A 114,634-nucleotide genomic window follows, 5' to 3' on the forward strand; every position below is an offset into this window, starting at 1 on the left:
ACTTCGGTAGTTATATCTGTGGAGAGGAATTTAATATCACCCGTTTTCTGGCTTTCATCACCGATTGCATCCACTTGACAAGCTGTGGTGTTTGAATTCAAGAATAATAGAGAATGACAGCTCTGTATAGAGCTGTTGGAAGGCTTATTATAACATGGAAATGGATAGGTCCCTTGAGATTTGAGTATGATGGAAATCCAAGTTGTTAAGGTCAAAGGTCAGGCAGGGCAAAATAATAAAGATGTGGAGGGCTTTGCCACCACGAAACATGCAATCCTCGTTTGGCATTTTATAAAAGAGAAAGTCCATTGATGTCCCGTAAGCAACTTCATGATCTTAAGGTGGGCATGCTTTTCTTCTATTCACTTATTCATATATAATATGCTAGTGGGTTATGAAAACCCAAGCCCATGGTAGGCACAGGAAAACTAGCTAGGCCTAAGACTTGAAAAGCCTATAGAAGTTCTTCCTTTTGTTTAATGAACTTCCCAAATTTATAAAATAATAATGAAGATGATGATGATGATGAGAAGAAGAAGAAGAAGAAGAAGAAGAAGATCATCTAGGTAATTTTGCAAAAGAAATTTTGCAACCCTTCTTTTTCAGAAGTGCCACTGATGGAATGAATTAAAGGTATTAAATGAAAAACTTAAAGTCAGCTATGAGTTGGCACTTCCCTAATTATTATTATTGTTATAGAATGATATCAATGCAAACATGTTTTGATAATCGGCACGAACACACCTTGTCATGTATGCTTTAACTAGTTGTCAAAAGGCTAAAAGCTACGAAAGCTGAATAAACATGGACAACAAGGTGAGTTAGAGCCAATTATCAATACTTGCTTTGCGCCGATACAATAGTCTAATAATAAGGGAGTGTCTAGGCAAGTTCTCAAATCCCATCTCCCAACCATTTTTTTAAGAGAGAAATGCCACTTATGCCATGACTTCAAGTTTTTCATTTAATATCCTTACATCATTGCATAGATGGCATTTCTCTTGTGAAAAAGAGGGGCCGTGAGCTCAATGGTGAGGCTTTGTTTCTCAACTTTGAGGTCACATGTTTGATCCCAGCTTACCTACCAAAAATCGCGTTTTTGAAGTTGCCTTGATACTTCCTAATAATGATGATGACGGTGATAATAGTAATATTATTCAAAGAAATTATATATTTCCTTATACAAATGATACTTAATTACTTATGTAAGAGTATTTTCGTACTTCCTTCTCCACTTTCGTCTTCATCAATAATTAATGTGGAGAATTATAGTGAACTAAACAGCTGTGGTGATTAGTAGCATCTGCACCGGCAATGCACAAGCAAGGTAGATAGGTGACGTCGCATTGGTGGGCTCAATGGTTAAGCTGGGTTTGAACCCACGACCTCAAGGTTGAGATACAAAGCCTCAACCAATTGATCTATAGGCCTAACCCCTCTCCACCTCCTTTCTTTGTGTTTTCCTGAAATAAAGTCACTTTCAGGAGAAGACAAACAAAAGGGAAAGGAAAAGCTGAGAAAGAGGTTTAAAAATATAATCCCCCTCCGTCGGTTAGAAACACAGCGTGCCCACATTGTTTGGATGATCCAAAGCATTCATCTGTTAGGGCTTCACATAGGTAGTGTGTGCCCAAAAAATCAGCTCCTTAGGATCATTCCAACCCTTCGAACTATGGAGGTAAAAAATGGATAGATTTGTAAAGGTTTATATCCGTCCATTTTAACCTCCACAAATTGAAGGGTTAGGATGATCCTATGGAGCTGATTTTTAATGCACAAACTATCTATGTGAGGGCCCATCAAATGAATGATTTCCATCACCCAAACAATATGGGGCCCAATATATTTTAAGCTGACTCGATCGAGTAGATACACCATTCTCTATTTTAAAAACCATTTTGCTTATGAGGTTACATACAGATACTTTTTAGAGGTATCCGAATGGGCCCTTAAGCTACTGAAGAAGCCAAATGTAGCTAGCCGTATCTAGAACCAAATCCGGTCAAAGTTACACAACATTAGAAATTTAAATATTAATAAAAAAAAATGAAGAATTAAAATCAGGAAGGGATGTGGAAATGAAGTTGCAGTCAACGTTTCTTCCCTTGTTTTGTGGGGACTTAAGCTCGAAATTCTCATCCCCAGGTTTTATGCTTTGAATTTAATGCATTCAAAGTAGGAGGCAAGTTGGAGCCTAGAACACTCCTTCTCTTCAACTATAGATAAGCTCTAGTAACTCCTAGTATTTTTAATATTCTTCATCTGCTACTCATAAGAATATAGTAGATTCTACTGTTTCATGCACTCATCTAAGGTCATTTGAAACTTTCTTCTGAGTTTCAATTACTCTTCTGACAACATTTCATGCGGAAGGAAATGACCCAATTGATGCACTTCATGAAACTGAAAGTATAGACATCTTTTGGAGCCCAAAAGCTAGTGCACTTCATAGCAAGGTCTGGAAAATGGTTTCGCTATCACTTTATATTTGCTCTCCTTTTGAATTCTTGGACAATTTTGGAGATTTTAAAAGCGTTTATGATCTTGTAAACATCATACACACTTCCAATCTGCAATTAATCACTAATTTTGCCAAAAACAAATAAAAATAAATCTGCATTTAGTTTTTCTCTTCTGTTATACGAAAGGTGACAGAGAAGTTCAGTATTTTAATCTAGTGCTGATCTTCTTCTTTTTTACCAAATTTATAAAAAATTAAAACAATCCTGTGATCTCTTCAGACGTTTTTGTTTTTGTTTTTGTCGTTGTTGTTTTCTTTTATGATCGAGAAAAAATCGCATCTAGATGTTGTCTAAACTATAAAAATGGAATAGATATTTTAATTTCTTCCAAGCGTGAAATGCATTAAATATTATATCACCAAAGCATTAGACACTTTTTCTTGGAATAATCTATTTTACGACTTACTCGACGTGGATATGAATCATAGGTGATTGCAGAATTTGATGTTAATATACAATATGAACACATCATTGTTATATTGATGTATTAATTAATCTTTAAGGAGTAAATAATCATTTCCTAGAATAGTTTATTTTGAAACTTAATACGTCGTGGGTCTAAAATTCAAAATCTCAACGCATTGATCAGGAAGGCCTCTCTTTCATTGACAACGCTGTAACGTGTTCCGGAAAAATGAAAAAGTTCAAGTGGCATTGTATTGAAGATTGAATATAAATTACTCTGCTCAATGATTTGCTTTTACAGGTCTCAAGAAAAACCTGGTTGGGGAAAAGAGTCAGAAATTTTAGACTTTGAAGATCTCCTATCCCACTTCTGCGAAAAATGGGAGACGAAAACTTTATTATGTGGACCTATGCAATCACAACATTATTCTTCATCATTTCCCTTGCAATAGTCCTGCAAAATCGAACGAAAAGGATCGGTAAAAGTACTTCTAAGTTGCCGCCAGGTGGGACTGGTTGGCCGTTAATCGGTGATAGTCTTGCTTGGTACTTCGCTGTTTCGAGTTCTCATCCACCTTCTTTTGTCCAAGATCAAGTTAAAAGGTATGTCAAAAGAACTAAAAAAGCATAGGAAAAGAGCTCATATAATTTCTCCTTCTTCCAATTGCGAAAATTTTCTTTAAATTTTTAGCTTTTTCTCAGGGTCACACCTGATTTCTTACACTTACGTAAATATATTAGTTGATAAATAGCTGATAATATATCATAAGAGATGAAAATTTGTCCTAATAGATATCTTATTGTTGCTACTAATTGAAAGTTTGGCCTAAATTTCGAGTCAGTCAACAAGTTAATTTTAAGCATCTCAATGCTTCTCTTTGCTGTGGAGTGCAATTTTGGGTGTTGATGGAGTTCCTTGACTAAACTAAATACTACTTTGGCAGGTTTGGAAGGATATTTTCCTGTAGATTGTTTGGAAAACAAGCCGTTGTTTCAGCAGATCCGACCTTTAATCGGTTTATCATGCAAAATGAGGGAAAGTTATTCCAATCATGTTATCCAAAGTCTTTCAGAGATTTGGTAGGGAAAAGTGGGTTGATCACCCTACAAGGAGAGCAACAGAAGAAACTTCATGGGATCGCTGTGAACATGATGAGGCTGGAGAAGCTCAAATTCCATTTCTTGAATGATATTCATACGGTAATGCTCCAAACATTGAATAACTTCCAGGACAACCAAGTCATTCTTCTTCAGGATGTTTGCAGGAAGGCAAGTAATAACTTTTTCCTTCCTCCCCTTCTGTGGAAAACTAACATTTCTCTCCATATCAATCAAACATTTCAATTATTTCATAATTCGGTTTTGTAACCTTTATTTGTGTGCAGGTGGCTATTAATCTGATGGTTAATCAATTACTAGGAGTATCAAGTGAGTCTGAAGTAAATGAGTTGGCAAGCTTGTTCTCTGATTTCGTTGATGGTTGCCTCTCTGTTCCAATCAAATTGCCTGGTTTTGCATATCACACTGCCATGAAGGTGATATGATCCTCAAGGCGTTTTTTTCCCTTCTTCTAGTTTTCTTCTTTCAAAGGTTGTTATAAATTAGGGAATTGCTAGCATCCGTCGCAAAAGGCATTTCGCGGCTGATCTGTCGCATGTCAGACCACCCACCTCGTGAATGGAGACAACAGCTTTTGTCTCCGTTCACGAGGTGACTGGTCTGAAATATGACAGACCAACTGCGAAATGCCTTTTGCGATGGACCCTAGCAAATCCCTATAAATTATGATTGGCAAGATGCTCTCAATAACTAGTCAGAAAAGTGGTTAATAGAGTATTGAAGTGGTTAATAACTAGTAAGGCATTTATTGGGGCCCATTTTTTCCTTGTGTATGCTTTCAAATCCGTTGATCCAAACTTTTGCCTTGTGTATGATCCTCAAGGCTTAAATTAATTAAATTTTTTTCTTCGTGCATGTGAATTAAAATCTTTAGAAAATTTAGAAATTGTTTCATTGTTTCTTAAACACTTATCTTGTAAAATTTATCAGGCAAGGGAAATTATCATTAGTAAGATCAACCGAACCATAGAGATTAGAAGGCAACGACCTGGATCAGAAGTAGGCAATGGTGTCCTTGGAAGATTACTGGAAGAAGAAAACTTGCCAAACGACGCAATTGCGGATTTCATCATCAACTTACTCTTTGCCGGAAATGAGACAACAGCTAAAACGATGCTTTTCGCCGTCTACTTCCTCACTCATTGTCCCATGGCACTGAAACAACTAGTGGTAAGAAGGCTAAAATATCATGTTTTCATGTGTTTTATTGTTTTTTTTTTCTAACTTCTACAAAATAAAATAAATGGGCTTTCAAATAATCATGAATGTAAAATACTCATGTACTCTACTACTTCCTCTTTTCCATCATTTCCATTATTCAAATAGGCGGAACATGATAGCTTAAGAAGCAATTGCAATGGCCACATGATTACCTGGGAGGATTACAAAGCTATGCCGTTCACTCAATGTGTACGCTCTCAAATCTTGTTTAAGTTGTTTAATTAAGTGGTAAAACTAGTAATTCTTAGTCTTAGGGTGCTAATTAAAGTGAAATTCCTAATTAATATAATAATCTGTTCAGGTTATCAATGAAACTCTTCGGATAGGAGGCATAGCAATATGGTTGATGAGAGAGGCAAAAGAAGATGTTGAATATCAAGGTAAATAGAGAAATCATATCCTGACTTCTTGTTTTACTAATGGAGCGCTTTGTTGAAGTAATAACACCAACTGTTAAAGTATAAAAGATTAAATAATGCCATCTCCAACAGCTTAACCTTTTGGAGTAAATTGGTAGTTTCACAGCAACTCTAACAGCTTAAGCTTCTGGAGTAATTGGTTGTTTCACGCGATATTAGAGCTATTGCCTCACAGCAGGTCCTAGGGTTCAAAACCCAACAAATCCTTGTAATTAAAAATCTGCATGCACGGCCAACCCAAAAAAAGAGGTGCCACACATGAGGGTATCGAAGCGTTGAAGTATGAATGATTAAATAATTCCAACTCTTAACAGCTCAAGCTTTTGGAGTAATTGGTTGTTTCACAAGCACCAAGTAGTAAGTTAAAAAAAAACATAATACAATTTAAATTTGTTTGTCAATATCATCTTTATAAAATTGAAGAAAATAATCTGATCTGTTCTTAATTTCTTATTTTGTGCTTTCCAGATTTTTTTATTCCAAAAGGGTGTTTCGTAGTTCCTTTTCTTTCAGCAGTCCACTTGGATGAAGGCTTTTACAAGGAAGCTCGGGATTTCAATCCCTGGAGATGGATGGATCCTGAGAACCAGGTTAGCTCCACAGTAACAAATCAATTTTCTTTGGCAGATTATCATGGCTTCAAAAAATCTAGAAAAAATGAAATGGGATCGTGAGTTCAAGTGCAAAGTAGAAGATGAAGAATCTGAGCTTTTGACCCATGTTTGCATCTAATTTGCTGACTTTATTCTATTTGAAGGAAAAGCGGAATTGGAGAAGTAGCCCATTTTATGCTCCCTTTGGAGGAGGTGCTAGATTTTGCCCAGGAGCTGAACTAGCTCGACTTCAAATTGCTCTTTTTCTACATTACTTTGTGACTAGATACAGGTTACTCTCTTCTTACGCATTTTTTCTTTATCTATCTAGCTTCTTGTGTTCGTAATATATTAGGTGCCTGACCAATACGCCAAAAGCTCCAGAGCTGGTGGAACGCATTAGAGTAGGCCCTTTAAACCTGTCCCATACCAGGTTGATTGGGTCATTTTGTGTTTTTGACTTTTTTCCTAATTGAGGGTCCATATGAATTTAACAACAATGCCATTTCTTTGCAAACAGATTTTGTGTTTTTTCTTTTCCTTCTTAATCGTGTTATATATACTACTATGGATGCATTGATCAGGTGGGAGCAACTCAAGGAGGATCGGATGTCCTTCTTTCCTTCAGCTCGACTAGTGAATGGATTCCAAATCCGCTTAACCAGGATTCCAGATGTGATTTCAACGAATTGAAATGATCATTTTTATAATAATCAATCTTGTATTTATCATGTATTTATATAGTATATACTACATTTTGTATATCATGATTAATATAGGAATAAAATGAGATTAATTAGCAATTAATCTTTGTAATGCCTCAATTAATCTTTTATGAAGAAATTAGACTCGTACTGGCATAATGTCAAGAATAAATGCTAGTGGGATTCGCCAATATCCTTTATTATTTATGGGGAAATGATATTTAAGCCCCTTTTATCACCAGGGACACCCATTTGCTAGTGTACTGTGCAATCAAAGCCTCTGGATTTTTCTGACATAAAGTACATGAGCCCCCTTTTTGCCATTGATACACTGACGCTGGGTGTCCCTGGTGATCAAAAGGGGCGTAAATATCACTTCCCTATTTATGTCTCAAACTCTATACCATGTATATTCCTATGACCTCTTATGATTACGATGTGGGCCCAAGTGAGCACCATGAACGGCTAGCTTGGGTCGTGCACTTAAGCATGTAATTGTGATTCTTTTGTAAAATGAAAATTTAAAATTTTTTGTGTTCAAGTAAACCTTTTTCCACCACGATTAGGAATGAGACATTATATAAGGTATTGGTTTTAGATTGCATCGTGTACTTTGGAAGCTTTGCTTAGAGTAGAAGCTCTTAGATTGCATTCATCAGTGGTCTTTGTTTTCGTCTATTTTATCCATTTACTTGTGTTTCTATCGTACCCAAGATCAACAGTAGATCACCTCTTTTCACAACTCCCTTGGTGTTTATGTCGAAAAAGAAAACCAACTTGGTGTTCAAGTGATCGGCCGGAGGGAAGTCTTGCGCTTTGGTCGTGTTGATAATTTGGTATCAAGTCTACCGATTTATGTAATAAAAAAGGAAAAAAGAAATATAGTTGGATTCATATAGGAATTCATTTATACAGTGAAAGTACAACCCACTAGGCATCTATTATTGAGTAAGGTCATCTTCTAAGGCAGAAGAAATGGAATTTAAAAGGCTAGTTAGACAAGATGGTGTTTCATACCAGCGTGGCGAGGTTAAAGATAGTCACGAGCAGGGGCAGAGCCAGGAATTTACACTTGCCTGCAATGATCATTTGGATGTGTGTGTGTAGGGGGGGAGGGGGCGCGTGGCATGCCCCCGCTCATGCTATATGTGCCTCTGGCCCTGGACACGAGGTTAATGAAATTCGCAACCAATATATTTGTGAGCTATGCTACCCTTCAATTTCCCTATCAAAGAAGTTACGACCAACCTTGATTTTCCAAACAACCTGGCCATCCATGGAATCGATAGAGTACATTTAAAATAGAATAATTTAAGTCCATTGATATGCCCATTTAATTTATAAAGGATCAATATTATCTAAAGAAATGAATCCTACTAGTGACATAGAAAAATGAGAAATATAAAGCAAATTATATGTCAAGAAGTAGGAAGCTTGATGGAATCCTAATGTACAAGGCCTAATTTATGTTTTGATGTAGGATTAGTGACCCTTTCTAAATTACTGAGAAAATTCCCCTCTACCCTTAACAATGTTGTCAAAATCCTTGATGGATAGTGAAAGTGTTGGAGGTTCCACACGAAAGCAACATCGGAAAAGTAAAGAGATGTGGACGAGCTTCTAAAGGCTTGGGCACCCTCCCCTTAACAGCTAGCTTGTAAGGGTGAGTTCTACCCAGGTCCCAACAAGTGGTATCGAAGCTGAGGCATGGTAACGGCAGTGTACCCTTGAGGATGGAGAAAATCCCTCTGGGAAGATATCGGTAACCCCGGTGTACCCTCGAGGACGGAGAAAATCCCTTGGGGAAGATCTCGTAATTCCCACGATGCTCCCGCGTGGAGGGGTGAGATTGTCCTCGCTCCTTCCGCATCAAGGGGAGATTGTTAGGGGTTCCACACGAAAGCAAAGATCCCACATCGGAAAAGTAAACGATGTGATGGGCGTATAAGGGCTTGGACACCCTCCCTTTAACGGATTAGCTTTTAAGAATGAGTTCTACCCAAGTCCCAACACAAAGTGGGTGTTGGTTTGTTTATCCTAAGCAAATAGATGAGAGAAAGAACATAGGTAGATGGTGACGTTAAGGAAGCGACAATAGTGCTAAAGATAGGATCGATGCTAACCCATCCATGTAGAGTGTTTCTATAATGGGGTTTTCCATTTTTTGTATATTTATTTACAAACATGGGTTTCCCTCTATGCATTCTTGTATCACTATATAAAAAACCTCACACTACATGAGAAAGTTGTGAGAGCGGGAGGGAACTTCCAAAGTTACAAGGTCTCCAACTTTACATGATATCACATCCATCGTATAAGCTCTTCTCATACAAGGGGTGCAATGCAAGTCATGGTGGTTGGATCGGGTTGAGGCCTGGAAATGTAAGAAAAATTGGAGAAAACCCAATACAATCTTAGGTGTCTTGAGATTATATTTATAGACACCATAACATGTAGTTCACATAAAACACATATAAAGCATGTGCTTAACTACCTAAGCTATTTAGATTTAATATTCGAAAAAACACATGACTAAAAACTAACTGTTTCTAACATCCTATAATCCAACGGTAGATCTTTTCAGATTGGATCTGATATATTATAGCATGCCGCCTCACATGCATGTAGATTGAAAATAAACATACGTTTGATTACAATAAAATATCCCCCAAATGTAATTAAATCCACCAATTGATACACTACTAATAATGAATCTCTTCTGATGATAGTGACCGGCTATTGTCGGATGTCCCCTGAATATAGTCTAAGGATTCTGGTTGCCAAAGAAAATGTTGCTTGTAAGATAAGTAGCGAAGAGCCTCGATGGGCTTGGTGGAACTCGAGCCTCCATGGGTCGACTTTGGATGCTGATCCTAAAGGAAAGTAGTTACTACTTACTATTGGTGGGCCTTAATAGGCATAATGCGTGCCTCGATGAGCTTGGAGCCTTGGATGATCGGTTTTAGTATTGATTCACATAGAATCTTTAATTAATCACCTCGAGACCGAGGCACCTCAACTGAGTAGACAAAATATTTGGGTAAAATTAAGTATCTCAACTGTTGGGTTCGGGTTCATGACCCCACCAGACCCAAACATGCACACCTCGTGTCGATGACTCCACCAGAGCTGAAATTGGATTAAACCTGTTGGGTTGGGGTTGGACCCAAACAGTAGCACATGACAGAAATTAGGGCAGGTATGTACTGCGCAATATATCCTTTTAATAGAGGAAAATCCGATATCGTTTTTATTATATTGCCGGGAGTAAACTCTTGGGTTCACAGTTTACTAGTTAGGTTTTGTTCATCCCCAGGGCTAAAGTTTCCATAGTGGAGTTCTCTAAATAATTAGGGTTTTGTTTCCGTTATTTGAATGGAGGCTTTGATGTGAGTTACGCGGCACCGATCGATGGCAGGAAGAGAAGTTCGAGAATACACCAATCTCACCGACCCCAAAGGTTATCTGTGTCTTCCTTTTGGGGTTTTTCAATGGTTTTTGAATTTTTATGTGTGTCGTCTTGATTTCCGAATCAGAATGTGAAATGGCAACCACCCAATATTTATTAAAAGTTTCGTCTTTTATTTTGTTTCTCCTTTTTCCTATCTCTCTCTTTCTTGACTGTTGAATTGATTTCTTGATTTCATAGGAAATGATACACAAAAAGGAATTTAAATTATTACCTTTTTTTCCTTCTGTGCTTTCATGATCATCACTGTAATTGATGTTTAGCCCTGACTTTCAGATAAGAAATGGGGAAAAGGAAAGGACAAGATCGACGACGAGGACGTCACTTTTCATCGTATGGTAGCGAAGGTTAGCGAATCGGCCCTCATATTTGTCTCTCTTTCATGTTTCTTCGTCTTAAGCGGAAATCTTAAAAGGAAAAAAAAAGGAGATTTTTTTTATTTTTTATTTAAAGGGTTCTTCTAAGATCTTTAGATGCAGTTGGATGTGGAAATCAGAAATTCAGATATTTTTTTGTAGTTTATCTATCTCATTGAGCAGCTGATTTGAAAGCTGCTAATTGGTGGTTTTCTGGAGAGTAGTTTTGGTGATAGAATTGATTATATTAAAATATATTCATTGCTGTATGTCTTCATTGGGTCAGCTAGACCTATTATTATCCATAAGACATTGGATTATTTCTCCAGCAAATTACCTTTCTGGATTTCCCTTTAGAGGATTTTTGTTGATTGTTTAGCTTTCTCGAAGGTATAATAAGTCTAGTTTGATGTGGGCCCAAATGCATCTCAACTTGAATCTGTTTTGTGTACTGGATCAAGATTTTAAAGCTTACAATTGTATTCGATTTTGAGCACTCTATCTATGGAGTTATTGCTCTGGGTTTTAGTGAAACCAATTCCCCTTTAGTGATGTTTAAATCTAATCAATTCGATTTAGTGAGTTTGTCAGTCTTCATTTGAGTTTTTAGAGTGTTCCTTTCTCAATAGATTCTTCCTCTTTTGTCTTTCAATAATTCGTAAATTGAACTGATGAAAATAACTGTTCATACTTCTGATTGCTATCTATTTGGAAGGGACATCACATTATCAAAAGTAGAAAGTAGTCCGCCAAACAAAGCATAGAGAAAAGCAAAGAATTTTAGTAGGCAGGCAATAAATTGAAAGCTGATTGACAGTTTTTTGGACCTTATCACATAAAGGCATGACACAATTTAATCAACATCACTTAGTACGGTTTATAGATACCACACCCTTTGAATGGAAAGCTTACTCATAGATGATGTTACTAATCCAAATGGATATGCTTTTGTGCTTATTGATTAGTCATTAAAAGGGGGAGGGGTTAGCTTAGAACTGGTAGTTCCAAGGAGGGAATTATCTGAGGGTGTTGCTCTGGTTTCTATATTCTCTCAATAATATTAGGCCTATCTGAAAAAGGCCCTTGAGCCATTTAAAAAACAGTCTAGAGGATGATGGAATTGCAGTCACCTGCTACTATTCTGTGCGTGGATTCTCTTTTAATTTCACAGATTGCTAATATAATACTAGGCATCAAGAGACTAGAGAAAGATCTCTATGATAGGGTGATTGTGGAGGGTGACTCCAAAAAATGTAATTAAGTGGTTATCGGGTTCGGCAGTTCCTCCATGGAGATTCTTATCTTATTTTGGGAGATTTCTGACTTCATTGAAGGTTCTTCCATTGTTTTTAAACATGTTAAGAGATCTGCAAATTGTGATGCAGATTCCCTAGCTAGGTATGGGGAGTAGGTCGGGTTTGGAATGGTTTGACTTCCTACCTCCCTGACTTTGTATTTTATTTCTGTATGTGTTTTTGCTTTTCCTTGTTCTATTGAGGACCTCCTCCGTTCTCGCTTTATTATTAATATATCCTACCATTTCAAAAAAAAATAAAAAAATACTAAGTATAAAGCTTCATTAGCGGTGGATTCCCAACAACAAAGACATCATCAGTATGTCTGTATACTCCCAACACTGCTCTTAGAGAAGTTAATCCTTAGGCCAGAAACCAGTCCATAGCATCCCAGAAGTGGTTTCTGATTGTACGCTTGCTTAATACACCAAAGAGATTAAAGAGCAAGGGGTCTTCAGCAAATTGGAGGTGAGTAGTGTCGAGGCATGAATTACCAGCCTTTAATCCTTCCCCATCAGATAGTCTAAAAATTCCTAGCCAACCATGTTTATGGTTTTCTAAAATCTATCTTACACAATGTTTCCACTTTACTAGATTTGTAGTTTGAATCTATAGGGGCCTAAGGCATGGGAACTGAGTCTTCGTCCAAAATTGGACTGAATCTGATTGTCCCGTTCTACAGGCATCGTTGTCCATTTTGATGAATCGGGGGAAGCATCCATATTCTACTCATTTCAAATACTTCAATAGGAGGTCTAAAACGCACTACGCTTGTGCCTATATTATATCTGAATGTGTAGTGTGGAATTGTGGATTCGTTTAAAGGTGATAGCAGATATGGATAAAGGTGAAATGAAATGAAGGTTTTTGCGTGGTTCCATTGAACTTATCTTGTTCTCTCTTTGTTGTTCTCCATAAATAAGGGATAAAAATTGAAGGAGCCAAGTTTTGGCAGTACGTTTCCGGTCTTCTATTCTTAGAATGACACTTTTTTTTTAAAAAAAAAGTGTATTATTTAGTACTTTTGAGTGATTTCCTGATAACATGCCCTGACAGGGATCTTGGCTTTTCCTTCCGGGCGGTTGATTCAAGCAGATGCAGGACGTTGCTGGAGAACGTGGTGGTTACCTTCACGGACGAGGCGGTACTTGCTTCTCTCTGTCTCTCTCATAATGTTTCTTTCTATCAGGTTCTTGAAGTTTGGCATGATTTACATGCAGCTCTGGACAGTGATGATTTGCTCTATCTCAAGGAACAGATGGAAGCTGAGGAGGATGCTGAACGCCTTCTGCGGCGTACAGAGAAGCGGGCATTTGCTGCATTTAAGATATCCTTATGGCCTTTACCATTCAAAAAAAAAAAAAAAAAAAAACAGAAAGATATCTTTGTGGCCTTCTCAGGTTCTATGTATTCTAAAAGTAGCTGTTGTTCTGATCTTTTTGTTCAAAATTATCTCATTTTCCTTAATTATCAAATACAAAGCAGCAAGTTTAGCAGATTCATCGCCTGCATCACTGCCCTTGCCACTTCGTGTTGAACCCAAGACAAAAAGTGGGATTAGGTACAGATTATCTTTTATTTTATTTTTTCTACTTTTTCCCATTTGTTTCCCTAACTTAATCTTTTGGGCTTCCATCATTTCCTCTCAATATGTCATGTTTGTAATTTGTGGAAGTGAAGACAACAAGACCTCTTAAAGAACATTGTGGAAATCAGACCAAAGCGACACAGAGTTTCAAGCCCATCTGGTGGGAATACGTCAAGCCCAATTTTGCCTGCTCCAACTCCGATGAATGGGAAAAGTGAGCACACATCAGTGAAAGTGCTCTCTTCTGCAATGCCGAGCAATGCCGAAGAAATGGAGACCAAACCAGAGAATGTTGTTAGAAGCTTACTAGGCTTGACTTATGGAAGTTCAGATGAAGATGATTAGGAGCAAGTGGTATGGTTCTCTTCAACATTATATCTTTAGCCGTGTATCGTTTGTTCTTATAAAGAAATGCATGGGGAAAGCCCTTGGTACAAATAGCTTTTCAGTTTTGATAACAAATCAGATGAATCTCTCTAGCCACTTTTAGGAAACTATAACAGTTATAGAATAATACTATGTTATTTTCTTGTCTTTCTGTCATTAACATGAAACTTGAAACTGTTCCTTCTGAACATCAATATATGGTGTTGAAATCAAATGAAAAACTAGTACTTTGGATCTTGTCCTTTTGCTACTGGACACTCTTAGTATAGACACCAATCAGCATCTAGATCTTGTGGAGCAACGAAGAGCACCTGAAGATCTTGTAAATGATCTCACAGCTTTGGCGTCTCCAACAACAAACCTCTGTTGTCGGTTATAATTAGGCCGCACTGACCCACTATAACCTGTTTGTTCGAATTGAGCTCCGTTAATGAAAATATCGTTCACAGACCTCCAATTCCATGATCTGCCAGACCCTTCGCCGCCAAATCTCCATGTTACCTGCGTATTTCATAAACCACGTGAATGAAACCTCGCAATATTTCCCCATAAACACAATTTGAATGAAACCTTGCGTCTTAGGACATGTTACCTTGTTCGTTTGTTCGTTTAAGATTATGACAACTGATTGTGACTGCCAAACCTATTATAGGACTCAAAATCACGTTTAAATTTGGGTCCAATAACCAGATTGGCACTCGCCATCAGTTGCCATAATCTTAAACGAACAAGTCCTAAGACGCTCTAATCCTATTTGCTAAAAATTGTACATGAATAATATGATTCACAAAAAAAATACAAAGGATTAAAGTTGGTTTTCTCTATTCACTAAAAAATGTACATGAAAAATAGGATTTACCAAAAAACAGAATGGTTTAGAGTTTCTTGATTGTTAATGGTTTTAAAGTTGGCTCTCTTAGATGGATTGAAAACATGGAGTTAATGTATATTCTAAACATGTATATTCTAAACAGAGACAATTGTTTTGAACTATATACACATGCATAATTAGAACACACAAACTAAGGAATTCTAAAGCAGAAACTTACCGATTTGCTGCCAGATTTTGGAGCTATGAAAAGATTCGCTTGGCTTTTGATGCTGGGATTCATGCTCCCGCCAATGGCATAATCCCCCCATCCTTGGTAGAAATTGTTTGCGATGTGAGCATACCCATGTCTGACCCTGCAATTTTTTTCATTGTGTGTTCTAGTGAATTAGATTGCAACTCTTCATTTTTTTTTTCGTTACTCATTACTTGTTCATGACCTTATAGTTTATATTTCGGAAGTGTGTTAACCAGGCTTTATCAAAACATGGGTGTGAATATCATAACCTATAGATTATATAAACTGAAACAAAGAGGAGCTAAAGCTTGAGTACTTTTCACTGAACACAGGTCTGGGAGGAAACGTAATTGAAAGAAGTCTGTATTCGGACCTCCTTCGAGATATAGCATTTTGGAAGCTCCTATTTAAGCTCTCTGGAAATGCAAATGGGTAGGAGAAAGATTTGGATATTAGAGATGTTAATTACCTTGGCATGCGCTGAATGCAATTTGGACCGAAATGGTTAAAGATGACAGTTACCCTCATCCTCTTGTCTCTTACATACCCATCGTCGTGGCCCAGAAGCATCACCTTATCATGGTCTCTAAACCAGTTGTTCGAGATTGTCACATCTGTTGACCCGCGTGTAACATCCAAAAGCCCGTCCTGGCATCGGTAAAGGGTGTTATGATCAATCCAAACCTTTGTAGCTTTGACAAGAGCGATTGCGTCTCCTCCTGAAGTCCCCAGTTCCATCATCTTTGATCCTGGGCCGATCACCGGACCAGGAATTGGCTTCTGGCAGTGGTGGATCCGGAGGCCATGAATAATCACATCCCTCACCTGCTTAACATCCAAAATCCATATTAACAAGTGATTTTATTTTTGAAAAGAGGCTATTTTTTTAAAACTAATTTAGTCATGAAGAGCTAGAATACCCTGTAGAGCATGAGGCATGCGCCGCGAGCAATGTGAACATTGGCACCACGCCCATCAATGGCTGTGAAGCTACTAACGAGAAGCGGCTTCTTGAGCTTTATTTGCATGTCCCTTCGGAATGTTATCCACACCTTTCCCCTAATCAAAGTTGCACCGTAGCGCAACGTCCCTTGACGAGGCTTTATTGGGTCGTCACTAGGGTCTGTGACAGTGTAATGTCGCACGCCCCTTCCCATGTTGTTTGTCATCTTCCCGGCGAATCCCACTGAGCATGTAGCCAGTTGTTGCCTATTCCTGGCCCAATTTGGGCTCCTTCGCCAACATCGGTCGATCACATTCATGCCGGAGCTCCTCCTTGTCCTTGTAGCGAGGCCAGTGTTACACAAGAGGACGAGGAGGAGAGAAAAGGCTAAATGCCTAGAGATGTGGATGGAGGCAGGAACAGAGGCCATTGTTGGTGTTGATGAACTGAGATTGGATGTGAATTAGGAGATGAGATGGGTGTTTGTATTTATAGGGGAAGTTGATGGGAGTAGTGCTCGAATTAGCTCCAATGGTAAAAAGGGGAGTGTTTGTTTGTGAAGTTGGGAGGTTTTTAGATAAGTTAGAGGGTGGGTGGGAGGTTTCGGTTTGTTTTTTCAGTGGGAGGGTGGGAGATTTTTTTGTGAGGGAGGCTGAGAGTTCTAATTTAAGAGTGAACCCAAATTTAGTGGGAAAATTTAGCGGGATCGTTGGAAGGTTATCCTAACTGTCTCCTCATCTAACTAACACGTACAGATATAGTGAGTTGCAAAATTGCAACCCTGTTTCTAAAGTTTCATAGCTGATGACAGGAGGATAGTTACAAAGCTGTGATTAACAGAAAATTTGTTGGAGAAACCATACAAATTCATGAAAATATAAAAAACGTGAGATTTTTCAACAAAAAAATCATGAATTTTATGAATTAAATGTTTTTTGTTATTATAAATTTGGGTATATTTAGTTAGGTTAAGAACATTATTTTTTTTTAAATTCAGAATTCCCATATTGCGATGTGAGTCATTAGATTTCTATTTTTTGGGAAACTTTTCATTGAAAGGGTTTCTTAATTAATCATCTAATTTTATTTTTTTTGAAAGGTAACCATAATTTTATTCTGAAAATAGAGAGGGACAAGATGTCCCCACAGGTGTTACAATGATCAACAATACACCAAAGGACCCAGGGGTAATTATAACCCAATGTCCGTAGTTACAATGCGTGTCGGTGAGATATCAACCCCTTCCTTAGGCGTGAGAGTTTGCCGATCTCATCCTGTGCCCAATCTGAGGTTTGATGATCCGGATAAGATCCTGAATAGCCTCCAGCGTACAGTACAATCTCCACGGGCCAGGCGACCTTCCAAGAGCCCACCCAATTGCATTGGCCGAATCACCTTCGACCATGAGGGGCCCTAGGTTGTTAGATGTGACCCATTTTAGACCAAAGAGGAGAGCCTTTGCCTCAGCCTCATTGGCATCGCAAACACCAACAGAACCAGAGAAAGACAGAATGGAGTGGCTCGAGGAGTCCCTGATATGACCCCAATACTGGCTCTTCCAGGATTTCCGATAGAACTTCGTCAGAATTTAGTTTAAACCATCCATCCGGGGGAGGAACCCAACATGGGGTGATGCTCCAAGACCGCCTTCGTTCCGAAATGATGACGATCCAATTTCGCAGGGCAACTCCGATAGGATACGGTACACAAGCACGACAGTGAGGCCATGAAATAAGGGATATGCGAATGTCCAGAACGTGATGCTGCCATGTTCTGGATTTATTGTGGAAAATTCGACAGTTCCTCTCTCTCCAAAGATGCCAAATAACCGCGAAAGGAAGGGCTTTCCACATGCTTTGCCCGATGCAGCCATTAAATGCGCCAACCCAGTGAAGTATAATAGAAGATATCGGCAGTGAAGTATAATTAATCATCTAATTTGATCAATGCAAAATGCACTGCTCACAAGTACTCGCATTTTTGTTTACAGATTTGATGTCAAACTAGAAGTTGAGGCGAATCAAAGAATGTCATTTAGTGTGCAACCTTCAAGTCTCATTGCAAGAAAAACACACATTCATCAAGGAAACAAACTCCATCGCGTTCTCCTTTCCGTTGTTATTTTTAACCCTTTAGCGACGGATTTAGTCCATCACCGATGAATGTGTCTTGTAGTGTGTGATGGTCCGTGGAGGTTTGGAAACTACATCAGAGAGATTACTAATCCGCGTGAAAGAAGAAATGGTCCTCCAAGTCCTTCAAGAACATTTTCAAAAAATAAATAACTGTTGGATTTTTGTCTTGTTTCCCACATTACGTGGGTTTCTCCTTGTGCTGGTTAGCTAGTGTAACTGGAATTGTTATGGAGCATAGTACTTATTTGGAATTGTAGGAGAGAAAGAGGAGAGTGAGTCTAGGGGTCTACTAGTTGGACTAGAACTGGTATTAGACTTGGAGAAATTCTATGTAGTGGGAGAAAATAGAGAATTTTCTTCTTGGAGTTTTTTTTTTTTGTGGTGAGAAATTAAGAGGGGATCTTCTTTCCTCTTTGTTTGTTTGTATGATCTTGGCTTAAGAAAACAAGGGAAAGGGTTGCGGTTTTCGGTTTTGGGATAAATCATTGTAATCTTGTTTTATTGTTTTCATTTTTTTATTTTTTGAAGAAATTATCACTATATTCAATGAATAAATAAGAGATTACAGATTCACATCAATGGGGAGAGTAGCCCCATAGAAAAAAAAGTCCCTCAAAGCACCTGATTTAGCAAGGCGACCCGCTAAGTCATTTGCACTTCTAGGAACATGAACAAAAAAGAGGAAGCTATCGTTAAGCATAGAACTACTCTCATCCAAAAACTAATTAACTAGTCTCCATAGACCAATGCTCATGCCCTTAACCCAAGAGATGACATTCGATGAATCCCCTTCTACTTCCTATAGAGAAATACGGATTTCACAACACCGGAAATTCCTCTTCTCAAATAGTGAAACCAAAGTTTACACTAGCCCAAGATGAACAACCAATTAGAAGAAGAACAATGCCCAAAAAAGATATGCTTCAATGTATAATAGAAAGAACAACACTACAAGATAAACAACAATAAAAAGAAGAAGCTTCAAGAGGAAAGCTTGCACACAAGAGAGCTTGAATGGAGCTTCAATGGAGGTCTAGGTTGTGGAGAATCTCTACCAAAATGAAGTTTATGAGAATAGGCTTAGTCAAGGAAAGTAAAGAGAAGATAGCTTAGGTAAGTGGTAGTGGATATGGGAAAGTGGTGTCTTAAATGCTTAGGGAAGTAGTGGGTTTGGAGTTCCAAGTAAAGGTTTGAATTTGAAATAGGTAGGTAGGGGGAAAAGATGGAGCAAACATGTGTGGCTCACACATGTGCAAGCTAGGCAAAAGGACCAACATGCCCATGGACACAAAAGTACATATTTGCCCTCACTACAACACTCAAAATAAAAATAAAATAAAGCTTCCCAAAAAATACACTTTAAAATTTAACACTTCCAACTTGCCTTCCATTTGATTTCTACATAAGCTCATGCCGACATGAAGCGTACGAACCTCTGCTTCAGTACAGTCCGTTGTTCCAACTGGCCTAGAGAAAATGTAGATGATAGAACCATTGCTATCTCTAAAAACTCCTCCGATTCCCCAAGAGAGCAACCATCGACATTGAGCTTGGAAACATTAGGTGGAGGGGGATCCACCTTGCTATCCTCTTTTCCTTTGGAATGGAACCCACCAATATCGTCGTCCAATTCCTTAAAATGCGATCCATAGAATAACCCGCCAAAACAGTGATTTCTGGGGCTGTTTTATTGTTTTCTCATAGGAAAAGATTGTGTTCCCATCATTATACATAGGCATCTTGGCCAAAACACAAAATCTTGGTGTGTGCATCTTTTGGTGTGTTCCTTTCTGTTACTCTGCGAGTGATCATTTCCATTTTTTCCTGTCAAATATTTCTACAAAGCCATCTAGTGTAAAGGTTTTTTTCAATAGGGCTTCATGAATCGCTCGCTTCTTGTCGCAGATTTAATATCCAAGAATTACTATCCTATTAGTAGCAAAAAAATTAAATTAACAGATGGAGTTTCTAACTAGTGAACAATCTTTCATTATTATATTTGTGAGAGTAAAAAAGAAACATGGGAATTTAAACCACAGCATGTGATAGAGATAGCTGAATAGTAAATGAATAACCTTTTCCAATACATGACAGAAAATCTGTTTACCCTCTAAACTCACTAATCTGCATCCCTAACTATTCCTAACACATGCACATATATATTGCTACTTGGAAACCTTTGATCCTAAATACCTCATTAAGAAACACAGTCATTTATTAACCTCAATTCTCTGAGTGAATTCCCTTGGAGATGTCCATTTGGGTGGACATAGAGATAGAAAAACATAGTCTTCACCACTTTCTTCCGGCGAGAAACGACTCCACGACCATTGCTCATCTTGCTAGTACAGTCCATAGGATTGGTTGGATTTAAGACCAAAGCTGGGGCGGCAGATGAACGCTCCTGCGCGAAAATGCAGTTTTTACAATTGGGTGATAGGAGGCCATAGGTCTTGTACTTGTCCTCCACACCCATGATCAGCATTGACACGCCCCTCTTCACGGGATTTTGGAACTCCGGCCGGTATGTTTGTCCCAACACACTTTGAACCTTCTCAGAGAGGTTGAAGAACCTGAATTGCACCTAAGTGAGTGAAACAGTCGTCCGAAGGTATCTGATAGCTGTGAATGCGGTCGTCGACCTTGCGGTGCGCTCCACTGCCAATGGGCTATCTGGGGCGGCCCACGTCGAGAGATGGCCTTGGTTAATTAATGAAAATTGGCGCACCATCATATATAGGTGAGAAGAAGCTGGTCCACATTGTCCTCCCATTTGGAAACCTTGTTAGCGGCCAAGGTTAAGGTGTGGGAATCAAACATGATACCCAAGGCTTGGATCCATGTGCAATCACGTGCTCTTCCTTTGGGTCGACATCCAATGAAGCGAGCATTGATCTGGAGGTTTGAGTCGGACAATCCTATGAACCTTGGGTCATAACAGACGGCTTCGATCCCATCACAATTGGGTTTTCGATCTGCCACAACATGCTTATGTTAATTACAGATTTATGTTAGGTAATTTCAATATGTAATTGATAACAAGAGCAACAGACACAAAAAAGAGAAGGTCATCCTTAAAAAAAATCTTCTTTTCAGAATGTGTGTGAGAGAGAGAAAGAGAGGGAGGGGGGGGGGGGGGGGCGGGGGCGAGCTACGTAGTTGTACTCTTGCAAACTGCTTCACATTTGGGAGAATTGCAGTCTATAAAGCAATCTTTGCCTTTGGGGTTAGCTGGCATGAATTGTTTGCACTGTTCTGGGCAGGAAATATGCTTATTGTAGCATTTGGTGTTATCTATGTTGCACAAGAATGATTCTGGAGGAATTTGCTTCCCTGCAACCTGGAAACGTGGCGGTGCGGCTGGTCCTAGAGTTGGTGGCGACGGATTTCCGTAAAGATCAGCATTGGTCTGAACCAAGGAAAGGGTGAAGAAGACAAGGGCGAGCAAAGGAGTGTGAGTATTCATGGTCACCAACACAAGCGAACACACAACTCAACTCAACTCAGCTCAAATCACTTGCCAAGGGATGAACAAAAACATTACTCAACTGCTCTTTTTATAGATTTCATTGATCGTAGATAAGACCTTCTCTAACTAAATATAATCAAACTCTCTTAATTGTGGTCGGTCATAGCTTCTCAACTCTGTTAATTGTGGTCGGTCATAGCTTCTTAACTCTCTTCTTTCTTTATATCTTCCAAACACCGAGATGAGTTTCCGAAGCATCACTGTGTGTGTGTCTGTGTGTGGTGATGCTACATTTATACTACTGCTACTAGTACAAAGCACGTTCAATGCACGTGAACTGGAAGATACCCCTCCCATTGAGATTTTATATTTTAAGTTCTCCATGATTACGCTTTTGATTTTGTTAGATGAGGCTGTAAGAGGCAGTGATAACCTTGAGAATTTAATGATCATAACGTGATACCAATGAGTAATTTTGAATTTTAGACTAGGATATTGAAATTTCATATTGAGTAATCACCTCCAAAGAGCCCCCCGATTTACCATTTTTCTATTAGTTGGTATGGCCCACCATACACATAACCGTATTGATCAACATTGGGTCACAGGAAAAATGTGTGTAATCAAGATATGATCTGGTGGGCCATGAAGCGGTCCACATTTTCCCGGTCCCATGCTAAGGTTCTGTTCATTTAAGATTATGGCAACCGATTGCCAATGATAAACTAATTATTGGACTCAAATTTAAACACAATTTTGAGTCCAATAATTGGTTAGGCACTTACAATCGGAGGGGCTAGGATCATCCAATCAAGGTGGGGTCAGCGGAGTTGGACTAGGCTTGTGTTTGCCACTCGGACCAGCAGACCCGATCACGCACAAGTGGTACGTTTGGATTTTTAGGGAAAAAAAACCTAATGATAGATAACCTTTTTAGCAATTTTCTATTGTTATTAGATAAATGACAAGCTACGTTAGCCACGCTCGTAGCTCTCTACTTGTCTATAAAATTTCCCTTTTGTATGGGGTTGTATGTGTTGACCCTTAATCAATCTGCGCCCTTTGTTTCTCTCGAGCAAAATTTAGCTGTTTTGAATCAAAGTGTTGAGTCATTGTAAAAAGACACGCGGAATAAAAGCTCATGAAAACTTGAGCTTTCAGAAACAGATCTCCAGCCACAAAGCGCTGGTCGTTTTACAGACTTTCTATTCAGGGTCACAGCCATGAAGGAAACGTATACCTTTTTATGAAAGAAATAAAGCCCAAGTTTCCTCATGAAAATGTGCCTTCTCTGTCTTTCCTTTTCCTTCAAATGGAAAAATGTTATGAATAGTAGAGTTATCTCCCGTGCATGACGGAGAGGTAAAATGTTTTGACCATAGAAGTGTTTTAACATCACTTTTACAACTTCCACGTTGGGTGGTGTAGAAGAAAATGGTTGTCATCATCTTTTCTGAAAAATCTGCATTTCCATTTTCTTTTAGTAGTCTTTTCTTGGAATGAAAATTTCCATTTCAATTTTTAGGTGTTAGAGAAAATGGAAGGTGGGAAAAGAAATGCAAATGAGATGCTTCAAGGTGCGTAGTCGCTTTCCTTAAGATGATATTGGCCAGCACCAATTGTGTGCGATGGGAACTACGAATTCACCTCCAAGATACAATGAAGCCCGCTGACTTTTTCACCAAATGTTTGATGACGTTTTGCACTAAACGGAATCAAACCCCGAATGCACCTTTAGAGTAAACAATTATTTGAGACTTCTGCAGAATAACAGTACACTAAAATGAAATTTCTAAAAAGAATGTAAAGAACAAGTTTGAAAGGCTATGAAATTTCTCAAAATGGCTTCCCAACGATGTAATTTCGAATTTTGTTGCAAATGGGTGAATACGTCTCTTTTTATAAAGCACTTGGTGGCTTTTTTGGTTGAATTACCCCCCTACATGGCACATTTCCATAGAGGGATTAAATTTGGCTGTTATATCGCGCCCATCCACGATTCTACAGTCCAAATTAATTCTGGAGTGACTGTCGGCTTGTGTAAAACCACCGTCCTTAACCACTAGATCATCGATCCACGGTGTAGATTTCACCCGATCATCTTCTGATCGTTGGGACGCGACGGGATGCAATCCGACGATCCACATCACACTCGATCATCCACTAGCCGTTACCTGCTATCTGACGAACCAGATCACACCCATTCCCACACTAGCCGTCGGTGGATCACACATTCACACCAATTCCCACACTAGCCATCGGAGCACATCTCACCGACCAATCGATCACATACTTGACCGATCTACGACCCGACCGACTAATTTAGCTGATCAAGATGCGTCGTGCGAAGTGCAACGTGAGCCACTAGCTCCCTACAGCCGAATGCCCATGGTGCGCGTGGGCAGACTGTGCAACAAAGCAAAGAGAGAAGTTGGTAGAGCTTTATATACCCTCTCCAACTTCTCGAGTTTCCAATGTGGGACTATTCTCACAAAGCACTTTTCACCCTCTTTTCAAAAACAGCCATCTTTACAAATAAAGTACACTTTTCTTTTCAAAACCTTTTCAAAAGGCATTTTATTTTGAAAATACTCCAATAGCAAGTTATTTTAACGAAAAGGGAAGCTAAAGGGGTTAGCACTGTTGGGAAAAGGCTGAAGGAAGTAACTAAAATATATAAGGCTACAACATAACTTAAAGCAAAAAGGACCTACAGTTTAGGGAAATGATATATTGCTACAATTTGAGTGGGGGCCTTCCTAGGTACGGGACTAGGTGCTCCAGAGCTGATGGAATATGGTTAGGCTAATCCCTTTAAACATGTCCCATACAGGATCATGGAATGCGGTTAGGCTGATCCCTTTAAACATGTCCCATACAGGATCCCACCTAGTCCCATACCTAGGCAAGCCCCCACTCATGACCGCAACATTAAATGTTAGGTAAATACGCTTATGGAGATGATGGAACGCTGTAGCCCAGGCCCTTTAAACCTGTCCCATACCAAGCTGGGTCCCACCTAGTCCTATACTTAGGCAAGCCCCGCTTAGGACCGTAACATTCCACCACGCTTCTGCATCCGCTGTCCTCGGCAGCCGACATTCTGACTGCTTCACTCTAGCTTTGTTTTACCAGGTAGCCATTTCCACAGGTTGCCCTTTCTGTGACTTGAACATGAGACGTGGTAGTTCCTCTTATACCGAATGTTAGGTACCTAACCAATACGCCAAAAGTAATAGAGCTGATGGAACATGTTAGGCTAGGCCCTTAAACCTGTCCTATATCAGGCTAGGTCCCACATAGTCTCATACCTAGGTAGGCCTCTACTCAGGACCGTAACATTTATCCACACCTCTTTTTGTCCTCCCAAAAAATCTCGCATTTCCACAGTCTTTTATTTGTCTTTGCCTGTAAATAAAGGAAAGAAATGCTGGGACAGGGAGTGGAATTTTCATTTCCCTACGATATAATTTCAGGATAGATGAAAAAGGAGATGGAAAGGAATGGCCTGCCTTCTAAGGATCCCTGTGGCTGCCTTGAGACGGCAACAAGGAATCATTTGGGAAGGCAATTAGCATAAGTTAATCGAAATCCAGCCGGCAATTCAAAAGGGGGACGGTGGCCATGTCATCTAACCGTTGGTGCAACTGGCCCATCTATCTCGAAACCCCCTTTGGCTATGTATAAAAATAATAAAATGGTTAAACAAGAAAGGGATTCAATATTCACGCCCTCTCAACCTACGTTGACAGATATTAAACAAATGAAAGCTGTCAAACTAGTCTCTTTTCTTTCTAACTATTCCTTGATCTTTCCGCTTTTATGTCTTACATTCCCGAATGTTAGCTAACTTGCCTTGTCCCTCTCCTCCAAGCATTTGAGAAGAAGGCTTAGACCAATTATGAAGAAATAATCAAACTTCCATGCAACCAGAAGAAACCCATTTATTCAAGAAACCATGCGCCATGAATCTTGCTCTGCACATCTCCATCTGTCTCTTGGTATTCGCAATTCGATCCTCAAAGATAGTTTCGATTGCCAACGTGTTCTACCCTGATGAAAGAGAAGCTCTGATTCAATTGAGGGAGACTGTTAATTCTACTTTGCATTTGCATTCTATTTGGACAGGTCCACCTTGTCATGACAATAACAGCAACTGGGTTGGAATCGAATGTTGGAATTCACATGTCATTCACATAGTTCTTGAAGGGATTCACATGACAGGCTCACTTCCACCCTCGTTTCTGCAAAACATATCATTTTTAAGTAAAATTAGTTTTAGAAACAACTCCCTCTTTGGTCCTATTCCTCATCTCGCAAACCTCGTTCATTTGGAATATGTGTTCTTATCACACAATAGTTTCTCAGCTTCGATTCCGTTGGAATTAATCCAATTACCAAATCTAGCAGAGTTAGAGCTCCAAGAAAATCACCTCACCGGGACGATTCCTCCTTTTGATCAGCAGTCACTGACAGTTTTCAATGTGTCAGATAATCTTCTTGAGGGTCAGATTCCTGAAACAGTAGTCCTACTAAGGTTCTCCAAGAGCTCTTATGATAATAACTTGGGATTATGTGGGAGACCTTTGAGGAAGCCATGTCCTGGTAGCCCTTCCCCTCCTCCTCTTCCTCCTGTTGCACCAAATTCGCCTTCGCCAACTTCGTTGAAGAACAACACGTTCAAAGCATTAACTGTTGCTTTAATTGCAGTGGCCGCAGTGCTGGTCCCTTTCAAAGTGATGTTGGTATTCTTGTGCTATTATAAGAGGAAACACGGAAAGGGAAAAAGAGGAGAGGACTCAGGTATGCAACTTCTTGTTGAAGTATAAACGATTATATAACACCAACTCTTAACAGCTTTAGTTTTTGGAGTAATTGGTTATTTCACATGGTATCAGAGCTATTACTTCACAGTTTTAGTTTTTGGAGTAATTGGTTATTTCACATGGTATCAGATCTATTACTTCACGGCAGGTCCTGCGTTCCTGCGTTCAAAACCCAACAACGCTTCGATATTAAAATAGAAAAACCCATAAATAAAACCATTCAAAAAAAAAAAAAAGAGCCATAAATAAAAAGCCACACTTAAAATGAATAATACATCTAAAGCGAATTCTCGAGCAAATCGAGTTAAGAATGACCTTTGGTTCGCAACGGGTATACCATATTCTTTCCCAGAGTTCAAATTTGTACATAGACCAGAATCTAGAAGGAATTCATGTTCTCCGAAAATGAATTTTAAAATTGAGATTAACAAATGCATTTTAAATGGTTTTTAATAAATGTCAGTTTAACCAAACTTAATTCTTCTGAAAGAATTAGCTCCCAGGCCCTGTTCTTTTTGGATTTTGTGAATTGATTTCGAGTCCACTAATCAGTCAATTCTCAAAATCCAAAATGAACAGGACTTGAGAGTGAGTTTTCAAGAATCTCAACCAAATCCAAAATCAAGTTCTGTTCAAAAATCCAAAATGAACAGACGCTTAGGAATAGGACTTGAGAGTGAGTTTTCTTTTCTGTTCTTTTTTGCTCTTGAGAGTGAGTTTTCAAGAATCTCAACCAAATACAACCTAAAAAGAAATGGGACTTTACGCTCTTCCCTAAAAGACGCTTATTGAGCTTTACTTTTGCGTTGCGGACATGATCAGATCTTTTGATCCAAATGGCAACCATAAGTTGGGCCAAATGCCTTTAAACATACTGGTTGAATTATTTTATATTGTCGTTAATAGGAGAAGCATCGGCGGAGTGGGTTGATAAGAAAATGCGTACTTCAGAGAGCACGGGGGACCCAGAGAGGACGGTAGAGTTGGAATTCTTTGACAAAGATAGGCCGGTTTTCGATCTGGATGATCTGTTAAGGGCTTCTGCTGAAATGATGGGGAAGGGGAGCCTAGGAAGTACATACAAAGCAATGTTGGAGTCTAGTTTTGTCATCACAGTGAAGAGGCTTAAGGAGATGAATTGGTTGACAAAGAAGGAGTTCGTTCAACAGATGCAATTGCTTGGGAAGATGAAGCATCAAAACCTTGTGGAAATTATTTCTTTCTACTATTCAAAAGAGGAGAAGCTGGTTATCTCTGAGTATGTCCCTGGTGGGAGCTTATTTGAATTTCTACATGGTGATAATCTCTCCACTCTCCAACAAAACTCTATGGTGTGTCATCTCATTTCCATATGAACTTATATGTATGTTGTAATTTTAATGTTTGATTTACTTGTTGGGTGTTTTAGAGAATAGAGGAGCTGGAAGAGTACCCTTGAACTGGTCCAAACGCCTATCAATAATCAAAGGCATAGCAAACGGTCTGGCCTACCTTCACCAATCCTTACCTTCTCACAAGGTCCCACATGCCAACCTAAAATCCTCCAATGTCATTATCCAACAGAGAAGTAGAAACTACCACCCAAAACTCACAGACTTCGGCTTTCTACCCCTCCTACCATCTGGAAAAACCATCCTTAAGCTCGCTGCCGGAAAGTCGCCTGAAGCCTCGCAAGGAAAGAAACTGACCCACAAGGCTGATGTTTACTGCTTTGGTATATTGCTACTGGAGATCATCACAGGACGGATACCAGGTGAATTCTCGCCGGCAACTGAAGACCGGACCAATGATTTATCCCAATGGGTGAGATCAGCCATTAACCAAGACTGGTCGACCGACATATTGGATCTGGAGATAGTAGCTGCAAAAGATGGACATGAAGAGATGTTGAAGCTCACAGAGATTGCTCTGGAGTGTACTGCTTTGGAGCCAGAGAAGCGTCCAAAGATGACTGAGGTGCTGAAGAAGATTGAAGAGATTAAGGGGGAGAAAGACACCAAAGTAGAAATGAAAGGAGAAGACTCCAAAAGCACATAGGCTATGCCAGGTTCATTTCGTGTAATTGCAAAACAAAACACATGTTGATCGACAGGAATCTGAGTCTAAAGTCACTAAACTAAGCAATCCCTGAGTCGATTTGGAGTTTTTGAAAACTTGGGAACAAAGCAACAAAAATGAGGACTTGAAAGTTTTTTGCAGCAAGTTAGTGTTGTGGCAGAGCTCAATCAATGCGTATCTTTCCACCCTACACGAGCTAAACTGTCTCTTAATCTGTACATGTGAGGCCGAGTGTATGGCAATTTTTTTTCTATTCTATTCTTTTCACATTGTTTCGATGTTGAACGATCATTTTATCACTGTATGTAGCTTATGGGGTTGTCTTTCTTAAATTATTCTTTCAAAGCAAGACATCTTTGATACGGTGAATGGTGAATGCTTCGGTTTGGCCTGAACTCGTTGTAATACATTGAAACTAGATCCCAACTTTCACCCATAAATCATCAGTCCTTACTCTAGATCTGCTATGGCCCAAAAATTATGCACCGCATAATCCAATAAATCCCATTAAAACACCGAGTAGATATCACATTTTGCAAGGTTTACTACTGTATATGGAGATTCTTATTTAACAAAATCAAATCCATGCAGAATAAAGAAATTCCCGAAGAGACGAAGCTCTCTGTACTGGTCCAGGCCATTTACATATACTATAAATAGTACAAACCATCTCCCACGAAGTTCCCTATAGAGTAGTAGCATGCTAAGTCGAGTCTGATAAATAAAATAGATGAGCTTCCAGCAAAGCTAAGAAAAACTCATGTTAGGGGAAAAAAGAGGGGGTAGAACTTAGCTGCGTGAAGCGCACCATCTATCATTCATTCATTCATTTCACCAGGCAGATCTTAATGACGGAAGCTGCACCAATGCGGTGCAATGCCACGATCGCATCCCCCAGCTTGCACAACCCCCTTTCTGTCGCAGACTTGAGGGCAGCATCCAGGATCACCTCTGTTGACTCGGCATCCGTGGCCTTGGCAGATCCTTCGGCCAGCAGTGGGATCAAGCCCCTGTAGATGAGGCTGTGCCTTGCTGGTGTCTCATCACTGCACATCCAGTCGAACGAGTCTGTTGTCAGGACGGGAACCACCACTGACAGGATCGGCACTGCAGGACGGTACTTGGCCACCAGCTTGGCCGTGGTTCCACCTCGGGTCAATACAACAATGAGAGTAGCCCTGGCCTTGTTGGCCGTCCTAACAGCAGAGGAAGCGAGGCTTTCCAACGGGCTCATAGGCAGAGGTGTCGATCGGATCATCTCCTTGAAAATGGCTCCATAGTCAAGAGAGGATTCTGCCTCAATGCAGATCCGGGCCATGATCTTGACAGCAATCTCAGGGTAGGCCCCTGCAGCACTCTCACCACTGAGCATGACACAGTCAGTGCCATCAAGAACAGCATTGGCAACATCAGTGGCCTCAGCACGCGTTGGACGGGGGGACTTGATCATGGACTCCAGCATCTGGGTGGCAGTGACTACGGGCTTGCCCACAAGATTGCATTTGTAGATCATCATCTTCTGGGCCAAGAAAATCTTCTCAACAGGGATCTCCATCCCGAGATCACCCCGGGCAACCATGAAAGAATCTGTCTCCTTCAGGATTTCATCAAAGTTGACCACACCCTCCTGGTTCTCAACCTTGAAATTCAAACATAAACAAGAAGAGAAATAATTACATGTTTAAAGATTATTTTTTTAAACGGTATCTGTTAAAAAGAACTTTGCTAAAAGAAACTACAGCCAAATAAAGCAGACATGGGAAACCTCAGCTTGATGACATTTAAGACAGGAGCAAATCTATCTTAAAGATTACAACCAACAAAATCAGTGGATGCATAATGTGAATGAGAAAGAAGAATGTACATGATACCGTGATTATACCAGTACTTGAGACTTGAGTGGATGAAACCATGTATTTTTTGCAGGAAGGGGGGGGGGGGGGGGGGGGGGGGGGGGGGGGGCAACTATGCAAGCAACATGTTAACAGGCATGCATGCTATCTATGCGGATTCATGAATGAAGCATCTTTCATTACAAGAATAACAGAACAAACCTTTGACATCAACTGTATGTGCTTTGCATGAGGTCCAAGAACCTGTCGGACATTAACAAGATCTGAGCCCTTGCGCACGAACGAAAGAGCAATCATATCAATATTGTTGGGCACACCCCATCCTAGGATGTCCTCCTTGTCCTTCTCTGTAAGTGTGGGAAGATCCACTACAACACCTGGAAGATTGACGTTCTTTCTCTCGCCCAGGACAGCTGTGTTCTCACAACAGCATCTCACAGTTCCAGCAGCAGGGTCACAAGATAAAACAGTGAGGGTGATGGTACCATCTGCACACAAAATGGTATTTCCAGGTTTCACGTCTGAAGGAAGTTTCTTGTAACTCATGGAAATCATTTCTGGGTCGCCTTTGATGCTGTAATCAGTAGTTATTGTAATTTCCTGTCCCTCCTTTAGTTGGACTGGTTTTGCATCTTTTAGGAAGCCAGTACGAATCTCAGGTCCCTGAGAAAATAAGAAACGGGAAGAATACCATAAGGTGGAAACTGCGAAGAGATTTACCATTGAAACTTACGTAGCTTTCATCTAGCTAGCAAAACACAAATTTCAAATGAAAGGAGTCGCATGTTTGGTTCCAAAACTGATAAGAATAAAAAAAAATCTCATGAAGTAGATTCTTGAGACACAGCCATTCACGGTCCACAAGGGCGCATACGTCAAAATATCAATCAATATCATATGTACTGGTCAATTCGGGTCTGAGAGGATTCAGATGCTCCTACAGTCCTACCTGTATCTACCAAAAATAACCACCCATATTAGGTGTGTATCTGTCTGTATTGGCCTATAAAGATCCAATACAGCACCATACTGATGTTGAAAGTGGACAAAACATGAACTAATAATGCATTTTATTTCCCAATATCTGTCTATATTGGGATAAACTTTTTATGCAACTGAAGTCATTTTTCACTTTCTACACCATTCTTTTGGGATTAGCCTAAAACATGAACTAAACCAAAAATCAATGAATAGAAAGTGGACTACCTAAAACACAGCCATTCACGGTCCAAAAGGGAGCATGCGTCAAAATATCAATAAAAAACATATGTACTGGTCAATTCGGGTCTGAGAGGATTCAGATGCTCCTACAGTCCTACCTGTATCTACCAAAAATAACCACCCATATATCAGGCGTGTATCTGACTGTATTGGCCTATAAAGATCCAATACAGCACCATACTGATGTTGAAAGTGGACTAAACATGAACTAATAATGGATTTTATTTCCCAATATCTGTCGATATTGGGATAAACCTTTTATGCAAATGAAGTCATTTTTCACTTTCTACACCATTCTTTTGGGATTAGCATAAAGCATGAACTAAAGCAAAAATCAATGAATAGAAAGTGGACTGCCTGATTTAGAAATTTTCTGTGTGAGGTAAAACACACTATATTTTCCTCTTTTTGTTAGGCATTAGTTGTACAAAAACATACATGCATTGAGTTGGTGACATTTTATGAGATTTGGTAGTTAATAAAGGATTTTATTCCTTTCTTATTTATAAAATTATGGGAATAATTACATTTACACCCCCTCTAGTTTCTGACACATCCACTTTCACCCCTATAGTTTAAAACGTGACAAATACACCCCTGTAGTTTCAATTTGTTTAAGGTAGGCCCCCTCAGCTGAAGGTTCGTCCATAGATTGAAGGGTTAGGATGATCCGATGGAGCTGATTTTTTGGGCACACCCTATCTATGTCAGGACCCATCAAATGAACGCTTTGGATCATCCAAACAATGTGGGCCCACATTATTTGGATGATTTTTTGGTAGTGTTTGGATTCGGGTATGGGCCCACATTATTTGGATGATCCAAAGCGTTCATTTGATGGATTCTGACATAGATAGGGTGTGCCCAAAAAATCAGCTCCATCGGATCATCCTAACCCTTCAATCTATGGACAAACCTTCAGCTGAGGGGGCAAACCTTAAACAAATTGAAACTACAGGGGTGTATTTGTCACGTTTTAAACTATAAGGGTGGAAGTGGATGTGTCGAAAACTAGAGGGGGTGTAAATGTAATTATCGGGCGATGATATTTTCAAACCCCCCACCCCCCCCCCCGGCAGTACGCATTCGCCCCCCTTTTAATAATGGATTTTATTTCTTTCTTATTTATATAATTCCCGCTTTCTTTTGCTTAGATTAAACACTTTTAATGCACTATTTTTTTTACTATGATACTTCAACATGTCATTGATGCTACCAATGTATTTATACATCTATCTGGTTACCTTTCTCCTTTTATTTAGTTTAATTATTTATTTTAATTTTCATGTTTATTTTAATGTTCTCGTTTAATTTAAGTTGATGTTTAACTTTTTCATTGAGCCAGATCTGCTCATCTTTGAGCCTGATCCACATATCCGAGGGTCTATGTGCAAATTTCTTGTTACTTTTTTGTACTTTTTAAATATTTGTTCAGGTTTCTTTTCATCTTTTTGTATGAATATCATTATACTACCATTTATTTTTTATTTATGATATAACTTGTGCTGTGTAACTTTTATAGAACTGCAATTATTCTTTTTTCAATGAAAGTAACAAAATGATTAAAGAAAAAGAAAAATATTAAATCAATATCAGGGCGTAGAGATTATCCTGATACAGATAATCCTACACAGCCCACTTTCTCTACTTATCGGCTAAATGATTTTAACTTCCAAGGATATGAATAAAAGAGAAATCATTTCCTCCAAATTCTTTCCATGATCTCATCAATAAAGGATGCTAATCTCAAGGGTCAATATTCTCCATATTTTCCCAAGCAACCTTTATTTGGTGGCACCTTCTTTAGCATCTTTTACACCAAAATGATTTGTTGGGTGCTTATATAAAGTGTTAACTAAAGCCTTGAGGTAACGGCTAAAGAAGGTGCTACCAAAACTCATCTAGAGCCATCAATCAACTTTTGTGATGGAAAGGCAAATTCTTGATGGTGCTTTGATTCCTAACGAGGCAGTAGACTATTATTTCAAACATGGCAAGAAGGGTATCTTATGTAAAGCTGGATATGGAGAAACCTTATGATCGTCAAATAGGAATTTAGGACTGCCTGGAGTACCTCTTAAAGAGGATGCGATTTGGAAACAGGTGGTGTGCATGGATTAGGAGATGTGTCTCCCCGGCTTGGTGCCCAATCTTGATAAATGGATCACCAAAAGGCTTCTTTGAGTTATAAAAAGGCCTAAGGCAGAGACCCCCCCCCCCCCCCCCCCCCCCCCGGCTTTCTTACATTCTCTTCACAATTGTAGCGGAAACCCTAAGTAGATTAATGGTAAAGGGGAAAACAAAGGGACTAATCGAAGGCTTCAAAATAGAAAACAGCAGCTGTAAGTCTCCCATCTCCACTTTGCAGATTGCAGATGATAATTTGGTTTTCACTGTCAGGTGGACAAAGTTTTAAACCTAAAGGCAATTCTCAAATGCTAAGAGATGGTTACTAGGTAGAGATAAAATTCTCTAAAATATAGAATTCTCGGAATCCACATATCCGAGAAGATAATAGAGGGATTGGCAAGTCTTCTTGGTTGCAAGGTGGACAGATTCTTGTCAATTTATTTATCGCTCCCGCTACATGTAGGGAGATCACATAAGAGAGTGGGATTCGATAGTGGAAAGGATGAAAAAGAGACTAGATAATGGAAGCAGAACCTGATCTCTCTAGAGGGGAGAATCACACTCATAAAGGCAGCATTAGCAAACATCCCAATTTATCAATTGTCAATGTTCAAATGTCCTATGACTGTTAACAAAATAATAGACTAAATTTAGGGAATATTCCTATGGGGCAGATCAGGTGAGAAGCGGAAATAGTATTTGGTTAGCTGGGAGGAGATTTGCAAGCCCGTAAGGGCTGGTGGTCTGGGAATTAGAAGGTTAAAATGTGTTAATCAGGCACTGCTCAGGAAGTGACTATGGAGATATGGGGTGGACATATGGACAAGGGTTATAGAGAGTATGGGAGTGCGCCGGGTAACCTGATATCTGAGGATAACTTTAGATTCAGTGGTGTGACAGATTGGAGAGACATGCAAAAGTACAGATTTAATGAGGGAACTAGATATGGAGTTTATTCAGGTGACATGATTAGATTTTGACATGACAGGTGGTGTTAAGACACTCCGTTAAAGGATATGTTTCCAGAATTGTTCTCTACTGTTGTGAATAAGGAGGTTCTTGTTCATGAATGGTTTGAGTGGATGTAGGCTAGATTTCGTGGAAGATAAATTTCCAAAGAAACTTTTTTGACAGGGAACTAGATTGGATAAGATGTTTATTGGAGATATTAGAGGCATGTTACATCAAAAGGATAATGCATTCCTCTGGGATATTCAATGTCAAGTCATTCTACCAACAGTTGGTCCCCTAGTTGGTTCCCTACCCTGGACCTTTGTTCTTGCCAGGGTATGGATCATACCAGCGCCACCCCTAGGGTCTGCACGCTTGGATGGACAACCTTTGTTGACAGGATCTTAATAGTGGATCACCTATGCAATCGCCACATAGTAACAGTAGATCACATATGCAATCGCCACATACTAACAGTGGATCTTAACAGTGCAACACCTATGCAATTGCCAAATACTAATAGTGGATATTGCGCCTTCTGTGTGGAGTCAGGTGAGTTAGTGGACCACATGTTTCTGCACTATAGGCTAGCAAGAGACATATGAAGCAGGTTTTTGTACAGATACAATCTCACGGGACGTGGGTCTTCCCGTCAAGGTTGATTGACCTACTTGAGAGCTTGTTTTATGTTTTATGACAGTGAACGGGAAAACCTTTGGAATGTGGTCCTCTTGACCACATGCATTATGGGTCCTCTCAAAGGAAAGGAATGCTGGGGTATTTGAGGGTCTGGTAAAGTCTTCACAATTATCCTATGATTTGTGGACACGGACACGAGTGTCGACATTGACACGGAGTGTCGAACACGGCAAAATTCCAAAATTTAGAAAAGGGGAAAAGGCTACAACAGAAAGTATATATAATCATGATTTGTGGAAACGGATTCGTGTGTCGAGTTTCGATACGGATACGAGGTGTCTAACATGGCAACTCCTAAAAACCTAGAAATGGTGACACACCTATACACGCACATACATATAAAATTACATATTACTATCATAATTTGCAAAAATATAAATGCGGTATTCATTTAACAAACTAATAAATCTTAGAATTAATCAACTATAATCTAAAAAACATGGGATAATCAAATAAAAACACATTCATCAATTTAATGTATTCTCTTTAGTCTCCTATATGTGCAGCGAGAAAGGGAGACCAATAGGATACAATGAACATAATATTGGAATAAGAGTTTGTTTAGGATTTTAGGTTTATGAGATGAGATATAACAACACATATTAGTTAAAGAAGAGCTATTAATAAAACAAGAGTAAACAATAAAAAGGTAAAAACAATATTCACTAGTAGAACAGAATGTCACACTTGACACAATACAAAAACCTGTTGGCATGCCCACATTAAGTTTGACACTTCTAGCAGTATATTTAGAAGTGCTCAAAGGATCAACACACTTGTCCGCAATAAATTCATAGTGCCGGCCAAATCATAGCAATTATCTATACTAAGGTGATCATGTTAACCATAACCAGGTAAAGATCCCTCCGAGCAAGGTTGCCAGGGCGGGAATCGAAAGCGGGAATCGAAGGCTCCGGGGATGGTTGGAAGCGGGAATCGTGGGTTTGCCAGAGATTCGCCGGGAGTCGCTGGAGAGTTGGGATTTGCTGGGGATTCGCATGGAATCGCCTGGGAATCGGGGTTCCTATAAAGTGGGAATCGGAGTTCCCAAAATTGGGAATTAGGGTTCCGACGATTCCCAATTTTCGGGGATTCAAATTGAATCCCGAATCGGATTCGCGTTCCGGGGAATCGCGAATCCCCACCTCCACGAACGAATCCTGCTTCCTTGCCTCCGAGCTTCAGGTTTGTGCCAGCCTATGACCTTTGGAAGGGATGGAGAGAGGTATGCTATACTAGTGAGCCGGTGAGGACTCCCATCCCCGGATGGGATCTGCCAGTCCCTAGGATGTTGAACTTTGATGGATCCAGCATAGGAAACCCAAGGGCCAGCAGGAGCAGGAGCAGGAGCAGGAGCAGGAGGGGTATTGAGAGATGAGGAGGGAGTGACGAGGTGGGCCTGTTGGAATTGCATAATCCAACGAGGCAAAGGTGAGTGGTTCTCAAGGGCATGAGGATTATAGAGAGTAGCATCCTAGACAAGCTGATTGTGTAATGAGATTCCCTCAATGTTATTACATTGTTCAAGGGGAGTCACCCCATCCTTAGAGATTTGTGCACTAGTTTGATGAAATCCACGACCGGGTGGCATGTAAATCCATTTCTCACAGGCATGTCTGATGATCGGCTAATAGAGATGCGGATAGGATAGGCAGGGGAGTTGTTGCTAGGGAAGGTTTAAAGATTTTCTATTTCCTTCCCGAATGAGTGTTCACGATTTTATACATATTCTTGTCTTCTCTTCTCATCTATATAGAGAGCATCTCGGTCACCAAGGTCCTTTCCCTATTTGATTTTAATAATATTTTTTACCATTAAAAAAAAGACAGGACAGGCATGACAAGTGTACCAGCACACACCATTAAAAAAAGTGTAAGCACTCTATAAACATTATAATAAAACGCAATTTATCAAATAACATTATATATATGAGGAAAGTGTTCCTAAGCTATAGCTTAGAAGCTCAAAAACACATGTGGCCCCACATTTTTTGGGGATCCTAAGCATTCATTTGGAAGGCCCTTCCATAGATAGGGTGTGTACCAAAAATCAGCCCTATAGGATCATCCTAACCCTGCCATCTGTTGAGGGAAAAAATGGGCAGAAAGATGGCACACAGTGTCTGTCCATTCTCCACTCCACCTTTGATTGGGTTAGGATGATCCTATAGGGCTGATTTTTGGTACACACCCTATCCATGGAAGGCCTTCCAAATGAATGCTTTGGATCCCTAAAAAATATGTGGGGCCACATGTGTTTTTGAGCTCTAGCCATGGTTTTAAATTTTGGCCGAAATATTTCGGTTTCGGTAGAAAACGAAATGAAATGTACATCGTTTTGGAAAAGTACAAAATTTCGGCCGAAACGTTTCGGAAATTTAGGTGAAATTTCGGTCGAAAATTTTGGTGAAACGTTTCGGTGAAGTAAAAAATTTCACCCGAAATTTCGGTGAAACGTTTCGGAAATTTCAGTGAAATTTTTACAAGATTTCGTCCGAAATTTCGTACTGAAACCGAAACGTTTCGGTTTCGCTGACCGATGACCGAAACCGAGATTTAAAACCTTGGCTATAGCTTAGGAACACTCTCCTCTCAGAGCCTAGAAAGAAATCTAGAGAGGGAGCGACAGACCTTAGTATCAAGCATGACGGCGCACAGAGTCTGCGTGTTGTGCATGGCAATCTTAAGATTGTTCAAGGTCTCTTGATGATACTCATGTGTTCCATGAGAGAAGTTGAATCGGGCGACGTTCATCCCAGCTTTGAGGAGCTTCTCCAGCATAGGCACGGATCGAGAAGCAGGACCGAGAGTGCACACGATCTTCGTCTTGGGAATGCGCCCATCATTCGGAATTTCCTTCAGAATCCCCTCAATGTCAATGTTCGCCATTCTTCACCCAAACCCTATATAAATGACGGATCGAATCGGAAATGGAAAGGTCTCTATGTAAAGGTGAAAGAGAAAGGTATTTCAGTTTCAAAACCCTAATCTAAATTCACAGAAAATAACAACTTAAATGAGCAGGAGATCAAAAGCTCCGAAATATATTACAACAAAAAAACAAATGAGAGACCTTTATTCTTCTTAGATTAGATTTAGAACCAGCAACCAACCCGTCTTTACCTTTCCTTCTCCCGCACCTCCTTCTTTCCTGTCCGTCATGTATTAAGGAATGTTCGGGTTAAAAGGGTCCTATATCGTGACACGTGGACGGATGATATTTGATATGCTTGTGATGAGTTGCAAGGTCTTTAAGCTGAAGGACTCGCAATTCCACCTAACGATGCGAATATCCTTTTAACTCTTTCCGTGGTATATAATAAACCATGTGACTCTGCCGCCGGTTTCGACTCTTTGAAACAAGAAGCAGACGTGAGTGGTTTCAATCGGGCCTTGTTTGTCAAATGCTTTTATGTTTTTCTATGACAAACGAGTGAAACACGCTCCAAAGTGAATCCGAAATCAAATATGTTGGTATTTTAATACAAAAATAGCTCTGGCTGATATTTTACAAAGTTCTTTTGTTTAAAAAAGAAACTACTTTGCTCTTTAAAATGAGTTTGCTCACTTCCTTCACAAAAGCGAATAGTCCCGTATTGAAAAGTGAAAAACAGCTTCATGTGTTTATATAGCTTTTCACTTCTTTAATTTTGTAAATGAGAAGAGGAGAAAGGTGGGCTACGCGCATGAGCCACCAAGTGAAACCGGTGGGCTTTTGGCTACACCACACACGTGATACGAGACATCTTAGAGTCCAAAGTGTTGGAATTACAGAAAGTACATACCGGCCAATGGTTCAGATATGATGACAAAGGCACTTCCGAGAGAGAAGTTTGATTTTTGCTTGCCAGATGGAGTCAGTGTTGGAATCTCCTTTTTTGGGCTAGAGGGTGAGATTTGTTGGGTTTAAGTCCAACCCAATAAGGGCTTATTTGGAATTTGTTTTTAACTAGAGGGACAATATGGTCTTTCTGTATCTAAAGCATATCTCTAAGTGTAGCCATAACATTTGGCAATGAAAAAACGACGCAAAAATATAAGAGAAATTCGCAGGAAATAGGGTTTCTGCGCAGCGGTGATCAAACCAACGATTGGAGGTCGATTCGTGGTCCGATTGAGCTGCTTTTTGGACAGCAGGTTTGTGACATCTTGATCTACATTCTGAACGGTTGGATTGTGATTTGGAGTTCTCTAAATCAGATTTCTGGGTCGTTTACGGACATCAGATTTTGGGTGAGAATTTCACCATTTTCTTCACCTTTTTTCTTCTTGTTTGGAGTTGATATTGTTGCTCTATCTTCACTCATATTTGTGGATTCTATTGTTGTTGGAATGGGAGATGTTTATCCCATATGATGATGTTGAGAATTAGGTTTTGTGCCTAAAGTATTATAGTGGAGATTTGGGTGGACTCCGAGAAAGGTCCCGTGGTTTTTATCCTTCACGTTGAATGAGTTTTCTACATAAAAATTCTCTTGTGTTGATTGTGGTTGTTTGTTGATATTTTTTGTGGTTAGTTGTTTGTGTTCAATTGTCTCTTCAGAGGTTCGATCAAAGTGGGAAAGGGTTTTTTCCCAACATATTGTCACGAACGTGCTAACTTTTAGCCTCATATCGGTGCAAAGCCTCAACATCAGCCCCGGATCAGCCTAACGATATAGAAAGAAAATACTAAAAGCGTGACTGCTAGAACCACTTTGCGTGAAAAATTGAAGAGAGTAAATTTACATACCCAAGAATACAAATTTTAGAGGAATGCTAGATTCATAGGCGTCGTTGCAGAAAAAGGAGCAAAGGGCACCCCTATTGGTCAAATATATCATTTAAGATGGCACAGAAAATTACGTTAATAACTGTCTTTAATGGTACTTGACCAATAGGGGCGCGCTTTGCTCATTTTTCTGCAAGGTGCCAGTGAATCTAGCATTCCTAAAAAAATTATGTATTTAGAGGGGAATGCAAGGAGCCCTTGCAAAAATGAGATGAAAATGAGATGAAAGTGCTCTCCCATTGGCTGAACAGCACCAAAGTGCATTTAACACTAGCTGACTTTTATATTTTCGATTGAGGTGAGGTGGAGCCAATGGAGGAGCCTCTCATCTAGGGGTGGACATGGTTCGGTTCGGTTCGGTTTTGGGGTATACCCAGAACCGAACCATATATAATCGGTTCCCTGAAATTGGAACCGAACCAGAACCATATATGTTTGGAACCGAACCGAACCAGAACCATATATAATCGGTTCGGTTCGGTTCGGTTCTGGGTTTACCCGACCTTCACCAAATCAACGGAATTTATTCACAACAGTTTCCTCCTTTGTTTGAATGTTTGGTTATTTTTTTCTTGAGATAGAATAACTTTATGTTTCCAGCCTATCATTGTTGGGAAAAGCAGAGCACAAAAGTCTCTAATGAGATGATGAATATGACTTTGTGGGGGCGTTATACAAAGTTAATATTAAAAAGAAAAGCATGCAGTCACTTTCCCTTCCCACATCTTCTTTCCTGCCATTAAAATATTATGGCTTGTTTGCCAAACATTTTATAAAATCGAGTGAGTGGAATCAGTCCATTCACTTTATTTTTTGGGAAGTGCTGATTAATCTAAGGGTTTTAAGGTGGGTCGGTTCTCGGTTCGGTTCTCGGTTCCGGGATCCCAAACCCAGAACCGAACCGAATTTCCATCGGTTCCAGGTTTTTAGAACCGGAACCGAACCATATAACTATGGAACCGAACCGAACCGAACCATATGTGCCGGTTCGGTTCGGTTCCTCGGTTCGAACCGGAACCATGTCCACCCCTACTCTCATCTCATCTTTACAAGGGCTGCCTTGAGTCTAGCATTCCTCTTTATGGGGACTCTCTCATGTGCAATATTTACAAAAAAAAAAAAAAAAAATTATGGAAAAATGGCAGGGGAATTTAGGTCTATGTGTTGTTAATCTGACGGAGAAGAGTTTGGAAGAAGAAAGTGAATCTTCCGATATAGAGAGACAGTGGGAGAGCTTAGTAATTCTGATAGGTACAGGCAAGGGGTAGATGAAGAGAAAACACCTATATTTTAGTGCAATTTTACGTTGGGAATGGGAGAGTGGATTATAAGAGAAAGAGAAAAGGACACACTGACCGACATTAGAAAGTGGGAAACATCCAGAGTGATGAGGGGAAGGTCTCGGCCATATCCATGTGGATTATTTGTGTCACATGCCAAGCTTTTTCTGCGTCCTTCCAACCGCTCACCATTATTGGTAAAGCAACGCCCTTGCCCATATATATGAGTATCGACTCGTAGTCTAGTCAGATGCCATTGGGCTCGTCGTTATCCCAGATAGTAACAGCTAGCTAGCGCCCTCCACCAACTCCCCTTTTTCCTTATTATTATAAAAATAATGGCTCTCCTCTTCTCTCCATCTCTCTCCTACCTACGTACTACATCTTCTGGCATGGCAGTGTCACCCCGAGTGGGCTGCTGCAGCCTGTTGCTCTCTTTGCTCTTACTCATCTCCTCTGCCGCATATCAGGTCTACGCTGCTCGGCTCTCACCAACAACAACAAGAAGCAACGAGGAGGAGAAGATTAGCATGGAGAGGAGGCGGAGGAGGAGGAGGAATCTGTTGAATAATGGCGTTGGTCACTCTCCCCAGATGGGGTAACTCACTTTCCCTCTTTCTTTCATCACTTACATACCCAAAGAAAAATAATAATATCGGAAATTTCGAGCCCCCATATATATTTTTCGTCTCACCTCTCAATTTCTGGTTTAATGAATCTAGCTTCACTTTTTATCTTTGTAAGCAAATTAGTAGTACTAGTAGGGATCTCAATATTGGGTCCATCTTGACGGTTCATCTCGTGGGGCCCACTGTAAATATTGAATGGGCAACAAAGCTATCTAATTGTTTTTTGTTTTTTTTAAAAAAAATTAAAAACTACATGTATGCAGGGTCAACACCTAAATATTTACATTTTAGGGATTTCCAGCGTCCATCGCAAATGCCAATTTGCAGATGGAATGTTACATGTGAGAGCAGCCACCTCGTGAATGAAGACAAAATCTGGTGAATAGTGAGCTGCTCTCACATGCAACAGGCCATCTGCGAAATTTAAAGGGGGTTTTATATGATGCTCCTCCTAAAGTTAAGGATTTAAGGTTTTAGACATGGAGGCGAGTGCCCTGAAATTTATGCCCAAGTATATGTAAATCTATTAGGAGATTAAGCAAGGATTGCCGCTTAGCTTAATGGTTTAAAAACTGTAATCACGTCAAGACCCATAATTTAAAATCCTTTAATTAAATTATGAATGCCTAACAACTGCTTCTTCCTCCGTTTCTGAATAGCTAAAGATAGAAAGGCAAGTAGCAAATTACCTACCTCAGTACTTTGAAAGGACCACAGAGCAAGGAAAGTAATGAAAAATGTGACCTTCTTCTCTTGTTTCCATTTCCATTTCTTCTTTCTAATGTACCATGTTTTAATGGTTATATATTATAGTTTCAGCCGTCTCATTTGTCTTTTCATGAAAATTACTTTATGTTTAGGAAAGAGTCAAACAAACGGAAATGGAAATGCAGAAAAGACAAATAAAAGGGCCAAAGATGATGGCATCATCAAATAAGAATAGCTTATCTTTTATTCTACTTTTCGAGTACAGTATCACTGTGAAATAACCCAAATTGTCTCGCTCTGTACATAATTAGGCATGTTAACACTCTAAAAATCCCAATACGCTCTCATCAAGGTAGCCGATTATGTAACTAAGAGTATTGAGCAGTTTTTTTTTTAATTTTTAACCCGAAATTTATCTAGGAACCAGGAGCGGCACCTGAAATTTTATTGATTGAAATAAAGAGGCATGCAGAAGACTACGGAGTCGGAGATCAGAAGACTCCAATGCTTTTCTTGGACAGTCCTATAGCCCCTTCGGACGGAGGCATGAACCATACATAGAATTTCATACAAGCGGGTTCAGTGAGCCCCAAGAAGGCAACAAGAGGACATGTCACTTTTCCTCTAAGACCCATACAAAATACTAAAAAACTACACCATAAGATTATAAGTAAATTTGTGAATGATCAGATTATAAGGGATGGGACATCTTGTTTGTGAGGTGGTGTAGGGCTGTTCTGTTTTTTTCACCACTGCATACTCAGGGCCTTCTTTGTATTAGGACATCTTGTCCCCCTCTTGTAATCTCGTTTTGGCTGGAATAAAATTGTTACCCTTTTAAAAAAAAGAAAGATTATAAGTGATGGAGTCTGCCATTCTTCCCTGAATGATCTGCAGAATTTTATTCAAAGAAAATTAGAACATATGATTAGTTCTAAAAATAATTTTCATTAATGTGATAATCAGATGGAACAGCTGGAACCACTTCTATTGCGACATTGATGAGAAACTTATTAGGCAAACTGGAAAGTATTGTTTCTATTACCATCAGAATTATGCCGACACTTTCATTTTTTTGTATTACTTGTTTTTAACAGACTTATGTACAATTATCATAATAATAAAAAATATTGGAACTTTTTTCAACAGCTGATGCGATGGTGTCAACTGGGCTTTCAAAATTGGGATACAGATACATAAATTTAGGTTTGATGGTTCTTTTCATTATTTACCTTTTCAATTATTACTTCTTGCATTTATGATTAACAAGATCATGCAAGCTGGTTATTTTCTTTTATTTATAATAGATGATTGTTGGGCGGAGCTTAATAGGGACTCTCAGGTACAATGTTTCTTTTTTTTTTTTATAAAGATACCATTTTTATTAATTATAATCAGATTATAAGTACCTTTCATAGTGTAAGGTACAATTTATAATCTTTCACAAGTGAGTGTGCGTGTGTGCACGTGTGTGTGTGTGTGTGCGGGTGTGTGTGTGTGTGTGTGTGTGTGTGTGTGTGTGTGTGTGTGTGTGTGTGTGTGTGCGAGCGAGCACAATGCAACACTCACATGCACATGTCTATGTTTATGTGATAGTGGATTCATTCATACATTTAATTATATGGATGAGTCATGGTGATTAATAGAACATCTAAAGTTCCATTTTGAAATTTTTGTTTTGGAATTGGGGCATTGGCAGGGGAATTTGGTACCTAAATCATCATCATTCCCCTCTGGCATAAAGGCTTTAGCAGATTATGTCCATAGCAAGGGGCTTATGCTCGGAATCTACGGGGATGCAGGGTACGTCGATCGATTCTCTGATAAGAAGTTGTAGTTTTCATTTATGAGACTGTCTGCCTTCTATATAGTTTTTAAGCTGCACTTGGGCCTGCTGAATAACTAAAAATGACTCGAGACCATAATTATATATTTTCATGAGTATTTGGGTCATTTGTCAAGTAGAGTAGATTCTCTGTCGAGTCAGGTCTACTCAACTAAGTTTGAAGTTGAGTCATTGAGTTTTTTCAAGTGATTGTTGTCATCACCATACTATTATCCATTATATGCTGCTTTACCTTCTTAATTTTCTTATCTACGGTGTCTAATCATTTTTGCTTTGGTATCGAAACTGTGCTCTACAATTCCAGGACCCAAACTTGCAGCATGAGAATGCCAGGATCACTTGGGTATGAGGAACAGGATGCGAAAACCTTTGCCTCATGGGTAGGGTTGATTTCTTTAAGGATTAGTTTGAACATGACTGTAACTTAGTCCTGCTATTGAAACTATGAACGGTTTAGTTTCTGCTGATAGTTTTATAAATCTTTTTTTTGTTCTAGTAGCTTTATAAATCTACCTATTGAAATATTTCAAAATAATCAGCTTTACTTTATATACATATATATATTCTCTAGCTAATTATATTTGATTTTCTCTTTAGGGAGTCGACTACTTGAAATACGACAACTGTAATAATGGTGGAAGGAGTCCAAAGGAGAGGTAATTATCCTATTAGTATGTGTACAAGTTTTTTGCTAAACGTATCATTGGAGATTGGTGAATAAAGGAGTGTTAGTTCAATGGCCGACTCCATATGATCATTTTACAGGCCTAATGGGTAATTAATCATAGTTCTGAAATACTATGTTCTACTTGATAGCAATGAGGACTGTTTTGGAACTAAGATTTCAATCTCAAAACTCAGCTAATACTAGAGGGCCTGAATTTGAGTCGACTTGTAACTCAGTAATGTACTAGATCAAACTGAATTTTCCCACATTTTGAACAATTTGTTATCGTGGTAGTCAATTGAATTTCCAAACCTTGTTAAAAGCCCATCACTTTGTTTTTTAGATGGCCTCCATTTCTCAGGTTAAAATTTCACCTCCTTGTATCATATAATGTTATCAACCACGACTACTAAGAAGAAATACTGTGTGAATTTGTTTTGGATTTGTCCTGATTACAGTATTGAATAGGTATGCTACGATGAGCAAAGCTCTGCTTAACGCAGGAAGGACTATCTTTTTCTCCATGTGCGAATGGTATGTTTTCTGTTCTTCTCTTCGTGGGGCCTATTTGGCGGTGCATTTGACAATTAGTTACTGATCAAGTCTAAGTGATGCCAAGGCTCTGTTTACGATTGCAGGAAAAACATTTCTGGAAGAATTTTTTTTTCCTTTGAAATTTTTTCCTTTCCACTATTTAGAGAGAAATGATATGGTTACGACTTATTCAAGGGATATCATCATAAATTGAAACTTCCTCAAAGTAAAAATTCGACAGTTCTGGTTCAATGTTTTCTGCAATCCAATCAAGGCATATGGATCTACTTAGGTGATCAATCAACCCAATTGCATTTTGGGTGCATTTTGCTAGCAAACTTGCAATCATCTTTTTTTGTTTTCTCACTTTCCATATCTACACAACTTGCACCCCACATGCCATTGCATTGAACTCAAACGGACCCTAGCTAATATTATCCTTACCTCAAAAAAACGTAACGAATTTATTTTTAGCATTTTTAATATATATATATATATATATATATATATATAATGAGAAAAGTTATCTACTCTCGGGAGTAGGAACTCTTTTCTCATATATAATATTACTTTATATAATTTCCATTTATATAGCTATTCCAAGGTCTCAATTTTGCTATTTTAAATGGCAAACCCATAAAAACATGCCAATAGCATTTTGTTTTCTGTACCACTTTGTTAATTTTGAGAGTAGCCTAATTATGTTGCATAAACTCATGGAGTTGGACAAGACAAAGATCTGTACTAATCAGTTTTGTTATTAATTAATGGAAAATGGAATCAACACTCTCTAGTTTTCTTGATGGCAATCCTCATTTTATCAAATATCCCTTGGATTGGTTATTGATAGCTTTCTGGGAATTGTCAACAGCGTTTAACATCTAATTAAAAATGGTAAGATGATGACAGGAGTGACATTGTTAAAACAAGGCAGTGCAGATATCATTTCCCTGTTATTAAGAATCAATCTTGTTTAATTTTCTTCTCTTGTATTTCCTAGATATCACTAAAATCTACATGTTCTGCACATATAGGGGACAGGAAGACCCAGCAACATGGGCACAGGGGATAGGAAATAGTTGGAGAACAACAGGAGACATCAAGGATAATTGGGAGAGGTAAATATTGTACTGTATTTACATATACATACAAAAATGAGTGTGTACATAAATTCACACACATATAATGCTTGGAGGACACATTTTCACTTTTTTGCTTTGGCGACAAAACTGATTTAGCCTTGTTAATTTGTTGTTAGTATGATATCTCTAGCGGATCAGAATGACCGATGGGCATCCTATGCTGGACCTGGTGCTTGGAATGGTAACGTTTTTTTATCATTTGTTGTATTATTATTTTGTCTAAGAACTTTGTTTGGTGGTTTGGTCAACTTCAATTAAAAAATCCAAACTACCAAGCTGTAGTACAAAAATGATTAAAGCCATGATGAACTTATACAAATTGGAAAATTATACATTGATTTTAGCCAAACTCAGAAACTGAGAGGCAAATTTTTAAGACAATTCAGAGCAGTGTAAGAATTCATTTCTAGCTTTTCAACTTGTGGGTCAGATCCCGACATGCTTGAAGTAGGAAATGGCGGCATGTCCACTGAGGAGTATCGCTCTCATTTCAGCATTTGGGCATTGGTTAAGGTACCAGAGAAATATTTTAATAAGTACATGGACATGCTTTAGAATGTCCTTGAGTTCAATTGCGTAGTGATTGACTACGTAGTTTTATGATGTATGTGCGCAGGCTCCATTGTTGATTGGGTGTGATATTCGATCAATGAACAGCGTGACATTAGGATTGCTTAACAATGAGGAGGTTATTGCAGTAAATCAAGGTAAGAAATCATATTGACATTTCTATACCTTTTTATGTTTTTTTTTATATTGGCATTTGAAGGGACCCAGGTAGAACTCACCCTTAAAAGCTAGCCCTTAGGGGAGGGTGCCCAAGTCCTTATAAGCCCATCCACATCCACTACATCCACATCCACTCACTTTTTCAATGTGGGATCTTTGCTTTTGCATGGAACCAGTATTAGCATTGTATGCATTGAGAAAGAGAACGTGGATGAGGAAACTAGTTTTAAGTTGGAAGAATGGTTAACGGTAGGAGAATTTTGTTGATGTGGTGTAACTTACTGAGGTGGGACTGTCTTATGATAAGTGGGTTTTAACAGATAAACTGGGAGTTCAAGGGAAGAAGGTTAAAAAGGATGGTGATTTGGAGGTATATATCTTCTCTTGGTCTTCCGGATATTTGAACAGGGCACCTATTAATAATCATTCATGGATGATCCCCACTTATCCTTAGTCAATGTGCAGGTCTGGGCAGGTCCTCTTAGCAATGGCAGGGTAGCCATAGTCCTATTGAATAGAGGATCGTCGCAGGCATCTATTATGGCAAACTGGTCAGAAGTTGGCCTTCAATCATCCACAGCTGTTGATGTTCGAGATGTATGGCAGGTATGATTCCAAACCAGGCTCTTTGTTTATGATAATGTAATCATATAAATATTTAAAAACTGGTACTCTGCCGAGAACTTGGCCAATGTAAAAGGGGAGTCAGCTCAGGGGAGTAAATAATTTACACAGTCATTCTTTCATCGACTGGGCTTAGTCAGAGGAATTTATTGACTTGGTAGGGCAGAACTCGGACAAGGTAAAATGAAGTTGATTTGGGCGAGTCGATGATTGACTCGGAGAATTTTAATCAACTAATTATATAGCCATGTCTTGACATGATTTGTCTCATACTCTCATAAGTTGGAATTTTGCAGCATTCTACGTCTTCTTCTGTTCGTGGGCAAGTAACAGCTACTGTGGATTCTCATGCTTGCAAGATGTATGTCCTTACACCACATTAGGAGCTGATAGATTACAGACAAGTAGAGATCATGGAATAATGATATGACATAAATGAGAATGAAGCAATTGGCAACACTGGTGTGATAGGTTACAAGGACGCGGGTTCATACTTGTTCCTTGCAAGAAAGCAAAGCAAAATAAAAAGCAATATTGTGGTAGTTGCAGACACATGAGTCTTTCAACACTTTCTTTGCTTTTCCGGCTTCCATGGAAGTAATCGTAATGTATGTGTTTCTAATTTGCAATCTTATCGGTGTGGACATTCAGTGTATAAACTAGACACGATCTCGAATCCCCAATGGTCCAAAAAGCACTGATTAAGATGGATTAACCGAAAAGCACAAACTTTAACCCTTTCCCTAGTCCTCTCAATTAACATCGTACACTTCTCCTCACAAGACAATCTATCTAGACACGATCTCGAATCCCCAATGGTCCAAAACTCATGCTGATTGTATGATCCTAACTGTTTGCATCAACAGCCTGCTAGAATTCAGCTTCCACCAGTACAACTTTTGTTGATTGTCTACGGCACGCAGTTTAGGAGCCAATGCACTTTCGAGGTGGGGCCTATCAATTGGATTGCTCAGATTAATCAAAGATGGGGCCCGCCGGTGTATTAGGCATATGTTTCAACAAAACAACAAGTTAAATATCTGATTATATAGTCGCAGGCTGGTCTGGTGACATCAAATCCTTATCTCTTTTATCCATACTTGGGAGAAAGACTTGCCGGACGAATATAGTATTGTGTGTTAATAACAAGGGTCACAAGACAAAACTAGAAATCAATTCCTTTCATCGTTTACTATTATAAATAAATAAATACATAGAAAAGCTTTGCTTGGTCTTCCACATATAAATAAGTACATATATTTCATGCCAGAAGACAATGGTGTGGTTATTGCTTTGGACTTTATAAATCACTCTCCATAGCCTTCTCATATGATCAGATCGCACAGGCTCATGGCTCTCCTTGCTTTGCCTTCAGTTTATGGCCTGAATTCGGCCCACTCTCTGTTGTTCTTCCTGTTTCTTTTATCAATTACCATGGCTGCTCGTGTGAAGAATATCGGCCTCGAAACAAATGCGATAAGAAGGAATTTGTTGGATAACGGCCTAGGTCAAACACCCCAAATGGGGTAAGCTGAAAACTCATATTATTAGCACTTGGTGTAATATCATTACATTTCATATTACAATACAGCGTATTCTATGTAATAAATAAACTTATATACAGCACTTAGGACTTATGCCTAGCGATATAAGGATAAGCTGAGGCAAATATATTCCAAATTTAACCTAAGTATCTAGTCTAATATAGTTGCCTACTCTGATACCTTGATAAACTAACGTTCAAATCTTACGAGATCTGATCTATTCTAACATGTCCCCTTGAATCGCATGTGGATAGAAAATTAACATAAATTTAATTATAATAAATATTTGGGACATGAGTTTTTTCGCTTAAGTCTGTCCACAAAATTTGGGACATGAATTGGGGACAGACTTTAGCATTTTTTTACGTCAAATCACATTAAAACGGGGGAGCATTATCCTACCGGGGTGGGGGCGAAAAAATCATCGCCCAAAATTTTCCAATTAAGAACTGTAATAAATAAAATCATTTGATCTAATACACACTGCAGAAGCTGATGATGAATATCAGCTGATGATGGGGACTCATGTCAATTGTTGAAAACATTTAATCTATAAGATGAGTAACTAAGAGAGCTTATAAAAGCCAATTAGCCTTAATAGACTAGTTTTTATTATTGATCCCTGAGGAAATGTGTCACTAGGGACTGTAGAGGTGCAACTCGGGTCGGGTTGGGGGCCGGTTTGTGGCCAACCCAAGGAACCCTTTTTTTCCAGCCAGAACCCGACCCGACCTGAGGAACCCTTTTTCCCATACTGAACCTAACCCGACCCGAGTTGAACCTAACCCGACCCGAGTCTCGAACCCTACCTAAATCAACCCTGTTGGGAAAATTCAACCCGAACCTACTTTTTTCCGGGTTGAACCCGACCCGAGTTGCACGCCCACTGGGACTGTTGCCACATTGACGGAGTGAGCCCCGATAGGCTAGTCAACATGACGCGCATTATTCAAGAGAATCAAATCATCTCAATTGAATATTGTACTATTAGGCACGGACCTCAAGTGAAGCATCTCAATCAAAATTAGACCTAAGGAAAAATTAGAGTTTGAAAAATAAGAAAAAAATCAGAAAGAAAGAAAAGGAATAGGAGCAACAACTATAGATTGGGGGTGGTGATGACAAATATCTGTGATACTGGGAAGGCGCGCGATATTATAGATTAAGATAGTGGGGGAATTTTTTCAGGAGGGTGCAAATATAAATTTTGGGTGGGATATTTTACTTAAGACGAGAGGAGGGAAATGTGAAGTATAATTGGAAAATTCGAGAAACTTAGACAGAAGTAGTGCAGTTATCAAATTCTCGGGCGAGTACTGTTCTACTCCATACGAAGAGAGTAGAGAGTGGGTATAATTTTCTGAGCCAAATAGGGAAAGATGAAGAAGTGAAATGGAGGTTGTATCTCAGTATCAATATCTAAAGATCTCTGCTCACTCACGGCCCTGTCAAATCTCTCTAATGGCCCTCTCTGCCCTTCTCTCACCTTGGGTGAACAAATATTCCATTATTGTTTTTGCCTTGTTAGTTTTAAATTCTTTATTACAGTCACCATTTTATCTCGCCGAGACGTGATTTACAGGCAGTCGGATTAGATTTCAATTACATTTTTTCACTGTCGATAATATATGTAGGTAAAAAAAGTTCAAATTAAGCCATTTTCACTCTCCTTATTATGATGTACAGATGGAATAGCTTTAACCACTTCCCATGCAAGCTTAGCGAGGAGTTGATTCGCGAGATAGGTACTTACTTTCTTTATCATATTGATTTGTCAACCATCTTCAGTTTCCACATTCTGCTTAATTGGTCATCATATGGTCGGGTTTGTCTGATCAATACGATTTTGGTGCCATTTGAAGTTGGATCACTCCCACTCTAGCTGTTCGACCAAAAACTAAGTTTATAGTGTTTGTCTTCTTCTGAATTTTTAACATAGAAATCTAACTACATTTTCTTTAATTTGATATTACTATTATTTTGGGTAGTGCTTCTGCCATTTTCTTTATGGAGAAGTTGATGGTCTAGCTTTTTTTTGGAACAGCCGATGCAATGGTGTCCACTGGTCTCTCAGCCTTGGGTTATGAATACATAAATCTAGGTTTGCTATCTATTTCCCCCTTTTTTTACTAGAGGTAATTATATGTGATCAAGTATTTGGAGCCTGTGCCTGTGGGTGACTGAACTTCTTTCCTTGCTTATGTACCATAAAACAACAGATTGCTATCCGGTTATATTATAGCTCTATCATACACTTGGGGCCTAGCTCCATTTGTATGACGGTTCATTTTGGTAGGCTCCACGTTGGATTGCCAGCGCCCTTAAAATTGACCATTCTAACCATGTTTCAGTGGCTTTTTTTGGTAGTAGATGCTTATGATTATTACTGTTTCCTTATGGATCTTGACCAGACATTGCAATGAATATGGCTATATCTACACACATTTTAAATTTTACTAATTCAGTAATTTGGATATTTTCCAGATGACTGTTGGGCAGAAATAAGCAGAGACTCTGAGGTGTGGTTTCACATGACTTTTGGTTTATGTTGTTGTTGGAAGTGGTATTTTTGATGTTGCTGTTGATTCTATTGCAATTGATGACTTCTTGGTGACACTTTGGCTCTTGAAATTCACTACGACATTACCCTTCACACACTCGTATACCTGCAAAAGAGACTGATATCATTTCCATTTTAAAGTATGAGTTAAAGTATTCACCCAGAATGTTTGAACTTAACAAATCAGTACCAAAAAAGAAAAACAAATAATAAAGGAAAATTTCTGACCCTTCTCAAATCCGAGTTGTAATCCACAACTTTCTCATTTGATTTTTTATTTGGCATCTAATACTATGTATTATCTTAAATGCATCACTACTCAACACTGTTAGAAAACACACATTTTTGTCTCTTGATAGGGAAACCTCGTCCCAACAGCTTCGATATTCCCCTCAGGCATGAAAGCTCTAGCAGACTATGTCCATGGTAAAGGACTTAAGATCGGAATCTATGCAGATGCTGGGTAATACATAATGCAAACTTTGTATAGTTAGCCCCTCATCTTGCTATTTTCTAAATTTGTGATATTTTTGTGTCTTCACTTTGAAATGTACAAGTGTTCAAAACTGGGTTGATATTTTCAGGACCCAGACTTGCACCAGGACCATGCCAGGGTCCCTTGGATTTGAGGAACAGGATGCAAACACCTTCGCTTCGTGGGTATGATTGAATTATAGAAGGCTTAGCAAAAATCTCAGACAAAGAATTTCCCTTTCGCAATTAAACCTATATCATCCATAGCTCTATTGTTTTATTTATTTATTTACACATATATTATGTACTATATGCCAGATGATCGGCTAGGTTATTACTTTGTTTTGTCCAATGGCTTGACCTCCATCTCGAGATGATTTTATTCTGTTTTCTAGGGAATTGATTACTTGAAATATGACAACTGTCATAATAATGGTGAGAGTCCACGAGAAAGGTACCATAAGAGAACATGATTTATGATACTCCAATAATTGTCTCAGTTACAAGTTCAGTTTTTGACTACTTGATTCATGGATAACATAGGTATCCGAAGATGAGCAAAGCTCTCCTCAATACAGGAAGAAGCATTTTTTTCTCTCTATGTGAATGGTGTGTGTGTACTTAGTATATAAGTTATTTGTACTTACATGGAAATAATCATAATTTTTTTTTATGTAAAATCATCTTCTCTTTCTTTATTATATCATAAGAAGATGGCTAAGTTTGAGTACAGGGGACAAGATAACCCTGCAACTTGGGCACCAAGTATTGGAAACAGTTGGAGAACAACAGGAGACATTAAAGATAACTGGGAGAGGTAAAAATCCTAAACATACTTAACCAATGGAAAATATTTATATATTTTAATTTTTAATAACTCATAGCATTATCTGCTGAATGATAAGAAGCATCATGTTAATCCCCTTGCTAGTATTACATCACGTGCTGATCAAAATGATGTATGGGCATCATATGCTGGACCCGGCGGATGGAATGGTAAGTTCCACAGACCTTTTCACTTTATGACAAAACTCAGGATTCAACTCTTTTCCTTATTTTTGGAACTTATTAGAAACCTCCCATGGAGTTCTATGTTAGATCCCGATATGCTTGAAGTAGGAAATGGAGGCATGTCTACCGAAGAGTACCGTTCTCACTTTAGCATTTGGGCATTAGCTAAGGTATTTGAAACTCCACCTCATTCTCATGCTCTTGTGTGGGACCTGAAATCATTCTTGACACACGACTACTGATGTGACTCTGTGATCTTGTAGGCTCCTCTGCTGATTGGGTGTGACATCCGGTCAATGGACAATGAAACACTAGGGTTGCTGAACAACAAAGAAGTCATTGCTGTCAATCAAGGTATCAATGGTTTCATTTGCATCTTCTCCCTTCACTCATATTTATAGTGCCAGAACTGTACAAAATGTTTATATCTGGCTTAGAAATGGACGTGGGAATTAAGTATTTAGGGAAGAGTTACAAATACGAGGTCTTTAATTAGGTCTTCTTATGATAATTTGGCATGGCAGATAAACTCGGGGTCCAAGGAAAGAAAGTTAAGAAGGAAGGCGATCTTGAGGTAATGTTTTTTTTTTTTTTTTGAATCTTGAATTTTCGTTATTAATTATTAAAGAAGCTGTATGGAGATCAAGTGCTTACCGAAACCGAAATTCCCTTCCGAAATTTGGGGAATTTCGTCGAAATTTATAGTAAAATATTAATTTTCTATTCTGTTAAAGAATTTCGATCGGAATTACCGAAATTTGGGGCGAAAAAACCGGGATTTCATACGTTAATACCAAATTTCGCCCGAAATTTCTGGATTTCGGCTGAAATTTCGGTTTCGGATAAGTCCGAAATTTTAGCCGAAACCGAAATTTAAAACCATGCTTACTGTTACACCTTTCCAAGGCCTTACAAGCTGTGTTGCTTCTAATTTTCTCGCTCTATATTTTTACCAGTCCAAACTCCAAATCTTAAGCATCCCTCATTCTATTTGTGGCTTGTCATGGTGTCAAACTTACCCCATTCCCTCTCCATGGTTTCTCATAGTGTCAAACTGTCAATCATCCTGTCTCTCACTCTCTAAACAAACATTGAAATGTTAATGTGCAGGTCTGGGCTGGTCCTTTAAGCAATGGCAGGGTAGTAGTGCTCTTATTGAACAGAGGACCCTCCAAAGCATCCATTACTGCAAAGTGGAGCGATATCGGCCTGAAATCATCAACTGTCGTCAGTGCTCAAGATTTGTGGATGGTATGTATGGCCACAACCAACTAAAGTCTTCAATTTTCATGTTGCTAACAGAAATTGAGTTTAACATGCATAAAATTTGCAGCATTCGACAGTACAACCTGTTCGAGGGCAATTGAAGGCTACTGTTGATTCCCATGCATGCAAGATGTACGTTCTCACGCCCCAGTAGAAGTGAAAGACCAACAGTACTAGACTCAAGTTGGTCAATTCAATCTGCAGACACTTTTTTTTATTGCAAGCAAAAAGAAAAAAGGAAGCATGTTACATACTTTTCCTTATCATTTGATGCAAGAGAATGATCGTATGTGAAACCCATCCTCGAGCCACGAGTGACCAGTGATTCAACCTATGATTGCCAGTTTAATGTCAATATAATCTAAACATTTCATTTGGTGAGTCTGAGTGAAAAGAACCCAGCATAAAAATTGTTGCATTTCTTGAACAATCCCTACTGTCAGATTAGAAGACTTGAACATAAAACAAAATTTTCATCCATTTTTACGTCGAAAGAAACGGAGCCTAAGACAAATTCCATGGCTAAGCCAACTGGGAAAATGTTTCGAATGATGTTATGATAGAATGGGTGAGCCGTATCACTAGTCCCTGTATGAAGAGTATCACATCCAAGTGTCTAAGAGTGTCATTCATCTCACTTTAAAGTTTAAAGAAATCAAATGAGAGGAAGTGATATATCAAAAAATTCATGTTTGGCAAGCTAGAAAAAATTTTCATGAGATCTCTGTTACTTGGTGTGAGGAGGACAAAGATTTGAGGGAGGTAATGAGTAAGGAGAGCATTTTGACGTGAAGTACATCAGCCCCTCTGCAGTCATTGATACACTGCTGCTGGGTGTCCCTAGTAATCAAAAGGAGCGCATCTCATTTTGTTTTTTCATGGTTGTCAAAAATTAGGGAAATGAAATTTCCAAGCCGATCCTACTATTTCATCCCTGTTGTTTGTCTTCTCATGAAAAAGATTCCATAAAAGCAGGTAGGAATGGTAGAAAAGGGGGTGGAAATATCATTTCAAATCAATGTGTATGAACTTGTTGAAATGGAGTCTGTTCCTTTTCAAAAGGGTTGGAACATGGCTCAGTTTTTTGTGGCTGTGGGCCTCTCTGGATAAACATAATTATATTCGTTGGGAGGGATGTATAAAACTAAAAGTCCTCGTGGCTGCTGCTGGTGTTCTTTCCTTGCAAATCCAACAACACCCTACTGCTTGCACAGCTGCTGTCAACCCCATTTCTTTGAATAATATGCTGTAGATTTCAGTGAGGGAGAGGGAGAAATGTCAACAGCTTTGAATTATATTAATAAGAATATCAGTATTATTGATCCACGAGGAACAGAGAAAAACATGTCGATTCCACCTACTCGGTCGCTTGCCTTCTCATCTTCTCCGTCAACTGCATTTTTCCTAGTAAAAAACGTGGAGAAACCACCAAATGGATTTCATATTCCACCAAACAACAACCACCCTCAAATTATTCGGACTACCCATAGGGTTCTTGCAACCACCACCATCGTCAGCTGCAGTAGGCCCGATACAGAAATGGACAAGGTCGGGGACAGCTCCGAAACCGATTTGTTTCTGTCCTCCACCTTGGAAATAGGATCCAATCCTGAAGAATCTGATCCGGAATCCTCTTATGGACTCTGGGATTCGGTCCTATTGGTGTCTCCATTCTTCTTCTGGGGGACAGCCATGGTGGCCATGAAAGAGGTGTTGCCCAAGGCGGGTCCCTTTTTCGTGGCCGCGTTTCGGTTAATTCCGGCTGGGGCATTACTTATCGGATTTGCTATGTTTAGAGGGAGGAGGCAGCCTTCTGGAATTGCTGCTTGGGTTTCGATTTTCCTCTTTGGAGCTGTTGATGCCGCGTGTTTTCAGGTGGGCTTTGTAAAAAAAGATTCAAAATCACTGCAACTGAAAAACTTTTGGCTATCATCATGTATGTAAGCTGTAGCATGTATTGTGTGTGGATAATGTTTTCACCTTGTTTGTGGTTTGATTTGGTGAATTTTTTTTAATTGGGTGACTCGGCAGGGATTTCTTGCTCAAGGATTGCAGAAGACTTCGGCTGGGTTGGGCAGTGTACGTCCATTGCTTTATCTTTCTTGATTGAATTTATTTTTTCTTGCTTTTATAGTTTTTTGGGTTGGTGAAATTGTATCCGGCGAGGCTGCAATGCGGGTTCAGTTTTTGCACTCATTGATGCTAGTATAGGATTGATGATTTTGTCTAGTTTGATTTCGTTACTTTCCTATTGATATTACTTGGTTGAATTTGAATGCAATCTTTTGTGGTACTTACTATAAGTTGCTCTGTTTTTTTTTTTTTTTTTTGGGATAAAGATAACAATCGGAGTTTGGGAGGGGGAGGGGAGTGAGATTAAAGAATGCCCGTGTAAAAGGATCCACTAGAAGCTCCTAATTTCGTAAGACAGTCAGTTAGCGCTTCTAAGAATGAGAGAAAAAGAAAAGTACAGATACAAATCCATATCTTTAATCTCATGCATGAGGTTGGCTAGTCTCCATGGTCTGGCATTAATCCCTTTGGCCCACAGAATCATATCGGAAGAATCACTTTCCACTTCTACTCTGCTATTGTTAGGGTTCATGTTATCCTATACCACTATGATTTAGTACCTTTCCCTTTTCATTCATATCCAAAAGATTTTGTTATTTGCAGGTTATCATTGATTCTCAGCCATTGACTGTGGCCATACTTGCTGCCTTGTTGTTTGGTGAATCCATTGGTGTGGTTGGAGCTGCTGGCCTTGTGGTTGGTGTCATAGGACTTCTACTTCTTGAGGTTAGTTTCTACTAGCCCGGACCTCTTTATTGGGATTGATTATATTTTCATGTCAAGCTAGAGTTTTTAATATTTGTTGCATTTATTCAGATTTATTTCTCACTGGGTTTATCTTTTATTTTTATCATCTTCCCTCTAATTGATGACACATGCTTTACTAACAACCTTGAGACTGGTAACTATGTTGGGTTCGGACATGGATACGTTTTGGAAAATGGAGAATGCTCTGAGACTGGGAGAGTATGTATCCATTTTAAACAAACTGAAAGGAAACTCATCAAAATGGAAAAGGCAGAACAAAAATGTTTGTGATGTCCTAGATACTTGCCAATGATATTGATCATAGTAGATTATACCCTAGTAATATATGGTGTCTCATATAGCGTTCAGTAGGTCATAACTTCTGAACCTTAACATTGACCCAGAAGTAGCATTCAAAAAAAAATAAAAAATAAAATAAATAATAATAATAATAATAATAATAATAAAATAAAATAAATAAATATATATATATATATATATATATATAGAGGAAACTGTTGGTGAGCTTAACCAAACCTATGGTGAGCTAGCTTGCCCAATCACATGGGGGCCCACTTTGTTAGGATGATCCAAACCATTCATTTGAAAGTCCCTTACATAGATGGGGGGTGTACCAAAAATCAGCTCCATAGGATCATCCTAACCCCTCCATTTGTGGAGGACAAAAATGGACAGACACAAATCTGCCCCATTTTTGTCCTCCACAAATGGAGGGGTTAGGATGATCCTATGGAGCTGATTTTTGGTACACCCCCTATCTATGATAAGGCCTTGCAAATGAATGGTTTGGATCACTCCCCAAAATGTGGGACCCATGTGATTGGGCAAGCTAGCTCACCATAAGTTTGGTGAGCTTAATCTCTCTCTCTCTCTCTCTCTCTATATATATATATATATATATATATATATATATCTACTATAATAAGCCGGAAGCTTTTTTTACTGTTCACCCCTGCCGCGTGTCATCGTCCCTTCCTCCCTCAGCCTATTTTTCCCTTTCTCTTTCCGGTTGAACCCTCGAACAATTGGGATTTTTCCTCTTTCTCCACGTGTCCCAGCCATCCCAATTCCTCCCTTAGAGAATTTTTTGAATATTTCGAAAATTCTGTGAGGTTTACACGTCAGTTATGGTGTTTTTTACTACAAACCCCTTCACTACCATACTGTTTCTATATCCATGTGTAAGGGTAAAATAGGAAGTTTCATCAGCTGTATCCACACGTCTCTTCAATATGTATAGTTATGTCAGAGATGTTTGACTTTTTCCGGTAATTGTTCACCCCTGCCGCGTGTCATCGTCCCTTCCTCCCTCAGCCTATTTTTCCCTTTCTCTTTCCGGTTGAACCCTCGAACAATTGGGATTTTTCCTCTTTCTCCACGTGTCCCAGCCATCCCAATTCCTCCCTTAGAGAATTTTTTGAATATTTCGAAAATTCTGTGAGGTTTACACGTCAGTTATGGTGTTTTTTACTACAAACCCCTTCACTACCATACTGTTTCTATATCCATGTGTAAGGGTAAAATAGGAAGTTTCATCAGCTGTATCCACACGTCTCTTCAATATGTATAGTTATGTCAGAGATGTTTGACTTTTTCCGGTAATTGTCATAAACTACTACATTACTACATGTTGTTCGTATTTATTTGGTAATTTAAAAACTTTGTAACCATAATTTGTCATTGAAAACTTTATAACTTTAGCTTATTTACTTTTCTTTTGTCATGATTACTTCTTTTTTTTGCTACCAACATTTGCCATCATTTTGACATGCGCATCTTTGCACGAGGATCTGTTATTTGTAATTATTACTTTTTTTTTATGTTTGCTAGCAACAGTTGCCATTCGCATCTTTTCACCGAGAAAATTTCAATCCTACCCCTTGATGCTTTTAACAAAGGCACCCATTATATCAAATAATTTCAATCCTACCCCTCCTTTATGCTTTTAACAACGGCACCCATTAAAGCCATATAATTTCGATCTTACCCCCTCATTTATGGTTTGTTCATTAAAAAACTATAGGGTGATCTTGACCATCGGATTTAAGATAAGAGGAATTATGAAAACATTTATAGATTGGAGGGCTAGGATCGACCTATGGAAATGATTTTTGGGGCACAACCTATTTATGTTATGTTCCTTCACATGGACGGTTTGGATCAACCTATGACGTGGTCCGTACAGTTCTTTGTCGGCCCGTGCATCGCACGGGGTTTTTTACTAGTATATATATATAGTAGAAGAGAAAAGAAGAGAATTTTTTGAAAATTCTATGAGAATTACACATCACTTTTTTTAACAATGCACCCATTCAACCCACATATTTTCAATCCTACCCCCTCCTTTATGCTTTTTAACAAAGGCACCCATTAAAGCCACATAATTTCAATCTTACCCCCCTCCTTTATGCTTTTTTAATCAAAAATCTATAGGGTGATCTTAACCATCCGATTGAAGAGGAATTATGGAAACCTCTATAGATTGGAGGGCTAGGATCAGCCTATGGAAATGATTTTTGGGGCACAACCTATTTATGTTGTGTTCCATCACATGGACGATTTAGATCAACCTATGATGTGGTCTATACAATTCTTTGTCGGCCCGTGCATCGCACGGGGTTTTTTGCTAGTATATATCTATATACTATATAGCATAAGAGAAAAGAAGAGAATTTTTTGAATTTTTTGAAAATTCTATGAGAATTACACATCACTTTTTTTGACTTTTTTTAACAAATGCACCCATTCAACTCACATATTTTCAATCCTACCCCTTCCTTTATGCTTTTTAACAAAGGCACCCATTCAAGCCACATAATTTCAATCTTACCCGCCTCCTTTAAGGTTTTTTAATAAAAACATCTATAGGGTGATCTTAACCATCCGATTTAAGAGGCATGATGGAAACCTCTATAGATTGGAGGGCTAGGATCAGCCTATGGAAATGATTTTTGGGGCACAACCTATTTATGTTGTGTTCCATCAAATGGATAGTTTGGATCAACCTATGACGTGGTCCCGTACAGTTCCTTGTCGGCCCGTGCATCGCACGGGGTTTTTTACTAGTATATATATATATATATATATATATATATATATATATATATATATATATATATGTTGACCAAGAAGCAATTATTTCTTTGCATACCAACAGTTTTATAAATGTTGGAGAGGGTCTATCCTAAATGAACAAATTTTGGAGTCTCCCACAAACAATTTAACTACAGGAGAATTGATTGATTGTTGATCAACTTGTCAAAATAGTTAAAACTATATTGGATCTAGATCCTAAAAACTTAGCTTTGGAACCTAATAGCTTAGTGTTTGCATCCTTTGGAAAGCAATGAAGTAGCAAATGTTTTCAAAGAGTGGGACCCTAATGTTCCCTCAAGGACTTAACTACTCCTTTCATTTGCTACTTAAATTGCAAATGTTGTCAACTTGAATTATATACTGTTATCTAATTAGTTTACAGACACATAAATTTCTCAAAAAAGATAAAAGACATTCTCACATGTCTTATTATTGAACAACAAAAGAAGTTGTTAATTTGAAATGTGTGCTGTTTTTTTTTTTTTTTGAATGGCAAAGAATTATACTAATAATGAAAAAGAACACGGGGAAACCCCTGTTAACGAGATGATCAAAGCAATACAAGGACCAAGAACAAAGCCACAAGAAAATTACAACTTAGGGGGAAGGAAATCGAAGATTTCCAAATCCAACCTAGAACAACCTTCCCTTGCTAACCTATCAGCCTCAGAATTTGCCGACCTCCTTACATGATGATTTGCCGACCTCCTTACATGGTGATAAGAGATAGAGGAACCCACCACCGGATCAGATATTTCATCAATCCATCGAGCAAAGCACCAAGGAGGAGATGATCTTCCCTCTAACCATTTGAATTTTTCAAAGATGAAACAAATACTATTATAACATATGAAAACATTGAACCAGTTTAATAATTGGCATACGATCCTATGGGAAAAGAGAAGTAAGGAGAAGATCACCCCAAAAAGGACTTCACCTCCAATGGGTTGGTTTAGGTTGAACTTTGATGGGAGCGCACTTGGTAATCCGGGCCGTGCCGGCATTGGTGGAGTGGTTCAAGACTCTAATGGTGCTGTTTTGATGTCTTTCTTGGGACTAACCGGTGTGCGCGTTATAAATGAAGTTGAAGTTAGAACCATGCTTTGTGGATTATGATGGTGTGCAGAGCATAATTTTGGCCCTCTTATTGTTGAAGGGGACTCAACTAGCTTTAGCTTGGGCCTCTAATAAGTGTGGAGGACCTTGGATGCTGGATGATCTAATAGCTGAGACAAGGGTTCTTGTGTGTTTAATTAACACTCGACTCACGCACATAAGGAGATCTGCTAATGAGATGACCTATCGTTTGGCGAAGCAAGGTGTGGTGAAGCAAAACATTGAGATGATTCAAGCTCTTCCATAAGAAGGTGTTGGATAGCTGATTTCGGCTAACCTCTTCATCTGCTACTTTGGTTTATCTGTAATCTGTTTTATTCCTGTTGCCCACGTGGGGTCCTCTTACTTGTTGTCGTTTGCTTGGATAGGGATATACCTTGTATGGGGACAGCTTGTTCCTCTGCTATATTTCTGTTTCTCTTGAAATAAAACTTGTTACCTTTTAATAAAAACATTTAACCAGTTCAACGGATATTTGCTGAAAACAATGAAAGATAAGCTGAGATTATGTTGGCTATATGGGTGCATGCCAGGAACAAATATCTGATTTCCCCCCTAAAAAATGGAATGTCCTTGTCACATAGCTAAGAACATGTGCATGTACACATTCAACAATTGCATGGAAGTTCTTTATTTTGGTAAGTGGCATGCATGCACGAGCTGCATCTGAACCTTGTTGACTAAGTTCATGCATCTGAATCTACTACACTAATTACGAATACTTTAGGCAATTATTTTTTAAAGGATAACTTTTTAAATAAAATAAAAAAAATTACAAATTTAATTTTGAAAACTTTACCCATAATTCAACTCCGCCTTTCCCACTCCCATTTTTGCTAACTTATCAGTAATCTCATTTGCATTTCTAGGACATGACAGAACCCCTCTACCATTCTGTTTTTTTTTTTTTTCCAACATTCTCATTAAGATATAGGCTGAGTCTATACAGTCACCCCCTTCTCCTCTCATTAACAATTTGACCGAATCTCCACGGCGATTGCTGAGGTTTCTTCTACAGGTTCCTTCACTTTCGTTGGAAGGAGCTAATTCTACCTTATGGGGGAGTGGGGAGTGGTGGATGCTTCTTGCGGCTCAGAGCATGGCAGTAGGAACTGTCATGGTCCGTTGGGTGACTAAGTACTCCGATCCTGTGATGGCAACTGGATGGGTAAGTTTCATCTATACTTCTTAGTTTATTTAGTGAATAGCTCTTGTGGAACAGCTTGAAATAACTTATCTGTCTTTGAATTAAAGTAATTCAAGGTCTAGTAAAATTATTATCATCGTGTTTTTACTTTTTCTCGCAGCACATGGTTATTGGAGGACTCCCTCTTTTGGCTATCTCAGTACTGAATCATGATCCTGCCATCAGTGGGAGTCTTAAGGATCTCACATCCAGTGATCTTTTAGCCCTTTTGTATACTTCCTTGTTTGGCAGTGCCATCAGCTATGGTGTATACTTCTACAATGCCACTAGAGGTCATATTCGTTTCTCTTCTCTTTTATTATGGTTACTTAATCAAATATTATATAATGTTAGTTTAGCCATCACATTGTTAGGGTTATCCCATCTTTTCTTAGGTTTCTGCTTATTAGCCTTTGCAGTGCCATCAGCTATGGCGTATACTTCTACAATGCCACTAATCTGTTGCTGATGCATCTACAGGTAGTTTGACGAAACTCAGCTCCCTCACATTTCTGACACCCATGTTTGCTTCAATTTTTGGGTAAGATTGTTAAGATTTCATGTGATATGGCTGTTCCTAGACAACGAGAAGCGCCATCCCGTGTAGCATATTGCAACATATAAACTCGGTCTTGTGATGAAAAGACTTTTTTCCTCCTTTTTGGTGAATCTGATATCAAATATTTGGCACACATGGGAAAGATCCTGACCATGCTAGCAAGCTCTGTCTTTTTGTTTAGCCAGTGACCAAAATACATGACCGGAGAATCCTAACCATCTGGTGGAAGAACTTTGACCGATGCAAACCGCGGTTTAGAAAGTAAAGCCATTGGGGCTCATTCAACTGTCAAAGGTCTTTCAGTCAGATGGATAGGATTGTATTGATGCAGTTTCCGAGCTCTAGCTCATCCGTAGGAAATACCCAACTTTGTTCGGAATGGGCGAGGTTTCTTTCTTAGATGCACAAAGTCAAACTTAGGAAGGCAATTAAGAATTTTACAACAAATAACTGCCACCCACCACCCCCACCCCCTAGGGCCAGGATTCAAAAGTATGGCTTGATTTGATGTTCTTATATATGCTTTCTTGGAAAGTTTTGTCTAATTTCTGATTTAATTATTTGTAATCCAGGTTCATATATCTCGGGGAGACATTCTCACCCGTGCAGTTGGTTGGGGCCTTAGTAACTCTGGTTGCTATTTACATGGTAAATTACCGAAACTCTCTAGATAAAGAAAGCCTTTGAGGTCAGAGGCCCTCTATACACCCACATGAAGCAAGCAATAAATACTTGAGATGAGAGGCAGAGCCGCTGTGCTTGCTCACTCACTTGGAGAGTGAGTTTCAATTTTATTAAATGTAGCAGATGTACATGCACCAGAAGAAGAAATAGATGAAAAAGGAAACAAAGTTGACATGCATATGCTATATGATGTGTAGGTAATTACTGAAGCTAATAGATAAAGGTGAGGTCAGTCTTGTGAATGTGTGGCTGAATGTTGCAGACATGGAGACACCTCTTCCTTTTCTCTTGGGAACTTGTTTGCCTCCCAAAAAATTAGGCCCTTTTGCCCATGGTGTTTGTCTGAACTTAAATACTTGCATGGCATCCATGGAGAAATATATATATATATATATATATATTTTTTTTGAAAGATTTCAAAAGAGAAATCTTTTTTTTTAGGTGGGTAAACTGGGATAGAGCCTGCGACCTCGAGGTTGAGAAACAAAGCCTCAACCATTGAGCTACAGGCCAAACCACCCATGGAGAAAACTTTGTAGGGGTTTTTACATGCATAATCCTACTGTTTACATTTTTGTTCTGAAGATTCATTCTTAAAGCAAAATAATCAACTCAACAAAGCCTTTGTCACAAACTAGTTGGGGTCGGCTAAATGAATCCTTTAGAAAAAAATTTCATCTTAAAGCAAAATAATAATATGATTAGAGTCAGACTTAAAATCAAGATAAGTTGATTTTTCAAGAACCCTATCCAAACAACTTTCTTTTTTCTTAGATAAATAGAAGTGGGATTTTTTTTTTCTAAGTTATAAAACAAGAAGTGAAGAGCGGCATTTTAGAAATAGATCACTAGATCAACTTCTCTTGGTCTCGGCCGAGGAGAGAATCTTTTTATAAAAAATCAAAACAACTTATCATGATCAGGGAAAAAGGAGAAGGTGGTGTTAATGCAAACAATGACCATAATACATTGAGCAGGGGAGTGGCATATGCAGGAGCTAAACCTCAAACAAGGCCTAGCAGCCTAACCTCGAACCATCCCATCCTCACAACTTCCTCCGTTTAATTGCAACTGCTTCCTTCTTCACCTCCCTCTTTCCTCTACTTGTCTGCTTGATCATTTGTTTAAATATTTATATGAGTTTTAATATGAGTAGGTTTTTTTTTTCCCACCATAGTCTGGTCAACAAAACATGGAATTTTTATTTTACCGGGATACTTCTAGGACTTTTTTTCCCAACAAAAGAACCCAGGCAACCAAACAGAGCTCATAGGCCTTGTTTGGATTGCAGGAATTTTCTGAAAAAGTTTGGAAAGGAAAAATATTTCTAAAATTTTCTACATTTTACACACTAAAAAGGATGAATTGAACCAATCCTATTCATTTTTATTTATTTATTAATTTCAGGGGCATTCAACTTGTGCTGATATCCCTCTCAAAAAACCCATATTCATATTGTTTTCCTCTAAATTGTCCAGAGAAAAAAAATTTCCATTAAAATTGTTTTTCTTGCTATCCAAACGGAGACCAGGTGCCTTATTCCTGAGAAGAAGATGGTGTGTGTTTTTTTCTCTAAAACCTCAATGCAATTCAAGGAGATTGAATGAATGGAAGATCATCCGGTGAGGTGGGCCCCACTGTACTCTCTGAAAACTACTAGTGGAACGATGTAATCCCGACTTTGGTGGCTAAAAGGAAAGAGGTGAAATATTTTATTTTGGGAATCGGGACACACTCAGACTCAGGTAAGGTTTTGGATTTGGGTGCAAAATGTTGTAGAGGACACGATGAACTGCTGCTTAAGACCTCCTCCGTCCAATCCATCGTTTCCATTCGTCTCACCCAACCCTTCTCTCCACCGATTCACCAGAATTATTTGGCCGACATTTCGTGCCGTTTCGGAAGGAGAGTCGGAGATGGGAGGAAGGAAAGGATCGGGAACGACAGCAAGGGGACGAAGGTTACTCAAAGTGAGGGAGGAGAAGAGGAGGAAGGAGTACGAACGCAAGCACAATTACCCCGCATGGGCCAAGTATATATTTTCTTAATAACAATCTTTTTTCAAATTTCTCAACAGATTCAAAAAAAAAAAAATCTCTCTTGGGTTGTAGAGTACTAGAAGATGCTTGCAAAGATGATATGGAGCTCCGTACGGTCCTCGGCGACAGCATTGGGAACCCTGAACTGATGAGGAAGAGGGTTCGTATCGAATGCCAATGCGCTGCTTCTTTTATAAAATCTTCATTATTTTCATCCGCTTTATATATGTTGACAGGTTGAAGAAAGGGTCCGGAAGAAGGGTAGAGACTTCCGCCAATCCAAGACTGGTTCTGTCCTGGCTTTCAAAGTCAGCTTTAGAGAGTAAGCCGAAATATATTTTTTCTGTTTCCCTTTTTCATTTGTTTACTTGTTTGTGCACATGTGTATAGAGATTTTAGAATTAGGTATGGGTTCATCTTGGGTTGTTTGATGCACATGTATGACGAAATGCCGCAGTTATAACTAAAATTTTCACTACAAACACTTCTGTTTCTTTTCATGAAAAATGACAACAAAATTTATTCGATTTTGGCCCTCTGCTTGAGGAACTGATTTTGGCCAATAAGAGTGTTGTCAATTTTAATTTCTTCTTTTGCTACTCCTAAAATTATGCGATTCACATATTATCAAATTCTTTGCCTCCGCCTGCAGTTTTAACCCCTTCGATTCGTACATATGGTTTGAACTTTATGGCGCGCCATCTGATCGGGATGTTGACGTTGTTGGTAGTGTAAGTTGACTGTTTTCCTTTTCTAGAGTCTGCAACTGTTGCAAAATCTTTTGAGCTCTTCATCTAGAATTGGTTGATTCTGCAGGTTATCCAGTCGTGGTACGTAATGGGGCGTTTAGGAGCTTTTAACTCTTCTAATCTGCAGGTTTCTTATTCTCTCTCATTTTATTATTAATATAACCAATTCCAATCTGAACATTTACCACATTCCTCTGTGTTTTATATATACACTTTGTTGCTAGCTCTGTTGCAATTGGTTATTAGATTTTATTTCTTGAAGTACAATGGAAAGAATCATGGTCCATTTGAAACAATGTTCATTTTTATGAAAAGATATCGATTAAAAAATGAAAAAACAGTTCCAGTCCTAAAAATGTTAGGATCCTCGTGGTCTCATTCTACGCAGATAGAAAACTGTTTTGAAAAGACATGTGTGACAGACTTTGACATGGCTATTATACGGTCATTTACATTTTAGCTTTTATTCTTATTTGTGTACCTTTTATATTGTTTGCACACATTTCTATATTAGAGTTATATTTTCCTTTATCTTAAGTTTATAAGAACTACAATACTCGGCTCAGCTCAACTCAACTCAACTAAGCCTTTGTCCCAAACTAGTTGGGGTCGGCTAATGAATCCTTTAGAAAATTTTCATGAAGAAGGTGAAAGAATCTACCCGGCTCAAATTGACCGAGTCTATCCTGACACTAGTTGGGTTCGTCTACATGGATCATTTTCTTCCATTCTCTCTTATCCGAGGTCATGTTCTCCATTATGTTCCTAGCAATCAAGTCTTTCCTCACTGTTTCTACCCAAGTTGTTTTCGGTCTGTCCCTACGTCTTTTTACTCTATCAACTTGGCACGAGTCACTTCTTCTCACTGGAGCATCCGAAGGCCTACGTTGGATATGCCAAAACCATCTTAAGAGGCCACATGTTCTCTGTTATAAGAACTACTATGTAAATAAATAAACATATTTAAATAAAAACCACGGCCATATCGTCACTCTTGTGAATACGGTGCATCAAAGCATTGTATCCTTCTGATTCTTGCTGCATGCCTCAGCCTCTATAACCTCCTCTCCCGTGCTCATGGAAACCACGGCCTCTTCTGCGGCCACGACCTTTGCCACCACACATGTCTTCAGTCAGCACACGTCCTCTGTCATCCTCCATCTCCCCTGTACTCCCCAATTTCATTGATGTTCCCTCGGCCCCCTATTGCCCCTTCCATGACTGCAATGTCCTCTGCCTCGTACACCTGGTGAGCCCTTTTCTTCATTAATCCGTCAACGGCTTCACTTGGTCAACTGGTGTAGGTGGCTGGTACCCTGTGGTGGGCACATCCATTTCCTTCATGGATGAAGTAAATGTGATCATTGATAGATGGCCATTAGTCTCCAGGGGAAGAAGGCCTTCTTCCAGTGGCTCCCATGTGTCTGTAATATCAGTTGATTCGATCATTGTGTTTTGATGAAGGCCAAAAATTCTTCTCTTAATTAATTCAGTAATCATCATTGTCTTCGTGATAGCTCTCCTCATGGCTTTTAGGACAATTTCACTGGATCCCTTTTCTTGAAGGAGGCATGTAGCATGTGTAGTTCCTCATCCTCCATTGAGCTGTTTTCTGTAGCACATTTCCTTTATCAGCATCTCTGGACTCGGCTTCTCCTCCCTCTGTTCTTGATCCATCTTTGGTTAATGGTGTTGAAGTGATGGATAGCCTCTATCTCTCACTCACACTTTCTCTCCACCCTCTCGAGAGCCCTCTCTTGATTTTTCTTCTTTTCCACTCTAAGGAGGCATTTTTCTATAATATAACTACATGGATTGGGTCAGGTCTCAATTTTTTCATGTTTTTTTTTTTTTTATGTTTCACACTCAAACACTGTCGCATTGTTATTGTCTCTAAGTTACTTGGGAGTTTCTTTGGATGCCATCAGAGTCAGTGGTTATTTTCAAATGAAAATTTTCTAATTTGGTCGTATTTGCAGATGGGACATTAAGGTCTCTCTGGGAGCCATTAACTATCACTTCTAAAGTTATTGTAACTGTTATTTGCAAATAATCACATTTAACTTCAAAACTATTTACATATAAGATCAGAAGCAACTAACTTTGAGGTAAGCAAGCCATTCAAAAAAAATCCTTTGAGGTATGCAAAGAACCCCTAAGTTTCATTGGATGCTGTTCTCCATTCTCCTAAGATAATCAAAAGTGGAAGTAGTTCCTACAGGGTAAAACATCTGCATTTTCTTCTCGCTTTGGCCTCCACTGAAGTGGCCCTGAAAGCATGCCCTGAGCAAAATAAATGGAAGGCATGTCTGAAAGCCAAAAATTTCCAATCAGCATATGCTGATTACGATTTACAGTAGAGGTTCAGTACCATGGTCTTGGTTAATGCCTCGCCAATCAACTTGGAATCTTGTTTTGGTGAATCTGTTGATCCTTGTGGCCTTAAAAATGACACATTGGAGTTAAGGTGAATATTTTGTTTGCATTAATGATCTCCTTTCCATTAAAAACAAAAAAACCAAAAAAATCCTTGTTTGCATTAAATCCCCATACTTCTAAGGGCAAATTTGGAGGAATATTTCATATGGATATAGGACACCTTCACCCTGTATTCTTTCTTCCACTATTGGTTATCTGGTTCACTAGATCTCATTCCATTCATTGTACACAACCTTAAAAGAGCGAAGAGAAATTTTGGAGTGGATAAACAGAGTGCTCATGATGGATATCAACAACATTGCTGGATTGTTAATTTTGGCATTCTTCTTTGGTAATCTGGATTGCTAATTTATTGGAATGATGTTATCTGTTAGCTTGTTGTTTCTTTGAACAATTTCAGGTTCTAGGAAACTGATTTTTTGAAGCGGTTAGGATGATTCTATGAAGCTGATTTTTTGGGCACACCCTATCTATGTGAGGGCCTATGAAATGAGTGCTTTGGATCATTCAAACAAAGTGGGCCCCTAATGTTTTGTGAGCACTAGCTCATATAAGCTATATGAGGTCGCCTAAGAAGCACATGTACTCTCCGGAGGCCCACGCACCCATATTGGGTGCGGGTGTGCTTGGGTACTCTTTGGGTGCGTACCGGGTACACACCCAAACAACAAACAAAACGAAAATCCAGTTTGGGGGTTTGGGTACGTATCGGGTGTGCTTGGGTGCGCACCTGGTTCGAATTAAATAAAAAATTACAGATTTACAGTAGAGTGGTTGTCCCAATTAACAAAAGAGCGCCGCGGGGGGGGGGGGGGGGGGGGGGGGGGGGGGGGGGGTTGAATATATCAAAATATCTATAATATATCTATCTATCCTGTGATTAAAAACCTAACAACTTAGAAGTAATATTAGATTTTGGTGATGCTATTGTTATTTGATTGTTCTCCAATTAAATTGTTTGAATACTTTTTAAATTTTTATAAATATGTAATAAAATATGAAAATATATTATATTCAGCGTACCCCCAATGTACCCGTATCCTCTTTTTTTTAAAATCACATATCTACGTACCTATATCGTGTCATACCCGCACCCCATACCCGTATCCATGCTTCATTGGGGGTTGCCGTCACAAACATTTTACTGTATATATATATATATATATATATATATATATATATATATATATATATATATATATATATATATATATATATCAAAAAATTATTATGAAGTAAAAAATTAAATTCATACAAATTTCAATTCAAATTACTTTTAATTTAAAAAACTTTTATATTTTTTTGCCTATAGAAAATTTACTCAATAATATTCAGTGATTTTTCATGTTTTGATGTATCATAATTATGAAGATTAGATTTGTGAATAATTTGGTGAGATGAATGTTTTTGGAACATATTTATGAAGTTGTTTGAAGAATAATAAGAAAACTGCACATATTTCTCCATTCAACGCATATATATTCTTAATACAATGTACTTAATTTTCTTAATAAATTGTTACTAAATGGTGGGCCACACACCATCAAAATATGGTATGAAATGATGGGCCCTACCCTATCAAAGCACGGGTATAAAATGATATGCTTTGATAGGGATCAAAGCATTGGTGTAAAATGATATGCCTCACCCTGGTTATCAAAACATGTGCAAAATCGTGGGCCCCACCCTTGTTATGCATAAGGTGGAAAAATATTCCACAATAGGAAAAATTCCAAAACAGAGGCCAGTAATCAGTTTTAGACTCAGTCAATTTTCAAAATTTGTTGGGTATCCATTTAGGATGGTACCAAGACCGTGTGGGCCACTAGATGATGTTTTACAAGATCAATGGTCTTTTTTTTTTAATGGCCAAGATCAATTGATCTATACAAGATCAATGGTCTTGATTTCCTATATATTTCCGTCCCTCTTTAAATCCCAAAATTCTTCTTCTTTTTTTCCACAAAAAGTGACTTTCTTTAAGAATGAGCGGGCAATTTGTGTAGTTATTGTTACAAAAAGTGGGTACCTCTTATGTCATCTCCTTAAATCCCAAAATTGCTTGGATGATCATAAAGTAACTTTCTTGCAAACCAAAAGAGGGCAATTTTGTAGTTACTGTTACAAAATAAGGGCAGTGTGTAAATTACAAGAAAGTTAAGGAAATCTGTCTTAATCCTAGGTTTGCGCTAACTTTTCGTCCCACAAACCCTCCTACTCAAATGCTGAACTTTCCAAAGTTTTGAAACGGATACGAGGGATCTGACATGGACACGGACACGAGTGTCGGGTCTCGACACGGACACCGGGTGTCGGACACGGCAAACTCCCAAAATTTAGAAATGGGGACGGCTAAAATAGAAAGTACATATACTCATGAGTTGTGGACACGGATTCGTGTGCCGAGTTTCGACCAAGTTTTGACACGGATACGAGGGATCTGACATGGAAACCCCTAAAAAACTAGAAATAGTGTCACATCATACATATACATAGATATAAAGTTGCTAACACTTCTAGCAGTACATCTAAAAGTGTCTAAAGGAGTGTCTCGGCAATAAATTCGAAGTGTCGACCAAATCATAGTTTTTTCGACATTTCCTTTGAATTTACTGTGCTATTTTCTTCTCCTAATGTTCTCCTCTGTTTATAACCTGCTGTGTGTGTTACATGCTGATGTCTATGGTTGGTTTTCTAGTTCAGATTTTATTTGCAAAAACTAGATCACCTAACTAAACTTTATTTCGTGCACTGCATTGCAGTTGGCAAATTCATCTATGGAATATAATCCTATCTATGATGCGGATAAAGGGGCCAAAGTAATGCCTTCATCATTCCATGATATCAGTGATATTGAATTTCAAGACAACTGGGGCCGTGTATGGTAGGAGTTACTGGCTTGAAGATTATTTTTATAAAGATAATGCTTTTGAATATTTGCTTGCAGTAACACCTAACAAAATTATAAATTTATCTTTTTCAAGACAACTGGGGCCGTGTATGGTTGGAGTTACTGGCTTTAAAGATTATTTTTTATAAAGATAATGCTTTTGCTTGCAGCAACACCTAACAACATTATAAATTTGATCTGGATTTATCTTACAGGGTAGACCTTGGAACATGTGATTTCTTTGCGGTAGATGTGCTGCTCAATTGCTTGACTGTATTGAGCTCAGAGTAAGGCTACTTAAATCAGATTTTTGAATGATAAATATTTTATTCGTAACTAGTTCCAGTTATTGTTATTTTCCATGGGATAAAACTCGTATATGCATTCAGCTATTTCTCAAGATAAAAGAAAACTTGAAACTTGACTCGAAATTTATGAGACCTGTCACTCTTTCAGTCTAAGTGCACTTGAATCTCAATCAAGCATTCAATTAAGTTGGTCAAGTTTAAATCTGTAATTTTTTGAGTTGTTTGAAAACTTGATTGAGTTTTTCGATTACTTAATCAAGTTTTTCAAGTATTTGATTGAATTATACAAGCAATCATCCAAGCACCTCTTCAAATGTCATTGCTAGATTCCATTGTGTACCCTGGCTCTGAGAAGATGTGTCCGTATTATTGATGAGATTTGGGATTTATGTAGAGATCTAGATATGTCCCTCCTTCATATTTTGGATATGGCTGACCCTCTTGCTAGAAAGGGTGTCATTGGGCTGTCGTTAGCAATTGGGCAAGCTGTGAAGGGTTCATTTTTATTTTCAGTAATGTTTCAGTTATCAATAGGAAAAAAAAACATTCAACTTTCTTGAGTACTCGTGTGGGTTTAATACTTTTAGAGAAAAAACTTGTTTTTACTTCTCACCTCCGTTAGAGTCTTGATCTAGCGACTTAAGGAGTTCTTTGAATACTTGAGCAAGCTACTGAAGTTTCAACACTGCAATGTATGTTTCCTTGTCTTCATTTAGATCAAGAAAATGATCACGATGGCTGGCTACTCATATTTGTAGTTGTAATGACACAGCACTTTAGCTAGAAAAGGAATTGATATGACTGTTTTTCTTTCTCATTTTGTTTTGATGGGGTCAAATTGCCTACCTCTCTCTTTCTTTTTGGATTTCCTTTTTTTTCTGATTATGGCTACAAGAGCCTGTAATCTAAGAAGAAAGCTATCCTCTAATCAATAATGATTTACTTGCTGTTATGGGGTAAGGGGATCTTGCATTTTTCTCTCATTACGAGTATAAGTGCTCTGGTTGGATCTTTTTTGTCAACTTGGATAAGTTCAGCCAGCATGAATATTTTTGTAAAGTTATCTTTCTACTTGTTTTTGGTACAATTAACATTTGGCTACTCTTGCCTGTGGCAGATATATAGGCATTCAGCAAGTTGTATTTGGGGGGCGGCGAATGGGTGACTGGGAAGAAGGCATGACCAATCCAGAATACGGTTACAAGTACTTCAAGATCTGATGGAAGTGGTGGTGCTTTCTGCATCACTTTAAAAAAATTTGCAGGTTGGGAAAAGATTACACATGGACGTCATGAAGTTGCTATGATGTTGTAGCCATGTTCAACACATGAAAGCGGTGAAGGGGTTTGGAGTACTGCTTGGTTTACAACCAATTTGCCTTGGGCTTTTATCGTCAACCTCTCTTATTTAGAGCTGGAGGAATCTTTGTTTCAATCAATCAACCACAAATTCTCCAAGAAGGAAATACATATGTCCAGTGTTTGTTGGTGCGTGTTTAAACTTTCAGTGTTAAAAGGTTTTTTTTTTTTGAAAATTTACAATTTTATTGATACTATGGAAATTACATTGGGGACCATCGGTCCCAATTTGCAATACATAGAATCAATTAAGGATGGGTAGGAGCATACTCCTAGACGTTTTAAAAGGTTTTTCTAACAGAATATTTTCATCCCTTCTAACTTGGCCTTCATTTTCCATCAAAATTAGCTTTAATCTTATTTGCAAATGGTTTTGAAGTTAAATTTGATTATTACAAAAAACAAAACGTAGTGCCTCTTTGGATACATCTAATTATTGTTTGCATATAGTATTATTTGCTAATGTTATTGAATTTAAGTATGATTATTTGCAGATAACGTTTACAAAAGTTCTAGAAATGGTTTAAGTAACTGGTCTCCAAAGAGGAGTGATATTTTCACCGTCTTTTCCAACATTTCCCACCTCTTCTTGTTTGTCCTTTCTAAAAATTCTGCATTCAGACCTCCATTTTTATTGTCTTTTCCTCAAACAAGGGTGGATTACAGAGTAAGGGGCTGGAAATATCAATTTACTTATATTAAATATTTAATTTTTAGGATGAGTAGAATACAATTTCACCATGTTTGGGTTCCAGATAATACTTCCGGGAACACATCAATTAGCCTTCCCGTCAGTTACTCAGCTTGTGACCAAACAAAAAAGTAAAAATAAATAAATAAACGAATCATCTGCCGGCATTGTGGAGACCTATATATATATATATATATATATATATGGGAATGGGCACCCGCCCCGTAATGGCTAGCTTTTAAGGGTGAGTTCTGCCACCCGGGTCTCGACAAGTGGTATCAGAGCCCGGGGCGTGGATGATAAGGCAAGCCTATGGTTAGCTGCTTGCTTCAGTAGATGGTTAGTTCACTTTAATGTTTATCTAACAAAGTAGTTAAATATCCAGGGGTAAAAGAGTCACCTTTGTGGCTTTGTGTGAGTCTTCACGGTTGAGTCCAAGATGGGGATCAGTTGAGCATTTGTAGGAAAGAGTTTCCTGTGTTTTTTTTTTTTGGTAGGTCGAAAGAGTTTCCTTATTTTACAGATAAAGCGACATTGTGAATAAACAAAACAGACAATACTACTCCAGGAGAATAGTCTTCGGAATTCTCTCTATGCAAACCATCTAACTCCATTGCCAACACCATCGAGCGGTATAAGAAGAAATCACGCATCAAACTCCCCTTATACTACATCCCTCTGGGATTTTAAGCTAAATACTGCTCCTTCCCTCCTAATAAAAGAATAAGAAATTTGAACTTTGGTCTTGGGATCTATGTTTGTATTTAAATACTTGATATTAGTGAATAAAAGGACACCATCTTTGGCTGCTTTTGACTCGTAATAAGGACGATTTCTCTCTCAAAGGAAGGTTATAATGTTTTTAAAATGAGGAAGGTTGTAATTTACTTTTCCAGGGGAAAAAAGAGAACCGACAAGATGAAGAGGATTTTTAAAAGAGATATCCCTGCTCCTCCGCAAAGGAAGAGGCTTTAAAAGGTGGCTGCATTGATTCCATGACATCACCTTAACGAGTGACATCACCAAAAATTTATTCATATTTTCAGTTGGATTGGAATTGGATGGAGGGATTTTACTCCAAGGCTGGGAAAGGGGAGGGGTGTCTTGTTTCTCACAAAAGATGGGTTGGGGAATTTTCTCAAGAGAGAGGCCTTTGATTGGTTATCAAACTATCTTACGGTTTTTTTTTTTTTTTTTCAATCAATAGATGAGTTCTGATAATTCAGGCTCACAAACATAATGTGTCAATCAATACATGTTTTTTTTTTCAACCTGATTTGCAATTTTCTCAACCCAACCCGACCTGATTTCCAATTCTGGTTGGGTTGACCCGATTTGATATGGTACCAATTGTTGACCACCTCAACTCAAGCCGGGTTGTTTTGGGCTTTGAGAACCAATAGTGAGTCACTAATAATAAGTTTTTAACTCACAATCGGTTCTCAAAATCCAAACCAAACAGGGACTAAACCCAACCCGACCCGACCCGATTCGATTCCAATTCGGGTTGATTTTTCCCAACCCAACCCAACCCGATTTGAGAAAAAGCTTAACCCAACCCGACCCAAATTTGGGTTGAATCCGACCCGCGTGGGAACATCCAAGTAACAACGATGGTTTCAAATTATATATAGTGCTAATGTCCTCACTACCATATTTTATAATGGCACTACTCACCGTATTTTCATGATTTCACTCCTCACTTTATTAAAATGTACGGTATGGCCTGTACCATAGGATGATCCAAACCGTCAATTAGATGGGCCACTGCCTACATAGGTTGTGCCCCAAAAATAATTTTCACAGGTTGATCCAAACCCTCCGATCTATAGAGGGTTGTAGGTTGATCCAAAACGTCCATGTGATGGAACACAACATCAATCGGTTTTGCCCGTAAAATCATTTCCATAGGTTGATCCTAGCCCTCCAATCGAAATAGGCTGATCCTAGCCTTCCAATTGATAGAGGTTTCCATAATTGTTGTTCCTCTTTAGGTACCTGGAATCCATCAATATTTTGCAAATGTCCTGCATGAGTAATATAAAGTAGTTCTTTCATCATTGTCATATGTCTTTAACTCTTCTTGGTAGTTTTTTCCCGTAATTGTCATAGACAGGTACCCGTGTCTGTACTTTTCGTATGTAGATTACGATTTTACCCTCAAATAATTTCTCATAGAGATAGATGTTAGATATCAGCAAAGGGGTTAATGGTAAAAGAGTAATGCTGACGTGTAAATCTCAGATAAAAAGAAAAGAAAATCCTTTTTTCTCTAGCTATATAGTAGTAGACTAGTAAAAAACCCCGTGTGATGCACGGGCCGACAAAGAACTGTACAGACCACATCATAGGTTGATCCAAACCGTCCATGTAATGGAACACAACTTCTATAGGTTGATCCTAGCCCTCAAATCTACAGTGGTTTCCATAATTAAAAAAACATATAGGAGGGGAGTAGGATTGAAATTATGTGGCTTTAATGGGTGCCTTTGTTAATATGTCCTCACTACCATATTTTATAATGACACTACTCATCGTATTTTGATGATCGCAGTCCTCACTTTTTTAAAATGTACGGTATGGCCTGTACCATAGGATGATCCAAACTGTCCATTAGATGGGCCACTGCCTACATAGGTTGTGCCCCAAAAATAATTTTCGTAGGTTGATCCAAAGCCTCCGACCTACATAGGGTTATAGGTTGATCCAAACCGTCCATGTGATGGAACACAACATCAATCGGTTGTGCCTGTAAAATCATTTCCATAGGTTGATCCTAACCCTCCAATCGATATAGGATGATCCTAGCCCGATAATCGATAGAGGTTTCCATAATTGTTGTTCCTCTTCAGGTGCTCAGAACCGTCAACATTTTGCAAGTGTCCTGCATGAGTAATATAAAGTAGTTCTTTCGTCATTGTCATATGTCTTTACCTCTTCTTGGTAGTTTTTTTTCCGTAATTGTTATAGACAGGTACCCTACCCTGTGTCCCTACTTTTCGTATGTAGATTAAGATTTTACCCTCAAATAATTTCTCATACAGATAGATGTTAGATATCAGCAAAGTGGATAATGGTAAAAGAGTAATGTTCACGTGTAAATTCCAGATAAAAAGAAAAGAAATTTCTTTTTCCTCCTGCTATATTGTAGTAGATTAGAAAAGAAAAGTCAAAAAGCTAAATGTACAAACCGACAGTAAAAGACAGCATTATCTTCTCTGCAACAAAAAGTAATGTCCAAAATCAAAAGCTTACAACCATCCGTTTTCCTTTTTCTCTCATGTATCTTACCATCAGGTCTCGTAATTCAGACACACACAAAACAAAACCAGAAAAACTCCTCTTTGTGATCATCCAGAGAAAAAAAAAAAAACTCCTCTTTTTGCTATTCCTACAAAGGGCATGTCATAACTGCATCTTTATGAGCTTCCATGAAACTACTTGCAAGTCTTCCCAATAAGATGACAAAATCTCTTCTTGTCACCCCTTTTCCTCTCAAGAGTTCTTCGAGAAGTAGTGCAGCTGCATCAATGGCGGGGCATCAGAAGGGTTCATGACATAGCGGTTATCTACATGGACGAGTGAGAGCTGAAATAGTTGAAATCATGGTGTTGGACATCGAGCTGTTTCAACCAGGAATCTGCAGCACTGAATAGAGATATAATCCTCTCTTGATCTGCACTTTCAGGATGCATCCAAAGGTTTCCATGCATCTTGTAAGTCGCCAGACCGAAGGGTGGTAGAGAAATGCCATTAGTGTCTCTTTCACATTTCAACTCACCAACTTCAGTCTCACGACATATATTTTTGTCCTCACCCTCGAATACATTGTCTGCGAGACAGATATCATGAGATAAAGGCTTGAAAGAAGGCATCAGTTATAATAAGAAGCTTGGCTCATTAAGCATTGTGATTTGCATACAAAGGAGGGTATCACTCTCCCACAATCAAACTATGTAACATGCTTCTTAAGGATGCACTGTAATGCTTCTAACGAAACAGTTACATATCCAGTATCAATGCTTGATTTTAGAATGAACATTTGATGGAATAGAATCATCCCATGTATTGATCATATGGGGCCCGTATTAGTCAATCTGTTTTTCTAAGCAAAGCTAAATTGATTAAAGCCAAAGTGAAAAACAAGCAAGAGGCTGCACATACAAGATGGTATCATATAGCCGTAGGGGATTGGACCTGTAGCTCAATGGTTGAGGCTTTGTTTCTCAACCTTGAGGTCGCAGGTTCGACTGCGACTTACCAAAAAAAACATATAGCCCTACAACAACCTATGTTATCTAGATTCCAGTCTAGTAAAATGAGTGACACACACATTGGCTGAAGATCACAACAAGGGAGCATAGAGTCCAGTATCATAAAATGATTGATGTACCCATGTAGCACATTTCAACGTTAAGTGTAAATTATGGACCTATGCCAAATCCGATTTCATACTCATGCTCTACACGGATGATGTAAATAACAAGCACAAAACATGGGGAAAGGAAATGAAAAGAAAATCGAAGATGATAGCCAGAAATTGATCATGTTTATTTAAACCAACAATGATTACACAAATAAGAAGTCAAATCATTTATATAAGTTTAGACAAACAAATGGGATCCTACCTTATGAGGACATTCTGACACACGAACCTTCATGGTCTAAAAGTTCAGGAGTTGACCCTACAATTCAACCAAACCGACATTCCAACTTGGAGAAAATTACATATCATTAGCCTACTTGGTATTCTATTTCAAAATAAAAATACAAAAAACTGTTAAAGTATACAAGATTAAACAACGTCATCTCCAACGGCTCAAGCTTTTGGAGTAATTGGTTGTTTAACATGGCATCAGAGCAAATTGCCTGGCTTCAAAACCCCTTGATATTGAAAATCCAAATGTAATGGCGAACCCAAAAACTGGGGCCACATGTGCCATGTGTAGGCCAATCCTAAAATGAGGGGCCACATGTGAGGGGGAGTGTTAAAGTATAAAAGATTAAATAACTCCATCTCCAACGGCTTAAGCTTTTGGAGTAATTGGTTGTTTAACAAAAACAAAATACAAGGTTTTGCAAATAAAAAATAAAGTGTACTCTAGGTATCTCCATACAAAAGTAAAATGGATATTCTTTTCATCAAACAAAAATCAATTTTTTCGTGCTTTCCAGAAATCTACATAGCCAAAAATCATGGCTTGTAATTACGGGCAATATTTCATGATTACACACAACAAATGTCTATCTAATTGTTTACCTCGTGTAATAATAACTGGAAAAAGCTGATGTCTAAGGCAGCCCTTTGATGATACCTCTAAAAATTATCTACATATAATTTTGTACTAGCAACTTGCCGCATGCGGTGCATGGGGCTGACAATTGTTTTCGAGACTACAACTATAGTGGCTGAGCAATTAATTTTGAAGTGAAATGTATAATAATTATATACTAAGAAGGTATGATTAATAATTGCAGTTGGGGATACAGAGTAAGGTGGCCTTCAATAAATTTTATCAAGAAATAGTCTAAAGTTTGAGAATTGGAATGGACATAAAAGAAAAAAAAAATTGACTCTTGTCCAACAAAAGAATAGGAAGCACAAAACCAGTTTTTGAAAATGTGAATGTTAGCAAAGTAAATCATAGTCAAACTCAGTGAGGCATGAGCGAGTACTCAGTTGATGGGGCCAAATACTCCATTGACGAGGTCATAGCTAGGGAGAGATAAAGAGTTTTTATTGACTTCACAGGGTTAAATGCTGACTTGGACAAGAATTCACTCTGTTGATTCGGTCATAGCTAGGGAGAGATAAGAGTGCAGACTTGGACATGAAATCGGCTAAGGTAAAAGGGAGTCGACTCGGATGAAGACTCGCAAAGGAGTTTTGAATTCATACATAAAAGTCAAACCTCAGCTATTTATCTTAGAATATAGTTGATTAAGATAAATAGCTTCGAAATTGAGGTTATCCAAAGCCACTCACGACTAGCTTAGCCACACAAAAATTGAACCAACTTTTGAGGCTGACATCAGCCATGCTTGCTTTTTATTATTAATCTCATCTGTTAACAATAAAGTGAATGGTTGATTCTGCTGCAGCGATGCTCTAGCAGGATGGAGCTTTGATCACCTCTTCGAAATTATGTACGATTATTTGCAAATAATGGTTATCCTTGTTTTAGAAATGATATAGTTCGTAGCATTCAAAGAGGCTTTAATGTCCCATTTGAATGTCAGACTACATTTAAATAATCTTATTTGCAAATCAGAGCCACTTTTGTTGGCATCCAAAGAGGTCCTAAGCTATATTATGAAAACAAGGATGGGAGAATTTTATGAAATAAAAAGAGAAAATAAAAACAGGTAATGTTCTTCTCATTGAATATGGATAGATCCCATACCTTGGAAAGATGAGGAGAGAGTATGATAAGTAAGGAAGCATGCAGACAATTCCTTCACATTTCTCCCAGTCGGAATGTGATAAATAGGATACCTACAAAGGATAAAATTTAACATTCATGCATGCCTTGCACCATCTAAAGCAATTCAATAAAGAAATAGGCCAAGAGAAGGAAATTTTTTCCCAAACGTCATTAAATCTTCCTAGATAGACAAGAAATCTCTGAATTCCAAGAATTGATCAAACCCCCTTGCAGAAAATCTTACTTTCTGGTTAAGAAATACAGGAGAGATCTAAAACCCCTTGGAAGTCTTCCTATTGCTTAAAAAACAAATCTATTAAAACCCTGCTTGACTAGTCAAATCTTCATGGAGAAGAAGAGGAACTACAATGCTAGCCAAGTAGGGGCGAAAAGGAAAGTTCGAAATACGAACAAATGACATCTTGTGGGAGCGCAATGCTTATTTCCAGGGGGGATCTCTTATCAATATGAAGACTAATAGGATGTTTAGATAGAACTCTAAAATAAAACACACCAAGATGAAAAGGCAAATATACCAGGCAACAGCCATCCAGCTAGCAGGCGAAAGTTCAACGCTCTTAAGCGACATCAAACCTGGATGACACCTCGCTAATTCAATGATCTGAAACGAATCAGTCAAGCAAAAGCAAAAAAAACGAATATGGTTAGAATCATGACCTCCAATTATGGATAATATACTATTGACTGCAAATTCCATCGAATAAAGAAGGCCATGGGTCGAATTAAAACATGAATGTTATTGAGCACAACCAAGTATTATGTGGTGCCAGAAGAAGTTGTAATTTTGGGAAAATAACAAAATAGATGACTAAGGAGAGAGCATGATCAATCTCAAAGACTAGAATTACCTTGTCCATGAGGGGAATCCTTCCATAAGGGGCGGATCCCTCAAAGTACTGAAAGTAAACGTAGCCAAGACGATCCCTCATCGGCCACGACCCCTCCTGTTCAAAGCTCGAATCCTCTGACGTAGCATCCCAAGCTCTGCTAGAATTATTGCTAAGAGACCTCGACAATTTATCACTCTCACTGTCGTCACTCCAGGAATCACTCTCAAATTCAGCTGCATCTCTCTCCTCCCTCAGATTCCTGAAAACAAATGAAATCATGATTTCATAACTTTTGGGCTAATGCTGAGAAGCAACACAATGAGAGGCAGAGGAATTGAATGAAGAACCTGAAAGTAGCAAAGGATTTGTTGGTGTAGATCTGAAGGGCAGAGAGATAAGGGACATAGTACTGTATGACAGTGTCGCCGTTGTTTAGTAGGATGGGAGTCCCAATCCCATAAGCGCTCCACTCACCGTAGCGATCCCAAAGATCTCCCAAGGTGAAGTACTCCATCGTCTCCTTATCTACCGGTTGCCAAATGTTGTTTATATCTCTAAGGCAGCTCTGTACTTGCAAAATCAAAATGAAGAAGATATGATCTGCATCTTATTACAGTAAAATACTGATTTCTATGAACAAAAAAAGAGGACATGAAATAAGAAAAAATGTAATTGAATACAAATATCATACAGAGAGAGAGAGAGAGAGAGAGAGTGATTTTGTTTCTCTCCCATTAAATTTCAAGTTTTAATATAGATGTTGTAAAATAAGATAAAGAAGATATAGACAGACTGGAACAAAAATAAAAAACAGAGGATCTGCAAAACTATAAAAACCTAAATTTTCATCACCTTACTCAAAAAATAAATAAATCCCCTAGTTAGATGAAGACAATAGAGATTTATAGGGTTCTAAAAACGATTCCCCCCATCAATATACGATCGAAAGAGAGAGCAAATTTTAGATGAAATTTCAAATTTCATGAAACAAATGAAAAGAAAAGAAAAAAGCCCAGATTGTAATGAAGATTAGAAGATGGATGAATGCAAAGAAAAAAGAAAAACAATCTCAAGATAGAAAGCACAAAGAGAAGGACCTTAGGGAGGATGTGTGAGGGAACGGTTGGAGTTGCGGAGTGGATAAAGCATCCCAAGTTGGAATGTGAAGGCGACATCTGATTTCTCAAAATAGTAGACATGATGATGATCCTTTTTTTTATATTTATGCAATGCCTAATCTCCTAGAGATAAAGAAGCACCACACAGAGAGTTGTAAGGGATGGTTGTTTCAAATTTGGTACTTTGGGGTTATACAGAAGATACTAAAAATGGGATATGTTTAAGGCTTGCAATCTTCTCGATGACAAAATATAAAAGCTCCTAAATTTAGAAAACACTCAAATCCAGAAGAAATTGTTTAGGAAATTTTTTGAATAGGGGGAAGAGAAAGTGAGAGGGAGAGAGCGAGAGAGAGGGGCAACATTTCCATGGAAGAGAAAAGAACTAAGAAGCAAAGAAAACTCAAGAGCAGAATTGGACACGTTGGGAGGGTGGGTTTAAGCCCTGTGGAATCAACCAGAGGGTATTTTATAATTTATTATTATTCGGGGGGAGAGAGGGAGAGGGGGAGAGAGAGAGAGAGAGAGACAGACAGAGAGCGCTGTTTGATGGTTTTGTCAAGTCTTTTGGTTTGGTTGGATTTTTACAACGTTTGATTTTGAGAAGTGGTTGTTCCATTACATTAAAAAAAAGGAAAAATTGCCAACGGGGGGCACAATTTTGCAAAATTGTTTGTTAAAGATGGTTGATAACCCCCTTTTCAGAGTTTAATAACTAAGGGTGTCAATTTTGGCTCGGGCTCGGAGGCTCACTCTAAAAAAGCTCGGCTCTAAAAAAGCTCGGCTCGAATCCTTAACTAGCCGAGCCTCACCGGCTCACCGGGCCCTAAATAATAACCCCATTTAGAGGGTTGATAACCCACTTTTAGAGACTCGATAACCCCATTTCGTCCCTCTCTAACAATATTTCATGAGTGTGCCTCCCGTTGGCAATTCTCGCATTTTGATGCCCCCCCTTGGCAATTTTTCCTCAAAAAAACGAGAGAGAGAGAGGATAAAGAGAAGATGGAGAGTGAGTAAAGCGGAATGTCGAACGAAATAGAGATCAAGGAATGGTGGAGCCCCCCCGTGCAAACGTACGACTTGCCGCGTGCCCTTCCCCGGATCCCAAACCTTACATTTAACCCTGTTTGATTCCCGGTTTCGAGCCCGTGCCAAATAGGCAAAAACTCAGCCTTTAGTTTAGACGCCTTTGGGCCTCCCCAACCTAAGTCGCAAGACAGCTTACATGAGAAAGCCCAGTCTTGACTCTTTCATGTTCTCCGCTGATACATGCATATGTGGAAGAGAGAAAGTTGGGGAGTTAGGGATTTGATCTTATCTAATGAAGTAAATAAAGTGAATGTTAGCCATGTGTAGGTATTGTTAGCTAGAGTTCATTTGTTGAATTTCTATAGGTCAGATAAGGTTAGAGATAAGCATTGAGAGTAGTTACTTTTCATTGTATTTAAATAAACTTGATTAGTGAGAATGGGCAGAAAAACGTGATCTCAACTGACGATTCGTCCATGTTTTTATTTAGGAGGTATTGGTTTCCCTCGAAGTAAACCACTAAAATTTCCACCATTGGGCGAGGTAGAGGAAAGCACGTAACATCCGCCCTCATTTTTCGTCAATTCTCAGGCTTTGAATATATGGATTGCCGATCAGGCATCATGAGAAACAGATTTTATCCATCGACGGTGGCTCTTCGATCAACCTTTTTAACTTTACATTTGCACTTTGACAGCTACATAAAATGAGTAAGGGGTTGGTTGGCCTTTTGTAGCTGTGAGAGCTGTTACATGTATTTCCCTGGTAAATACTACCTAGTCCTTTTTGTAGTTGTAAGAGTATTTGTTACATGCCAAGATGGGTTCTACTTTGGGTGGAATAAATTAGTTTAGATTTTTTTAGTTTGTAGGTGTTGAGAAAATCTGCCGGGCAATCCGATCCGAGCACAAATATAACGGAAAAGTTAAATAAACAAGCCACAAGATGAATACCAAGATTTTAAGTGGCAAGCCTACTCCACGGGCGAGAAACACGATCTTCCACTATGAGAAAAAACAATATATAAGGATTACAATGGATTTAATCGCAAACCCCACAACCCGCAACCGTTTCCTTGCTTCTCAAACCCAAGACCGTACGCCGAGAGAAACCCGAGAGAAAACCTTGGCTAAGCAAGTAGGTGTGCTTTGCTTTGTAGGTTAAAACCTTCACCCTTTGCTTAGCTGACTTGCTTTGCCACGGGGCAACACAAGTACTGTACGGACCTAGTCGTAGACTAAAGGCTTGTGTGACACTTGTCTTCTCTTTAGGTTTACCATACTATGTATGTATAATTCAAGCTGTCCACTTAATGGGGTCCATCATAAATTATTCAAATACACGACAATGCTCATAGCCAAATAGATACGATACGGTTGCCATCAATATTTCATATTTTAAATGGAAATTGGTTTATAGAATAGAGCTATTATATAAAGTAAATTGTATGTGTTTCCTTTGAAAAAAAGTCATTAGTGGCAAAAAGTCCTAGTAGGGGGGCATCGGTCGATGAGTTAAAACAGCCAAAATGTCTCAACACCAAACCTTCATAACTGTATTATTTGTTCCTTTTTTAAGTACAAGCCCATTTTCTTAATCTCCGACTGAATCTAGCCAAGCTTCTCTAAAACATACCTTAGAAAAAACAAGAAATTCACAACTCACAAGCCTTCTCATCCCCTCTCCTCTCATCTCCTCATTCTTCGAAGGTGCTGCCATCAACTCCCTTACAGTCGTCCCCCAAGTTCTACCCTTCTCTAATGTCAACTAATCTGTATGATTACAACCCTTTGTAATAAAATTATTCTGCGAATCAATAAAGATATCTATATATTTTAGACATTATATTTATGTTTTCTTTTCTTTGTAATTGCATGAAAGCTCAATGCACGTCTGACATAAAATGAAAAGAACCTTATATACTTAGTCCTTCTTGCATTAATTTCTTTCCCACTCGAATTGACGAATGCTTAATTTAACAGATCGACTCCTCAACCAATTCTCGTGCGAAACAAAATCTTTCAAAAAAAAAAAAAAATCTTATATCCTTAATTAGTCTTTATTCATTAATGTTTTCCCAATCGAATTGACGGATGCTAATCTGACGGATCGATTATCCAACCAATTCTCGTGCAAAACAACATCCACCTTCATGCCATTAAAAAAAAAGGAGAGTGATAAATCGACTCCCCAAATTGATGAATCGACTCCCCATGTGTTTTTCTCTCTCCTCTAGCTTAGAGAGAGAAAGAGGAGAGAGATAGACACATGGGGAGTCGAGATTTATCCATTAGGGGAGTCGATTTATCACTGCCCAAAAAAAAAACCAAAGAAAAGAAAACATATCCACCCACTTTTCCATCATTTTCAACCTATTTATTTTTCTTTTTCTTGAAAATGAATACATTTCCACCCTTTTTTGTTTCATTTAAAATCATCTTCAAGAAAGGTCAAATAAAAAGATATGAAAATCATTGAAAGGGGGTGGAAATATCATTTTTCTATTTACAAATATGGACCGATTTGCCTACTTTCAAAGTGGTCCTTAACTTTCAGCAATTATTGTGTCATAATCAGTAAATAATTTATTCAAATTAAAATTGTTTCCTTAAGGAAGAAAATATGGATCTTTCTGTTATTTATTACTAGAGGAATGCTAAAGTGAAGGGAGACCTTGCAAAAAATAGGAGCAAGGACGGCCCCATTGGGTCCACTTCATCAAAGTACATTTATAATAGCACTGCAAAAAAATGTAAGGGCCCCCTTGTTGCTAGTAGTTGCAAGGGCAGCCTTCGGCTTAGCATTCCCCCCTTATTGAGGAATGCCAAAGTGCACACTACGCACCGATATGATTCAAGCAAACAATATGTACTATTGTTGGAGAAAAATCTGTTGGGGATGGATCTTGGTATAGTCGTATAGATGTAGAAGAAAATTATGCTTCAAGGAGCATTACAATGTCGCTTTCCTTAAGACAACCCACTACTTGAATGATGTGCAAAGGGGATTCGTGAGTTCGCCTCCATGATACAATGAAACCCAATAGACAAAATCTGTTGATGTTTAATAACGCTATTCACAAGCAAAAACAAATCCAAAACACCTTAGGATTTTGCAAGTGAGATACTGTTCCAGTTTTTTTCTAAAATTGAGACTGCTCGGCCTCGGAAGCTAATTTGCATGAAAGAAAAAGAAGATGGAATAAAAGAGAATTTGGAAATCTCTAAAGAGGGAGAAGATGCTTCGGAAATCACTAGAATTTGATTCCCACCATGGAATATCTGATTATATCACAAATGATGAGTTTTTTGTCTATTTATAGACCTTCCGATGTCTCTTCATGTAGAAATGCACATTTACATGCCACCTTGTCAACATGGGCTGCTTATTCAACCGTTAGATCGTGCCAAATAGCGATTCTACAGTCCATATTGGATTTAGAGTGACCGTCCTATTTAGCATAACCCTTGTCCTCCTCTAATAACCATTAGATCACGAATGATCGCCAATCTATAGCTCAGATCGCACCCGATTATCATTTGATCATTGGTACACGACTAGTCGAGATTCGACGATCAGATTACACGCGATCAAACATCAATCATTACCACACGATCATATGCTCTAGAGCGTACATGTTCGAGCATTAACAATTGGAGCACATCCAAGTACGATCCTACGTTCTTGATTGCATCCACTCAGGATCACCATATGATAATAACAATCTTGATCCAATGACTCAAATCAAATCTCCAAAAATTTAAACGCTCCTCGTGAGGATGTGTCAAGTGAAGTGCAAAGTGCGCCAAAAAGCACCACTAGTGCCCTGCAGTTCACTGCTCACGATGTTGCATCGTCTATTGGTCCACCGTTTGCAAAACCTATGAATTTCACATTAAGAGGGAAAAGTTGAGGAATACTTATCAACCCTTCTCCATCTTTCTCACTTTCCAATGTTGGACTATATATACTTTTAGTCTTCCACAAGCCTTTCTCTTCTCTCTTGAAACACCCATATTCCCAAAATAAAATCTTTTTTATTTCAAAAATGATTTTGGAAAACACTTTATTTTGAAAATCAGCAACACTTCTATGACTAGGTTTTTACGTAGAAAGAAAGAGATAGTACCAATTAAGAGCTTAAGGTCCACCAAAAACTGTATACATATAGATAGATAGATGTATATAGACACACGCGTGTGTAGGGATTTGTTAGCATTCATTGTAGAAGGCATTTCGCGGATGACCTATTGCATGTGAGAGCAGCCACCTCATGAATGAATACAAAATCTGCTGGCTGTTCTCACATGCAATAGGCCATCCGCAAAATGCCTTCTGCGATGGTCGCTAGCAAATCCCCCCCCCCCCCCCCCCCCCCCCCACACACACACACACATATATATATATATATGGAGATTTCCTAGTGACCATCGCAGAAGGCATTTCGCCGACCCGTTGTTGCATGAGAGAGAAACCACATAAGATGTATTAAATGAATAAGACAAAAAGTGTGCCTATGTGGCGGCTCTCTAATGCAACGGTCAGCTGCGAAATGCCATTTGCGATGGTCCCTGGCATTTCTCATGATGACTTGATTCTAGATTCAGAGTGCTCTGTTCATGTATGCTCCAAGAGGGAACATTTTGATACATTCCAGGATACAAGGGCATGTCTTGTGTCCTTGGGTGACGGGTCTATTTGTGACGTCATGGGAGTGGAAATGGTGCAGATCAAGATGTTTGTTGAAGTGATTCATATTTTGGGTGGTGTGGCATACGTCCCAAAGATAAAAAGAATCTAGTGTCATTCGTCCGGTTGGACTCCAGGGGTTTTAAGTTTTCAGCTGCACGTGGAGCCATGAAAATCACATGCAGCTGTATGAAATGAGAGAAGTGCAGTGGATTATACGGGTTGGTCGGAGATACGATGACTAGTGTCCCTATGATCTCAATGGCTAGTTGGAAATAGGGTAATGGTGTGTGCAAACGTAGGGTCTCTTTCGTAGTAGGTGCAGATACGGGTGTACAAGTTGCAGACGATGGTGAGAGGATGATAGTACCTACGTTAGAGAGGATTGATCGAGATCCCTCTCCAAGGTTGACTAAGTGAGTCGACGGGTTGGCAACTACACATGTGCATTGGCCTTGTCGATTGAATCAGGACGAGTCAGAAACAGGATGATTCGAAGGATGTGTAGTTGGAACTTTAGAAGGCCAATGGTGGTTTTGAGGCGACAGCGGATCGATGGCGACATCAATGAAAAATCTTCAGGTGACTGAGAAATAAGCCAAGTGGAGTGTTGGAAAGTTGCCTTATTTCCCACCCACCGTAGGTGGCTTGGGTGGGAAAGCAAGAGGCCAAAATAGAAAGTTGGTTCTTTAGGTTTTTTGCTAAAGCCTATGTGTAAAAGAGGTTCGGTTCTCTTTTGAGAGTGTGACTAGCAAGAGGCTTGGGGTGTGATGGCTACCCTAAGGGAGAGAGAGAAAAAGAGAGAAAAGAAGAAGGAAGAAAAGGGTTTTTCTTAGGTTTCTTCTCGGGTTCCTCTTGGGTTTTCTTTCGCATTTTCTCGGGTTTCTCTTGTGTACATCTTGGGTTTGAGAAGCAAGGAAAGGGTTGCGGGTTTGTGGGTTTGGGTTTAATCCATTGTAATCCTTGTAAATTGTTTTCTCATAGTGGAAGATCGTGTTTCTTACCCGTGGTGTAGGCTTGGCCGAACCACGTAAAATCTTGCTGTTCATCTTGTGGCTTGATTTATTATTTTACTTTTCCGTTAATTTGTGCACGATCGAATTATTTTACCCGGCGGATTTTTTCAACATGGAGATTATTGGGAAAGTTGCCTCATTTCCCACACCTTGTATGGGAAGGCAAAAGGCAGAAATAGAAACATTACTTTTAGGTGTTCTGGAAAACCTAACTATAAAGCGATAGTTTCTCAACAAAAAAGTGTTGTGCGGCAAGAGGGTTTCTCTTTGTGTCGGGTTGCAAAGAGAGAGAGAGAGAGAGAGAGAGAGAGAGAGAGAGAGAGAGAGAGTGAGTTTGTTCTTGTGTTCTTTTTGTGGGTTTTCTGTTTGGGGTTTTCTCTTGGTATATTCTCTTGGGTGTTATTTTGGGTTGCTCTCTAGTACGGTCTTGGGTTGAGAATAAGGGTGTCAATTTTGGCTCGGGCTCGGAAGCTCGCTCGAGCTCGGCTCGAATCCTTAACGAGCCGAGCCGGCTTGTCAGGCTCATTAAGCTTAACGAGCCGAGCCCGATTTAGGCCAGGCTCGGCTCGGCTCGGCTCGTTAAGGCTCGTTAAGAAAACCCGTATAAAAGAATAGTCTTAAATATAATATAAATATAATACAGTAGGAAACAACTGGAGGCATAATCATCATGAGGTTCGTGTTGTCATAACTTTTTTCCGTAATTGTCATAACTTCCTACCTTTTGGTTGTATTTTTTTGGTAATTGTCATAACTTTCTACCTTTTATTGGTAATTTTTCATTTAAAACTTTATACATTCAGCTATTTTACTTTTTTCATTACTTTTTTTTTATTAGTTTTGCTTTTGCTAGCCACCTTTGTCATGTGCGAATCTCTGCACCAAGGATGGTCACATGCCCGAGAAGTGGCATAGGAGAAGTTTGCTAGCAAATTCCTATAAAAAAAAAGAAAAAAGAAAATGTTATCAACTACTGTTTTCTTACGAGGCACTCTCACTGTGATAATCCAAACCGTCTATTTGATAGGTCACGTATATTCCATAATTTTTCCAAAAATGTTGTACTGAATTTAATAAAACCCAAGCTCGATAAGGCTCGCGAGCCTAGCCGAGCCTGACCGAGCCGAGCCTGATTCGAGCCCGAGCCTAGCCTTTGAGCTTAACGAGCCGAGCCGAGCCTGGCCAAGCTCGGCTCGTTTACACCCCTAGTTGAGAAGCAAGGAAAGGATTGTGGCTTTTGTGGGTTTTGGATTTAATCTATTGTAATCCTTGTATATTGTTTTTCTCATAGTGGAAGATCGTGTTTCTCACTCGTGGATGTAGGTTTGGCCGAACCATGTAAAATCTCGATGTTCATCTTGCGGCTTGTGTTTATTAATTTACTTTTCCCTTTATTTGTGCACGATCGGATTGGATTTGCCCTGCGGATTTTCTCAACCGAATGATTTTGGTAGGATATATCCTAATAGTGAATCATGGGTTTTAGATATTGAATACATCCCGTGATTTGATGGATCCTAGGGAGGGGACTTACTTGCAAGATTTCACCCTATCACTTAATTTGGAGTATAACACGAGCAATGGTAAACTCAAGGGCGCCCTTGTAGAAATTGGATGAAAGGGCGCTCCCACTGGTTGGACGTTACCCAAATTGTATTCATAACGTGTGTGTAACGCCGGACACCATATTTTGCCTAGCCTGGACTAGGTTTTGTCAGTAAATTGCCCCATCAAGTAACCCCGGGTTCGATTCCATATTTCCATTTCCAACCTCATTCATTTATTTGAGTCAAATGCTGCAATAGAACGGGATCAAAATTTGATGCTGATTCCGATCCCTGATTCTAGAAATCATTCGATATGGTGGGACTGCAACAAGTGGCCACAATACACGAAACAGTTGTAGCTGTCTCAACATAATCTGATTTTCAGGAAAAGGAAAAGTCAAACAAAAGGGATGGCTATGGATTCTCATTTTCAAGAAAAAAACCAAGCAGAATAGGGCGTAAATGTTGGGACATGCATGCATGTTATTCTTTTGTAACTGAAGAAATTATATGTTTTTACATTTTTTTTTTTTTTTTTGAACCCTACCCTTTTTAATTTTTTACATTGATTGAAAATGCCCCGCTTTCAAAGCCTAAAATTAATTTAGAGAAAATCAAGGGGAGCTTCTTTGGAACCCTTGAGAGTAGTAAATAAATGGAGTAAAAGAGAGGTGATTGAGGTTATCAGAATATCAGCTGCTGACGAAGAGAAGGGGATATTTTTCTTTGGATAGAGTCGTGGGGCCTCTTATAACCCTCTCACATATCAGAGTAGGACACGTGTTTGAGATCACGTGACAAAAACGTGGGCTGCTTCAAACGGCCCGCCACATGCTGTCGGTGCCCCCCTTATCTTAAAGCCCGCTGTGCTTGTCAACGACAACACACTAATCTCCCTCTCTCTCTCTCTCTATGGAAAGGATGATTGACGTGGAAATGTTGAAGGTTGTAAAAAAGATTAAATTGTTAGACCATTTAGTTGGTAGCCTCCAACGTAAATACGGCGTACCACGAAAATCATTGGATAATCCCCACTCTTCCATCTATGGAGATTTCTATATGGTGTTGTTTATCTATAGATTAAAAGGTTAGGCAATATACACATGGGCCCACCTCACCTATAAGGAGTATTTTTTTAGAAAATTCATTGGGCTACTTTGTTCGAAGATCCCAAACCTTTCATTTGTTGAGCTTCAACGTAAATCATTCTGAGCCCCCAAAATCATCTTGATAATCGAAGAGTTGTGATCATCCTAATGAATGAGTGGATCTTCGAACAAAGTAAGCTCGAGTAATTTTTTTTTTAAAACAATACACGTTTATGGTGTATACCTTCTTCAAAGATCTAACTCATTCGTTGTTGGGCCTACGAAGGGCTAATGTTTAAATATAGAAGAGAGAGAGAGAATAGAGAGAGAATTGGTTGTTATAATAGAGTTTTTATATGGTGTGAGCACATATAGTGAAGTATTTTTCAAGATGGACTATAAGGCCCACACCAAAGGATGATCTCAACCGCCCATTTGATGTGCCACATAATGTGAATTGGTTGGGCCCCAAAAATCATTCCCATAAGATGATCCCTACCCTACTTTCTATAGAGGTTTCCATAAGATATATGCAGTTTCTCTTTAGATCAAAGGGCTAGGATTATCCTATGGAAATAATTTTTTGGACACAACCTACTTACGTCGTGGTCCATCAAATGGATGGTTTGGATCAATATTGGACAGTACTTTGTCCAAAGATTTAAGAAAATCAATAGTTGGGTCGCCACCTACGGCTCTTGTTGAGAGAGAGAGAGAGAGAGAGAGAGAGAGAGAATTGTACTAAGCCACAACTGGTAAAAGGGGCTGAATTCATCCTAGAAGGGGGTGAATTTACGGCGTGCCAGCGAGGATGATGTGCCCTATGTTGGGTGGATTGTAAGATTCCAGATCGTAAAGGGAGAGAAAGCTCCTGGGCTATATATGTGAACTCTCCCTCTCCTTGTGTAGACGCGTTGTACTAAGCCACAACTGGTAAAGGGGCTGAATTCATCCTAGAAGGGGGTGAATTTACGGCGTGCCAGCGAGGATGATGGGCCCTATGTTAGGTGGATTGTAAGATCCCAAATCGGAAAGGGAGAGAAAGTTCCTGAACTATATATGTGAACTTTTCCTCTCCTTGTGTAGACATGTTTTCAGCTTCTCCTCGGTGTGGGCCCCACGGAGTGAGTCGGGCATGGTTAGCATTGCTGGAAAACAAAACTAAGGAGGGTAGAAGATCCCTAACCTGACAATATTTACACAATGGGGTTGGGTTGTGACATGGGTCCTGGGTTGTGACATGGGTCCTGCATAATGGCAACCTGATAAGCAGCTAGGTGGTCGAGAAAACTTCATGAATAGCAAAAAGGCCACAATTAGAAAACTTCTAATAGGCAAGCATAGGCAGACCTCGGCAAAGGTTGCCACACAACGACGTCAGGAACATCGAAGATCAACGTTCCCATATTCATATACATTGACATGTAAGTAACGTACTTGAGTGGTGCAAAGAGCAATCTCTCAACCCCCAAACCGGGCCTAAGTGGTTTTGGATAGAGGGTAGAAAAGTACGATGATAATGGATCCCTTTATCAAAGTTCTCTTGATCCTTTTGCTCTGCTTAGGCCTGTTCATTTTAGATTGTGACAACCGATTACATGTCCCAAACCGATTACTGGACTACAAATTGCGTTTGATTTGGAGGGGCCCATAATCGGTTGCAACAATTTAAAGAGGCCCTGTTTGTTTTGGATTTTGAGAACCGATTGTAAGTAATTTTGAGTCCAAAAATAAGTTTTGTACTCAATCGGTTCTATCCAAAACAGAAGAGAATGCAAAAGAAATTTTCATTGCAAGTGTAGCGTACGGAAGGCCCATGACCGGGATCCACTTTTCCAATTTTTAATAACTTGGAAGAGCTCCGCAATGGGGCTCCATCCCATTACGGCCATTGTATTTTCCTCTGTTTTCTTTCTCATTTTAATGCATTACTTATTTAGCTAAAAAGGAATACAAAATAACGTGGAATAGATCATGAGCTATCAAAATTGTTGTATCGGATCTTCCTGCCAGGAGCAAATGCCGCTGGTCCATTACAGAATGCTCGGGCCCAGGCCCACATCAAGCCCATTTCGATTGAATTTCATCTCTCACTCATTTTTTGTAAACTTGTTTCACACATTTATCGCTTATCACACATCTTCCATTTCTAAAAATCCGTTGCACCACGGTAAATACACCTCAAATGGGAAGTACAATGACCTCCACTTCCCCTTATATTAATGATCGAGGAGGACCTTGTTCCCATGACGCAAAAGAAGAAAATAGGAAAAAAAAAGTGCAAGTTAAACATGAAAACCACCTACAGTCTAGTGATTGTCTTCTTCCTGGCCACTATGGTCGCAGATGCCATGACCTTAACAAGGAAGACATCGTCAGGCAAGTCCATAAGCAGTATTCCGGTAAATCTTGGTCGTGGGCTAAGTGGTTTTTTCTCCAAGAGAGGTGGTTTTGGAATTGGAACTGGAATGGGAATGGGAATTGGCGTTAAGGGGAAGGGGAAGTTTAAGTTGTGTTTGACTCCAGGGCCCTGCCATAAGAAGAAGCTGGTATGCCCTTCAAGGTGCGGAAAGTTCTCCCATGGCATCAACAAAAACCACTTCCCTGGCCAATGCATCTTCAACTGCAAGAAATGCATTGCTCATTGCTAAACTCTATTTCTAGACAAGTTAGTTGGCTGGATGGTAGTTGTTGCATTTCTCTTTTCTATAATAAACCCTTGTTTGTTAAAGCAATTTCTTTCCAATGAAGTGTTCAAGTGTAAAAGATTAAATAACGCCATCTCCAACGGCTTATGCTTTTGGAGTAATTGGTTGTTTCACATGGTATGAAAGCAAAGGTCCGGAGTTCAAAACTCCTTGATGTTAATGGCCAACCCTAATTAAAGAGGTTTTTGTTGATGCTAATTTTACATAAACCTCTTTGGTTCTTAATATGGCAAGCAAGCAATAAAGTTGACAATGACCCCTTATTTCATTGTATCACATTGCCAAGTTGGATGTGCATGAATAGATGTAAGATCGCTTGAACATTTCCTTCCAAGCCTACAATCCCATTGACCTCTACGATATGCATTCTTCTTACCTGGCTCTCTTGCAACCAAGCTCTTCAAGTAGGTGTAGTTGTTGGCCATCGAGCTCCACAACTATAAAATAATTTGAGCAAATGAACATTCTATTTTTTTTAATAAAATGACTAATACAACCCTAGTTTGGTATACACGACAACATCAAGGTTGCCGTTTGGGACCATCCCAGCGTGTATTCATATTAATTTCCATGTATAATCAGACCATCCTAAGTTCCTAACTTAGCCTTAAATTCCATCCCATGACCAAAGTTCACACACTAACCTAACTTATCCTTAAATTGCATCAAATGACCAAGTCAACAAACCATCTAACTTAGCCTTTAATTGCATCACATGATCACGTCGACAGACAAATTAACCTTACAAACGTGTACTGTTTTTGGCCTGGTGCAAGTAGTAATATCTCCTCAAGTCCTGCAACATGGACCCCCCCAGCATGTCACTCCAGCTGCTAACTGTCACATATACATCTCTTTCAAACGAGACTTCTTGATAAATTCAATTACTTACGTATTATTGCTAAGGTATGACAGTTATGATAGTATGGGTTGAGTGAGGTGGCTTCACTGATGCTCATAGTGTTGTGGCCAAAACCCACCGCTAACAACATCCGCCAATCTACCACCGGTTAACAAACAGAAATACCCAAGATCTTGCGCATCAAGATGGAGAAAATATATGCCAACAAATCACAACAACAAAGGGAGCAAATCATAAGCAGCCACAAGAAGATACGTGGTTTACCACAATGGGTACTCCAGGCAAGGTTTTAAATTTCAACCGAAATCAGAAATTTCGTGTTTCGGTCGAGACCGAAATAAAAAATGGGTAGAATTCGAAACGATACTTTATTTCGATCGAAATTTCCAAATTTCGGTCGAAATTTCGCTTATCCCGAAATTTCGTCCGAAATTTTAGGGATTTCACCCAAAAATCTAGATTCTTGATAATTATTTATTATTATCCCGAAATTACCTAAATTTTGGAAATTCCAGGCGAAATTAAGTATGAGATAAAATAGGCTTTAAATGATTTAGTTAGATTTCGTCCGAAATTTCTAAATTTTGGCTAAAATTTCGGTTTCGGTGATTACCGAAACGCATTCCGAAACTGAAATTTAAAACCTTGCTCTATGGACAAGGCAACACTCAATCCACTATTTAGAACCAAAATAATACAATGTTACCTCCGCCGATAAAACCCTTCTCTCCAACCTTCAATGCAACCCCAAAGCAACCTTCAAATCTCTAAACCGAGTATGAGGAAAACCTCTTTAGAAAACCCTCCAATAGAATGGCTTGCAAAGAAAAAACTAATGAAGAAGAATAGCACACCTCCAAGAAGAACCTTGCTTTTGCTTCACCGCAAAAGGCACTCCAAGAGCTCCCATGAGCAAAAGCCTCTTGCCATGCCCTAACCTTTCTTCTCACCCTTAGGATGAAGAACCTTCCTTTTGTTTTACCACAAAAGCCCTCCTAGAGCCCCAAGAGAGAAACTCATCTCTTTGCCCTAGATTTTCTCCTCTCACTTTTTAGTAAAAGAACCACCTTGAGTAACCAAGAAGAAGAAGACAAATCCTTCTTTTTTTCACGACTCATGTGTACTAAACAAAGATCTATGGGAGCACATATGATGAGTAGCATCCGTGTTAAGAACCTAACTTTGATGAAATTCCGGATTACAAGCCGCCACCAACACCTCACCCTCTATAACACCGGATGTGGCTACCTCAACTTGGTTTGCCTCCTTAGAATCTCCACCTATCTTACTTCACCTCTCTCACTTATGGAGTTAAAGTTTTTTTCGGAATCAAATTTCTTCTTTCTTGGACAATTCCTTTTTAAGTGTCCACTTTCACCACAATTCTAACGACCATTCTTTCCATTATGCTCCTTCGACTTAGATCGAGGCCTTGACTTCTTGAAAAATCTTTTGAAGAGCCACTATGATCCTCACCTCTACGTCTAGTCATATGAGCTTCTGATTCAACCTCTATTCAACTCCGTAGAGAAACCTTTTTCAATATTCTTCAGAAAGTAAAGTACTACACACCGAATCATAGTTAAGAGAATCACCCATACTACAACTTAGAGTAGTAACCAAATGATCATAAGATTCTGGTAGAGTGCGTATCAAAATTACCACTTTGTCTTCATCCTTTATCTTCTCTTCAACGCATTCCAATTGACAAAGAATCTTATTAAACTCATTTAGAGTAGTAACCTCTAATAATGGTTGTTGGCGAAATGTTTCCCAACTTGGCATCATCACCAGGAAGCCCCCCATGAACCCCATCTCCACAGCCACCCGGGGGTTCTGAATCGCCGAATACCAAATTACGGTATGCGAGCTCCTCTGCCCATAAAAACCGGCACACTCAAAGGTACTAGGGTCCATTTTTCGGACCATCACTTCATCTTCAACCTTTGGAACTCAGTGTTAAGCTCTCACTCACTCACTTCTGGCATTTGGCTTTAACTGTGGTACCGATATCTGACTTGAGCATCGGAGTGGCTTCCCGGAGACAAAGCTCCGAGACCCCTAACGAGATCATTGATTAGAGCTTTACGCACCCTTAGATCAGGGGGACTAGATTTCGGTATCATCAAGTGCCAACTGCTAGTGGAGACATAGAATTTTAAAGTTCTATCATGGGAATGAGCATCAATGAATGTTGACGGTCATGGCACACCATCCCTTTTGTTAGCTAAATCAAGCCTTACATATGAATGGTTAGCTAAATCATATTTGATTAAGGGCCTGGGATCATCCAATCTTCGAGGGACGAGTAGAATGGAGTAAACTTTTGGTGGGGCCATCCAGATTAATGGGATCCAATCGCATTGCATCTGTTTTAATTAATGAATGTGATATGGTGATTATACTGTCCTTTGTAGTATGTACCAATTTTATACGTATAGTTTTTTTTAGTACTCCACGTTCAGATGGGTGGTGAAAGTGTTTAATTATATACGAGACAAATGTATGGAAAGATATTTGTTCAACCAAAGCAATTTCTCCATCTCTCATTTAGGTGAAAAGACGGTTGGGGCCGTTCAAAGTTCTCAAACCCACATGGGATTCAACAGAGATTCTAACTTCTAACCTCTAAAACATTTCAACTTTTAACCTATCTTCCTACTTTGAAGGACACCAAGCCACTTCAACAAAGCAAGTATAGGACTCCCTTTTCCTTTTGTTAAGTATCATTGAGCCTGAAAATCCCATTTATTGATGCCAAAATTATCTGGATTCTCTTATATTTTGATGAAATTTTATAGTATCTCTTTCTCTCACACAGTATTGCAAGTCACATAAACCTGAATTACACTTGATCAATATAGTAAGATTCTTAATATCTTAACATATAGAAGGAATCCCTTACGTAAATGAAATCATGAAATCAATTAATCTGTTTCTCTCTTTTCCTATGCTTTTCCATTTTCAATTTTTATTGAATATTTCTAATATTTTACCTCTCTTCTATGGAGGAAAAAATGGACAGATTTGTGAAGGTTTTTACACGTTCATTTTTGCCTCCAGCAATCGTAGGGTTGGGATGATCCTACCTAGCTGATTTTTGGGGCACACCATATCAATGTGAGGGCCTATCAAATGAATGTTTTGGATCACCAAAACAATGTGGGCCCATTGTATTTTAAGCCGGCGGTGTAGCTTCACTTTCCTCATATATATATATATATATATATATATATATATATATATATATATATATATATATATATAGAGAGAGAGAGAGAGAGAGAGAGATATATATATATATATATATATATATATATATAGAGAAAAGAGAGTGTACACCCTGGTGTAAATAGGGCGTGTGCACCCTACTTAAAATTCCAGCGCCTTTTTGTTTCAGCCGTCGGATGGAATTGATCTCCACCGTACATGCTTTTAAAAACGAAAACCCAACGAAGTTAGGTCTCTTCTTACGATTTCTTCTCGAGAGAGAAATCCCCCATCTCTACGTTTTCTTCTCTGTAAACCCCTAATCCTTAGGGGTCTCTCTCTCTCTCTCTCTCTCTCTCTCTCTCTCTCTCTCTCTCTCTCTCTCTCTCTCTCTCTATTTTTCGTTTTTAGGGGTTCTTTGGTTTCTTTGTTTTTTTAGGGATCTTTTCTTCCGTCTCTCCCATCTCCACCTCCGGCGCGAAGAAACCTCCGACGGGCTAAAGTTCTCGGCATCTCCACCTCCGTTACACAGGTACTCTCTCTCTCTCTCTCTCTCTCTCTCTCTTTATTTTTCGTTTTTTAGGGTTTCTTTGGTTTCTTTGTTTTTTTAGGGATCTTTGTTCGACAACAGGGGTTTAGGTTGTTAGGGACCTCTGTAATGACTGACTCCCTATTTTCTGATGGGGTGTAAGTTCTTCTTTTTTTTCTTTTTCTTTTTTGACATTTGGGGTTTTTTTTTAATACAAATCCCTAACTGTGGATGTTGGTGGAAGTGGAAGATCCTTTGAAAATCCCACCTAGCACATTTCATTGGTTTCTTTTATTTTTATAAATGTTGAAAATTTTTGAGGGGGCTGAAATTGTTGAGTTTTGTAGTGGTCATATTGCAATGGATTTGGAAAGTAGAGATGCACAATGTTTTGAAATTTTTAGATGCTCATGACCTTGTAGTGTTTGATGAAATGCCTCAATCCCTTCTACTGTTTGATGAAATGCCTCAGTGTTTGATTAAATGCCTTGTAGTGTTTGATGAAATGCCTCAATCCCTTCTACTGTTTGATGAAATGCCTCAGTGTTTGATTAAATGCCTTGTAGTGTTTGATGAAATGCCTCAGTGATTTGGAGTTAATGAGGTTTGGTTCTCTAAAGTATTGCCTTGTAGCGTTTGCTAAGTGTTGTCCATTGAAGAGATTTTTTTCTCTAAGCACATGTTATTTATGGTTGCACCGAGCTCTTGTTCATTGATTCACTTTGAGAGGCTTTTGCTTGCAACAATCTTCTTCTGGTTCTTTAGCTCAAATGGAAGAGCACTTGAGAAACATTGCCTAACCTACCTGTAATCTTGTCATTTTTTTTTTAATTTAAATTTTACAGTCATCTTTAGCCCTACCTAAATGTACAGTATTAAGGCCCTGTTTGTTTAAGATTATGACAACAGCCCTACCTACCTGTACAGTATTAAGGCCCCATTTCAAAACAGATTAAGTTTCATAAAATTTCTAAAACGCAAATCATATAATTTCTTTGATATATAAACATGTTATTCCTTAAAGTTTAATTGTTATATTTTTATAAGAAGCTGTTGAAATTGATTGATTTATCATCATTTTCATGAAACTCTCCATTTCTGTCAAATAGCTCAATGTCTATTTAGGGCAGTGTATCAATTTTTTTCTATAATATGGGTTATATCTTGTCCTTTTTATCTCTCTGTGATTTTTTTTTTCTTTCATCGAAGGGTATGCAACTTGTCTAGAGTTAATGGATCCGTTGGGGCTATCAATTGAGGAGGTCGACGCGAATATGTTAATTACCTTTGATGATACACTGTTGCAAGTTGATGGATTATATGAAGCTATTGGGAATAGAGGAATGTTTGTTGATGAGGAGGAAGCTGAGGAGGCTTTAGTTACTGTTGATAATGAGGGGGGATGTAGTGGTACCGTCGAGACACCTAATAAGTATAAGGGTGGGAGCATTACAGTTAACAAACCTTTTGTAGGGCAACTCTTTGACAATTCTGAAGAGGCATACGCATTTTATAATTTTTATGGCTTGGCGACTGGCTTTGGAGTAAGGAAATGCAAGACTAATAGGTCGATGGCAACAGGAGATATTATACGGAGAAGATATGTTTGTGATAGAGAAGGATGGAAAAAAATTAATGACAAGATATCGACGGATAGGGAAGTGAAGCGGCGTCGCACTGTAAGGGAGGGTTGTAAGGCGAAGATGGAAATCAAGTTAACAAAAGATGAGAAGTGGGAGGTGAGAACCTTTATAGACGATCATTGTCATGACCTTACATCTCCAACTAAAAGACGGTTGCACCATTCGCACAATACATTACACAAGAAAACCTCAGTTAAGAATTTGATGAACACACTTCGTAGAGATGGGTTTGGTCCTACTGGCATTGCAAAGGCAGTTAATGCTGCAAACGATGGTTCAATTAGTGCTATCACACCAAGTCAAGTGAAAGGACATTTGAGAGCATTGAGGGCCAACAATATGGGGCATGAAGCGGTCACAGTAGCAACACAGTTCCAAGAAAAACGAGCAGAAGATCCGAATTTTCATTTTTCCATGGAGTTAGATGTTGACGGGAACTTGAGATCATTATTTTGGGCAGATTCGAGGGCGAGAGATTCATATCGAATCTTCAGTGACGTGATTGTTTTTGACGTTACATACAAGACAAATCGGTATAGAATGCCATTTGCCCCATTTACAGGAGTTAACCACCATAGACAATCTACACTTTTTGGTTGTGCCCTCTTAGCAGATGAGACGGAAGAGACATTCACATGGTTGTTTAAGGAGTGGTTAAAATGCATGTTCGACAAAGCTCCAGGATGTATTATAACTGACATGGACGGTGCGATGCGAAATGCAATTAGGCGTGTTTTTCCAAATACTCGACATCGCTTTTGCAAGTGGCATATTGATAGGCATCTAGTTGAGCACGTTCCCGCCAGACGAGATGAAAATAGCGAGTTTTCTAAAGATTACAATCGTTGGTATTATAAAAGAAGTAGGAGCGATAGTGAGAAGGAATGGAAAAAGTTGGCGGAGAAATATAATATTGATGAAAGACATTGGTTAGGTAAAATGTGGGAGTTACGAGAGCACTGGGTTCCTGCTTATTTTAGAGATGTATTCACAGCTGGCATGACATCTAGTTCTCGTAGCGAAAGCATTAACGCTTTCTTTGATGGATTTGTTAATCAGAGTACGACTTTACAAGAATTTGTGGTGCAATATGACAATGCTCTTGTCGATCGACGGAAGAAGGAAGCTGAAGAAGATTTTAGGTCTAAAGCATCACATGCTGTATGTTTTTCGAAGAGCACATTGGAAGAAGATGCTGCGAAGCGTTACACGAGAGCAATGTTCGAGAAGTTCGAACTAGAGTTTAAGGGAAGCATCGATTGTTGGGAAAATTTGGTGTGTGACGATGGATACGTGACAGAATACATGGTAGGCTTGCGTAATGAGCCGGAGTGGAAGTGGTACAAGGTTGTGTACGATGTATCCGACGATATAAATGTTTCATGTGAGTGTGCTCTGTTCGAAACCGACGGGATTTTATGCAAACACATCATTTGCATAACGGAGAAGAAGCGTTTAGCAGCCATTCCAGAGAAATATATGTTAAATAGATGGACGATTAGGGCTAGATATAAAGTGAATCATTTGGAATCTACAAGCACAGGAGATAGTAACAAACTTACTGCATTTGAGAAATGGTGCATCACATCAAGGCTCCAAAGAGTGCTAGAAGAACATCCGAGATGTAGGACTATTTTTAAGAAGATGACTGAAGACCTTGATTTATGGGTGGCGGAATGTGACGAACCAAACAAAGACAAGGAAACTATTGTGGAAACAAGTGGCAGCCAAGTGCAATCTAATTTTTTGGTGGAAGGTAACGAGATATTTATTCGTGACCCAAATGTCGCGAAGACGAAGGGTCGACCGAAAACCGCAACAAGGTTTAAGTCTCCAATAGAGGTCTCTCAATCCCAACCGAAGCAACGGACGTGTAAAAACTGTGGAGGAAGAGGTCATTATACGACAACGTGTAAAAATATGCCCAATGAGCTATTTATTGAACCAACCGAAGCAGTGGACCTGGTAAGGATCAATGAGCTTTATTACATGCATCTTTATGACATATTAGTTTATTGAATTAATGATTTGTACTGATTTGTTTTTTCTTTGATTGTCGTAGAGATCTTAATTGCGATGCTTCATTTTGAAGACACCAGAGGCTGCTCCGGTTGATTTTTTTTCTTGTTCGTTCCAATACATATCTATACCGATGACCACCAAAGTTTTCCCGTAAGAGTTTGATTTCAGCACTCCATTGTTTTGATAAGATGCGCGCAGCATATTCACCTTCAGCATTTAAAGGGCTTCCAAATCCTCTTGACAGCCCTTTAAATGCTAGACGATAAGATGCTTGGCTCATCTTATCAAACCATTGGAGTTTTAATATCATTTCCCTTGTCAAAATTCTATTACTTTGGAAGAAATTAAAGTTTGTTCAGCTTCACTATATAATTCATACATTTATGGCCACTTTAGACACTCTAAAACTCATTTGCATGTAATCTTATAAAATTGCGCATAGGCGAATTGGCCTAGAAAACAGCCCTCCACTTGTCTGTGAAAGTTAGAGATTAAAAAAACATGATTTTTAGTGAGATTTATCTCGCCCCTCTAAAGACACCAATGCCTTAGATTTCCCCCGGAAGCTGATACTAAGAATAAAACAATTGGTTGTTCTAAGTAGTGCTGGCAAAATAAGCTAGCAAGTGAGCCACTTGGTTGTAATTGTGGGTTATGATTCTATTCACATCTCTCAATACTCTCAATCTCTTGCCAATAGTAAAGGATCAACTATGAAATGTTGTCATTTCCCCTCAGTGACATTGATCAATATCTGACTATCTAGTTCAACCCAAACACTTTGGATCTCTATAGCTTTACAATATCTAATACCATCCAACAAATTTTCTAAATTTAGCTCACATATTAGACCCCTTTCCATAGTAGTCAGAGAAAGCTATAATTACCTTAGCTTCGATATTGCGAATGATACCACCACCTTCAGACTCATTTGGGTTTCCTGTAGATGCGCCAAGGGTCTAATCCATGTTACACAAAACACTTTTAGGAGGAGATACTTTTATTTGATCAATGCCCAATTAAAACAACTGAAACAAGGCCAACTATTCTATAAAGGAGCATTATTTTCTAGGAATGATACTACCTCTATAATGGTCTTAATCCACTCATTTGTGCAAATAAACATCCAGTTTCGTGTCATAGTCTCTTACTGTTTCTGTGAATTTGATGTTGCTGATTTGATATTGCTGTTTGTGCTGAATCTTGTATTCATTTTTATCTTGGTTCTACTTATAGTGACATTTTGTTTTGTGATGCAGACTGATATTTTCTTCCGGATCTATGAAATACTTGCAAGAGGTTGTAGACACCACTCTCTGACCAAATATTTCTTCCGGATCCATGAAATGCATCTTTGAGCATTCTCATGTATTCCGAGGGACGGAGGAGGTAGGTTAGCCGAAAAACGGTTATCGGTTCAAGGACGCAAGGTGACCTTTCTTTTTCAGGGCAGTTTGAGAAATTTGAAGAGGACGGACTTCGAGTTTGTGGTTAAACTATTGTCATTAAAGTTTGTTGCGTTCTTATAATCTGGAACGAGAATGTTATACTTTTGAAGCAATGAGGAATGCTTGGAGCTTCCTTGTTTTGGAGATTGGGATAGGTTACTTTGACATTTTATTGTCATCTTATCATGATTTTTGTTTCTGCAATAAATATTTAGTTTCATCAAGAATCAATGGCTGGCTGCTGAAACATTCACATACCTTGTTTTTTTTTGCTTCTATTAGTTGCTCCGCCAAAGTACTGCCCCAAACAATTTAACCGCATGAATATTTATATTTTGGATTTTAGCTTTCCCTAGATGTGTCATCACAGTGCTATGTATGTTTTTCTTCAGCATAGTTGGCTGAGGCAGATCGAAACCTGTAACACTGATGCTGGATAGGACTTGAGAGTGTGACCACCCTCATTAGAAGAGGTGTTCAGTATCATTCATCCACTTAGTGCGTCGGCAGTGCTGAGACCTGTTAAATGGATGTCGGACAGGACTCGGGCGTGTGACCACCCTCACTAGAAGAGGCATTCCATACTATTCATCTACTTAGTGCATCGGCAGTGCTATGGTTGCATTTTGCCACTTTCTTTCCATCCCAAGTCACATAAGTTGAATGGCCCATGTCATGTAGAGGTTGCCGAACAGTCCAAGGCTTTGGAGGGAAACTTCTGTTTTCTTCTCTGTATCATGAAAACTTGTTCTGTTTGAAGTTCCCTGTTATCAGGAATGGTGTCTTTTCAACAGTAGCATTAAGTTTCTGGTATGAGGTGCCAAAGCAATCCAATGCAGTAAGATGTGCCCAGGAATACGAGAATATGATGAGTATCTTCATAGTATTGCATCAGTGAGTCTTTTATACTATGCAGGAGAGAATCTAGACGATGGCTTTGAGACACATCCTTCTAAATTTGTTTTTGATGTAGGTTGATCTTATTTGTTTAACACACATATATCGGTCCACATTATGTGAGTAATTTCTACTTAGTTGCCTTGCCAAACAAGAATCTTCCTTAAAAAATTGCGTCAACGTTAAAAAACCCGACCCGACCCGAGATATTTCTCGGGTAGGGTTGGGTTCTCCAAAACCCGACCCGCCCGACCCAAGTTGCAGCCCTAACTTTTGTGTGTGTTCCTTTCTCAGCATTTCAGCCCTCTATTGTTTAACTTTTTCAAAAAACTAGACAAGCAAGTGGAAATGAGGCCGCATTTCAGCCCTCTACTTAGTTGTGCACAACGCAACGCACACGCGATCGATTTTTAAAAATCTGAGAATTTTAAAATTTCTTAAAAAGAGGATTAAGATTTTTAAAATTCTCAGATATGGTGTGCAAGCAGGACATCAAAGCAGTTATTAAAGGTCCCTTTGAATTCCATATTCAAAGTTGCGATTAGATCTATTAATTAAAAAGAACAGATTCAATACATTTCTTATGTACCCCTAAGTCCTAACCACATTTCAAATCGGGAAAAAAAAATCAAATAGAGGCAAAAGGCACCGGAGTAATGTTGTATCAAACCTATTAACAAGGAATAACGGACTGTTTAACAATTGATCCATCCACAGTTCACATTCCAATGACGGGCCACATCAGATCAATAGCTCTGTTTAAGTAAGCGGCGGTAACCCAGAAGAAAATCCAAGCACCGCTGCAGCTCACAACATTTTGATTCTTTGAGATCTTAAGAAGGAACAGCACAAAAAGAGTGACATAATTGATATCGAAACAAATGAGTACAGAATTTGAATTACTTCATCCATTAAAAAGGTCATCATGTTTACTCTCATAAAAAATAGAAAAAGATTGTTGGATCTTGGTGGATTCGAACCACCATACTCTCGAGAAACATAGGTTAGGCAATGTTTCTCAAGTGCTCTTCCATTTGAGCTAAAGAACCAGAAGAAGATTGTTGCAAGCAAAAGCCTCTCAAAGTGAATCAATGAACAAGAGCTCGGTGCAACCATAAATAACATGTGCTTAGAGAAAAAAATCTCTTCAATGGACAACACTTAGCAAACGCTACAAGGCAATACTTTAGAGAACCAAACCTCATTAACTCCAAATCACTGAGGCATTTCATCAAACACTACAAGGCATTTAATCAAACACTGAGGCATTTCATCAAACAGTAGAAGGGATTGAGGCATTTCATCAAACACTACAAGGCATTTAATCAAACACTGAGGCATTTCATCAAACAGTAGAAGGGATTGAGGCATTTCATCAAACACTACAAGGTCATGAGCATCTAAAAATTTCAAAACATTGTGCATCTCTACTTTCCAAATCCATTGCAATATGACCACTACAAAACTCAACAATTTCAGCCCCCTCAAAAATTTTCAACATTTATAAAAATAAAAGAAACCAATGAAATGTGCTAGGTGGGATTTTCAAAGGATCTTCCACTTCCACCAACATCCACAGTTAGGGATTTGTATTAAAAAAAAACCCCAAATGTCAAAAAAGAAAAAGAAAAAAAAGAAGAACTTACACCCCATCAGAAAATAGGGAGTCAGTCATTACAGAGGTCCCTAACAACCTAAACCCCTGTTGTCGAACAAAGATCCCTAAAAAAACAAAGAAACCAAAGAAACCCTAAAAAACGAAAAATAAAGAGAGAGAGAGAGAGAGAGAGAGAGAGAGAGAGAGAGAGAGTACCTGTGTAACGGAGGTGGAGATGCCGAGAACTTTAGCCCGTCGGAGGTTTCTTCGCGCCGGAGGTGGAGATGGGAGAGACGGAAGAAAAGATCCCTAAAAAAACAAAGAAACCAAAGAACCCCTAAAAACGAAAAATAGAGAGAGAGAGAGAGAGAGAGAGAGAGAGAGAGAGAGAGAGCCCCTAAGGATTAGGGGTTTACAGAGAAGAAAACGTAGAGATGGGGGATTTCTCTCTCGAGAAGAAATCGTAAGAAGAGACCTAACTTCGTTGGGTTTTCGTTTTTAAAAGCATGTACGGTGGAGATCAATTCCATCCGACGGCTGAAACAAAAAGGCGCTGGAATTTTAAGTAGGGTGCACACGCCCTATTTACACCAGGGTGTACACTCTCTTTTCTCATATATATATATATATATATATATATATATATATAGAGAGAGAGAGAGAGAGAGAGAGAGAGAATGGTTCATACACATATGTGTAGAGAGTTCTCTACACACTAGCTTAAAATACAGTGGGGGCCCACATTGTTTGGGTGATCCAAGCCATCTATTTCAAAGGCCCTCACATAGATAGGGTGTCTACAAAAAATCAAATCCATAGGATCATCCCAACCCTACGATTTGTGGAGGTAAAATGGATGTCTTTAAACATTCACAAATTAGTCCATTTTTTGCCTCCACAGTTCGAATGGTTAGGATGATCCTATGGATCTGATTTTTTGTGGACACCCTATCTATGTGAGGGCCTTAAATATGAATGGTTTGGATCACCCAAATAATGTGGCCCCCACTGTATTTTAAGCTAGTGTGTAGATAACTTATCTACACATGTGTAGGAACCGTTTTCTCATATATATATATATATATATATATATATATATATATATATATATATATATAGAGAGAGAGAGAGAGAGAGAGAGAGAGAAAACGGTTCCTACACATATGTGTAGAGAGTTCTCTACACACTAGCTTAAAATACAGTGGGGGCCCACATTGTTTGGGTGATCCAAGCCATCCATTTTAAAGGCCCTCACATAGATAGGGTGTCTACTAAAATCAGATCCATAGGATCATCCCAACCCTACGATTTGTGGAGGTAAAATGGATGTCTTTAAACCTTCACAAATTAGTCCATTTTTTGCCTCCACAGTTCGAATGGTTAGGATGATCCTATGGATTTGATTTTTTGTGGACACCCTATCTATGTGACGGCCTTAAAAATGAATGGTTTGGATCACCCAAATAATGTGGCCCCCACTCTATTTTAAGCTAGTGTGTAGATAACTTATCTACACATATGTATAGGAACCGTTCTCTCATATATATATATATATATAAAACATTTCCTACACACTTGTGTAGGTAAGTTACCTACACACTAGCTTAAAATACAGTGGGGGCCCACATTGTTTGGGTGATCCAAACCATTCATTTGAATGGTCCTCACATAGATAGGGTGTCCACAAAAAATCAGATCCATAGGATCATCCCAACCATTCAAACTATGGAGGCAAAAAATGGACTAATTTGTGAAGGTTTATACACGTCCATTTTACCTCCACAAATCATAGGGTTGGGATGATCATATGGATCTGATTTTTTGTGGACACCCTATCTCTGTGAGGACCATTCGAATGAATGGTTTGGATCACCCAAACAATGTGGGCCCCCACTGTATTTTAAGCTAGTGTGTAGGTAACTTACCTACACAAGTGTGTAGGAAATGTTTTCTCATATATATATGTGTGTAGAGAGAGTGTGTTGCTAGCAAAATGGGATTTCATTGGAAAATAAAGACTGAAACCCTATGTTGTGACAAATGCGTTTGTGACAAATGCGGATAGTTTTGAACGATGTCTGTTGAATCCCCACGAAATGCAAAACGAACACTGTAACATGAACAACACCAACTCTTTAAGAGTCCTTTTTGTTTTTGTTTTAGAATTAGATAGCTATTTGATAGAGTTTTCATTTATTAGGACTCAAGATGATTTGTTAGATTTGTTTTGATTTTATCAAGTAGGTTGGTTGTAATTATCCAATACAAATCAAACTACATGAGGATATCAATAAAAAGAAGAAAGTTAACTTGAGATGTGTATCCACAGTTTTTTAAAGAGCTTTCACGGTTTCTTCTTATCTCGTGGTTTTTTGCTTACTTTTCATTATCTCTCTTTGTACTTTCAATATTTCTTCTTCCAAAAATACCAAATAAAGTTCGCAAGTGGTATCAGAGCAAGGTGGTCGATCGGAATACCGGTTTGTTCTTTGGATTGCTTCGAGATGATATCAAGGTTGGAATACTGATTTGTTCTTTGGTTTGCTCCAAGGTAATATTGAGGCTGCGAGAAGGAGATGGGGGAAATGTTGGTATGTTTGCGGGGATCGAAAAGCTCAACAATACCAATTACATCTATTGGAAGTCATGCTTGGAGCTGTCCTTTCAAAAGCTCAACAATACCAATTACATCCTCATGAACAACATCGACACGAAGCACCCATAGAGGGAGTAGATGCGCTGCAAAAGTGGAAGATCCGTGCCAGAAAAGCATTCTATGTATTGAAAGCGTCAATACAAAAGGAGTTGATTGAGCATATTAGAGATGCAAAAACTCCAAAAGAAGTGTGGGAGGAACTCTAATCTCTCTTTTGACGAGCGAATGATGCATTGTTGCGGATGTTGGAAAACGAGATTGGTTCATTAACACAAGGTAATTTATCTATATCTGCTTATTATATGAAAATAAAGAGCTTGAATAATGAGATCTCTTAGTGAGATGAGGAATCTAAGATTAGTGAAATCCAGATGCAGAGGTTGATTATTCACAGCTTGAGGCCCAAGTTTAACAGATTTATCACCACTATACATGGTTGGCCAACACAATCATCTCTCTTGAAATTGGAGAATGTCTTGACTGATCAAGAGATGTTGGCAAAGAGGATGGACGGATTGTATGTGAAAGAGAGTGAGGAAGCGCTTGCGGTGAATAGCAAGCGGAGGTGGCAGAAAAATAAGAAGCTGATGGATGGCTATAGGAAAGGTGATCGATCTAAAAGCAATGATAAATCGTAGGAAAAATGTGATTTTTATTGTTATCATTGTGGTAAGCTAGGTTTTAAAAAAATTATCGGGTTAAGATCGAGACCAACGATGGAGATATTGTCATCAAATCCAAAGACAAGGATGATGATGATGGTGAATGTGACATGCAAGATTCTTTTGCTTGTGAAGTGGCAGGACAAGAGACTCCTACGGAATATGACTTTGAGGGGGAGGTTTCTTTTGCAATGAATGTTGCAAAATCTCCTATCATGAAGAATTATGATTTTGAAGCAAATTCGGTTTGTGACCAAGAGATCCTTATGATAGAGTATAATACCTCAGAAGATCGTAAAGTGGAGGGGCCGCTTACGGTAGAGTATAATGTCTCAGAAGATCGTAAAGTGGAGGAGCCAACTTCTTTTGAAGAGGTAAAAGACATCAAGGAGTGGAGTCCTTTTTCTCTCCATCGAAGAAGAACAGGATGATTTCTGTGAAGTAGCTCTTACGATTACAAAGAAAGTGGATGTCGCCAGTTTGGAAGTCATAACCAATGGTGATCAAACAGTTGGCTCATGATGGTCAAATTATGTGACTAATGTTCTGTTTGATAGTGACTAGTGAACGTGATGTCGAATCAGAAAAACCTCAGGAAGAGGTAATTCTTAGAGAAGCAAGCTCAGAAAGTTCAAAGTTTGTAGATGTGGCATATGTAGCGATATCAGTTGAAGAAGTTGGTATTGCCAAACTGACTTTTTGAAGAAGCCCAAGGCATTCTTGAATGGAACGGAGCAATGGAAGAGGAGATCCTATTCTTGAAGCAGAATGAAACGTGGGATTTAGCTCCACTACTTATTGGAGTATCACTTATTTCATGTAAGGGGGTGTACAAGGTAAAGATGAAAGTGGATGGGTCGGTAGAGAGGTTCAAGGCGATACTTGTTGCTCGAGAATTATTGAAAAAGTACGGGTGTTATTATAACGAGACGTTCGGTCTAGTAGCTAAAGTTATGATGGTTCATGTGTTTGTAGCCATTGTTGCTTTCGAAGGGCTGAGCTACCATAAGTTAGCAAACTTTATAAAGGAACTTGGTGTGATGGGGGGGGGGGGGGGGGGGGGGGGGGGGGGGGGGCTACTAGAGTCATCATTGATTTGTGCACGGCGTCGAAGGAGCCAGGCCCGACGGTTTTGAATCATAGTTGGTTCGATGAACACGAGTGGTGTTGAGGAGGAGAATTGTGAACAACAACACCGACTCTTTAAGAGTCCTTTTTGTTTTTGTTTTAGAATTAGATAGCTATTTGATAGAGTTTTTATTTATTAGGATTCCAGATGATTTGTTAGATGTGTTTTGATTTTATCAAATACGTTGGTTGTAATTATCCAATACAAATCAAACTACATGAGGATATGAATAAAAAGAAGAAAGTGAACGTAAGATGTGTATCCACGGTTTTTTAAAGTGTTTTCATGGTTTCTTCGTATCTCATGGCTTTTTGCTTACTTTTTCATTATCTCTCTTTGTATTTTCAATAGTTCTTCCTAAAATACCAACAAAATTCACATGTTGAAATGACCAAATCGTTGTTCAATTTCACTTTCGTCTTTATTTTCTGAACAAAGTCCCATTTTAGAAGTGTTTTCCGGTATAATATAATGGAGTAATGGATTAATAGATCATGAGAAGATGATTTAATGCTCTTCTCAATAACTTTGAGAGGCCCTTAGTTAAGAAGTTGAATAACTATAACTACAAAAATAAAATTATGGGAAATTATTTCCACCTTCCCTTTTTACGTGTTTCCACCACCCTCTTGTTTGCCTTTTCCTAAACATGTCTGCATTTCAACCTCATTTTTGTTTGCTCTTTTCTCTAGGTATGTGTTTGGATTATCGAAATCTGGTTCTGAAATTGGCATCTTACTCTGATTCCACTTATTCTTGTGTTTTGTTTTAAAAAATGAATGTTACCAGAAGAGGGAAAATGACACCAGGGTAGATATACCGGGGAGAAATGCTGGAATTTGTTTCTTGCCTCAAAAGGCTAGTATTCTGATTATGGTTTGATTGGACAGAAATTTTTAATGGAATTGTTTTGAAAAAAAAAATTAATTTTTTTTAATTCCATTAGTAATCGGAATAGGATGCCGATTTCAATTCGTAATTCTGGCAATCCAAACACAGCCTATGGGCCCTCTTTGGATTGCATAAAAAATATTTCTAGTGAAAATAAATTCCTAGGATTTTTTTTTCCACAATTAAGAGGGAAATTATAGGGAAATGATATTTACGCCCCTTTCATCACAGGGACACCCATTTGCCAGTGTACTTTGCAATCAAAGCCACTGGATTTTTTTGACATAAAGTACATCATCTCCCTTTTTGCCATTGATACACTGACGTTGGGTGTCCCTGGTGATCAAAAGGGGCATAAATATCACCTCCCAAATTATATGGTGGTGCTTCTTTAGGGAATGTTGTTATTATTAGAAGGCCTCTCTAGATTAAAATTGAACTGCAGTGGTTTAAATTACTTTTTTTTTTCATATGCAATGAAACAATGGAACAACAAGAAATTTTGGAAACTTTTTCTTTTCGAAACTTTTCTAGAGAATTCCTGCAATCTAAACAGGGTTAAGGCTGCTAGCAAAACAGGACTTTGTATGGAAGAGAAAGATAAAATCCAATGTGTTGAAGTATAAATGATTAAATAACACCAGCTTAAGCTTTTGGAGTAATTAGTTGTTTCACATGGTATTAGAGCTATTGCCTAACGGCAGGTTCTGGGGTGAAAAACCCATCAACTCCTTGATATTAAAATTCACGTCTAACCCAAAAGAGGGGCCAGATGTGCCACGGTAAAGCCAACCCAAAAAAAAGAAGAGGGGCCATAGAAATAAAAAGGATGGTCCACATGTGAGAGGGGTACACCCGGCCTGCCTGTAATTTATGGGTATGGGTCACTAAATTAGTGACCCGTTGAAATTTGACCCGGCCCATCCCAACCCGTCAAAACTGGGCCGGGTTGGGTAAACCTGCAGGTGCCCATGGGTGCCTGTAAAAACTCAAATGATCAAGATTTTATATGGTGGAAGCCCTTATAGTCCCTTATTTTTCTGAAAGTACTGTACGGACCACATCATATGATGATCTAAACCGTCCATATGATGGAAAACAACATAAATAGGTTGTGCCCCAAAAATCATTTACATAGGATGATCCTAGGAACACAACGTAAATAGGTTCAGTCCGAAAAATCATTTCCATAGGATGATCCTAGCCCTCCGACCTATAGGGGTTTCCATAAATAATAATATGCAATTCTTCCGTAGATCAGAGGGCTAGGATCATCCTATGGAAATGATTTTTTGGGCACAACCTATTTACCTTATGATCCATCACATGGAAGGTTTGGATCATCTTCTAGTGTGGGAATAAAAACAGCAAAAAAGTGTTCTTTTCGGGTTGTGTTTAGAAGACCTCAAGCCCTGTTCGTTAAAGATTATGACAACATAAACTG

General features: G+C 38.8%; 11 protein-coding genes across 19 annotated transcripts; 8 read left to right on the forward strand and 3 right to left on the reverse strand.

The window, feature by feature from the left end:
• The first annotated feature begins 3,123 nt into the window (after positions 1 to 3,123).
• On the forward strand, positions 3,124 to 7,109 carry LOC143886902 (Cytochrome P450 superfamily protein). The gene is made up of 9 exons (XM_077391074.1): positions 3,124 to 3,530; positions 3,872 to 4,196; positions 4,313 to 4,462; positions 4,977 to 5,216; positions 5,373 to 5,456; positions 5,569 to 5,647; positions 6,155 to 6,276; positions 6,444 to 6,571; positions 6,864 to 7,109. Exons 1-9 carry the CDS (start codon positions 3,307 to 3,309, stop codon positions 6,970 to 6,972), a joined length of 1,461 nt encoding a protein of 486 aa, XP_077247189.1. The 5' UTR covers positions 3,124 to 3,306; the 3' UTR covers positions 6,973 to 7,109.
• A 3,104-nt stretch (positions 7,110 to 10,213) lies between these two features.
• Positions 10,214 to 14,315, forward strand: LOC143886904 (ankyrin repeat protein). The gene is made up of 6 exons (XM_077391076.1): positions 10,214 to 10,443; positions 10,729 to 10,799; positions 13,199 to 13,247; positions 13,324 to 13,430; positions 13,582 to 13,664; positions 13,784 to 14,315. The coding sequence occupies exons 1-6, from the start codon at positions 10,395 to 10,397 to the stop codon at positions 14,034 to 14,036; spliced, it is 612 nt and encodes a 203-aa protein (XP_077247191.1). The 5' UTR covers positions 10,214 to 10,394; the 3' UTR covers positions 14,037 to 14,315.
• On the reverse strand, positions 13,733 to 16,748 carry LOC143886903 (putative pectate lyase 4). Its single transcript, XM_077391075.1, has 4 exons — positions 16,066 to 16,748; positions 15,615 to 15,970; positions 15,128 to 15,263; positions 13,733 to 14,579 (listed from the first exon to the last, which is right to left on the reverse strand). Exons 1-4 carry the CDS (start codon positions 16,516 to 16,518, stop codon positions 14,355 to 14,357), a joined length of 1,170 nt encoding a protein of 389 aa, XP_077247190.1. The 5' UTR covers positions 16,519 to 16,748; the 3' UTR covers positions 13,733 to 14,354.
• Positions 16,749 to 25,293: 8,545 nt separating this feature from the next.
• LOC143886906 (pyruvate kinase, cytosolic isozyme) lies at positions 25,294 to 38,690 on the reverse strand. Of its 6 annotated transcripts, none has more exons than XR_013253946.1 (6): positions 38,503 to 38,658; positions 38,061 to 38,369; positions 30,631 to 31,092; positions 29,371 to 30,215; positions 26,650 to 26,677; positions 25,294 to 26,592 (listed from the first exon to the last, which is right to left on the reverse strand). XR_013253946.1 is itself a non-coding variant. In XM_077391079.1 (5 exons), the coding sequence occupies exons 2-4, from the start codon at positions 38,316 to 38,318 to the stop codon at positions 29,403 to 29,405; spliced, it is 1,533 nt and encodes a 510-aa protein (XP_077247194.1). In that variant the 5' UTR covers positions 38,319 to 38,369; positions 38,503 to 38,658; the 3' UTR covers positions 25,294 to 26,677; positions 29,371 to 29,402. The 6 variants fall into 6 exon arrangements, 4 of the variants coding, with proteins under 4 accessions (XP_077247194.1, XP_077247195.1, XP_077247193.1 ...); XR_013253947.1 differs by having other exon boundaries at positions 25,294 to 25,936; positions 26,126 to 26,677; XM_077391079.1 differs by having other exon boundaries at positions 25,294 to 26,677.
• LOC143886905 (putative leucine-rich repeat receptor-like protein kinase At1g68400) lies at positions 25,441 to 29,035 on the forward strand. Its single transcript, XM_077391077.1, has 3 exons — positions 25,441 to 26,495; positions 27,425 to 27,814; positions 27,927 to 29,035. The coding sequence occupies exons 1-3, from the start codon at positions 25,616 to 25,618 to the stop codon at positions 28,553 to 28,555; spliced, it is 1,899 nt and encodes a 632-aa protein (XP_077247192.1). The 5' UTR covers positions 25,441 to 25,615; the 3' UTR covers positions 28,556 to 29,035.
• Positions 38,691 to 41,774: 3,084 nt separating the features above from the next.
• On the forward strand, positions 41,775 to 49,037 carry LOC143886908 (alpha-galactosidase-like). Its single transcript, XM_077391082.1, has 15 exons — positions 41,775 to 42,078; positions 43,784 to 43,841; positions 43,966 to 44,023; positions 44,125 to 44,159; positions 44,517 to 44,620; positions 44,968 to 45,043; positions 45,261 to 45,319; positions 45,799 to 45,864; positions 46,899 to 46,982; positions 47,123 to 47,187; positions 47,437 to 47,519; positions 47,623 to 47,713; positions 48,056 to 48,105; positions 48,201 to 48,341; positions 48,656 to 49,037. The coding sequence occupies exons 1-15, from the start codon at positions 41,819 to 41,821 to the stop codon at positions 48,740 to 48,742; spliced, it is 1,317 nt and encodes a 438-aa protein (XP_077247197.1). The 5' UTR covers positions 41,775 to 41,818; the 3' UTR covers positions 48,743 to 49,037.
• A 138-nt stretch (positions 49,038 to 49,175) lies between these two features.
• On the forward strand, positions 49,176 to 55,595 carry LOC143886910 (alpha-galactosidase-like). 2 transcript variants are annotated; one of them, XM_077391086.1, is made up of 15 exons: positions 49,176 to 49,885; positions 51,590 to 51,648; positions 51,948 to 52,004; positions 52,388 to 52,422; positions 52,823 to 52,926; positions 53,048 to 53,123; positions 53,333 to 53,391; positions 53,481 to 53,546; positions 53,671 to 53,754; positions 53,869 to 53,933; positions 54,036 to 54,118; positions 54,212 to 54,302; positions 54,473 to 54,522; positions 55,059 to 55,199; positions 55,282 to 55,595. In XM_077391086.1, the coding sequence occupies exons 1-15, from the start codon at positions 49,689 to 49,691 to the stop codon at positions 55,366 to 55,368; spliced, it is 1,254 nt and encodes a 417-aa protein (XP_077247201.1). In that variant the 5' UTR covers positions 49,176 to 49,688; the 3' UTR covers positions 55,369 to 55,595. The 2 variants fall into 2 exon arrangements, with proteins under 2 accessions (XP_077247201.1, XP_077247202.1); XM_077391087.1 differs by lacking the exon at positions 49,176 to 49,885 and adding an exon at positions 50,544 to 51,426.
• Positions 55,596 to 56,287: 692 nt separating this feature from the next.
• Positions 56,288 to 65,028, forward strand: LOC143886909 (nodulin MtN21 /EamA-like transporter family protein). 3 transcript variants are annotated; one of them, XM_077391085.1, is made up of 7 exons: positions 56,288 to 57,089; positions 57,246 to 57,293; positions 57,891 to 58,013; positions 63,286 to 63,435; positions 63,575 to 63,746; positions 63,873 to 63,933; positions 64,585 to 65,028. In XM_077391085.1, the coding sequence occupies exons 1-6, from the start codon at positions 56,490 to 56,492 to the stop codon at positions 63,920 to 63,922; spliced, it is 1,143 nt and encodes a 380-aa protein (XP_077247200.1). In that variant the 5' UTR covers positions 56,288 to 56,489; the 3' UTR covers positions 63,923 to 63,933; positions 64,585 to 65,028. The 3 variants fall into 3 exon arrangements, with proteins under 3 accessions (XP_077247200.1, XP_077247198.1, XP_077247199.1); XM_077391083.1 differs by lacking the exon at positions 63,873 to 63,933 and adding an exon at positions 63,934 to 63,994 and having other exon boundaries at positions 56,289 to 57,089; XM_077391084.1 differs by lacking the exon at positions 63,873 to 63,933 and having other exon boundaries at positions 56,289 to 57,089.
• A 1,148-nt stretch (positions 65,029 to 66,176) lies between these two features.
• LOC143886912 (structural maintenance of chromosomes-like protein, putative (DUF3531)) lies at positions 66,177 to 74,734 on the forward strand. The gene is made up of 8 exons (XM_077391088.1): positions 66,177 to 66,728; positions 66,808 to 66,895; positions 66,972 to 67,057; positions 67,388 to 67,466; positions 67,552 to 67,611; positions 72,686 to 72,807; positions 73,029 to 73,100; positions 74,239 to 74,734. Exons 1-8 carry the CDS (start codon positions 66,484 to 66,486, stop codon positions 74,339 to 74,341), a joined length of 855 nt encoding a protein of 284 aa, XP_077247203.1. The 5' UTR covers positions 66,177 to 66,483; the 3' UTR covers positions 74,342 to 74,734.
• A 3,547-nt stretch (positions 74,735 to 78,281) lies between these two features.
• Positions 78,282 to 84,137, reverse strand: LOC143886913 (uncharacterized). The gene is made up of 6 exons (XM_077391089.1): positions 83,544 to 84,137; positions 82,794 to 83,011; positions 82,465 to 82,705; positions 82,132 to 82,217; positions 81,575 to 81,666; positions 78,282 to 79,002 (listed from the first exon to the last, which is right to left on the reverse strand). The coding sequence occupies exons 1-6, from the start codon at positions 83,643 to 83,645 to the stop codon at positions 78,740 to 78,742; spliced, it is 1,002 nt and encodes a 333-aa protein (XP_077247204.1). The 5' UTR covers positions 83,646 to 84,137; the 3' UTR covers positions 78,282 to 78,739.
• Positions 84,138 to 101,477: 17,340 nt separating this feature from the next.
• Positions 101,478 to 103,907, forward strand: LOC143886105 (protein FAR1-RELATED SEQUENCE 5-like). The gene has a single exon (XM_077390073.1). It carries the CDS (start codon positions 101,478 to 101,480, stop codon positions 103,905 to 103,907), a length of 2,430 nt encoding a protein of 809 aa, XP_077246188.1.
• Positions 103,908 to 114,634: the final 10,727 nt, after the last annotated feature.

This window comes from Tasmannia lanceolata, unplaced genomic scaffold (assembly GCF_043159265.1).
Source record: "Tasmannia lanceolata isolate RefF3 unplaced genomic scaffold, GAP_Taslan_0.1 ptg000011l, whole genome shotgun sequence".
Classification (NCBI taxonomy): domain Eukaryota; kingdom Viridiplantae; phylum Streptophyta; class Magnoliopsida; order Canellales; family Winteraceae; genus Tasmannia; species Tasmannia lanceolata.

Excerpts from the sequence above, each read along its gene's own strand:
- LOC143886902 (XM_077391074.1), top strand. The coding sequence starts at position 3,307 with ATGGGAGACGAAAACTTTATTATGTGGACCTATGCAATCACAACATTA. Across the intron at positions 5,217-5,372 it reads TGGCACTGAAACAACTAGTG|GCGGAACATGATAGCTTAAG; the intron begins GTAAGAAGGCTA and ends TTATTCAAATAG. Across the intron at positions 5,648-6,154 it reads AGAAGATGTTGAATATCAAG|ATTTTTTTATTCCAAAAGGG; the intron begins GTAAATAGAGAA and ends TGTGCTTTCCAG.
- LOC143886904 (XM_077391076.1), top strand. The coding sequence starts at position 10,395 with ATGGCAGGAAGAGAAGTTCGAGAATACACCAATCTCACCGACCCCAAA. Across the intron at positions 10,444-10,728 it reads CAATCTCACCGACCCCAAAG|ATAAGAAATGGGGAAAAGGA; the intron begins GTTATCTGTGTC and ends CCTGACTTTCAG. Across the intron at positions 13,248-13,323 it reads TTACCTTCACGGACGAGGCG|CTCTGGACAGTGATGATTTG; the intron begins GTACTTGCTTCT and ends ATTTACATGCAG.
- LOC143886903 (XM_077391075.1), bottom strand. The coding sequence starts at position 16,518 with ATGGCCTCTGTTCCTGCCTCCATCCACATCTCTAGGCATTTAGCCTTT. Across the intron at positions 15,264-15,614 it reads TGCATTCAGCGCATGCCAAG|GGTCAGACATGGGTATGCTC; the intron begins GTAATTAACATC and ends AAAAAATTGCAG. Across the intron at positions 14,580-15,127 it reads CAAAATCTGGCAGCAAATCG|GTAACATGGAGATTTGGCGG; the intron begins GTAAGTTTCTGC and ends TGAAATACGCAG.
- LOC143886905 (XM_077391077.1), top strand. The coding sequence starts at position 25,616 with ATGCAACCAGAAGAAACCCATTTATTCAAGAAACCATGCGCCATGAAT. Across the intron at positions 26,496-27,424 it reads AAAAAGAGGAGAGGACTCAG|GAGAAGCATCGGCGGAGTGG; the intron begins GTATGCAACTTC and ends TGTCGTTAATAG. Across the intron at positions 27,815-27,926 it reads CTTATTTGAATTTCTACATG|AGAATAGAGGAGCTGGAAGA; the intron begins GTGATAATCTCT and ends TGGGTGTTTTAG.
- LOC143886906 (XM_077391079.1), bottom strand. The coding sequence starts at position 38,318 with ATGGCGAACATTGACATTGAGGGGATTCTGAAGGAAATTCCGAATGAT. Across the intron at positions 31,093-38,060 it reads CCGTCATGCTTGATACTAAG|GGACCTGAGATTCGTACTGG; the intron begins GTCTGTCGCTCC and ends TTATTTTCTCAG. Across the intron at positions 30,216-30,630 it reads ACATACAGTTGATGTCAAAG|GTTGAGAACCAGGAGGGTGT; the intron begins GTTTGTTCTGTT and ends TTGAATTTCAAG.
- LOC143886908 (XM_077391082.1), top strand. The coding sequence starts at position 41,819 with ATGGCTCTCCTCTTCTCTCCATCTCTCTCCTACCTACGTACTACATCT. Across the intron at positions 45,044-45,260 it reads CGAAAACCTTTGCCTCATGG|GGAGTCGACTACTTGAAATA; the intron begins GTAGGGTTGATT and ends TTTTCTCTTTAG. Across the intron at positions 46,983-47,122 it reads ATCAAGGATAATTGGGAGAG|TATGATATCTCTAGCGGATC; the intron begins GTAAATATTGTA and ends ATTTGTTGTTAG.
- LOC143886910 (XM_077391086.1), top strand. The coding sequence starts at position 49,689 with ATGATCAGATCGCACAGGCTCATGGCTCTCCTTGCTTTGCCTTCAGTT. Across the intron at positions 53,124-53,332 it reads CAAACACCTTCGCTTCGTGG|GGAATTGATTACTTGAAATA; the intron begins GTATGATTGAAT and ends TCTGTTTTCTAG. Across the intron at positions 54,303-54,472 it reads AGTCATTGCTGTCAATCAAG|ATAAACTCGGGGTCCAAGGA; the intron begins GTATCAATGGTT and ends TTGGCATGGCAG.
- LOC143886909 (XM_077391083.1), top strand. The coding sequence starts at position 56,490 with ATGTCAACAGCTTTGAATTATATTAATAAGAATATCAGTATTATTGAT. Across the intron at positions 57,294-57,890 it reads CTTCGGCTGGGTTGGGCAGT|GTTATCATTGATTCTCAGCC; the intron begins GTACGTCCATTG and ends TGTTATTTGCAG. Across the intron at positions 63,747-63,933 it reads CTTCTACAATGCCACTAGAG|GTAGTTTGACGAAACTCAGC; the intron begins GTCATATTCGTT and ends ATGCATCTACAG.
- LOC143886912 (XM_077391088.1), top strand. The coding sequence starts at position 66,484 with ATGAACTGCTGCTTAAGACCTCCTCCGTCCAATCCATCGTTTCCATTC. Across the intron at positions 67,058-67,387 it reads TTCAAAGTCAGCTTTAGAGA|TTTTAACCCCTTCGATTCGT; the intron begins GTAAGCCGAAAT and ends CTCCGCCTGCAG. Across the intron at positions 73,101-74,238 it reads TTGACTGTATTGAGCTCAGA|ATATATAGGCATTCAGCAAG; the intron begins GTAAGGCTACTT and ends TGCCTGTGGCAG.
- LOC143886913 (XM_077391089.1), bottom strand. The coding sequence starts at position 83,645 with ATGTCTACTATTTTGAGAAATCAGATGTCGCCTTCACATTCCAACTTG. Across the intron at positions 82,706-82,793 it reads AAATCCTTTGCTACTTTCAG|GAATCTGAGGGAGGAGAGAG; the intron begins GTTCTTCATTCA and ends ATTTGTTTTCAG. Across the intron at positions 81,667-82,131 it reads AGCTGGATGGCTGTTGCCTG|GTATCCTATTTATCACATTC; the intron begins GTATATTTGCCT and ends TATCCTTTGTAG.
- LOC143886105 (XM_077390073.1), top strand. The coding sequence starts at position 101,478 with ATGGATCCGTTGGGGCTATCAATTGAGGAGGTCGACGCGAATATGTTA.